The 144,179-nt window shown below is 38.2% G+C and overlaps 2 protein-coding genes across 4 annotated transcripts in view; both read right to left on the bottom strand.

Annotated features, from left to right (window-relative positions):
• oga (O-GlcNAcase) overlaps window positions 1-49,555 on the bottom strand; it is a 70,318-nt gene extending 20,763 nt beyond the window's left edge. Inside the window, exons 1-10 of the mRNA XM_028795729.2 lie at window positions 48,841-49,555; window positions 30,276-30,327; window positions 20,425-20,522; window positions 13,897-14,027; window positions 10,324-10,495; window positions 10,120-10,218; window positions 9,677-9,961; window positions 8,380-8,538; window positions 3,944-4,599; window positions 1,493-1,667 (exon numbers count right to left, since the gene is read on the bottom strand). Coding sequence (XP_028651562.1) covers window positions 1,493-1,667; window positions 3,944-4,599; window positions 8,380-8,538; window positions 9,677-9,961; window positions 10,120-10,218; window positions 10,324-10,495; window positions 13,897-14,027; window positions 20,425-20,522; window positions 30,276-30,327; window positions 48,841-48,994 — 1,981 coding nt within the window. The 5' untranslated portion in view covers window positions 48,995-49,555. The remainder of the gene's footprint in view (window positions 1-1,492; window positions 1,668-3,943; window positions 4,600-8,379; window positions 8,539-9,676; window positions 9,962-10,119; window positions 10,219-10,323; window positions 10,496-13,896; window positions 14,028-20,424; window positions 20,523-30,275; window positions 30,328-48,840) is intronic.
• A 14,837-nt stretch (window positions 49,556-64,392) lies between these two features.
• Window positions 64,393-141,888, bottom strand: pprc1 (PPARG related coactivator 1). Of its 3 annotated transcripts, none has more exons than XM_051922447.1 (14): window positions 141,853-141,888; window positions 103,661-103,810; window positions 102,836-102,988; window positions 102,358-102,438; window positions 96,915-99,054; window positions 94,663-94,716; window positions 91,135-91,195; window positions 82,054-82,121; window positions 79,012-79,705; window positions 75,115-75,351; window positions 74,142-74,226; window positions 73,839-73,960; window positions 68,369-68,520; window positions 64,393-64,872 (listed from the first exon to the last, which is right to left on the bottom strand). In XM_051922447.1, exons 1-14 carry the CDS (start codon window positions 141,871-141,873, stop codon window positions 64,772-64,774), a joined length of 4,119 nt encoding a protein of 1,372 aa, XP_051778407.1. In that variant the 5' UTR covers window positions 141,874-141,888; the 3' UTR covers window positions 64,393-64,771. The 3 variants fall into 3 exon arrangements, with proteins under 3 accessions (XP_051778407.1, XP_028651559.1, XP_028651560.1); XM_028795726.2 differs by lacking the exon at window positions 141,853-141,888 and adding an exon at window positions 123,357-123,515; XM_028795727.2 differs by lacking the exon at window positions 141,853-141,888 and adding an exon at window positions 123,357-123,515 and having other exon boundaries at window positions 82,054-82,118.
• Between the last annotated feature and the right edge of the window lie 2,291 nt (window positions 141,889-144,179).

Below are 144,179 nucleotides of genomic sequence, written 5' to 3'. Positions count from 1 at the left end.
TTTTGTTGATAAAAAATAAACAGTTAACTCATGTTGTCTATAGTTTAAATTATAAAAAAATCCAAAGGTAACACATTAATATAGAACAAAAGGCTTTTATGAGCCTGGTTATGCAGGAGCTTAATGTAAACTGCTTTTTAAAGGGATAAAGAAAAAAAATCCCTGAATCTGAATCGGCCAATCAAGTAACATGAAATCAGTGACTGTTATCTGCTTTTAAAAAAAGGTACCTGTCATGGTGTATGCCTGGGCATGTTAATGGAAAAAGTAGTACCTTTGTTTTTATTGTCTTGTTACCTTCCTTTTTGAAATACCATAGTTTTGTAATAATAAAAAAAGCATTCTAAGGAGACCCATTAATAAAATCAATTTTTACACCAAAGTATTTAAGGAATAATTTTTGAAAACAAATTTTACCCTGTGTTTGCTGTTCAGTGTCCTCATATCATACTTTATCTAGCTCTAAACATGCAACCACCAGTTCTTAGCTGCTGTCTGCTATGCAAGTACAGATGCCCACAGCTATCCTTAGAGCTGGACAAGAACCTGTAAATAAAATCTGGTTACTTGTGTAACCAAGGCCATGCTGGTGCTTCATACCATTTAACACATTTTAATCATAACATTTTATTTGTATGCCTAATAGTGAAGCTAGTACAAATTTATAGACTGCATTTGATTAAAAATGAACACACTGAAAGTATTAATTGATGCTGTCATAGACAATAGCAATCAATGCAACATGCAATGCAGCATTTACTCCTCTTCAAATCTCTTACAAAATGAGGATCAAGCATGCATTGACTTTAGTGATTTCTTTTACAAACCCAGGCCTATGATTTTTGATATTGTGCACCAGAATAGCCCTATGCAGCCGTTTCATTAATCTTTTCAAATTCGCATGCGCATGGGGCCACAAGCGACAGCCATCCAGCAATGATCAGGCCCTTCAACAAAAGATGGCACCACGTATTTCTGTATGAAAGCAGCATAGTTAAATAAGCATAGCAAACAGCAGAACCACTGGAGATGAAAGATTACATGTTACAAAAATATATTGTATGCATAGAATAAACGCAAGGACAACACTGCAGTCTACATTTAGTCAAGTGAAAATTTAACTACCGTACATTTATTACTAAGGTATAATAAAAATTATTCCTAACTATACACTTTTTGTACTGATGAACAGCATACTGATGAACAGCTCAAATACTAAACATGAGCGTTAACGATGGATGCCACTTGTGGGGGGGAAAAAAAAAAAAAAATTCAGTATTATATTTATTTTGTTCTGTCACAGTAAAGTTAACTATTTTTGATTTAAACCTAACTATACCTGTTAAAAGAAAGAATATAATCTGTTTCCACCTAATTAAGCAGTTATCCAATTTATTAAATAGTATTTGAGCCAATACTGTTATTTACTTGAATTAATCAGAGAAGGAAATATTTGATAATGGGAAAACGTGGAATTTATGAATATACCTACCTAACCACTGAACAAATGATTTGACCATTGAAATTATACTTTTAATATCCCAAATATATGGATATAAATCATACAGGATTGTTCTGTTGGCAGAGTTTGAGAGGCGAGTAAACATCTGAATTACTGAACAGCACATTTCCTCAAACTTCTCTGCTCGAGCACGCCATTCACTGACCTGTAAAACAAAATAAAATGAGATTAAAAAAAGATTCATGTAAGTCACAACAAGTAAATGTGATAATATCTTGCTAAAGAACTGAAGAGACAATTAAATTGATGGAAGAATAAACTGCTCTTGCTTCAATGTGTTTGTGGGAAGGTACATCAAAGGGCTCATTATGTTTGATGATTATGTCTGATGTTCTCATTTCTTGTACTTCCACAGAAAAGCATAAATAGAAATTATTTTACGTGTGTGACTAAGGTAAGACAAGCTAAACTTATGTTATTAATTGATTTAAATACCTTACAGCTGAAAAGAAGGAAATGCAAATGTAATTTTATTGTTCTGGTTATAGAATGTATGCTACTTAGAGTAATAAACTGGATATACTGAGAACAGTCTATTGCATGACTATGACTCTTCTAACTTCTTTTTATCAAAAACCAATGGAATTTCAGACATGGTTCATTACTCGAGCAAAGGTTACTACCTCTTTAGGTTTTGATAAATGATAATGAGATTTTTGTAAGAAAAGCATCCAGGACCACCAGGTATCAATATAAAGTCCATGTCTGGCCTCAACTGGTAACAGTATAAACAATGAGGTACAGTTCAACTGGTATTAATTACTGCTAATAACAACAAACTTATAGAAAGTTATTTAAGCTATTTTAGGTATTTAACAGACAGAAGCAAGCTTTCAATAAATAAAGAAAAGCTTCTGTGTTAAGACACAAAATCAATGAAATGTGCCTTAATTCTTTATTCTCAGTTCCTTAAGTCTTTCAGGAACACCACCATCGATACGGGTGAATAGCTGTCACAGAATGAGAAGGTCTTTAGTCTGCCTCGTTGAAGCCTCAACTCTAAAGAAAACAGGCAGTATTAAAAAAATTAAAAAAATAAACAACTTTTTAAACTGCTAACTCCTAGACCTACACAACCAAAATAAAAAAAAAACTCATGGCAAAAGGTAAAGACCTTTAAATGTTACCCATATAAATAAAGTAGTTTACCTATTTATTTTTCCACCAATCATGCAAAAATGGCTGAACTGATTTTTACAGAATTTTGTATGGGCATTGCTTCATTGTAAAATACAGATTATATGGCATATTGGGGGAATAAAGGTTGGGGCAAACCAAAATTCAGTGTCCAGTGCAGAGACTGCAACTCCCATTAGGCAGCAGAAGCATGATGGGATGGCTGACAGTAGTTCTTTATTGGCCAAGTCAGGACTTTACCCAAGACCACAGGAACAGCTCAAATAATCTGGATCACAAATTTAATTGTCTCGCTGGATTACAACTTTTGTCTAAGAGCATCTTTTTGTCTTAAATCTTTGTTTTATATTGTGTTTAGCCATGCTGAATTTCCAAATAAACAGTTTTTACCCAGTTTTTTTTTTCATCTAGAACATTTTCTGAAAAATATGGATATAAAAAGGTTGTGCAATGTTCCTTTGTTTCAACACTCCAAAAAACTTTTAAAACTAAAAAAAATCCCTTCTACTGCATGCAAAATAAAGTTTAGCATCAATTTCATGAAACAGCATGCAAAAAGAAACTTGTCCGTTTCACAGTACTACATAATATGTTGTGATGCTGAACTAAATATAACCAAAGGAGCGAGATATGGGCTCCTGGAAAAGGACAGTGCCAGCATAGTATGCGTTGTTCAAATGTGCAGATAGGAATTTCAAGCTCTGGCTACTATAATTATATGAAGTTGTGGAGCTATCCCTACAAACTCCAATCTAGCCTAAGCTGATGCTACCCTAATCTTACATGCTTTTTATAGTCCATGGATTCAATTATTCAATAAGCCAACTGATTTATAAATATGGAATTAAACAATAAACCATGAATTGCAAAGTAGCAGGATTCATGGTAGCACCCCAGAAAGGAGTTGCCACAATTATGGATCCCAATCTTACATAAAAAGTAAAAATTCTTGACTCATGAGAGCACAGAAAATGATAGTGTAGAAAGTTTGTGCAGATGACGGATGGGACAGCAATGACAGATGATTGAACATTTAAAAAATGCATTTTTTTTTTTTTAACATTAACCTAATATACAGATATAACCAGCAAACACTAGCATTTTTCTTAAAATTGTTAAAAGTTTTTTAAAGAACAGTAATAATAATAATTTGACACTACACATAACTTGGTGAATGAAACATAACATGAAGGTAGAACATTTAAGCTTCAATAATAAAAATGTATAATGAAACAGCTTGCCAAACAACTATTAAAAATGAAAGCAGAAATGTTTCATAATTACTTTTTCCGGGTCCTTCCTTTTGGAGTTTACACTAACCACACTGCTGTTTGCTCGTAGCCAATTGAATTCTTTAAGCATCTGAGCAGCTTTTGGGCCATGTTCATAAGGCAGATAAAAGAGTTCAGAGAGCAGCATGAGGTCCTCCAAGGTGAGTGGCTCTACTGCATAAAGGGGCTTCTCATTGGGCCCTGGTGTAAAAGATTCTTTGTTTAGCTGGTCATCTGTTTGCATTGGAGCAATATCACTGCCAGAATCTTCCTGAATAGACATCTCAGGAGACTTTGACTCTGCAATGCTTTCTTTGTCGGTGTCCATGGGTTTTAGTTCCTCTGTCATTTTAGCCTTAACAATTTCCTTTAATATCTGGCTGACATTCTTTGTATCAGGTTCATCTTGCTTTTCCACCACCATTTCCATAGGTTCTTCGTCAGACTGTAAAAGTAATTGTTCCTTCTTCTCTTCTTCTTCCTCCTCCTCATCCTCCACTTCTTCCTCTTTACTTATGGGATGTGTTTCTTCACCCAATGATGTTCCTTGACTCATGATTGGCTGCTGATACACAGTGGTGACAGTTGTGGAAGAACCAAGACTTGGAGAGGCTAAAGAAGAAACATCAATAGCTGTGCTCTTTGCTCCACTGTGAGGAACCTGTCGACCTGAGAAGTCAAATAAGAAATGTATGATTTTTGCAGCTAAACACTAAACAATGAAATCCAGATCGTAAGGTCACTTTTTAGATTGTGTAACTGCTATGTTTTCTGAAAAAATCTGAAATAGAATGTGGACAAACTGCACTGCATAAAAATGACCACTTATTAAAGTAACTTATTATAGTTTCAAATCAGAAGGAACTACTGCATAACCTTTTTAATTTAGGCCAAAAATCAATAAAAAAACTTACATTATCATTCAGCTTTCTAGCAGTGAAACACACATTAAACATCAAGTATCATCTATGTATGCAAACGATGTATATGACAGCGATGCAAAACAAAGTGAATAGAAATCTGGTAAAATGCTAATGTAAAATGTAACTTATATTGCCATTTAATGGCAGAACCTACAAGGGTCACTATACAAAAAAATGAGTTTGACAGCTACAGTGAAGATTTATATTCAGTGTTCAAAATTTTGATTTTAGCTTATTAGGTTTTTTCAAATGGCAAACTGCATTTTTTCAGTATTGAAATTTGTGATGTCACATTTCTAGTCTATAAAACATGACACTGGTCTGTACGAAAATTTTCCCACATACGAAAAAAGTATACTTTATAGATTTAGGTGTCCCAAATTCATTTCTGAAATTGGAATTTCTCTACTATAAACCTTTTCCACAAGATATTGTATTTAGTGGGATATGCTGCTTTGGAAAAAAAAATTATAAAAAAATAAGCTTGTTTTATTGATTTGACCTGATGAATGTCAGTCTTCCTCATACTTATATTTATATATTGGTACATTTCAAATTCCAGTACCAACCAGCACAAGAATCCACTGTGATTCTGAATATTCACCTCAAAAATACACAAACCTAATAAAAACACATATGAACTCAAAAATGTGGCCTATTTTAAATTACAACCACTTACTAAAACTAACATGAACGTTCACACTATTTACACAAAAGAACAGGGCAGTTACACACTGTTATTGTAATTCTAGGCACAGCCGCAACATTTTAAAAACATATATTGTTTTCTGGGCAACAAATGTGCCATTGTACAAGTGCCATTATTATGACCCCAACTAGAGCGCTCACTAGTGCTACTGTCTGTTGATCCACTGGCACTTTTAACAGCTGACGAGTGAGGCAGTTAAATGTTAGGATAGCCCTGCAAAATGTCCAAAAACATCTTAACAGAATAGTGGCTTACCTGATCTGCAGATTACAATTTTTACTTCCTTTCATATTAATTTTCAAAGCTGACTTACCCATATAACAAATGTCAAAATTCTTCATACAATAACAGCATTTAGCATTTGATTTGTCTTATTGAAGCAACATGTTCTAATCAGCATTTTTCAAACATTTCAAGTTAAATGCACACTTGCCATTTTGACTGCTCAATAAATCACAATGACACATCTAATATACACAGTATAACTTGTCTTGCTATTTTCCACTTAACAATAACTCGCCGCTAATAATTCGATATGTAGTCTAACGGCTACAACATATCTATATCAGTTTGTCCATGTGCTTACATAAAAAGCACAATAGAAGGTGGTATTAATGCATGAGGTCATTAAATGTGATATTAATGTGAAATGTGCATGTTTTGTTTGAAAAATCTCAAATGTTTTATCTAATTATGCAGTTACTGGAATCACTATTTTCTATGATTTTTAGGTACAATTTAATTATTTTTTATTAAGAATTTGAGTACTGGATTTTGACTTGTTAATTTTTAATGACTTTCTAGATTTTCCAGAATCTGTATAAACCCAGTCATTATAAAAACTTTAGGTTGTTTCCGCCTCAACTAAGGTTAGTAATTTGCAACACATTTTTTGTTCTCAACTAGCATTTTTTTCTCTTCTTAAATTCTTCAAAATAGCCAGGAGTTTACTGTATATTTAGAATGTTAGAAAGATGCCTTTTTATTGTGCTAAAGAGAGAAGCTTGTTGGTTTTTACAGAAATATGCCATTTTTCTTGGGAATGCTAAGGCTGGAAATCTACTAGAAACAAGTTGAGGCGCTTCTCTCTTCCCACCTAGCACTTGGTGCAACATCTCTTAAAAATTAATTTCCTACACTATCTTTTGCATCCCATCCGAGACCAAGGGAGGAGGTCCCACCAGGAGATCGCTCTAAAGGAGAGATGCAATGGTGGAAAGCAGACGTCTGTTAGTTTTATCACAATGAAGCATGTTCAAAGGAAAAAAGAAAAACTTTTCGTAAGTACAGTAATCCCTCGCTACTTCGCGGTTCACTTTTCACGGATTCACGACTTCGCGGGTTTTTAAATACAAGTGATTGCCCGCCTATCGCGGAATTATGTTCCAGACCCATCAGCAACAGAAGAAAATCCGCGATATAGAAAGACCATATAAATAAACATTTTTATAGTTTAAGCCTTAAAATACCCATCCCACATGCTTTAAACACATGTAAACTTATAAAACACACTTTGTTAACACATATGATATGTGGATGTCGGGCTAAGGATATGAGTAACATCTCACTATTATAAAACATTTTAACTTCACGCAAGACAAGACAGTGAGACAGGAAAATTGGTGATGTACAGGCTTTTAAATTATTGACAGGCAGAGCAACAAGCAGCACAAAGCCAGCACAAAGTCCACTTCTCCTTAGCGTTCATTCAGCTCCCCACCCCCTTGACAATGCGAACTGTGCCTCCAGGGAGGGGGGTTTGAGCGAACGTGTGTTCAGCCCTCACACACGCACACACACACACTCCTCCTTCCTCCAAACATGCAGAGCCACAAGCAGGCATTTTGGCAGAAGCAGCACAAAGTCCATTTCTGCTCAGCGTGAGTTCAGCTGCCCCCCTTCACAAAGCGAGTGCAGACACATTGACGTCTGATCGCTGCGTGCAGTGTTGGTCTGCGGTGTTTAAGAATGTAGAAAGTTAACAAGAGAGTGAGAAAGGTTTATAAGAGTGTGGGAAGGGTTTATAAAGCCTTAAAATATGTATAAATAATAAAATAAATATAGGTCGCTACTTCGCAGATTTTCACCTATCGCGGGGGGCTCTGGAACGTAACCCCCGCGATAGGTGAGGGATTACTGTAATAATTACATTGATAACAATTATATGTGTACTTAATTTTACCATGTGTAATTAAAGAGATATGTTACATTTATCCTCTAGTGTTTTTTTATTATAAACCTTCACATAAAAATGAAAATGACAGAGCAATTCTTTTGCCAGATTCTATAAAGAACCCCAAATATTTCTGAAAGGAATGAAAAAAATAACAAACCAGTCCTCATCCTACATAAGGGAGCTACAGAATTGATTATTCTCACCAGAAAAAGAAAAAAACACATTTCATCTAAAAAATGTTAAGATCGATTTTATTTGGTGCCTAGATCATTATAAAGATACTAGCAGAATAATTAAAAACATTAAAACAGATCCAAATGTCTTGTGCTTAACGAGGTATTTGAAAATTAATTTAATTTCACAAAATCCTTGTAGAAAGGTTCTACAGTATATAAATACATTTCACTCTGTGGACATTACAGAGTCCACTGTACTTGCATTGGTGAGTTTAGATTGCTCTTCCTTTTAATGATTCAGCAGGAGTTCTTGCTACTGAAAAATCTAAAAGATTCTAATAATTTAAAATTTTAATTCACAGCTTTAGATGCAAAAGGTGCTATATCAATATAGCCATTTAGTTAAACATACTTTTACTTCTTAAGAAAACAATTACATTTTCAATCAACAGGAAATCTACCTACTATTGTACTGATGAGGGACTCTGAAATCTGCCAGCCATTCTGTCAGAGCAAGTTTTAATGCTCGCTGTGGACTATACAACATATCAGTTTCAATCTCTTCATCACTGCCTTCATTCTCCAGCTTGATCTGAATTGAAACTGTGCTGTCTTCACTGTCAGCTGAGAAAAAAAGCATTCTTTCATTATCAAACAAATTTTTATTTATTTATTTATGTTTTAAACTTTATTCATGTTTTCAGTTATAGTTGTGAATGCCTAACTGTAATCCTGCTCAAACCATTTGAAAAGTGCCCTTTAAAGGAACACTCCACACAGAAATTGTTTCTCTTGTGTTACCTATCCCATGTAGTTTAAAGTAGTGGACAAGAAAAATTTTTAATCTTATGTTTTCGCGTTTATAAACCAACTCAGCACAAAGTACCTGAAAACTACTTCGTTATGGCATCAAAGTTAATGAAATGCTGGTACCATACAGTTTTAAAAATTGGGTTTTGCATTTATAACATGCGATTCTAGTATGCAATGCACTGATTTTAAATGATTTATGTTAAGTTACTAAACTTCAGCATTTGACTCTTCCACTACACACAATTTTTTCCCCATTTTCGCGTGTTGACTACATACAAACAGAAGTTTTATCATCAATTCTTCCAAAAATGGAAACAGTTATGGTTGTCCTTTATTACCAATATTATATACCACTGTATTCGATTTCCATGAACTTTCAGTGGTTTGGCTAATTCTAAGAGGAGTACTTGAACATATAGCATCTCTAAGCAGATAAATTGTTTCTTAATATTACTAATACACACTTATTACTACTAGGAGTATGAAATATACTTGAGGAGTTTGACAAGATTGCTGCACATCTGACACTCCAAATCCTAAGATTCAACTATCAACCATCTCCATATGCATAAAACATAGGAATAAACTATGTAGCCTTCCTGTCATACTAGCAGTCATTCTAAAGGCACAGTGCCACATAACCAAAATTAAGCTGAAAATTAAAACAACCTATTCAGAACTGCTTTAATTTGAAATTAAGTTTATAATTCTGTGTAAATGTTTTTATACAAAACATTAAACCAAATTTTTGGATTTAAGGAGGTGATGATTTTGCTCACATAAAATATTTGTGTAGTTTTCTCACCCTTGAATGTATGAAACTGCAATGTCTGATAATCAACACAACATACTGTACAATAAGGCTGCACTCATTCCAATGAAAATAAAATGTTATTATCCAGAATAGTCAAGACTTCATTTTATCTACAATTCATTTCAGAATACTTACTCATGACAACATCTTTTCTTACACCATTCATATTTGACCTGTACCATGTTGCTAATGTGTGGATAGCCACAAAGTTTGATTCAAATTCACAGTTAGGATTGGTCAGCACACCCTTCAGTCTGGGAATAAGTTCAGTGGAACGACCCTTGTATGGACCAAGAAATAACCTCTTCTGGTCATAGTCATTAGCATGTATATTGTCCCATATAACTGGAGCTCTCTTTAGGATTTTAGTAACTTCTTCAATGGAATCCACCGTAATATCTTTGGATACAACTTTAGGACCTAAAAACATAAAAAAGAAAGATTTTGAGCACCTCATAATTACTTTTCTGACACACATGTAAATGCTTTTATTACTTTTAAAAGTACAATATGAAACCAATGAAAAATAAACATACTACAAACTTAATACTGAAAAAAAATAGTATGTCTAAAATCACCTGTCCAAAGCACCTCAATTCCGGGCAGCAACTTTTCACCCACAGTCCGCAAATATGGAGATTGTGACACACTTGGATAGCAGAAAGTGCCACAATACTCTGTTGGCCAAACAGCAAAAAAAGAGTTAACTCACATAAACACAATAACCTATAAAAGTGTTTCTGCACTAATTAAGGAAGACAAAAAATAAATAAAAACCTTACCTGTAGGACAGAACAGGAAAATGTCTGGCTCACCCAAATACTGAAAGATTTCATTGGTAATTGACACTTGGGCATGTGCAAATGAACTAAATACTTCTTTATCTGCAGGACACATATTGTGGTCAATATCATCAAACAATAGGGCAAATGACTTGCATCCAAACTGTGAAACCTGACACAAAAAGCAAAACAGAAAGCTGTAACAATACTATTCATCAAGCATATGGATACATTTAGTATTAAGGATAACCACAAAACAAAACAAAGCTGGTTTGTCTCAACACAATAACAGTGAGAAAGTGGTCAGCCAGCACGAACATGCAGTATCCCCACTCCTTTCAGCAGATTATGAAGTGTACTTTAATTTTGAAATGGACGTCATTCAATTATTTTCAATTTACCCATTCCAGGTATTGATTTAAGAACACCTCACAAACTTAACAGCATGTTTTTAATAACTATTAATCTTTCTAATACATTAGGAAAAACTTAAGGCAGGCAGTACAGTATTAGTTTTTAATTCTAAATTACAGTAAATTAACTAGGGATGCTCTGATCTAAACTGGCCGATCAGACTTGATTGGTGAACGCTAAATTCAGCCAATCTTTTCAGCCACTGCTTTTCTATGCTTTATGGTAATTTAGTTGCAGTGTTCCTTTATTCAAGATAATAAAGTAGTTGAGCAAATGCACAGCAAATGTTATGTAGTGTAAACAAAGAACAGTAAGTCAAGGCTTGCTTTACCAGAGAGCGTGACACGATCAGAACATTAGTCTTTACGTCAAAAAAGTGGTGTAATAATCTGAGAATAAGGAATCTGAGAAGTTAACCTGTTTAATAAGACAAGCGGCAAAGAAATCTACTTCAAGGAATTCAGACTTTATTTTGTCCTTTAACTAAAACAGACACAGTTTGAGTTTGGACAATAGTAAATGATAGGACAGTGATAGTGACTGGACAGTGACTTTGTCTTAAGTGCAGTAGCTTACATTTTAATTGTAAAAAGAAAAGATATCAAAGAATTTAAAATTGCTGCTTAGTAAACAATACTCTTGTTAGCTTAACAGTAAAGTGTGTCTTTTAGTTATAAAACCAGTCTAGCAATTTAAAATTGAGTTGTCTTGATAAACAACTTATGAACATTTGATACATTTAGAGCTTTAATGGTTTGTACTATGTTTATTATTTGTTTGTTTGTGTCATGTAGCATATATTTTGGTAAGAAACAGTAATACGGTAATCCATATTTATAATTACACCTCAATAATTATGAATATCTAGATAATACACTGAAAGTTTAAAAAACACTGTAGGGATACAGTAAATGTATATTTTAACAGCAAAAAAAAGTTATAATGCAATTAATGATTAAAACTTTTAAGTACATGTATATTTACATTTAAGCAATGTTTAAATGCCAGTATCAGTCAGACAGACAGACAGACAGACAGACAGAACTTTATTAATCCCAAGGGGAAATTTACATACTCCAGCAGCAGCATACTGATATAAAAACAATATTAAATTAAAGAGTAATAAAAATACTGGTAAAAACAGATAATAACTTTGAATAATGTTAACGTTTACTCCCCCGGGTGGAATTGAAGTGTGGCATAGTGTGGAGGAGGAAAAATCTCCTCAGTCTGTCAGTGGAGCAGGACAGTGACAGCAGTCTGTCGCTGAAGCTGCTCCTCTGTCTGGAGACGATACTGTTCAGTGGATGCAATGGATTCTCCATAATTGACAGGAGCCTGCTCAGCGCCCGTCGCTCTGCCATGGATGTCAAACTGTCCAGCTCCATGCCTAGAATAGAGCCTGCCTTCCTCACCAGTTAGTCCAGGCGTGAGGCTTCCTTCTTTATACTGCCTCCCCAGCACACCACCGCGTAGAAGAGGGCACTCACCACAACCATCTGATAGAACATCTGCAGCATCTTATTGCAGATGTTGAAGGACACCAGTCTGCTAAGGAAGTATAGCCGGCTCTGTCCTCTTTTGTACAGAGCATCAGTATTGGCAGTCCAGTTTAATTTATCATCCAGCTGCACTCCCAGGTATTTATAGGTCTGTACCCTCTGCACACAGTCTCCTCTGATAATCATGGGGTCCAGGAGGGGCCTGGGTCTCCTAAAATCCACCACCAGTTCCTTAGTTTTGCTGGTGTTCAGGTGTAAGTGGTTTGAGTCGCACCATTTAATAAAGTCCTTGATTAGGTTCCTATACTCCTCCTCCTGCCCACTCCTGATGCAGCCCACAATAGCAGTGTCGTCAGCGAACTTTTGCACATGGCAGGACTCCGAGTTGTATTGGAAGTCCGATGTATATAGGCTGAACAGGACTGAAGAAAGTACAGTCCCCTGTGGCGCTCCTGTGTTGCTGACCACAATGTCAGACCTGCACTTTGCGAGACACATATACTGAGGTCTGTCTGTACAATAGTCCACAATCCATGCCACCATGTATGAATCTACTCCCATCTCTATCAGCTTGTCCCTAAGAAGCAGAGATTGGATAGTGTTGAAGGCGCTAGAGAAGTCCAGAAACATAATTCTTACAGCACCACTGCCTCTGTCCAAGTGGGAGAGGGATTGGTGTAGCATAAAGATGATGGCATCCTCCGCTCCCACCTTCTCCTGGTATGCGAACTGCAGAGGGTTGAGGGCGTGGCGGACATGTGGCCTCAGGTGGTGAAGCAGCAGCCGCTTCATGGTCTTCATCACATGTGACGTCAGAGCGACAGGCCGGAAGTTATTCAGCTCACTAGGACGTGATACCTTTGGGACTGTGGTGATACAAGATGTTTTCCAAAGCCTCGGGACTCTCCCCTGTTCCAGGCTCAGGTTGAAGATGCGCTGTAGAGGACTCCCCCGCTTCGAGCTGCAGCTAGTGATGATCTTCATCCCATCCCAGTCTTCCTTCATGCTGTTATTCTGCAACTTCTGCTCCAGCTTTCTCCTATACTGCTCCTTCACCGCAGTACAGCTCCTTATGAAGCTGGTTTACGTCATCTGACCCAAACATGTTTAGTTTTAAAGTAATTATTCAAGTTGTTCACTTAATTCAAATTCCTGTTCACTTCACTCTGCATTCACTTGTGTACATAATAAATACTATATAAGATAATGTACTTGTTCATATATTATTGCTTTATCATTAAAGTGAAATGTACATGGAAGTACTGTATGGACCATTCCATAACAATTTTTCAAGCTAGTATTAGAGACTACTAGGGGTTTTATAACATATGCCATATCTTTAGTTGAATTTCCATGTCATTGCAACAAACTAAGCAACTTAGCATCATACTCATAAATGTATGTCTTTAAACACTTTAGTTGCAAATTTATTACTGATAATCAAATTTAGGGTGGTTCATTACCATTGATAATAATGAACTGTTATGTAGTAATAAAATACAGGTGTGTATAGTACCAAAAGGTAATAATTATATCTGCATAAATAACTTTTTACTTATGTATAACTTTTAGGATAAGTGGGTCAAGTGGATTTCGAAAACAGGCAGGTAAGACAATAACCATATTTTTCTGTTCCAAAAGTAACATTTATACTAACCTGGTCCAATTTCCTTTTTAAGGTGGAAATTTCCTTCTGGTTTGAAAATGTTATATCAAGACCAGGAGAAATAGCATAGATGAATCTTATTCCATATTCTTTTGCCGCAGATATGAGAGTCATGAGTTGCTCTGAAAAAAGATAGAAGGGTCTTTAATCAGTTCAGAGAACAGAGTCATTTGAACAAAAAGACGTGAACCGAAGAAACATAACATTTATTTCAATATCACATTTTCATACAAAGGGTGTAGCTCAAAGTGCTTTATAGCATGTCAAAGTACAACAGGTAAAATTCTGTTACAACAAATATCTTTACAACAAAGTATTTTTATGGTCCCGACAGTTTCCCCATATGACATGAGTCTATAGAAATCTCATTACTACGAAGTACATTCAGCAGATCCATTCATTACAATGAAGTGACCTTGAAATGCCTGAATGAATCATTCCGCAGAGCAGTTACCTCTATGGTCGCAGTTCAGTTGTGGACAACGATCCCCAAACAGAAACATTGTTAAAAAATAAATTTAAAAAATTCTTTCTTCGAACTTTCCTCGTAATGTTTTTTTGCTGTTTTTGTTTTCTGTGGTTTTCAGTGATACCTTTTGCTTATTGCTCATCAACATTTGAAAAACATCCATTGGAATTTAACTCATTGTCACCCTCCTATAGAATCAGCAGACACGAAAAAAACGGTTAACAGTTCATATTAGGGGAAAAAAAAAAACTAAATTTTTGCAGCTCTCGATTGTGGCAAAAAGAAAAAAGACGTTACCAGTGAATTTGTAATTTCGCCATCGACACTGTCAACTTTCTTGAAAGACCAAGCAACAAAAGAAGAAAAATCTCGGGTTGCAAATGTATGCGAACTGCTGCATTTGAAGACGTCAAAAAAGCCATTTTATTGGGTTAAGTGATGCTCATTCAAGGAACATTCCTATTAATGCAGCACTCATTCATAAAAATGTGAGGTTTCTGAACTCTCTTGGGACCTCCCCGAAATGGACAACACGCCGAAGAGCGTCCTGAAGTGTTATCACCGCATCTGTGGAAGACTGTTTATCTGTTGCCAAGGCAACAGCAGGCTCACAGTTCTGCTGCGTCTCTCTGCCAAAGCAAACTCGGTGGGTGATGCAAGGAACATTGTAAATGCAGGGCACAGTATAACTTGGCCACTAACCTTGCCACTACCCTGCCTGATTGCTATGTCTGTTTATATGAGAGTGGCAGATCCCACTACAATAAATAACCATGCTGTACTTGCAGTGCTTCAGCCATTGGATTTGGGCATCATTCACACCCTGAAAGTGTATTATCACAAGAAAATGCAGAGAAAAATTCTCGTCAGCATAACTTGTAGACAGGAGGAGATTAAAATTAACGCAAAAGAAGCTATCGAAATGATTACAAACACCGGACGCAAGTGAAAGCACTATAGTGACAAATAGGACCCTGGCAGTTCGTTGTAACGGAATTTTACCTGTAGTTACATGGAAAGAAAAACATATAATATTTAGAAAAGAACAATAATGAATAAATAGTACACAAAAGATACATAATGCCACTTACACGGGAAAGATACATATAATTAAGTGAAGTAGAGTCAGATTTTTCTTTTTTTTTTTTTGTATCTAAACGACAGTCCGATGATACTGACCATGGTGGACAGACAGGAAAAAACCACCTCCAGCATTCGACAAGAATAAAAATTAAGAAACCGTATAATTAAAACCCATGTGGACATAAAGAATGTGCACATCCAACCCACTGACATGTTTGAAGACTTGAAACTTTACATTAGGATGCTGGGGTAATGGCTGCTGAAAATGTGGCTTTCCAGTATTATGTGTTTAACAAATTATAAAATCAGTCATTTCAGGCAGTAACAGACATTTGCAACATTAGCGAGAGAGAGACAAGGAATCTGTGATAGATGTCAGCACCAAAAGCCAAGTAGTCTGCTTGTTTACCTAATATGGACTGCACTAAAATGTTATTAAATTTTGATAAAGTATAAATAATGACTTTTATACAATTTATAATATATCTTATCTCATATATTTCAGAGTATTAGATGCTTGAAAATGCTCATAATGTCTTGATTCACCGCATCAATTTGTAAATCAGTATACTAAAGGATCCTAGCATGATGGCTCTCAAAGCATTGCAAAATAAAAACCATAGATGCTATATTCACGTTTCTCTTCAAACAAAGCTATATACAGTATATTAAGCATATATCAACAGAAAAATAAAATGAAATTAACTGATTAAAAAGATTCAAAATATTCAGGTTATGCTGCAAAACAAATATTAAGAAAGAAACATTTGAAACTTTAATGTTTATTTTAATAACAATGCTATATGTACCATTTGGACAGATAAAAGTTATTAGTTAGTGAAAGTTTAATATACGCTGAAGGCATATCAGTGTAGTTTTTTTTTTTTCTTCTTTCATTTGCCATTTTTGTCACTGATCCAACACTCTCAGATGCAAGAATGATGGAGCTACAAATTTCAACCTTACATTCCAAACAACTTATCTTAAAAATCACAATTTCTGAATTCTATACAAATACCAGTAAGATTTCACAATACTTAATATCTATTTGACACCACAGCAAAAACAAACCCCATTTATTTAATTAAAAGTACCTTTTGGGCTGTAGCAAATATTCATTGTTGTGCTGTTTTTTGGCATAAAGAAAACCTAAGACTCCGACTCCTCTATTTGCAACATAAGCCAATATTCAAAAGTTTAGGGTTACCCACAAATATTCATGTTTTTGATAGAAATGCATACTTTTTTTATCAAGATACCATTAAGCTGATTTAAAAAATATAGCCAACTCATTACTTGTGTATATAATGACTATTACTGCTCAATGTTTTATTTATTATTCACATATGACTGCCAATCTCTATTTTCAGCAGCCATTCCTTCAGTGGCCTAAGGTTAACCTCCCTTAGTTCATCCATAGTCATTTGTTAAAGTTGGCTGGTTCTTAGAGAAACATTTCTAAATTAATTAGCACCACTGGAACCTGCTATCCTGTTCACTTATGTTACAAGGCACTGACATTTCTAAACTAAACTAAAGTTCAGTTCTGGGTTAGTGCTGGGCGGTATACCGGTTCATACTGAAAACCGTTTATTTTTGCTATGATATGTATTTTTCTTATACCACAACACCGGTTTAAATTGCCTAAACGACGTTCGGAACGTGGCACAGCGGGAAACTGTTCAAGTGGGGACCTTTTTCACTGCTACACCGCTAATCACAGAGGTGTTGCACGGGGGCTCTTTTCACTGCTACACCGCTAAATAGGTAGTGGTAATGTAGGTATTGTGCAGTGAAAATGGACAGAGAACATTCTGAAACTGAAGCTGATGATAAAGTTGAACATGATGACACAGAAGAACTTTGTCGAAAAAAAGGAGTCACGGCCGTTACCTGGAGATACTTTGGTTTTAAAAGGTCGGATGTGGACCATTATGTTCAAATGTGTAAATACTGTTTCTACACTACTGGATAATACTGCAAGCCAAGTTGTACTTGTTTTATTTTTGTTCAATACAGTGTAATGTACCTGGGTACTGTGTAATAATGTGACGACATGTTGACTTTATTCTCGATATTTCCACTTTAATCTCGACGCTTATGACAAGAATAAAGTCGACAAGGTTGACTTTATTCTCGACATTTCTGCTTTATTCTTGCCGTTTATGTCAAGATTAAAGTCGACATGTTGACTTTATTCTCGTAATTTGTCATTAAAGTAGAACATCGTAAACAAAACTTAATCGTAAAATGAATATTTAATTTACTAGATTTTCTCAAACCCCGTCATAAGTTATGTAGCACACCAAATGCTTTGTGTTAAGTGTTCCCGAGCCATGTTAAATCAGTACGTGCTACTTAAACTGACTTTCTCTTGTACTGAGGTGGCACCCGCAGTGATCGCCGAAAAGAATACATTCTCTTCATGATATTCCTGCTCTCTGAACATTTAGAATGCTAAGATACTTGATATAATTTTCATGATGAAATGCATTTAAAGCATGTATTAATCATGTGGGGGCACGGCAGCGTGGAGGTTGCACTACTGCCTCACAGCAAGGGTGTCTCGGGTGTACCCTGCCTTGAATTTGCATGTTTTTCTAGTGGGTTTACTCGGTGTGCTTCAGTTTCCTTTCAAAGTCATGTAGGATGTGGGGTTTTGTTATGCTATATTGACCCTGCTAGTGTATGTTTTGCTCGTATTCACCCTGCGATGTGCTGGCGACTCGTTCAGGATTTGCTCCTGCGTCGCACACAATGCTTGCTGGGATGGGCGCAACCCTGAATGGATGGCATAATTAAATATGTGTAACGAAGATATTTCTAAAGTTCTGGGCTAAGTTTACAACTAGTTTCAATTTCACAAAGACGTTTATCGTGTGGTGATTGGTTATGTGGAGAAAGAAAAAGAATAGGATAGGAACTGGGGTTTTGGTATATCAGACAGACAGCACGCGTGCAATAAAGAAAGCCAGCTCAGAAGAACATCCATTGAATTCTGTGTTCGTGTCTCCGACCACCAGATCACAAACCCAACATTTACACAATATTTAAGTTAAACCTTTGCGATACCCATTCATACATCCAGTTTTTTGGAGCCTCGTAACACCTGCCATAAAGTTCTCTACACTGAACATACACCTGGGTACCCCTTACTGCGAGGGAGCAGCACTACCGCCACACTACCATGCATGTTTAATACCTGCTTTAATGCATTTCATCATGAAAATGATACCAAGTATTTATCTTAGCATTCTAAATTTTCAGAGAGCAGGAATATCATGAAATGAATGGATTCTGTGCGGTGATCGCTGCCAGTGCCTCCTCTTAGTCAGTTTAAGAAGTGTAGTGATTAACATCTGGGTCGGGGAACACTTAAAACAAAGAATTTAATGTGCTGCATTAACTTATGACGGGGTTTGAAAAAATCTAGTAAATTAAACATTGATTTTAGGATGAAGTTTTGTTTACGACATTCTACTTTAATTATAAAATAAACTATGAGAATAAAGTGGAAAAGTCGACTTTATTCTCGACATATAGTTAGTTTGTTTCTTCCGTGTGTCCGTATTTTGTTTTCTTCACCGTGTCCCTAATACAATTCCGTAGGGCTATACCACAAATAGCATTATAAATGCAAGTTGCACTTTTATTATTTATGTATATAGCTGAGCTTGAAGCAAGGTCCATATTAATGCAGTTTGCCTAAATGATGGTTCAGCTGGTAAAGACGTCATCACCAAGTTGCACTTGTTTTATTTTAATTTGGTGAATACTGTGTGATGTGCCTGGGCTTGAAGTCTTGAAGTAATAGTGCACCTATCAGTAATAATACTATTATTTATTTTATTGTTATTATTTATTAGTTTAAATATTATGCAGTTTAAAGATGGTAAAGCTGTTTAAAAAGTCACTTTAACGTGTCAGTGGACAGAGATGGTTAACATTATCAGAAAGTGTAGTTGGTTTACAAAAAAATATTTACTATTTATTCCTTTTCTAAGACATGTTCAGTGCAATACAACTTTTGACAAGCACCTCTGGATATTTTACTAAGTCTAAATGCCTCTTTGGATGGTTGAAAATATACTGTCAAAATTATAGTTTAAGTTTTTGGAAAATTTGTTCAATAAAAAGGTTCTATATTTTAACTGCATCTGTCATGCAATGTGATTCATTCTCTTCATTAGTGCCACCCCCTTGAAAACTATCACTTTATGGGGCCATGCAAAACTGTATTAATACTGGTGTGCACATTAAAATGTTTGTTATGTACAATGTACAATGCTCATGACAGTGGAATAGGTTATTCTTAGCCAGTCTACTGCAGAAATTGCAGTGGAAAATGTGGTTAATATCCACTCATGCATGGGAAAAAAATACAGTTAAATACCGTGAAACCGGGGTAATTTAGAAAAATACCGTCATATAGAATTTTGGTCATAGCGCCCACCCCAATTATGGGTTCAAAATGACAAAATAAAACAGCTTTCTCCAACAAACATGTCAGTCTATTTTTCACAGAATGAAGGTTATTCCATGTGACAGACTGCCACAAAACTTAAGATTTCATACAAATAGGACAAACTAGTTCTAACCAGGATAGAAAAAGGGGAAGTCTCAATTGGGGGACTGCATCAGAATGTGTAGTTTGAGAAACAAATGCCTTGCAGGTCCTTGGTTGTCTTCTTCACTAAATTACACTTATTATTGTCATCTGCAACAAAGAAAAGTCAACTCCTGGATGCTGTGCATAATACACTTTTCCAGTCTGTCTGTCAAATGCCTGTGTTCTTTTGCCCATTTTAACTTTCTTTTTATTTTCCAGCTTCACATATGGCCTTTTCTTTGAAACTCTACCTCAAAGGACAGTATCCCAGAACTGCACGGTAAACTTGCACTGTTTTGTTTAAATACAACTTTTTCTCAAAGTAAAATGAAAGCAAGAGTAAATACAGTTGTCTTACCTGCTTCTTCAACAGAATACATTTCTCTCCAAAACATTCTATGTTTATAGTCATCTTTTGGAGCATAAAGGTAAGTATTTAAACCCCACTTTTGTAACCTGTTTGTAAAAAAACATAAATAAAGACAAGTTAGATATACAGTACATGCTGTAACACAAATGCATTTGGAGACTTACAAATAATTTGAAAGTTGGAGAATTAAAGAAAAAAAATTTAGGTTCCCTATACACTTTCATGAAGATTTCTCAATAAAATTTGTCCACTGGGAATTTTGTTTCATGTATACATAACTGATAGTAGACAGACACACAACTACAGTTGATTCTTTCCGCATTGTATGCAAATACACCTAAAAAAAAACCTTTTAATATCCACAAAGTACTATTAAATATTAACTACAAAAGATTGATATTTCCCATTTTAAACAAATATGCGATTCAGAAACTTTGAAATAATTAACAATACATGTGACCTTGCTAATTTTGGCTAAAATAAAACCACAGATTTCAGTACTTCACGATGACACTAGAAACAATTAGTTTAAATTAAACCAGACAATACTTTAATTAGAGAAGCATTATATTAATTTAGTTCCTATCCATGTTTTAATAAGTTTTTGAGTGTCTGTTTATCTCTGTCAGGTTGCAAAGTCTGTTATTCCAACAGATGGTGCATAACAATAATTTGTAGTAATAAAATGCCTTGCTTTTGTCATTCCAATAGATACAGCATCACAAACATTTCTGTCATCTGTTGGAATGACAGAAGTAGTGCATTTATTACTACATGTATTAGAAAATATGTTTCAGTAATTGGTGCACTGCAAACGTTAACACTGAAGTCTATAGCATAACTAGTAGCAGATAAAAAGTTTACAGCATAACAGAACAAATCATATGAAGAATAAATGTTCAAATACACAATAATGACCTATGAATCGGACATTATATTAAGCAGGAACTTGGACTGCAGATATTTAATACTAATTGCAGTAAGGAGACTGTGGGTTCGTTTCCCGGTTCCTCCCTGTGTGGATAGCGCTTTGAGTACTGAGAAAAGCGCTATATAAATGTAATGAATTATTATTATTATTATTACAAATATGAACAATAATTTTACCTTACCTTGCACATAGAGTGTGGCCAAATTCACATTTATATAAAAATCTGCACTCAGGACCTGGAACATAGCCTATTAGAACTATTCGGCATTCATTTATACTCTCAAACACATCTTAAAACTTTTGTGTAGAAACATGTGAATCTAATAAATCTAATAAAAACCACTATGTATTGACTTAAACTGTATCTTCACTAATTTGAACCTTGTGTCTTTGTGGACCATTTCTTTCGAATCACAAAAAACAGATTCTTGAACTTAATAGCCAGGGGGTTCAGTGGGTAGTCAGAATCAGAAGGGGCATCAGCCTGGGGAAAGAAAACACTAATACAAGCAAACATGTCAGTGGTTCTAAGATTACTGACTACTCATCTAATTATTGTCAAGTCTAGTGAAGAAAGGTCTTTTTAAGTGGGATGCTGACAGACAAGGGACCAAATAAGAAAGAGGCACAGGAGATCGGAGACTGTCACTCAGACAGGACATCTGATTTTTTTAAGAAATTGACAAGACCTCTTTGGACTGTACAAAAGTCTTTTATTAATTTTTCTTTATAGTAATACTGATTTTATACTGTGTCGCTTGGTCGAGGTATATTGTTTAATAGCACCTAGCTTGGGAGATTGCCACATTTCCACAATACTGAGCTGAGGAGACGACACCTTTTTTTCAAAATAGTGTGGTGAGTGGACACTTGCTTCTGTGGAACAGGTGTAGCTCAGGTGTAAAGAGACAATTATTTGATCTTCTTGTGACAAGCTAATATATCTCTTTGCTTGAAGCAGCTGTCCATGTGCAGCAGATATACTTAATATTCATACAAAAACAGTTAATAGTAACTATAGTGTAGGTTTGCCTTTGTCTTTAGTCGTAGGCTCAGTGTGTAGGAGAGCTGAAAACCAATGAATGATTACCCAGAAGTACTATGCATATATTGCAGTGACGAGGAATAAGGAACACTGATATTTTGGTCCTAACAAACAGAAGAAAAGCTTGTCTACCCAATGACTTGTGTTTTACAGTGCATCCGGAAAGTATTCACAGCGCATCACTTTTTCCACATTTTGTTATGTTACAGCCTTATTCCAAAATGGATTAAATTCATTTTTTCCTCAGAATTCTACACACAATACCCCATAATGACAGCGTGAAAAAAGTTTATTTGAGATTTTTGCAAATTTATTAAAAATAAAAAAATTGAGAAAGCACATGTACATAAGTATTCACAGCCTTTGCCATGAAGCTCGAAATTGAGCTCAGGTGCATTCTGTTTTCCCTGATCATCCTTGAGATGTTTCTGCAGCTTAACTGGAGTCCACCTGTGGTAAATTCAATTGATTGGACATGATTTGGAAAGGCACACACCTGTCTATATAAGGTCTCACAGTTGACAGTTCATGTCAGAACACAAACCAAGCATGAAGTCAAAGGAATTGTCTGTAGACCTCTGCGACAGGATTGTCTCGAGGCACAAATCTGGGGAAGGTTACAGAAAAATTTCTGCTGCTTTGAAGGTCCCAATGAGCATAGTGGCCTCCATCATCCGTAAGTGGAAGAAGTTCCAAACCACCAGGACTCTTCCTAGAGCTGGCCAGCCATCTAAACTGAGTGATCGGGGGAGAAGGGCCTTTGTCAGGGAGGTGACCAAGAACCTGATGGTCACTCTGTCAGAGCTCCTCTGTGGAGAGAGGAGAACCTTCCAGAAGGACAACCATCTCTGCAGCAATCCACCAATCAGGCCTGTATGGTAGAGTGGCCAGACGGAAGCCACTCCTTAGTAAAAGGCACATGGCAGCCCACCTGGAGTTTGCCAAAAGGCACCTGAAGGACTCTCAGAAAATTCTCTGGTCTGACGAGACAAAGATTGAACTCTTTGGTGTGAATGCCAAGCGTCACGTTTGGAGGAAACCAGACACCGCTCATCACCTGGTCAATAACATTAATACAGTGAAGCATGGTGGTAGCATCATGCTGTGGGGATGTTTTTCAGTGGCAGGGACTGGGAGACTAGTTAGCATAAAGGGAAAGATGACTGCAGCAATGTACAGAGACATCCTGGATGAAAACCTGCTCCAGAGCGTTCCTGACCTCAGACTGGGGCGACGGTTCATCTTTCAGCAGGACAACGACCCTAAGCACACAGTCAAAATATCAAAGGAGTGGCTTCAGGACAACTCTATGAATATCCTTGAGTGGCCCAGCCAGAGCCCAGACTTGAATCCGATTGAACATCTCTGGAGATACAGTATCTTAAAATGGCTGTGCACCGACGCTTCCCATCCAACCTGATGGAGCTTGAGAGGTGCTGCAAAGAGGAATGGGCGAAACTGGCCAATGATAGGTGTGCCAAGCTTGTGGCATCATATTCAAAAAGACTTGAGGCTGTAATTGCTGCCAAAGGTGCATCTTATGTACATGTGATTTCTCAGTTTTTTTATTTTTAATAAATTTGCAAAAACCTCAAGTAAACTTTTTTCACATTGTCATTATGGGGTGTTGTGTGTAGAATTCGGAGGAAAAAAATGAATTTAACCCATTTTGGAATAATGCTGTAACATAAAAAAAATGTGGAAAAAGTGATGTGCTGTGAATACTTTCCGGATGCACTGTATATTTTATATATATATATATATATATATATATATATATATATATATATAGTAAGGTTTCCAAACTCGTTTGGGACTCCCCCAACGGGATGACCCACCGAAGAGTGGCCTTAAGTGCGATCGCCGCGTCTGTGGAAGGGGCAACCACGGGCTCCCAACACAGAAGCGCCTCGTAGCTAAAGCAGATCCGAGTCGGTCGTGGTATAAGCACTTGCGGTTGATGGATGATGCAATTAACATTATAAATGCAGGGAACAGGATTACTTGGCCACTAAACTGGCCACGACCCTGGCCTGATTGCTGTGTCTGTGTTTAGGAGAATGTTAGTTCCCACTACAGTAAATAACCGTGCTGTTCCTGTTTCATGCTGAATAAAGTTGGTTTTGCTAAAGTACTGAAACTCAACTTCATGTTTTGGGGTGCAAGCCAGGGACTCACAAGTCACATAGTACCAGAAGTTGGGTCCTTGCACCAATGGATCCCCAAGAAATACAGCAAAACCCAGAGCAAGATGAGGTTCTGGCAGCTGCAGCTGCCTTGGCGTGGCCACGAGATGCACTGCCGAAGATGGGCTTCCTCAGACAACCCTGAGTGTTTCCTATTCTGTTTTGAACGTATGGCAACATTGATGTGCTGGGACAGGGGAGCCTGGACAGCTATTTTAGCCCCATTTTTAACCAGAGAAGCCCTCCAAGCCGTACAGAATCTCCCTCCTGAAAGGCTTGATGATTATGACTACATGAAGCAACAGATCCTCCTCCACACGACTGTGAGTCCAGTGGTCAGGGGCGCCAGTTTCGGCTGTGGCATATTGATCCAGATCACCCTGTACGAGGACAAATCCAGGGCTTATTGGACCCAAATCAATGCTGGATCCGCGGAGACCCTTTTGAACGCATTGTGGAGCTCACTACTGATGCAATCCTGTCAGGGACAGATGAGAACCTTGGGAGGAAATGCAACAGAACAACATCCACTCGCTGCTGGATCTGACCCGCAGACTACAGTGGTGTGAAAAACTATTTGCCCCCTTCCTGATTTCTTATTCTTTTGCATGTTTGTCACACAAAATGTTTCTGATCATCAAACACAATTAACCATTAGTCAAATATAACACAAGTAAACACAAAATGCAGTTTGTAAATGGTGGTTTTTATTATTTAGGGAGAAAAAAAAATCCAAACCTACATGGCCCTGTGTGAAAAAGTAATTGCCCCCCTGAACCTAATAACTGGTTGGGCCACCCTTAGCAGCAATAACTGCAATCAAGCGTTTGCGATAACTTGCAATGAGTCTTTTACAGCGCTCTGGAGGAATTTTGGCCCACTCATCTTTGCAAAATTGTTGTAATTCAGCTTTATTTGAGGGTTTTCTAGCATGAACCGCCTTTTTAAGGTCATGCCATAGCATCTCAATTGGATTCAGGTCAGGACTTTGACTAGGCCACTCCAAAGTCTTCATTTTGTTTTTCTTCAGCCATTCAGAGGTGGATTTGCTGGTGTGTTTTGGGTCATTGTCCTGTTGCAGCACCCAAGATCGCTTCAGCTTGAGTTGACGAACAGATGGCCGGACATTCTCCTTCAGGATTTTTTGGTAGACAGTAGAATTCATGGTTCCATCTATCACAGCAAGCCTTCCAGGTCCTGAAGCAGCAAAACAACCCCAGACCATCACACTACCACCACCATATTTTACTGTTGGTATGATGTTCTTTTTCTGAAATGCTGTGTTCCTTTTACGCCAGATGTAACGGGACATTTGCCTTCCAAAAAGTTCAACTTTTGACTCATCAGTCCACAAGGTATTTTCCCAAAAGTCTTGGCAATCATTGAGATGTTTCTTAGCAAAATTGAGACGAGCCCTAATGTTCTTTTTGCTTAACAGTGGTTTGCGTCTTGGAAATCTGCCATGCAGGCCGTTTTTGCCCAGTCTCTTTCTTATGGTGGAGTCGTGAACACGGACCTTAATTGAGGCAAGTGAGGCCTGCAGTTCTTTAGACGTTGTCCTGGGGTCTTTTGTGACCTCTCGGATGAATCGTCTCTGCGCTCTTGGGGTAATTTTGGTCGGCCGGCCACTCCTGGGAAGGTTCACCACTGTTCCATGTTTTTGCCATTTGTGGATAATGGCTCTCACTGTGGTTCGCTGAAGTCCCAAAGCTTTAGAAATGGCTTTATAACCTTTACCAGACTGATAGATCTCAATTACTTCTGTTCTCATTTGTTCCTGAATTTCTTTGGATCTTGGCATGATGTCTAGCTTTTGAGGTGCTTTTGGTCTACTTCTCTGTGTCAGGCAGCTCCTATTTAAGTGATTTCTTGATTGAAACAGGTGTGGCAGTAATCAGGCCTGGGGGTGGCTACGGAAATTGAACTCAGGTGTGATACACCACAGTTAGGTTATTTTTTAACAAGGGGGCAATTACTTTTTCACACAGGGCCATGTAGGTTTGGATTTTTTTTCTCCCTAAATAATAAAAACCATCATTTAAAAACTGCATTTTGTGTTTACTTGTGTTATATTTGACTAATGGTTAAATGTGTTTGATGATCAGAAACATTTTGTGTGACAAACATGCAAAAGAATAAGAAATCAGGAAGGGGGCAAATAGTTTTTCACACCACTGTATAAGGTGCACAAGCCACCTGAAAACCACGGGGCTACCCAGGCTTGACCCCAATTTTGATCCAGCCAGCACAGACTGTCACGGTCGCCAGCGCCACGAGTAGAAGACGCCAGAGTGTGAACACTATAGTGTGGACTAAACGCACCTGCTTTCACTGTGATAAACTGGGACATCTGGCTCAGGAGTGTCACCTCCCACCTGCACAAACAATGGCTATTGGTCTGGTCCAGATATGCGGCTCACAAGTTTCCCCCGAGATGTTAAAGGAGGACAATAATAATATTGCACAACCTGCGCCACTTTATAAAGCGCGTATGAGGATGATATCATTTTTAAGATGAAATGCAGCAAATATGTTGCTTATAGTATACAGATAAAACTTTAACTTCATTTAAATAATCAGTATTGTTAATAATTAAACATGTGAGGACATGGTGCCGCAGCGCTAGCTAGTTCACGGATAGCTCCTTTCTTGCGTTGTATTATTGCTGGTGCTGACGCGACACTGGAAGGATAGACGGATAGAATAATTAAACATGTACTACAAAGATATTTCAATGTTCTTTAAACGTTTTGAAGAATCGGCGTTCTAAGCTTACAGATGGCTTAACGTCTATTACAGAGCCGATGGTATGGCAATTGGGTATTTGGAGAAAGAAAAGTAAGGACAGGAATTGGAGGTTAGTACGTTAGAAAGAGACAGTACTTCTGTAATAAATTATTTCATCGAAGGTCGTGCATGGCGCAGCAAACCTCTTGCGTGAGATATGAACAATCACTGCACCACCATGTTCCCATGTTTAATAACATGCTTTCATTCCTATCATCATGAAAAAGATATCACGTATACATCTCAGTATTTTAATTATTCAGAGAGCTGTAATATCACGAATGTTATGGATTCTGTGTCCTGTCGGAGAAAGAGAAAGAACGGAAGCACGTAGTGATTCACACACATAGAGCACATAGAAGATCAAACACAGATCTCTGTACCCTAATAAGCTTTCATATGACACTCAGACGGTCCGCTACGAGTCGCCTTGTCACGCTGACTTTGATATGTGACAACTTCTTTTTTATTTCGGACACTGTGCGACTTTGTGAACTTGACCTTTCGAGTTTCTCCGACACTCTGTCACTCGATCAACTTTCTTTTGTTGATTATACCACTGTTTAAACCAACAAATAGTACATTTTTCCTTTGCCTCCACTTGGTACTCGCTGAAATTCTTATATTTTCCCCCGTGCTTTTCCCATTGTCTTTTCACAGAAGGCTATTTATATCGATTTGCAAATTCAAAGAGGCATAATTCTGGGAGGAGTTGGGGCGGGACAGAAGGCGCGTGCACATGCATTACTTTTCACATTTATGTAGTGGAAGAACGTGAAAGTTTGCGTACGCACAGATTCTTGCATCTGGATTTTTCTGTGCATATGCACATTCCCGCTTTTGTGCTTACGCCATGTTATAGTGTGAGTTCTATGCACGGCGTTATACATAAGGCCCCTGGTCACAGCCATAGTGGCCCCCCAGACTGAGCTGGCTATTGTGAACGATTTAACTGACACCCAGAAAGAGGAATTGCTATTGCTGATCATGGGGAACTCGGACATCATCTCAGCAACACCTGGCCAGATGACGATTGCAGAGCACAGGGTTGTCACTCCACCCAGTGTTACTATACAGGTGCCCTTCCATATCTACCAGAGGCAACAAGGAAAGTGATACACGAGGAAGTCCAACAGATGCCCCAAATTAGGCGTTATTCGGCTAAGCAAAAGTGAATGGCAGAGCCCAATTGTGCTTGTCTCAAAGTCCAACGGTTCGGTTCTGTATTAATTTTAGGTGTTTAAACAAGATTTCCAAGTTTGATGCATACCCGATGCCGCATGTGGATGAGTTGTTGGAAAAACTTGGGCAGACTTCATATATTTCCACCTTTGACCTCACGAAGGGTTACTGGCAGGTCCCCTGGAGGAGTCTAGTTGTGAGAAGACCACAATTGCGACTCCGGAGAGGCTGTTTCCCTTTTGGTCTCCATGGTGCACCGTTAACTTTTCAGCAAATGATGGACCAGCTCCTTCATCCACATTCTGCGTATACGGGTGCCTATCTTGACGATGTCGTCATTTTCAGTAATGACTGGGAATCTCATCTTGTCTGCCTTCAGGGCAGTGCTTAACAGTTTACAGCTGGCAGGGTTGACGGCCAACCCTAAGAAGTATAAGAGTATCCGAGATATTCCACGAGGAAGGGTTTACTCAAGCCTCAAATGGAAAGGGTGGGGGAGGTGCTTGCATATCACCGTCCCGAAATGCAGATGCAGGTTCATGCCTTCCTCGGGCTTGCGGGGTATTACAGGCAGTTCATTACCTGTTTTCCGAATCAGGCCGCCCTCCTCACCGACTTAACAAAGGGCAGAGATATATATATATATATATATATATATATATATATATATATATATATATATATATATATACACATACGATAGATAGATAGATAGATAGATAGATATAGATAGATAGATAGATAGATAGATAGATAGATAGATAGATAGATAGATAGATAGATAGATAGATAGATAGATAGATAGATAGATAGATAGATAGATAGATAGATAGATAGATAGATAGGACAGACACACAGTAACTGAAACACTAAAAAAGCAAAAAAGACGCAATGAAAAATGATTATTTTGAAAACCAAATGTACAATGACCAAAAATATGGTTTTAATATTTAAATAAACATTTGAAAATATTAATTTGTGTATTTAATCCTCGTTATAATTTTTACTTAGCAAATGTTTTTATTTTTATTCATATTTTTCACAATTCTGTGAAATAAAGTTTTAGTGTTTACCAGGAATCTACTGAGTTAACAAACAACACAGAACAAAACATTAAAGCATGTCACAAGCAAAATATACAAAACACAGCTTGTGCAAAGTACTTGGAGTATGTGGACATGATTTGACAAGTTTGTAGTATGAGACACTGACTGAGTGCTGTCGGCAGGAGCCATCAGTCAAGGGACAACAGACAGGATTAAACTGAATGGGTTCTTTTTTTCTCCTATACAAATGCAGTAAAAATTTAATAAAGGTGACCTGAATATTTTTAATTACACTTCATTGTTTTAGGCATTATGTGCCTAGCCAACAGTAAAGCAAGTCAGGACACTAATTGTATGACACTGTATGTTGGCTGAGGCAGCTAAATGTGCATTGCTGACACTGAAAATACTAAACTGGTGATGTCAAAGGGTTATAATAAACTTCAAACAAATAAGGATGAGAATTGGACAAGGGACTCCATTACAAGTTTAAAGTAGTTGTCATATGTCAGAATGCCATGCACTCTGACAAATTACATTATCTTTGTCAAACATCTGAAAGCAGCTCTTAGAATTTAGGTGCGTTTAATAGTAGTATTTCTTTACAAGAATACAAAAACTTCATAGTGAAAATATATTGCTAAAATCCAAACTGATCTTACCTTCTAAAAAGCTCTTTACGTTGTTCCATAGTCCATGGTCGACCATAGAAACCTACAAAAATAACCAACCATTCAGTATATAGATCAAAAACAAAGAAAAAGAAACATTGGAAGATGTACATACTCAGATCTAGATAGCTGTACACTTGCATCTACAGATATTTAAATGGCTCAGTCAGGCTGTCCAGGGGTCCTTGCACTTTTTAATTTGAGGACCCAAACATGAAAATCAATACCATACTGTGACCTAAGAAGAGAATTCTTGCCATAATGACAGAAGAGCCATACATATAAAATATACCAATGAAGATATAATAAAAAAACAGAAAAAACTGTTTCCATTTAAGCGTATTTCTGACATGAATATTACATTAAAATTATCATAAAAAAGATGAAAGCAAACATATTATTAATAAAACAAAAATCATCATTCAAAACAGAGAATAGATTTCTGAGGCATATCATTGCCAGTGTAAATGCTTCGTGAGAGGTTTAGTTAGGCTGAGAGAAATATTTTTTTCTTTATAAGATGTGCAACACAAGGATATGACTATTTTTGAAAGGATAATCCAAATGGTCACTTGACACATGATGCAAGCTAAAGTAGTAAAAAAAAATTAATTGATGCAGTTTATTTACCTTGTTTTAAGAAATATTTAAACAAGGGTTTTTCAAATTAGATCCACCATTAACAATACATTCTTCTAAAAGAGTCTGCAAACTGTTTAGCATATCTCTGTGTTAATTTAGCAATTCAGCAAAGTACAAAATGTTAAGCAGTGTGGTAAATTACTTCTAAAAATGTATACACTATTTATGTACTACATGGGTAATGTAATTATTGAAGAATTCAGTGAATATTCAAGTTTGAAATGTTACAGACTAACATCATGCTGAATGTAAAGGGCAAACAAAGCTCTACAGCCTCTCTTACCCTTTTGATATTTTCTGCTGTTCTTACAGTTCTCAATGGTCCAACAAACATGTCCTTCACACTATAAATAAACTGAAACTTATTAAACCATTTTAAAATAGTGTTAAGAGCAGGAATCCATCCTGATCAAAGCATCATAAATCTCATACAAAATCTACTTTGCATCTGTTACAGATGTAATGTAGATCCAACATATGCCATAATGTGAGGCATTAATCTGTTGTACATGACCACTGAAACTGCATTTAGCATAAACACTGCCACAGCATTATATACACCTCCACCACATTGCCTCACCTGCCCCCATACCCTGATAAAGCATGACATTCTTTGCCTCACCACTTATTTTCATTATGACATTTCAAACTAGTGCTGTCATCCCTAATCCTCACAAGCTTGTCTGTCATTCCCTCCTCTCGCCTCCTTTCTTATGCTCACCTTTGCTGCCAGTCACCTCAGGTTGACTGTTTCACAGGTAGGAATCATGGGGATCACAGGTAGGAATCAAGGAATCACTTAGATTTTTGTACCACTGAAACAAAAACTTTCTTTGAGGCATTAACAGACTACGCCTCAAATCATACTAACGCAGTAAACAGTATATTAAATAGAGGGTAGTACATCAATCCCCAAAGAATTTGTGCTTTGACGAACTCAGATAATTTTACTACACAATCATACAGGGACCCATCACAAACATGTCTATGACCCAAAACTGGGCTATACAATTTGTTATAAATGTGTGAGAAAGGTACAAACTGCAGAAATCTATAGTGTTAACAAAAGTGACATATACTTGGAAATGTGTATCCATACAATTCTCTCATCTGAAGAAGTCATTATGGCATGTAAAAGTATCCACAAGCTGATTAAGCAGTCTAAATGATACGAGTGAAATGTAGTAGTTACTTCAAAAGCCTTGATTTGTTAGTCACCAATTTTAGCATGTTACCCTCATGCAGCTGAGCGTGCAAGAATATTGAATGGAATATGCTGAGTTTTTATGTAAAGGTCAAATGGTCATTAGTGCTGTCAGCTATGCCAAAAATAAGGTTTGAATATTTAAAATTAAAATAATTTTTCAAATAAATATTTGAATATACAGTAATCCCTCCTCCATCGCGGGGGTTGCGTTCCAGAGCCACCCGCGAAATAAGAAAATCCGCAAAGTAGAAACCATATGTTTATATGGCTATTTTTATATTGTCATGCTTGGGTCACAGATTTGCGCAGAAACACAGGAGGTTGTAGAGAGACAGGAACGTTATTCAAACACTGCAGACAAACATTTGTCTCTTTTTCAAAAGTTTAAACTGTGCTCCATGACAAGACAGAGATGACAGTTCTGTCTCACAATTAAAAGAATGCAAACAGGAAAGCAAACAAATCAATAGGGCTGTTTGGCTTTTAAGTATGTGAAGCACCGCCGGTACAAAGCTGTTGAAGGCGGCAGCTCACACCCCCTCCGTCAGGAGCAGAGAAAGAGAGAGAGGGAGAGAGAGAGAAAAACAAAGTCAAAAATCAATACGTGCCCTTTGAGCTTTTAAGTATGTGAAGCCCCGTGCAGCATGTCGCTTCACGAAGCAGCTGCACACAGAAGGTAGCAACATGAAGATAATCTTTCAGCATTTTTAGACGAGCGTCCATATCGTCTAGGTGTGCGAACAGCCCCCCTGCTCACACCCCCTACGTCAGGATCAGAGAAAGTCAGCGCGAGAGAGAGAGAGAGAGAGAGAGAAAGTAAGTTGGGTAGCCTCTCAGCCATCTGCCAATAGCGTCCCTTGTATGAAATCAACTGGGCAAACCAACTGAGGAAGCATGTACCAGAAATTAAAAGACCCATTGTCCTCAGAAATCCGCGAACCAGCAAAAAATCTGCGATATATATTTAAATATGCTTACATATAAAATCCGCGATAGAGTGAAGCCGCGAAAGGCGAAGCGCGATATAGCGAGGGATCACTGTATTCCAACTTGGGTTAATGAAGCTGGGTATTAGATGTAATAATAAAGTATAAAGATACACGTAAAAATGTACATCAACAGTGGCAAAAGCAAGAAAAACATTCCAACCCATCTAAGCAGAGGAGGGAAAAGAGTATCAAACTGGGAAAGGATTACAGAATTAATTGTTAGTGGCAGTTCTAATTAAAAGCAACACCTATCTTTACCACATACTGCCACACTACTCATTACGAAGATATTCAGCTAAATATTAGAATGTATTCCATATAAAATTCCTATGAAAATATGGAGGTGAACCATGTTTATAACTGACTGCAGATCACATACAGTAAAAGCTACAGTAAGACATACACAAAATAAGCAGCTTGCTGCACACAACTCCATTAAACTCTAAATGTGAGCTGCTACCACTTTAGGCATAGAATTGAGTGTAGTGTGCAAAATACAGAGCATCCTAAGATAACTTAAAACTGGACATTTGAAATCCTTCCAAACATTACACATTAACCAACACCCCAATAACAAAGCAAAGTGAAAAAACTCTCTCCTCAGGGTTTATTATTATGATTGAGAAATAGGAATGTGTTAATCTTTAACTTAAGATGATGCTGAATATGTTTTTGTCATCAAATATTTACTGAAAACAAAAACAAGAACAATTCCTGCTGACACTGCCTCCTCCAAAAACCCTTGTCACACTTAGGAAACAACATTAAAGAGTAATGTTAACACAACTTGGACAAAAAGCAGAACACAGAAAATCTAAAGAAGAAAGGAAATGGTCACAAATAGAAAAAGGAAGATCACACAATTTAATGGTCCTGATGCAGACCACCCTCCAGTCAGATCCCCACCTACACCAGAGTCTCCCTTCTGAATGTATCAGCCCAAGATTCCAGTGTTCTGTGCCATGGAAAGAAAAAAAAAATAAAGAAAGAGGATTTTAAAAAGCTAAAAAACAAAGAAACTGGGAATTTCCAGCAGAAGTTGAAAATAAACTCTGCTAGGCTCACTGCATAACATTTGCAAGGACTGCAATAAAAATATTATACAAAGTGCATATGCTGAAAGCTGGGGTTTATTGAAGCAACATAAATGGTTTTATCTTTGGAAGGGATGGGGGTACCAGGAGATAGAAAGCCCACTTTTCCAGTGAAAATATGCAGAGACGTGTGAGGAAGACTTCACATACCAATGCATTTAAAAGTAGGAGTTAATCAACTCTCATAAAGAGCATTCACTCAACCTCATACTCCTCCTCCTATACTAAATAATGTTACCACTTAATGAAAGTCGAATAAGACTGTTTATACAAATATGTCTGATCATGACACACAATTATAATGGTTGGCTGAAAACTGAGTCCTTCCTATAATGCAAACTTTTTATTAAGGTACTACTCATCAAATCCAAATGGGTGGCTGAAAAAAACAGAAGGCATTCTTTAACTTATAAATTTGGTACAACAACAAAATACATATCAAGAAGTGCAAAATCAACCAATACAAAACCCTAAACCACTGATTGTTAAAATAAAAACAGTGATGCAGTTTTCATGGGCCAAGTCAAAGTACTTTTGGTGGAACTGTGTGTTGAGAAATGAAGCCCTGGCTTTCATAATTTACATTAATGTTTCATGTGATCTTAAGATACACTAATCCTGGTGAAACTTAACTATAGATTTGAATTATCCTATTAGCGTAAAATCAATGACACATCACATGGCATCTAGCTGTCAGACAAAAGCAGTTGGTGATCTCATTAGCACACAAAGGTAATTTACATAACTATATATATTGCTGGGCATGTCAAATTACAAAAAAGCAGGATGACTTTCCAGCAGTTTCACATTTCTACAGTATTGTTAGCTTTCCCCATTTTCTGACAACCATTAACATGCTACCCGACTTCAGCCACAATCTATTCCCCTTATTTTTTTCTCCATTCTATCGTGGTAAGTAAAACACAAAGCATCAGACAAATAAGCCTCTCATTTGATTTTTGAAGTCCAAAACACCCACCTTCCTTATTCCTCATAGTTACATTTTATGTACTGTACTTCCTAATAAGCATTCATTGGGTGTATCTTGCACACAGAGCCCTATCATATGACTAAAAGCAAAATCAAACCTGTCTGATTTTTACTGGAGTGAGCCGTACATTATTGGATTCGTACTCAAACCTGCAGCACAACCATATGAACAGTGTTCTATTTGACCTCCAGTAACCACCTGCATCCTAGATCTGAATTTGGGCTACATGATTATTCCAAAACTGATAACTGACAATTATTTCCCTTAGTGTAATAACTGGTATTAGTATTAATGAAATACATATTTTTGTGTGTTGCCAACTGCATGTACAGTCATATGAAAAAGTTTGGGAACCCCTCTTAATTCTTTGGATTTTTGTTTATCATTGGCTGAGCTTTCAAAGTAGCAACTTCCTTTTACTATATGACATGCCTTATGGAGACAGTAGTATTTCAGCAGTGACATTAAGTTTATTGGATTAACAGAAAATATGCAATATGCATCATAACAAAATTAGACAGGTGCATATATTTGGGCACCCCAACAGAGATATTACATCAATACTTAGTTGAGCCTCCTTTTGCAAATATAACAGCCTCTAGACGCCTCCTATAGCCTTTGATGAGTGTCTGGATTCTGGATAGAGGTATTGTTGACAATTCTTCCATACAAAATCTCTCCAGTTCAGTTAAATTTGATGGCTGCCGAGCATGGACAGCCTGCTTCAAATCATCCCATAGATTTGTATGATATTCAAGTCAGGGGACTGTGACAGCCATTCCAGAACATAGTACTTCTCCCTCTGCATGAATGCCTTTGTGTTTTGGGTCATTGTCTTGTTGGAATATCCAACCCAACTTTGTGACTGATGCTTGTACATTATCCTGAAGAATTTGTTGATATTGGGTTGAATTCATCCGAGCCTCGACTTTAACAAGGGCCCCAAGTCACTGAACTAGCCACACAGCATGATGGCACCTCCACCAAATTTGACAGTAGGTAGCAGGTGTTTTTCTTGGAATGCAGTGTTCTTCTTCGCAAAGCACTTTTTGTTATGACCAAATAACTACATTTTTGTCTCATCAGTCCAAAGCACTTTGTTCCAAAATGAATCTGGCTTGTCTAAATGAGCATTTACATACAACAAGCGACTTGGTTTGTGGTGTGAGTGCAGAAAGGGCTTCTTTCTCATCACCCTGCCATACAGATGTTCTTTGTGCAAATTGTGCTGAATTGTAGAACGATGTACCGATACACCATCTGCAGCAAGATGTTCTTGCAGGTCTTTGGAGGTGATCTGTGGGTTGTCTGTAACCATTCTCACAATCCTGTGCATATGCCGCTCCTGTATTTTTCTTGGCCTGCCAGACCTGGGTTTAACAGCAACTATGACTGTGGCCTTCCATTTCCTGATTACATTCCTTACAGTTGAAACTGACAGTTTAAACCTCTGAGATAGCTTTTTGTAGCCTTCCCCTAAACCAGGGGTCTGCAACCTTCACTATCAAAAGAGCCATTTTGCTCCCTCTTCCTCCAAAGAAAAACAGTCTGGAGCCGCAAAACATAACACAGCTTATAAACTTTTAAAAGTTTTAATCTTTTTTGAGATTTTGCATGTTACAACCACGGAATACAACAAACAGAAGTGCAGTGTGCATGTGTAGGCCTACTTTGAAATAAATTTAACTGAACTCTGCAGGCCTATTTGAGTCCTTCCTATACCTGTATAAAATTAAAATAAAAACTAGCCCACTTTAATATAAATAAAACATTTAGCTGTAGCTTAGCAGCTTTAAAAAAGTAAACATAAAATTCCATTTCAGTGTGCTCTCATCCTCTTCAGGTTTCCCTCTCAGCCAGCAATCAACTGAAGCACCTGAACATACAAAAAAACCTACATCAGCTCCGGGTCTGAAATAAATGTGTTTTTTTTTTTTTTTTTTAAATATTAGCCTATTAAATGCTATTGTTCTCACCTGTTTAATGTGACTTCTGTTTCTGAAGTTCGCTGCAGATCATCTCTAGCACTTTGAGCTACTTTTTGTATGAAAATGTGCTATATAAATAAATGTTGTTGTTGTTCTATGTCGGGGCTATACGATGTGACTTTGAACTTCACACAGGACTGCAGGCTCATGTGTGAGGTGGGAGAGATATTTGGACTTTATGAAGTTCATGCTTGAGAAAACTTGCTCACATAAGTATGTTGAGCCAAAGATGGACAGGACTCCAAATGCATATTTTTTCATGTTCATATATGTTTCGGGAATGGCACTCCATGTATTGAAAACAAGTTTGTCGGGTTTGGGGAGGTTTTCAATATCAGTCCATTTGTGCTCTTTAGCGAGAGTAGCCTTCTGACGGGCGACTTCTTCAAGATCCGCTGTCAGGCATTTGAACTTGGACACCCATTAATCTTTATCTGCTATGTCGTCCAGTTCAATTTCTAGATCGGGCTTACTTACTCCTGTGAATGCGGATGTGTTCAGCAGGGATGGGTCGATGTCCAGGGAAGGAGAGAGTGTTTTTTTTCTTTCTGAACTCACTGAATCTTTCTCTAAATGCAGCTTGCATTGCAATAATTGTACGGTGGAAATAATCACAATTTATGTGAATGTTCACTGCTTTGAACTCTCTCAGGGAGGGGAAGTGAGAGAGTGTACCTTTCTGTACATCTCTGGCAAACACTGTCATCATGCGCTCAAACACCAAAACATTTAAAGTCAGAGAATAGATGCTCTGATATTTTTATGAACGATTCTTTCATGTATTCTCCGTCTGTGAACGGCTTACCCCTCCTTACGATCTCTTGAGCTGCCACAAAACTAGCAGCTGTAGTTGACTGTGGAGAAGTGATCCACTTTTTGAAAGTATGTTTGCTCTGTTCAGCTTTCCGTTGCAGTTCTGAAATTGCTCTCTTTCGCTCATCTTCACTTGGGTATTTTTCAGTGAATGCTGAGTGCTTGTTTCGAAAATGTCTTTCAACGTTACATTTTTTGTTGTTCGATAATTTATCGCCACATATTAAGCACACCGGTAAGCCAGCGTCGTTGGCGGTGAAGGCAAATGCTTCTGTCCACGCAGAATTAAACTCTCTGTTCTCTTCTGGGATTTTTCATTTTTGGGATTTATTCATGGTTAGTGCAGGGGTCGCACACTCCAGAAGCCACCTGCAGGTAAAGGCGAGGGCTATAGACGTAGATGTGACGCATATTTTAGTTGACAAATTATAAATAAAAATAAAAATTAGATGTTAAAGTGTATAACAGTAGTAGTAGTAAATAAACATTATATATATTACATATATTATATACAAATTAAATTAAGAAATTGCCGTTATTCATTTTCATGTTTTTTTTTTTTTTGTCAAGGCCAAAAGGAGCCATTACAAGGAGGCTGAAGAGCCGCATGCGGCTCCAGAGCCGCGGGTTGCCGACCCCTGCCCTAAACCATGATACTGAACAATCTTTGTTTTCAGATCTTTTGAGAGTTGCTTTGAGGATTCCATGCTGTTCCTCTACAGAGGAGAGTCAAAGGAAAGCACAACTTGCAATTGACCACCTTAAATACCTTTTCTCATGATTGGACACACCTGTCTATGAAGTTCAAGGCTTAACGAGCTAATCCAACCAATCTGGTGTTGCAAGTAATCAGTATTGAGCAGTTACATGCATTCAAATTAGCAAAATTACAAGGGTACCCAAATTTTTGCACAGCCAGTTTTTCACATTTGATTTAATTTCATACAACTAAATACTGCTTCACTAAAAACCTTTGTTCGAAAAACACCCCAGTTCCTAGGAATTGAAAGACATACCACTGTTATCTTTTTTGCTGAAAGTAGAGTCAATTATTATGCAGGTTGAGAGGGGTTCCCAAACTTTTTCATATGACTGTATTGTATTCTGTAGACATACAGCACAGTGGATCTCCATTTAGCATGAAACCACTTAAAACTGTTACAGACATTTTTAAATGCTGGACATATTGTTTAATATAGTTTTTTTGCCCCCCAACAATAAAGTGGTAGCACAGTTAAAAATTTTTATACTCACTGTTTTTGTAATACAGTAAAATATTGATACAGTGGAACCTCAGGTCACGAACATCTTGGACCACATACAAATCGGGTTACGACCAAAAAGTTTGCCAAACTTTTGCATCTGTTCATGACCACACACTCGAGTGACAAACAAGCCAGTTTCCCTTCCGGTTTGTACGCACCAATGATTTCTGCACATGTTCAGTCTCTCCCTGTGCATTCCCTGTGCAGTGAGCGAGCGAGAGAGCCCAAGCAGAAGTAAACATTACAGAAGAAGTAAGTAAACATTTAGTTTACTATTACACTGGGCATTCAATGGCATTATTAACTATTTTTGTGCTTAAAAATCCTTAAAAAATATATATATTTACATACATCTCGTACGGTCGGGAATGGATTAATTGTATATACATACAATCCTATGGGAAAATTTCTTCAGGTCACGACCAAATCTGGTCATGACCAGAGTTTTGGAACGAATTATGGTCGTGACCCGAGGTTCTACTGTATTCAAATAATTATGCAATAATATTTACTGGGTAGGTTTGGTACTTTTCAAGTTGAGGTTATGTGTTCATAAGCACAGTGTATGTATGTATGTATGTATTTTATATATATATATATATATATATATATATATATATATATATATATATATATATGACAATGAAGTTATAATGAATGTTATGGTGCATGGGGTTCAAACAGAAAATAAATACATTAAAAATTATCAAATATGTCCTCTTTAAGTGCTTAAAAATTTCCAATGAACGTCTGTCACAACAAAAGGATCTGGAAATAATCATTTTGTTACATATTCCTCAAATTTTTTTATAAGAATTTGTTGTCTATATGCTTGTGCGAGTTCTCACATAAATATGAAAGTATATCAACAAAAACAATGTGGCATAAACAGTTCACTGCGATTTAGTAGGAAACCATGCCCCAACGAGGGTGAAAAGTTATTGCGGAAGAGGAATAGCATTGAGATAACGCGCACAGCTCATCTTCTTTCAGAATAGCATTTATAAGCTATTTTATAATGTGTGTGTTAACCGCAAGATGCAGACCAATATACAACAATAATATACAACAACTTTCTTGGCTTGAAAAATTGATGCATTTGGTAAGTTTTTATGCTTTAATTTTCCATGGCAGTCACTAGTCCCACATAGTTTGTTGTAAAATAAAAGGACTGGCGAAAACACTTAACTTTAGAACAGAATGTTGCAATGCAAATATATACATACCATGTTTGTGAAGATTACTTTGACTTATTTAAGTAGATAAATAGATAGATAGATAAGTATAACGAAAACTTGTTTTTGTTTCTGAAAATAAATATTCCTTCTGCAAAACCAATTATCACCACCACTCAAAATCCAAAAAATGTAAAATGTAGGAAAATGTTAAATAAAATACAGCATTAAGAAAAAAGTTGCTGTTAAGACAAAAACAAAAAACTGCAACCTGCAAAAGCACATTTCTTCCCACGGACTCCAATAAAAAATTGTCCATATGGGCATTGTTGATTAATATTAGTAAATACAAAAATGTTTATTATTAATAATTGTTAACATAAAATATCTTATTAAAATTGTTACTGGTTATGCTGTTAGGTCATATTTTGTTACACAAAATTCTCAAAACTGGTTAACCAAATGCTGGATTAGCAGGGAGATGAAGCCAAACCAGGCTACCCTAGAAAATAGATTTTATTGCACTAAGTGAAACGTGGCTTAGCTCAGATGGCGCAGCTGTTTTAATCGAATCTGCGCCTCCGGATTACAGTTTTACTCGTGCTGATCGCCAAGGAAAGAGAGGTGGAGGGCTAGCGAACATTTACTCTAGCAGGTTAAAATGTAAAAATATCAGTTTTGGTAAATTCAAGTCTTTTGAGTATCTCGCCATTGTTATTCAGGGAGATTCTCACGTTCTAGTATTATCCGTGTATAGACCTCCTAAATTCAACGCGTCTTTCTTTGAGGAATTCTCTGACTTGATGTCAATCTTAATTACGAACTATGACGCACTCTTAATAGTCGGCGACTTTAATTTTCATGTAGATAATCAATGTGACCAAAAAGTAAAAGAATTTATGAACCTCCTGGACTCTTTTGATTTGAGACAGCTCGTTAATCAGCCTACACATAAAGCAGGTCATACGTTAGACTTAGTAATTACTAAAGGACTAAAAGTTGATATAAAGCAGGTCATTGATACGGGTCTTTCAGACCATTTTCTTCTACTTTTTAATATAGAAATAATGATAGAAAACACTCATGAGAAGCATATTGTTAAAAAACGCTTCTTTGACTCATCAGCAACTTTAAAACTTACAAACATTCTAACCAATCAGTCCGTTTATAGTGCCAACTATAATAGCGAGGAGAATGTAAATAGTAAAGTGGAAAGATTTAATACTAAAGTGAGGGCTGCTGTTGACATAGTTGCACCTGAAAAGACAGTTAAAAAATCTTCTAGCATTGTTATACCTTGGAAGACCCAAAGAGTGTCTGATTTAAAGAGAACATGCCGTAGAGCTGAGCGTAAATGGAGGAAGACTAAACTAACTATTGACTATGAGATATTAAAAGTTAAAATAACAGAATACAATAACACAGTCCGTCTTGAGAGGCGCTGCTATTTCTCTAAGATTATAAATAACAATGCTAGTAATCCCAGAGTGTTATTTTCGACAATTGATCATCTGTTAAACCCAGGTAACTCAAAGGAATGCCTTCTAAGTACTTCCAGTAAAACCTGTGAGGCTATCGCTGTATTTTTCAATCAAAAAATTAATGATATTAGAAATAACATAGTATATCTCCCCAACACTAAGGATCCCCCGAAACCCCAGTACTCCATAATAAATAAATTAGAGTCTTTCACTAGGATAGATTTACCTGATTTACATAAAATAATTTCTCAAATGAAACCATCCACCTGTGCCCTTGACCCAATACCAACAAATTTTTTCAAAGAAGTATCGGGTGTGCTTATTGATAATGTTCTTGACATAGTAAATTCGTCATTAGATACGGGGGTCTTCCCAGACTGTCTTAAGACTGCGGTAGTTAAACCCCTACTTAAGAAAAATAATCTCGACCCCTCTTCTCTTGAAAATTATAGACCCATCTCTAACCTGCCTTTCTTAAGTAAAATTCTAGAGAAGGCAGTCATTATACAGTTAAATGAGCACCTCAATAAACATGCTATTCTTGATAAATTTCAGTCAGGTTTTAGAACAAATCACAGCACAGAAACTGCACTCGTTAAAGTAGTAAATGACTTGCGGGTAAATGCAGACAGAGGCCATTTATCTGTTCTCATCCTCTTAGATTTGAGTGCCGCATTTGACACTATTGATCATAATATTCTTAAGAATCGCCTTAGTCAATGGGTGGGCCTCTCTGGCAGTGTCTTAAACTGGTTTGAATCCTACCTGGCAGGGAGAAAATTCTTTGTTAGTTGTGGTAATTATAACTCAAAGACACATGATATTCTATATGGTGTTCCACAAGGCTCTATCCTGGGTCCGCTGCTCTTCTCAATCTACATGCTTCCATTAGGTCAGATTATCTCGGGACATAACGTGAGCTACCACAGCTATGCTGATGACACACAGCTGTATTTATCAATAGCACCTGATGACCCCAAATCTCTTGATTCGCTAACACAATGTCTAACCTGTATCTCAGAATGGATGAATAGTAACTTTCTCAAATTAAATAAAGAAAAAACCGAAATCTTAGTGATTGGCAATAATGGATACAATGAGGCTATTAGAAATAAACTGGATGCATTAGGATTAAAAGTCAAATCGGAGGTAAAAAGCTTAGGGGTAACCGTTGATTGTAATCTGAATTTTAAATCGCATATTAATAAAATCACTAGGACAGCATTTTTTCACCTAAGGAACATAGCAAAAGTTAGACCTCTTATATCATCGAAAGATGCAGAGAAATTAGTTCATGCGTTTGTCTTTAGTCGGCTAGATTACTGTAATGCACTCCTCTCAGGACTACCCAAAAAAGACATCAATCGTTTGCAGTTAGTGCAGAATGCAGCTGCTAGAATCCTTACCAGGAAAAGAAAATCCGAACACATTTCTCCAGTTTTGATGTCACTACACTGGTTACCTGTGTCATTCAGAATTGACTTTAAAATTCTGCTTATGGTTTATAAAGCTTTAAATAATCTCGCCCCGTCTTATATATCGGAATGTCTGACACCTTATATTCCAAATCGCAACCTCAGATCCTCAACTGAGTGTCTCCTTAGAATTCCAAGAGCAAAACTTAAAAGAAGTGGTGAGGCGGCCTTCTGCTGTTATGCACCTAAAATCTGGAATAGCCTGCCAGTAGGAATTCGCCAGGCTAATACAGTGGAGCACTTTAAAAAACTACTGAAAACACATTACTTTAACATGGCCTTCTCATAACTTCACTGTAATTTAATCCTGACACTCTGTATATCCAATTCATTATAATAACTATTCATTCAAAATTTGTACTAACCCCTACTCTCTCTTCTGTTTTCTTTTCCGGTGTCCTATTGGTGGTGGCTTGTGCCACCACCATCTACCCAAAGCACCATGATGTTCCAACAATGATGGATGGATTAAAAGCCAGAAGTCTGTATAACCATCAGCATCAAGTGACTCCGTGAGAACCCTAACTACAAAGAGGACTATTTCATTTATGTTAGGTAGAATGCCCAAAGGGGACTGGGCGGTCTCGTGGCCTGGAACCCCTACAGATTTTATTTTTTTTCTCCAGCCTTCTGGAGTTTTTTTTTTTTTTGTTTTTTCTGTCCACCCTGGCCATCGGACCTTACTCCTTTCTATGTTAACTAATGTTGTCTTATTTTAATTTCTTATTTGTCTTTTTTTCTTCTTTTCTTCATTATGTAAAGCACTTTGAGCTACTTTTTGTATGAAAATGTGCTATATAAATAAATGTTGTTGTTGTTGTTGTACCCTAGGCACAAGGCAGAAGATTTTCACATCACAGAGAGGATGCCTATCAACCCTAGAGCCCACAAATGTAAACTGGTAACATGGGCCTAAATTTGGAATCACCAATTAATCTGAACAACATTTTTTGAGAATGTGGGAAGAAAAACCAAGGACATGAAGAAAAACACTAGACTCAGAAAGAACATGCCAACTCCACAATGAAAACAACAAGGAAAAGGGTTTGATCTCAAGCTGCATTAGTGATTGGTGCCCATACTCAGTGAAGAATGCTATACAAAAATAAACATAACTGAATTTGATCCACAGTTCCACCATGCCATATCACCATAAAATGAAATATGACATTACATATAGCAAAAGGAAATGCAGATATATTAGCTAGTAATATAAAGGAGCCAAACTTCATTTAGAATTGAGATATCAAATTATTTAGTACGGTGGGCAGGTAGCTAATGCACATAAGAAAACAATGCAAAAATGGAGCTTTCAGAGAGATGTTCAGGAAAACTTTACAATATAGCCTGCATGCAGTTTCTACACTTTCAATTCCACTTGCAACAAGATGGAAGAACGGAGAAGACTAAGATGGAGGCAAAAATGTTAATCTAGATATTGACAGCAAAGCAGAAAATAAACTAAAAAAAAAGAACAAATTTTAATAAAAAACCCTGCATTAACATCAAATTCCTTCTGCACCTAATTCTGCATGAAACAGAAACAGCAAAAATGTAGCAGAACTTTAGATCACTAAATAAAACAATGCCAATAGTCAGCGGCAATAAATGAATAAATACATCTACAACAATAGCTGTAAAATATAAACATCAACTATAGATACACAGCCTATACCAGAGAACAACCAAGCAATATAAGTAACTCCTATCAAAATTAATGGATGAATGTTATTTGTTCAAGTGCACAAGAATTCCAATGCACTTTTTACAAATGACAAATAAATTTGATGATGGACCCTAAAATGTAATACATAAAATATTCAAAGAAATAGGACAACTTGATTTTGGAGATCTACATCAAACACTCCCATAACAAAATATAATACAATAGGCAGGCAGTGTGGTATAATGGTTAATGCTTTAGACTACAAACCCTGAGGGTTCAAATCCCGCTATTGACTGTGTAATCACTTCAACTGCCTGTGCTTCAATTGGAAGAACAAAAGAAATGTAACCAATTGTTTCTCAAAAGCTGCAACTTGCCTTGGATAAAGGTTTCTGCCAAATAAGAAATAATACAATGTAAAAACAGAAGGTCTTAACCTTTAAAAGACTTGCATACAGGTCATATACTGAATAGCTACATTAGAAAAAAATGTGAATTGATCTGCTATTCTAACACTGAGGGAATTAGCATTAATAAATAATGCAAAAAAGTTATACAAACAAAATATAAAAGTGATATAAATAATGCAAAAAAGTTATACAATCAAAATATAAAAGTGATGCGCAATGTGCACACACACAAATTAACTAAAAAGGAACAGTGAAGGAGATGGAGAACATGAAATCAAAAATATATAGGCATATAGGGTCATTACTGTCACGTGTACTGTGGAAACTGTACATGAACGCAACAACTGCAGTAATCCCACTGCTGCTCTAATTAGATGTTGTCAAACTCAGATCCCGGGGAGGCAGCAAAGTTAATGTTAATTTAACAATGTATAATGCTTAATTATGGCTGACTTGCTTAATTATTAATCCTTAACAGCCATCCAAACAATAAAGAGGTACAAATCAAGCCAATGGATGACCAACTAACTCAGGTGTCACAGACAGACTTTGGGGGCCGCTATTTTTCACTCTAACCAATTGCCTACTTAGCTATAAATTAAACACATTATTTAATTCTGTGACTTGTTTTTTCTCCTTCGGCCACACCTGTCATTTCCAGAACTGATTTTCTTGTTTCTAGGATAACCATCCAAATATTTTCCGAACTTGTGCGGATTAGTAATTCTCTGATGATGATCTTCCTTTTTACATATTTTATTGAGACAGATGCTGCATGAAAGACAGGTGCAAATAATATCCTGATCATCTTGCGGTTTCTCGTTAAAAAAAGAAATTAAACGATTAAATGGAAATCAATTAAAATTAAGAAAACACAGTACGCTCCATTATAATTATCCAAAATTCTTGAAAAAACAGTGGCTATTCAACTTCATTCTCATTTATCTCAAAATAATCTGTATGAACAGTTTCAGTCTGGTTTTCGTCCCCTCCACAGTACAGAAACGGCACTTTTACTAATTAAAAATTACTAATGATCTCCTTATGGCAGCTGATTCTGGTTTAATTACTATGCTCATCCTCCTTGATTTAATTACTATGCTCATCCTCTTTGATCTGAGTGCAGCCTTTGACACTATTTGTCACACTACTCTTCTCAATAGATTATCTTCAATTGGCATTACCCACACTCCACTAGATTGGTTCAGATCCTACCTCTCAGGCCGCACTCAGTTTGTTCAGCTTAAAACTTTCACATTCCAACCAACCGCTGTTACTTCAGGTGTGCCCCAGGGCTCTGTCCTGGGGCCCCTTCTTTTCATTATTTACCTCCTTCCCCTTTGTAATATCTTTCGTAAATATATCATTAGCTTCCACTGTTATGCTGATGACTCCCAGCTCTATCTCACTAGCAAACCTACTGCTTCCTTTCCACCCTCCTCACTTATTGATTGCATAGCAGAAATCAAATCCTGGTTTTCTTCAAATTTTCTTATATTAAACAGTGACAAAACTGTGGTTGTCCTCATTGGTACAAAATCAACATTATCCAAAACTGATCATTTTTCATTTGTTCTTTTTTGTTTTTTTTTTGTTCTTTTATTTCGCCTTATACAATTTCTTGTATTAGAAATTTGGTAGGTTTCGCATACCCCTTGGGGTCAGAGCGCAGGGTCAGCCATTGTACAGCGCCCCTGGAGCAATTACAGGTTAAGGGCCTTGCTCAAGGGCCCAGCAGAGCAGTGGCCTTTTTTGGCAGTGACGGGGATTCTAACTGGCAACCTTCGGGATACCAGCGCAGATCCTTAGCCTCAGAGCCACCACTCCGCCCTTGTTACTGATAATTCCTCTGTCTCCCCTTCCCCACAGGTTAAGAGTCTGGGTGTCATCCTTGACAGTACTATATCCTTTCAGTCCCACATCAATAACATCATCTCCCGGTCTGCATATTTCCACTTGGGTAACATTAATCGTATTCGCCCCTCCCTCACTCCCCACACCACTGCTATCCTTCTTCATAGCTTTGTCAGTTCTCATCTGGATTATTGCAATTCCCTTTTCGTTGGTCTTTCTCGAAAATTTCTTTATAAGCTTCAACTGCTCCCCGTATCATTACTAGAACCCCCTCTATTCACCAGATCACTCCCGTTTTGAGGCAGCTTATTGGCTTCCACTTCAGTTCCGAATTCAATTCAATTCAAAATTCTCCTAACTTTTAAGGCTATCTACAACCTTGCCCCTCCATAACTGTCTGACCTCCTCCAATTCCTCTTCCAATCCCATTCCCTCCCGTACCCTTAGACTCTCTTCCTCCATGCACTTGACTGTCCCCTTCGTCCGTCTTACTACTATGGGGAGCAGAGCATTCAGTTGCTCTGCTCCCCAGCTCTGGAACTCACTACCATCTGAGCTAAGAAATATTGAATCATTTTCACTTTTCAACTCTAAACTTAAAACTCATTTGTTTAACACTGTTTTTTTTTCTCTTTGATTACGTTTGCTCTGTCTGATTTTGATTTTTGTATTTTAGTTTTGTTTATAATCTGTGTTTTATCTATTGTTCGGTGTCCTTGAGTGTTTAGAAAGGCGCCTACAAATACATAAAATGTATTATTATTATTAGTAGTAGTAGTAACTTGACTGATAAAAGACAAAGTTCCTGGAATGAGACAGAGTTTATATTCATGTTCAAACACATTGCCGACACAGAATTACGTTGAAGTTCATATTACATACACCGCGCGTGCTCGGTGGCAAAGTCACGCTTTTGTGTTTTGAAAATAACTTTGAACAAAAGATGCAGAAAAATAAATGTACAAATCTAATGAGCTTAAAAAGTGAAAAAAGCCTGTGTGGTCCAGGTAAGGTTGCTATAAAAATATAAAAAGATGTAAATTAGCCGCTTAGGATGTATACTGGAGACTGGAACTGTGAGAATTAATACGACTTTTTCTTGTACCAGCAAGCTCCAAGAAACCATCCCAACGTCATAACTACCTTCCATTAAAGCAACTAGTGCTGTGATTTTAAAATCTGACGCAACCTTCAAAAAATAATTCTATGGTTTCATCGGAACTTTAACACTTGGAAAATACAGCATACATTACCAAATGCTCCTTGTACACTGTTAATTAAGTACCTACTTCACTCCTCTTTCCAATCTGTACATAGCGACTTGTTAAATTTTGCTTCCTTAGTAACGAACAGGAAGAAGCACATCTGTTTAAAAATGGCTGAAAATACACCAACGACAAAGACACTGAAGACCACACTCACGAACTTTTTTTTTTTTTTTTTTTTGCAAAGACGCAGATCTTTGAAACTTTTCTTTGTTAAAATACTAAACACATCGTTGCTTACCTTCCACCACACCGGTGATGAACTTTGCCCGACATACACTCTCGTTTTCTACTCCCGCCGCGACTTCTGTATTTTCTGCTGTATCTTCAACTGATGTTGGATTCTTGTCCTCTTCTGGTGCTTTTGTTTCACCTTGTTTCTCCTTCTGAACCATTTCTTTAATTATACTGGTTGTCTAAATGTGACGAATCGTATGTCTCAAACACGTTATCTATTGAAACAGCAAACACGAATCGGACTTTTAAACCGCCATTATGGTGAAATAATTTAGCAAAGCTGATCTAACAAAATGACGAGTATTCTAAAAGATCGGCGGTCACTTGCTTAGCTGTAAATAAAACCTCAGTGTAGCCCGCCAAGCAGAAAATATACCGTTAAATAAATTACTCGACGACCTACAGCGGATAGTTTTAGCAAAAATAATACTCCTAACATCTAAATGTATCAAAGTCGCATAATTCAAAATCTTCTTCTAATATTATTATTCTTCACGACCGTTCGCTCTTGTTATTATTTAAGTGTAGAATATTTTTCGTCTCTCTGTCGTCCGTGTGCCTTCCAGCCACACAGTCTCTTCCTGTTTACACCCACTGCGCAGCTGCGGAAAACTGGAGCTGACCGGTTCTGTCCGGAGCTAGCCAGGAAAACACAGTAAGAGAAACGGATATAAACAACGCAAACTCTTATTAATTTACATTTTACTATACACCGGTATGATTTATTGGCATTTTCTCATTAAATAAAATTACGAAGAATTATTTTCCAATATTCTGTCACGATTTTAATTTCGTCAGCCTTTGTGCCTTTCCTTGTTTACAAGGCAATTACGCATGCGTAAAATTAAATGTAACTAGAAGGAGTGTACTTAAAGTACGGCTGGTGATGTAGGCCAAAATTGACTTGCACACGAAAACGTTCAGTGAAATTAGGTTATTGGGACATTGTGGATGTAATGTGAAGCCTTTGATGCATGCAGTTATGAAGGCATGGCTTATTACCAATTAAAACGCAACTCTTCTCTTAGTGTTGTATTTGAGGGGCGGGAATTCGATTAATTTTTATATTCTTTACTCAATTTCTTTCAATAGGGTTTGTCAAATTTTGGTCAGTTGGTTAAAATGTTAGCCGTCCTCCCAAAACGAAGCAACACCTCGATTAGACACCCAGACGACTTCAGAGCTCTGAATATGAAAAAGTGAATATAAGAATGCACCCTAGTGTTTATTAGGACAAGACAACAATTCTTCAGCTACATACAGGCGACTACAGCAGTGAAAACATTGCCTTTGAAAACCTATACTTTATAATGCACGCAACTGGGCACCCTACCGTTATGTGTAGAGCTAATTCGTGCCACGAGCTCGTTACTGCGCCAGCTCGCCTTGATTTTGTTCTTTACAGAAGAGGTTAAGAAAATAAATTGGTAGATAAAGTGAAACATGCCGTAGTATACTTTTTGGGGGTAGTCTGATGGATGGCTTCCTCATACTCAAAATACCAACCCCATCATATTATCGTTTTACAACTTGTTCTACAGTTTTACACCTAAAATATGTATTTGATATCCGAAATCTCACTATTCAATATATTCTTGTATAGTGAACTTTAGTTAAGAAGCAAAGAGCGCTGCATCCATCTACATAATTTAGTATACTCAAAAACACGAAATACCGAACTACAATTAGCATGTAATATATTGATACAAATATGTAGATGTGTACAGATTATTAAAATAAATTACGTTCTGGTGGCATAATTGGCACTCCAGCCACCATAAAAAAACCTCCCACTGTTCTATTCCATCGGAATAGTGTGGTCCTGAGGTGTCACCCATCGCATGGCTGCACATGGGTCCTAATCTGGGATCTTGAGGTGGTTTGTCATGTGGTGGATGCGGCAACGCGCTATATCAGCGCATGCTCCTAACCTGTTCATGTAACTGGATAATACTATTCATTAATTATCAAATCTACGTAAGCCAGTTAAGGGTGACAGAGGCTGGAGTCTATTCAGAGATCATACAAACAGAATCGGTCTACAGTCGAAAATTACTGTCATCTTTGGGACTGACACATGCAGAGAAGTTGTAGACTTGAAGACTGTGGCTGAACTGCAATGAAAACTCAAAAACAGAGAACAGAGAGACAGCCATGTTATGTGTGCTTATTTTTTACAAGCTTATAACCTTCACAAAAACAATCAGTATTGTTACCCGACATCAGCAGCCAAAGAGAGCCATGTTTTGATTCAGTTAGCTGGTGGTGGTTGCCCGTTTCTTTTTCTTTACTTTTTCATTTATTTGATTGATTTTGCTCCTCCGCATCGAGAGGAGTCAGATGAGGTGGCTCGGGCATCTGATCAGGATGCCTCCTGGACGCCTCCCTGGTGAGGTGTTCCGGGCACGTCTAACCGGGAGGAGGCCCAGGGGAAAACCCAGGACACGCTGGAGGGACTATGTCTCTCGGCTGGCCTGGGAACGCCTCGGGATTCCCCCGGAAGAGCTAGAAGTAGTGACCGGGGAGAGGGAAGTCTGGGCATCTCTGCTCAAGCTGCTGCCCCCGCAACCCGACCTCGGATAAGCGGAAGAGAATGGATGGATGGATGGATGGATGATTGATTTTGTAAATTACAGTGAGTAAGACCAAATGGCAGTGGTAGCGCTGCTGCCTCGCAGTTAGGAGACCCGGGTTCACTTCCCGGGTCATCCCTGCGTGGAGTTTGCATGTTCTCCCCACGTCTGCCTGGGTTTCCTCCGGGTGCTCCGATTTCCTCCCACAGTCCAAAGACATGCAGGTTAGGTGGATTTGTGATTCTAAATTGGCCCTAGTGTGTGCTTGGTGTGTGGGTGTGTTTGTGTGTGTCCTGCGGTGGGTTGGCATTCTGCCCAGGATTGGTTCCTGCCTTGTGCCCTGTGTTGGCTGGGATTGGCTCCAGCAGACCCCCGTGACCCTGTGTTCGGATTCAGCGGGTTGGAAAATGGATGGATGGATGGAAGACCAAAGCGTTTAGCACCCTCCCCCCGCCCTCCATAGGTATCTAGGTTTAAACAAAGGTGGGGGATATCCCCCTTTGGGACTGCAAATGTACTAACATACATATAGAGTATTTTTTGTGAGGGGGTCCCCTTTGGGTTTTAAGTTCGTTGGATAAAGAAATATGCATAAAACACTAATGAAAAGATCAGGGGCTTGGTACAATTTATCAGAAGCTAAAATCTCTATGGCTTCCTGTCCTCACTGAGTAAGACACCAATCAGTCAATAGTACAATCAGTGAAACACCATGTAGATTTATGTTTCACATTATTTTTTTAATGGTAATGTCTTAAAACATGTTTTAATTCATTATAATTATGTTAATTAATATAGTGCTTTTCTAACCTACTTAAAGCACTTTACATAGACAGTCCAGAACCATTTCAACTACTACTATAATGTAGCATCTGGATGATATGACGGCAGCCATTTTTGCTTACCACACACAAGCTATTAGGGGATGAAGGGGTGAGATAGTTAGCCAGTATTGGACAGAGAATGATTAAGGGGTCAGAATGACCAAGATGAGGTGGTCAATTTGTTAAAAGATGTTCAGGGAACGTTTATGATCACAGAGTCTCAGGACCTCAATTGTACGTCTCTGCCGAAGGATGGCACCAACTTTTACAGCAGTGTCCTTGTCACTGCACTGGGGCATTTGGATCCATACACCGACCACAAGTTAAGCATTCCCTGCTGGTCTCACCCACACCTCTTCTAGCAGCAAGCCAAGCTTTCCTAGATGACCGGGCCCAGATGGATTTCTTCTGATCTGGACATTTAAGACACTGTTAGGTGTAAGTTATTTAACCCTATCACAGCCTGCCAACTACCACTACTGTCTCCTATGTATCGGTTTATTTTCACTATTGAAAACTACTTTGCTGAGATTCTTGGAGTCATCCACTTATTCCACTCTTTGGAGAAATGCTAGATGGAATCATCTTCTTTAGCCAAATACAGTCAAAGTAAAAAGTATGTGAACCCCTAGGAATTATCTATATTTATGTCTAATTCTCATATAAAACATGGTTGTATCTTCATGTCAGTCACAATAATGAACAAACACAGTCTCCTATAACTAAAGTTACACAGATTTTCAGAGAATGTTTGACCATATTGAATAAATCATTAACTGTGAAACTGAAGGTTGGAAAAAGCAAGTGAACCCTAAGCTAATGACTTTTTAAAAAGATCATTGCCGTCAGAATTTAGCACACCTGAAGTCCATTTAATGAAATGAGTTCAGAGGTGTGGCCTAGAATTACTTTGATTGCTAAAAACACTATAAAGTTTGAGTTTTTGACAAGAAGCATATCCAGATGGGAATCATGCCTTGCACAAAAGAGCTGTCTGAAGAGCTACGATCGAGAATTGTTAAACTACATAAGGCTGGAAAGGGTTACAAAGTAATCTCAAAGATTTTAGATATTCATCAGTCTACTGTTAGGCAACTTGTCTATAAATGGAGACAATTTGGTATTGTGGGCACTCTGCCTAGAAGTGGGCACCCTGCCAAGATGACCCCAAGAGCACAACACAAAGTCAGCAATGAGGTAAAGAAGAACCCTAGAGTGACAGCAAAGGACTTCAAGAAGTGATTATAACTGGCTAACATCTCTGTTCATGAGTCAACTATATGCAAAACATTGAACAAGAAAGGAGTCCATGGCAGGACACCAAGAAGGAAGCCACTGCTATCCATATTACTAACCGAGAATAAACCGGATATGGACGCAGGTACACGGCGATGGGACCATGAGACATACTGCGCCTGCGCGCGTCCCATAAACTGCAAGCGAAGTCTTATCCACCGCGAACGAAGGAGTCACAGCCCAAAAACGAAAGAGCTCAACTAACGTGAATGAGAAATGAAGCAACAACGCGCCCATAGCTAACGACTAATGACACAGCCACACAAAAAAGAGGATTCTGTGCTGCACCCCAGAGTCAAACGGAAGAGGCTACGGAGGCCCCACAGGTCCACAAAGATAGTACGGAAGGCGCGGGAAAGTACGAAAGGCGCAGGCGTCCAAAACGCGCTTCTGAATAGGACATGAAGCAACAACGCGCCACGAACTCTCCGTATTAAACGTACGGCATCCTCACACGTCCAAACCATATAGCATATGTGAATCACATTACAGTGATGCATTATTAACGGTACAACCACAGAAAATGCTCCGTATTAACAGTAAGTGCAATTATCCATATTACTAACGGTAGACAACGGATAACTAATGGAGTTACGGTCACGGCTCCAAAACGATCCAGCTCAACTAACCGAGCTACAAAAGCGAGCCCGCATGGATAAAAACAATAGACATAGGCGCCTACAACGCGCGTCTGAAACCGCGGAAGCAAAACTGTCTCGGCTCCAAAACCAAACAGCTCCGCATGAACAAATACAATGTACATAGACACCTACAACGCGCGTCAGAAACTGCGGAAGCAAAGCAGGCACGGGTTTAAAACGAAAGACCACAACTGACGCAGACGCCTACAGCGCGCGTCTGAAATGCCGCAAGCAATGCAGGCACATATCGCATACATTCATCAATGTATTTCAGGTTACACCGACAATAATCTCTTTCAAATCTATTTCAGGTTACCCAAGACCAGGGGTTGGCGAGCGAAGCGAGCAGGGGGCGGAGCCCCCTAGTCAAAAAAGAACATTGCTGAATGCCTGAAGTTTGCTAAAGAGCACTTGGACACTCTACAATGGTACTGGGAAAATGTTTTGAGGAGTGATGAAACCAAAATTTAACTATTTGGGAGGAACAAGCAGAACTTCATTTGGCATTAAAAGGGCACTGCATATCAACATCAAAACATCATCCCTACAGTAAAGTATGGTGGAGGGAACATCATGATTTGGGCCTGGACAGCATGCCATCATTGAGGGGAAAATGAATTCACAAGTTTATCAACAAATTCTCTAGGATAATGTGAGGGTGTCTGTCCGTCAACATAAGCTCAGAAGAGGCTGGGTGAGGCAACAGGACAATGACCCCAAACATCGCAGCAAATCCACAGCACAATGGCTTCAGAAGAACAAACTCCGCCTTTTGAGTGGCCCGGGCAGAGCCCAGATCTCAATCCTATTGAGATGCTGTAGAATGACTTGAAGGGAGCCATACACAGAAGACAACCAAAGAATATGGAAGAGTTAAGGCAGTTCTGCAGGAAAGAATGGGCTAAAATTCCCCCCGCACAATGTGCAGGTCTGATCTGCAGTTACAGGAAGTGCCTGGTTGAGGTCATTGCTGCCAAAGCAATCTCGATAGTTTGTTCCAGATGCATGAAGAACTGCTTCCTGGTTTCAGTCCTAAATGCACATGACCCTCATTCATGTGATTTGCCATTTAGTCAAAAAAATTCTGCTAGATTTACTTTATGAATACCTTTCAGATGTTGTAAGATCTGAGGCTTCATATATAAAACTTGCAAAAAGCTATTTCTTACACAAAAGCTGGGATATATAAAACAATAAATTGGCATGGAAATTGGACTAAAGTTACAGCATCACGAGTCCTATGAAAACCTTTATGGCGTTGGCATTGTAGCGACTCCAGGCACCATAGAAAAATTCATTTGCCATATCCCAATGTTCTTGAACTAATCACATCACAACTAACTTGTACAGGTGCTGGTCATAAAATTAGAATATCATGACAAAGTTGATTTATTTCAGTAATTCCATTCAAAAAGTGAAACTTGTATATTAGATTCATTTGTTACATACAGACCGATGTATTTCAAATGTTTATTTCTTTTAATGTTGATGATTATAACTGACAACTAATGAAAGTCCCAAATTCAGTATCTCGGAAAATTAGAATATCAATTAAGACCAATGCAAAAAAAAGGATTTTTAGAAATGTTGGCCAACTGAAAGGTATGAACATGAAAAGTATGAGCATGTACAGCACTCAATATTTAGTTGGGGCTCCTTTGGCCTGGATTACTGCAGCAATGCGGCGTGGCATGGAGTCGATCAGTCTGTGGCACTGCTCAGGTGTTATGAAAGCCCATGTTGCTCTGATAGTGGCCTTCAGCTCTTCTGAATTGTTGGGTCTGGCGTATTGCATCTTCATCTTCACAATACCCCATAGATTTTCTGTGGGGTTAAGGTCAGGCGAGTTTGCTGGCCAATCAAGAACAGGGATACCATGGTCCTTAAACCAGGTACTGGTAGCTTTGGCACTGTGTGCAGGTGCCAGGTCCTGTTGGAAAATGAAATCTGCATCTCCATAAAGTTCGTCAGCAGCAGGAAGCATGAAATGCTCTAAAAGTTCCTGGTAGACGGCTGCGTTGACCTTGGACCTCAGAAAACACAATGGACCAACACCAGCAGATGACATGGCACCCCAAACCATCACTGACTGTGGAAACTTTACACTGGACCTCACGCAACGTGGATCTGTGCCTCTCCTCTCTTCCTCCAGACTCTGGGACCTTGATTTCCAAAGGAAATGCAAAATTTACTTTCATCAGAGAACATAACTTTGGACCACTCAGCAGCAGTCCAGTCCTTTTTGTCTTTAGCCCAGGCGAGACGCTTCTGACGCTGTCTCTTGTTCAAGAGTGGCTTGACACAAGGAATGCGACAGCTGAAACCCATGTCTTGCATACATCTGTGCGTGGTGGTTCTTGAAGCACCGACTCCAGCTGCAGTCCACTCTTTGTGAATCTCCCCCACATTTTTGAATGGGTTTTGTTTCACAATCCTCTCCAGGGTGCGGTTATCCCTATTGCTTGTACAGTTTTTTCTACCACATCTTGTCCTTCCCTTCGCCTCTCTATTAATGTGCTTGGACACAGAGCTCTGTGAACAGCCAGCCACTTTAGCAATGACCTTTTGTGTCTTGCCCTCCTTGTGCAAGGTGTCAATGGTCATCTTTTGGACAACTGTCAAGTCAGCAGTCTTCCCCATGATTGTGTAGCCTACAGAACTAGACTGAGAGACCATTTAAAGGCTTTTGCAGGTGTTTTGAGTTAATTAGCTGATTAGAGTGTGGCACCGGGTGTCTTCAATATTGAACCTTTTCACAATATTCTAATTTTCCGAGATACTGAATTTGGGACTTTCATTAGTTGTCAGTTATAATCATTAAAATTAAAAGAAATAAACATTTGATTAAACATCAGTCTGTGTGTAATGAATGAATCTAATATACAAGTTTCACTTTTTGAATGGAATTACTGAAATAAATCAACTTTGTCATGATATTCTAATTTTATGACCAGCACCTGTATGTTCTATCAATAAGGCTGTCTTCAATGTTCAAAACACCACCTAATGCATACACTTAATGGTAATTGTTTTAGTGTGTAGCCTATTTATTTTATCAATACAACAGTGTGGGAAGCAGAAATGAGCTTCATGCTGTGCGAGATGGCTGGCTATTTACTAAGTAAGCCTAATAGGTTGGAATTTCAATTAGGTTTAGTATATTACAATGTGCATAATCTTTATATTAAGTGACAGTGGGTAAACCCACAAGAAAGAAGCTATAATAAAAGACACTCCTGCACACAATCGTTGACAGAATGGACCATTGGTTCATTAAAAGGTAGATGGCAGCACACTACTGTACAGCCCCACAAACGTTTGCCACATTATGAAGGCTTGTGCAGTCCTGCACAACATGACACAGAAACACGGACTGCCTCAGGGGTACATGATGCCTCTAATCAATAGGGGGTGGATATTCTACCTATGAGATCAGAACACTTTCAAATATGTATGAGTTTAAAAGGCACAGGACTGGAGTACATTCACATTCAGGTTATGTGAGACAAGCTATTCTCACAAATCGATAGAAAAGCTTCGAATTCTCCCTTGGATATCGGAGTACATTGAAGTTGTAAATAAAATCGAGTAGACTGAGGTCCCTTTGAAGACTGGAGCACATTAATATTCATATTTTACTTGCAAAGAGCTGTAGTGATAGCCTATAGAAGAGCAGAGTGTGGCTTAGATGAGTCTTGGTGCCCTTAAGCCAGTGCTTGAGCCTAGAGCCGGCCCTGCTCAGGACATCAAAACAATACCAATTTAAAGACTTTCTATGTTGTGTGTTAAATATAAAGAGATTTGTTCATATGGTAACATTGACATTTGGCAAAATTATTATTTTTTTCCAGTTTAATGTGAATGTTCTTAATATATAGCAGTTCTGCATGTACAGCCCACATCAATTTATGTGGTGTACTGGCAGCAGTCTTGTCACTGCCAAAATCACACACTGCTATTGCTCTTTCCATTTAGCTGCTCCAACTCGTTTTATTTTTCTTTTGTCACTGCGGCAAAGCAACTAGGAAACACAACATGTATTACAATTCTCCACTTCATTCAGTAATATCTCAAGTTCACAGTCACTGATTTCCTATGCTTTTCCCTCTTGTCTTCCGATTTGTAGTAAAGAGGTCTTTCAGGAACATGGGCAAATCTTTATGGTAATTAGAACCTGAATATTCAAATGAGGTCTTGCACTGGTTAATATTGTGCATTTAGTTTTAAGTTGATTTGAGATTTGTAAAGGAACTTGGTATGGCACGTAAGGCATACACAGTTTTATAAATACAATGTTTGTGTGTGCATACATGGGGTTTTTGCCTTTCGAACACAACCAAAATTTTAGTATGGAATCTAAGCAAGATTCTATACACGAGACCCTGGATTACGTCTCTGCACAACCATCTTAATTCTCTGAGCCTCTCAGTACATCTTGCTGAAGGGCATCCTGGTGGTGCAGCACTTAGCACTGTTGCTTCAGTGTCAGTCGGTCATCCACATGTTTTTGACACTGATAAAGACAGGTGCTGAACAGATGATAGCTAGATGGTGGTGATATGGCTTAGATGGTTGGATTAAATGCTAAATGGACATATGAGACCAAAACAGAGTAAATGTGTTTAATTTTTGTCCCAAATAGATAGTGTCACTGTTTAAAAAAAAAACAAAAACCTAATACTGAATCATGTTTCTCTCTTTTTTAATTGAGCATTCTTTGAACAAGTTGATATATTTTGGGAAGAACATAAAGTGATCAAGTATAGCAAGTAAGCCTGTAAATCTAAGGCATAAAATTCTACTGGTCATATTCCAAAATACTTTTAAGTTAATCCAACTTTTTAACTGAGCATAGATGAGTTAACAAGTTAAACTATTTTGGAGATGTACAGTTAGGTCCATAAATATTTGGACAGAGACAACATTTTTCTAATTTTGGTTCTGTACATCACCACAATGAATTTTAAATGAAACAACTCAGATGCAGTTGAAGTGCAGACTTTCAGCTTTAATTCAGTGGGGTGAACAAAATGATTGCATAAAAATGTGAGTCAACTAAAGAATTTCTTTAACACAATCCCTTCATTTCAGGGGCTCAAAAGTAATTGGACAAATTAAATAACTGGAAATAAAATGTTCATTTCTAATACTTGGTTGAAAACCCTTTGCTGGCAATGACAGCCTGAAGTCTTAAACTCATGGACATCACCAGATGCTGGGTTTCCTCCTTTTTAATGCTCTGCCAGGCCTTTACTGCAGCGGCTTTCAGTTGCTGTTTGTTTGTGGGCCTTTCTGTCTGAAGTTTAGTCTTCAACAAGTGAAATGCATACTCAATTGGGTTAAGATCAGGTGACTGACTTGGCCACTCAAGAATTTTCCACTTCCTTGCTTTAATAGACTCCTGGGTTGCTTTGGCTGTATGTTTTGGGTCATTGTCCATCTGTATCATGAAATGCCGCCCAATCAATTTGACTGCATTTAGCTGGATTTGAGCAGACAGTATGTCTCTGAACACCTCTGAGACATGTCACATCATCAATAAACACTAGTGTCCCAATGCCACTGGCAGCCATGCACGCCCAAGCCATCACACTGCCTCCACCTTGTTTTTCAGATGATGTGGTATGCTTTGGATAATGAGCTGTTCCACGCCTTCTCCATACTTTTTTTCTTGCCATCATTCTGGTAGAGGTTGATCTTAGTTTCATTTGTCCAAAGAATGTTACTCCAGAACTGTGCTGGCTTTTTTAGATGTTCTTTAGCAAAGTCCAATCTAGCCTTTCTATTCTTGAGGCTTATGAGTGGCTTGCACCTTGCAGTGCATCCTCTTTATTTACTTTCATGCAGTTTTCTCTTTATGGTAGACTTGGATATCGATACGCCTACCCCCTGGAGAGTGTTGTTCACTTGGTTGGCTGTTGTGAAGGGGTTTCTCTTCACCATGGAAATGATTCTGCGATCATCCACCACTGTTGTCTTCCGTGGACGTCCAGGTCTTTTTCCATTGCCGAGTTCACCAGTGCTTGCTTTCTTTCTCAGGATGTACCAAACTGTAGATTTTGCCACTCATAATATTGTAGCAATTTCTCGGATGGGTTTTTTCTGTTTTCGCAGCTTAAGGATGGCTTCTTTCACCTGCATGGAGAGCTCCTTTGACCGCATGTTGTCTGTTCACAGCAAAATCTTCCACATGCAAGCACCACACCTCAAATCAACTCCAGGCCTTTTATCTGCTTAATTGATAATGACATAACGACGGACTTGCCCACACCTGCCCATAAAATAGCCTTTGAGTCAATTGTCCAATTACTTTTGAGCCTCTGAAATGATGGGATTGTGTTAAAAAAATGCTTTAACTGCCTCACATTATTAGGCAATCATTTTGTTCACCCAACTGAAATAAAGCTGAAAGTCTGCACGTCAACTGCATCTGAGTTGTTTCATTTAAAATTCATTGTGGTAATGTAGAGAAAAGCCAAGCAAAATGACACCTTTTATTGGCTAACTAAAAAGATTACAATATGCAAGCTTTCGAGGCAACTCAGGCCCCTTCTTCAGGCAAGATGTAATACAGAGACTGAAGTTCCCTATGTTTATATACACACTCTAGGACAAGAATCAACATTGGTAAATCTTTAAATGAGAAATTTTAAATGTAAAAAAATAATAGATTCATTCAGGCTAGGGTTAATTTAACGAGAGAAAAGAACAATGTATTGTCAAGATCTCTGGATAAGATAACTGTTCAACAAAGTCTTTTGAAGTTTGTAATGAGTTTTTTCAAAACAATGTGGGTCTGTAGTCAGGTTGTCTATCATTCTGAGAGATGTAAACAATCCTCATATCTGGCCATAAAACTCTTGTCTCTATTCAATCCATGTTGTAATGTATTAAATTTTAGCATGAGTTTAACTTCCCATTCTTTTCTCTCTTGCTGTGTTTTGAAGTTGCCCATAAGCACTGTGACTTTAAAGTCCCTCTCACAGTGTCCATGGCTGTTGAAGTGGGCAGCTACAGGAACATCTGTGTTGCCATGTTTAATGTGGAACCTGTGTAAATTCATTCTCTGGCGGAGTGTTTGTCCAGCTTCTCGCACATAGAGTGCAGTGTCAGGACATTTCATGCAGAAAATTAGGTAGACTACATTAGATGATCCGCAGGAAAATGATCCCTTGATGTGATGTTCAAGTCGGCAGTGTGGTATAACTATACGGTCTGTATCATAGATGTGGGCACATGTTTTGCATCTTTTCTGTAGGCATGGAGATGTGCCATTTTCTGTTGGTTCACTTAGTGAGCTTCGACAATTAGTTGTTGAAGGTTTGGTGGTTGTCTGTATGCCAGGAGGGGAGGTTCAGGAAATACATTTTTCAGTGTTTGGTCATTGTTTAGTATTGGCTGAAGTTCTTTTATAATTTTTCGAAGTGTTTCAAGATGTGGGTTGTAGGTGACAACAAAGGGAATGCGGTTCTTGTTGTCTATTTTTATATTCCAGAAGGTTTTCTCTGGGTATGGCAGTAGCTCTTCTTATTTGAGTGTCTGTTGTTTTGGGGGTGTAACCTTGTCTGAGCTCCTGCAGTTGTTGATCCCGGTCTGTCGGGTCTGAGCAAATACAATTGTACCATATTCCATCCATCCATCGTCTCCCGCTTATCCGAGGTCGGGTCGCGGGGGCAGCAGCTTGAGCAGAGATGCCCAGACATCCCTCTCCCCAGCCACTTCTTCTAGCTCTTCCGGGAGAATCCCAAGGCGTTCCCAGGCCAGTCGTGAGACATAGTCCCTCCAACGTGTCCTGGGTCTTCCCCGGGGCCTCCTCCCGGTTAGACGTGCCCGGAACACCTCACCAGGGAGGCGTCCAGGAGGCATCCTGATCAGATGCCCGAGCCACCTCATCTGACTCCTCTCGATGTGGAGGAGCAGCGGCTCTACTCTGAGCCCCCCCCCGGATGACTGAGCTTCTCACCCTATCTTTAAGGGAGAGCCCACACACCCTGCGGAGGAAACTCATTTCAGCCGCTTGTATTCGCGATCTCGTTCTTTCGGTCACTACCCATAGCTCATGACCATAGGCGAGGGTAGGAACATAGATCGACTCCGCCTGTCGATCTCACGCTCCATTCTTCCCTCACTCGTGAACAAGACCCCGAGATACTTGAACTCCTCCACTTGGGGCAGGATCTCGCTACCAACCCTGAGAGGGCACTCCACCCTTTTCCGGCTGAGGACCATGGTCTCGGATTTGGAGGTGCCGATTCTCATCCCAACCGCTTCACACTCGGCTGCGAACCGATCCAGAGAGAGCTGAAGATCACGGCCTGATGAAGCAAACAGGACAACATCATCTGCAAAAAGCAGCGACCCAATCCTGAGCCCACCAAACCGGACCCCCTCAATGCCCTGGCTGCACCTAGAAATTCTGTCCATAAAAGTTATGAACAGAATCGGTGACAAAGGGCAGCCCTGGCGGAGTCCAACTCTCACTGGAAACGGGTTCGACTTACTGCCGGCAATGCGGACCAGGCTCTGGCAACGATCATACAGGGACCGAACAGCCCTTATCAGGGGGTCCGGTACCCCATACTCCCAGAGTACCCCTCACAGGATTCCCCGAGGGACACGGTCGAATGCCTTTTCCAAGTCCACAAAACACATGTAGACTGGTTGGGCAAACTCCCATGCACCCTCCAGGACCCTGCTAAGGGTATAGAGCTGGTCCACTGTTCCATGACCAGGACGAAAACCACACTGTTCCTCCTGAATCCGAGGCTTGACTATCCGACGGACCCTCCTCTCCAGGACCCCTGAATAGACTGAATAGATAGATTGTACCATATTGCTTGGCTGAAAATAATGGAGCGCCTTATATGCTTGGGGTGGAAGCTATCACTTTTCAGGTAGGTCCGTCTGTCTGTTTGTGAAAAACAGAAGTTACAAGGGTGTTGTCTTTTAGTTGAACGGTGGTGTCAAGGAAGCCGACTTCTGTTTTTGAGTAATTCAGCTTCAGCTTTATGTTGGGGTGAAAACAATTATATTCATTATGAAAATAGAGAAATCCTTCTCACTGGCAGTCCAGATTATGAAGATGTCATCTATGTAACGGAGATACAACATTGGTTTTACGATGCACATTGACATGAAATCTTCCTCCAATTTTGCCTTAAATAGGTTTACATAGTGAGGTGCAAACCGACAGCCCATTGCAGTCCCCATTTGTTGCAAGTAGCCATCTTGTCCAAAAGAGAATAAATTATGTGTCAGAGTGAATTTTATCATTTCTATTACTGACTTTGTGGGTAAATCATGTTGTTTGAGGTACTTTTCACATGCCAATATGCCATCATCATGGGGGATGTTTGTGTAAAGTGCCTCAACATCCATTGTGGCCAGTAAGGTTCCCTCAGGTAAGGGGCCTAAAGCAGACAGTTTTTTTAAGAAGTCAGTGGTGTCCTGGATGTAGCTGGTTGTATTACGGGTGAGGGGTTTAAGGATGTGCTCCACCCAACCTGAAATATTTTCTGTAAGGGAGCCAATTCCTGAGATTATGGGCCTTCCTGGGTTCCCTTCTTTGTGGGTTTTAGGAAGCATGTAGAAGTAACCCATTTTGGGGTTCTCATTGGTTCTCATTCTCAATCTCAAAGATGTCATTTTGCTTGGCTTTTCTCTACATTCATAATGGCTAACACGGTACAACACCCTAGTACTTGTGGTAATGTACAGAACCAAAATTAGAAAAAAGTTCTCTGTCCAAATATTTATGGACCTAACTGTAGATACAGAGAAAAAGGACACAACCTCTTCTCATCTAACCCCACCTAAAATACTGAGATTATCTCATCGCAGGGGACTCGATAAGTTCTTTGATTTTTGCTATTCAATCCAACCAACATAACCAGTGAAAAATGACTGGACAGGGCATAAACACAAGGGATTTCAAATCTATAAAAGATGACAGAAGATATATCACACACCCAAATATGGCTGAATTTCATATGATACTCTACAGTGATCACATCAGTCAAATGCCGAGATGAAACAGATAAGCATACCACTGCAGAGGTCAAAGAATTTTTGGACGATATCAGAACAATAACAAAAGACACCCAGAACATTTTTTTTTCATTTTGAGGCTTTTATTACTTTTTCAAAAAAAAAACAAAACTCAAACTCCAAAAAAAAAAAAAAAAAAAAAAAAATAGCAAAGGACACTTAAATTACAGATATGTCCTTTCAATTCAGTTTACAGTTTATTTTAAATAGTTGACAAGTCATCCTTACATACCATTTGGGAATGCACATCAAAAAACAAATTTCATTTTTTTCTTTTATATTTATTCAATTTTTGTTTGTTTTTAATATTATGTTTTCTTACAAACTATCACTTCAATAGAAGGTATAATCTTGTATAACAGTGGTCTTTTCTCCAAGTGGACAATTGTTAGTATGTAAAGATTTATTTGTGGGCCACATTAAATATAAATATATGATTTCATAATGTGATACTCACAACAATCTTGTGTCATAGAATAGGAAAAAAGAGGCAGCAGTAGGATGGCATTAACTTTGAGGTAATATTTTATTCTGGATTAATTTGATTGTTAATGTTACCTTCGCAAGCTTTTTTGGGCTTGTCTAAGTAAAGTGTCAAAGTCTAGTGCATCAAATTTGCTTCTTACTGGAACAGACTCATATTCACTTTTGGAATCTGAAAGGAAAAGAGTTAAGCAATTCAGTAATAGAAAACAGATAAAACACAATCAAAGCAAATTAGACACTAACACTGCTTCATGCTTTCAGCCAGTGTTTATTCTTTCCCATGTACAGAAGTAAACTTAAAAAAAATTCACTGACCTTTTTGGTATCTTTTTGCAGTTTATTACCATGTTAAACAACACATGATTTTACACTAACTGCTTCATAAAGTGTTGTTTTGGGATTGTGTTAAATATATAAAAATACATAGCTGAATAAAAAATAAAAGTCTGATGCCTTCTGTGTATACAGGAAAGTGAATTGCAAAGGCAGAAAAGTAGTCCTTGTAACAAGTGACTGAAAGGAAGCTAAATACATTTATATACAATTTATTTTCTACAAAACACAAAAAAGTGCTGATAATCTTTAATAGTACAATTTAAAATTACGATTCCCCAAAATGTGAACTGATTAAAATACAGTGGGGCAAAAAAGTATTTAGTCAGCCACCAATTGTGCAAGTTCTCCCACTTAAAAAGATGAGAGGCCTGTAATTTTCATCATAGGTATACCTCAACTATGAGAGACAAAATGAGAAAAAAAATCCAGATAATCAAATTGTCTGATTTTTAAAGAATTTATTTGCAAATAATGATGGAAAATAAGTATTTGGTCACCTACAAACAAGCAAGATTTCTGGCTCTCACAGACCTGTAACTTCTTCTGTAAGAGGCTCCTCTGTCCTCCACTCGTTACCTGTATTAATGGCACCTGTTTGAACTCGTTATCAATATAAAAGACACCTGTCCACAACCTCAAACAGTCACACTCCAAACTCCACTATGGCCAAGACCAAAGAGCTGTCAAAGGACACCAGAAACAAAATTGTAGACCTGCACCAGGCTGGGAAGACTGAATCTGCAATAGGTAAGCAGCTTGGTGTGAAGAAATCAACTGTGGGAGCAATTATTAGAAAATGGAAGACATACAAGACCACTGATAATCTCCCTCGATCTGGGGCTCCACGCAAGATCTCACCCCGTGGGGTCAAAATGATCACAAGAACGGTGAGCAAAAATCCCAGAACCACATGGGGGGACCTAGTGAATGACCTGCAGAGAGCTGGGACCAAAGTAACAAAGGTTACCATCAGTAACACACTACGCCGCCAGGGACTCAAATCCTGCAGTGCCAGACGTGTCCCCCTGCTTAAGCCAGAACATGTGCAGGCCCGTCTGAAGTTTTCTAGAGAGCATTTGGATGATCCAGAAGAGGATTGGGAGAATGTCATATGGTCAGATGAAAAAAACTCTACTTGTCGTGTTTGAAGGAGAAAGAATGCTGAGTTGCATCCAAAGAACACCATACCTACTGTAAAGCATGGGGGTGGAAACATCATACTTTGGGGCGGTTTTTCTGCAAAAGGACCAGGATGACTGATCCGTGTAAAGGAAAGAATGAATGGGGCCATGTATCGTCAGATTTTGAGTGAAAACCTCCTTCCATCAGCATGGGCATTGAAGATGAAACGTGTCTGGGTCTTTCAGCATGACAATGATCCCAAACACACCACCCGGGAAACGAAGGAGTAGCTTCGTAAGAAGCATTTCAAGGTCCTGGAGTGGCCTAGCCAGTCTCCAGATCTCAACCCCATAGAAAATCTTTGGAGGGAGTTGAAAGTCCGTGTTGCCTAGCGACAGCCCCAAAACATCACTGCTCTAGAGGAGATCTGCATGGAGGAATGGGCCAAAATACCAGCAACAGTGTGTGAAAACCTTGTGAAGACTTACAGAAAATGTTTGACCTCTGTCATTGCCAACAAAGGGTATATAACAAAGTATTGAGATGAACTTTTGTTATTGACCAAATACTTTTTTTCCACCATAATTTGCAAATAAATTCTTCAAAAATCAGACAATGTGATTTTCTGGATTTTTTTTTCTCATTTTGTGTCTCTCATAGTTGTGGTATACCTATGATGAAAATTACAGGCCTCTCTCATCTTTTTAAGTGGGAGAACTTGCACAATTGGTGGCTGACTAAATACTTTTTTGCCCCACTGTACATTAAGGGCTTTTTGTAGGACTATGGCTAGTGGCAGCGCTTCTGAATGGCCCAAAAAAACACAGCCTGATTAGGCACTGCAGTATTTTTCATAAATATAATACACAAGTTCTCAAAATTTTTGTCATATTATGTATTTTGATTGAAATTTTTGGAAGCACAACTTCCAGTGTTCCAAGTAAAGTGCCCAAGTCTAGTCCCTCAAACTTACTTCATACTGAAACAGACACATTCTCTTTTGGAATTCTTATAAAAAAAAAAAAAGAAAAAGTATAATCTAGAAGGGACAATCTTAACATGCTGTGATCTAGAAGATTGATTATTTCCTGTCTTGAAGACCAACCGTAAAGAGGATGCATCCAAGGAGTATGAAAGTTAAATAGCTAAAGTAGAATCCCACTACAGATGACAAACTAAAGATTTTTTAAATTATGTTTCAGGCCATGTAAAGTAGTAAAAACAAGTTCCATATGTATAAACACAACCCAAATCCTGCTAAACATTATTAATCCATCCATCCATTTTCCAACCCGCTATATCCTAACACAGGGTCACAGGGGTCTGCTTATTATTATTCTTCATGGTGGCTCCATAATCCGTACTAACCCCTACTTTCTCTTCTGTTCTTTTTCCGGTTTTCTGTGGCCACCACCACCTAATTCAAAGTGCCGTGATGTCCTTACATTGATGGATTAAAGGCCAGAAGTCCACAGGACCATCATCATCAAGTTCTTCCATGTGAACCCTGAATACCACGAGGACTGATTGAGGTTGTTTATGATAGGTAGAATGCCTAGAAAGGGCTGGGTGGTCTCATGGCCTTGAAACCCCTGCAGATTTTATTTTTTTCTCCAGCTGAGTTTTTTTTTTCTTTTCTGTCCTCCCTGGCCATCAGACCTTACTTTTTATTCTATGTTAATTAGTGTTCCCTAATTTTAATTATTTATTTTGTCTTTTTTCTCTTTCTTCATCATGTAAAGCACTTTGAGCTACATTGTTTGTATGAAAATGTGCTGTATAAATAAATGTTGTTGCTGGAGCCAATCCCAGCCAGCACAGGGCGCAAGGCAGGAACAAATCCCTAGGCAGGGCGCAAACCCACCGCAGGCATTATCAATCCCATTTGAGAAAGATACATTGTCTCTTTCAAGTAAATGTTAGCCAAGATTAAAGAACACAGAACTTTCACTTGGTAGCGGTCTTGGGAAAAGGCATCTCTTAAATAAAGGATACAAGTATAATATACAACTGGGAAGTCAATTATCACATGCAGTAAACTTGAAGATCACTGTGAGGCAGAAACTCCAACAACTTGCAGGCAATGTAATGTAGATCATCTGTCCTCCTGACAGACCAAGCTACTTAAATATTTATCTGAATGCTCCCCATTTTTATCAACACTACTTTAGATTTTATTATGGTATCAGAGTATAAAGTAAACTCACCAAGATCTGCATAGTTGGACCTGCAGAACTGTCGACGGCCTCCAAAACAGAGATCAAAAGGGAGCTCATTAGGTTGACGAAGTTTATGTCCATTTTCTATAGCAGCAAATGCATGGCCTGTATGCTTGTAAGTAATGAAACCATAATTATCCCTGCAAAATAAGGATATAATTTTAGTTAAACTAATACTTTAATATATATTATATATATTTACTAGACAGTAGTGCTGGGTGGTATACCAGTTCATACCGAAAACCGTTTATTTTTGTTATGATATGGATTTTTCTTATATCGCAACACCGGTTTAAATTGCCTAAACGACGTTCGGAATGTGGCATAGCGGGAAACTGTTCAAGCAGGGACCTTTTTCACTGCTACACCGCTAATCACAGAGGTGTTGCGAGGGGGCTATTTTTCACTGCTACACCGCTAAATAGGTAGTGGTAGTGTAGGTATTGCGCGGTGAAAATGGACAGAGAACATTCTGAAACTGAAGCTGACAATAAAGTTGAACATGATGACACAGAAGAACTTTTGCCAAAAAAAAAGGAGTCACGGCCGTTGCCTGGAGATACTTTGGTTTTAAAAGGTCTAAATGGATGTGGACCATTATGTTCAAATGTGTAAATACTGTTTCTATACTATTGGATAATACTGCAAGCCAAGTTGTACTTGTTTTATTTTTTTTCAATACTGTGTAATGTACTTGGGTACTGTGTAATAGTGTGACGATATGTTGACTTTATTCTCGTAATTTGTCATTAAAGTAGAACATCAAACTAAACTTCATCGTAAAATGAATATTTAAATTAACTAGATTTTCTCAAACCCCGTCATAAGTTATATAGCACATTAAATGCTTTGTGTTAAGTGTTCCCCGAGCCATGTTAAATCGGTACGTGCTACTTAAACTGACTTCCTCTTGTACTGAGGAGGCGCCCACAGCGATCGCCACACAGAATACATTCAATTCATGATATTCCTGCTCTCTGAACATTTAGAATGCTAAGATAAATACTTGATATAATTTTCATGATGAAATGCATTAAAGCATGTATTAATCATGTGGGGGCACGGCGGCATGGAGGTTGCACTGCTGCCTCGCAGCAAGGGTGTCTCGGGTGTACCCTGCCTTGAATTTGCATGTTTTTCTGGTGGGTTTACTCTGCGTGCTTCAGTTTCCTTTCAAAGTCATGTAGGATGTGGGGTTTTGTTATGCTATATTGACCCTGCTAGTGTGTGTGTTGCTCGTATTGACCCTGCGATGTGCTGGCGACTCGTTCAGGATTTGCTCCTGCCTCGCACACAATGCTTGCTGGGATGGGCGCAACCCTGAATGGATGGCATAATTAAACATGTATAACGAAGACATTTTTAAAGTTCTGAACACTCCGTGGGCTAAGTTTATAACTAGTTTTAATTTCACAAAGACGTTTATCGTGTGGCGATTGGTTATGTGGAGAAAGAAAAAGGAAGGATAGGAACTGGGGTTTTGGTACGTCAGACAGAGACAGCATGCGTGCAATAAAGAAAGCCAGCTCAGAAGAACAACCACTGAATTCTGTGTTCGTGTCTCCGACCACCAGATCACAAACCCAACATTTACACAATATTTTAAGTTAAACCTTTGCGATACCCATTCATACACCCAGTTTTTTGGAACCTTGTCACACCTGCCATAGAGTTCTCTACACTGAACATACACCTGGGGACCTCTTACTGCGAGGGAGCAGCACTACCGCTTCACTACCGTGCATGTTTAATACCTGCTTTAATGCATTTCATCATGAAAAATTATTTTGGCATTCTACATTAATATCATGATGTGAATGTATTCTGTGCGGTGATCGCTGCCTCTTAGTGCAACAGGAAGTCAGTTTAAGATGTGTAGTGATTAACAACTGGGTCGGGGAACACTTAAAGCATTTAATGTGCTGCATTAACTTATGACGGGGTTTGAGAAAATCTAGTGAATTAAACATTGATTTTAGGATGGTTAGTTTACGACATTCTACTTTAATTATAAAATAAACTGAGAATAAAGTGGAAATGTCGACTTTAATCTCGACAGAAGCGTCATAATTAAAGTGGAAATGTCGAGAAAAAAGTAAACATGTCGACTTTATTCTTGACATATAGTTTGCTTTTTTTCTTCCGTGTCCGTATTTTTTCTTCTTCACCATGGCCCTAATACGATTCCATTGGGCTATACCACAAATAGCATTATAAATGCAAGTTGCACTTTTATTATTTATGTATATAGCTTAGCTTGAAGCAAGGTCCATATTAATGCAGTTTGCCTAAATGATGGTTCAGTTGGTAAAGATGTCATCACCAAGTTGCACTTATTTTATTTTATTTTAATTTGGTGAATACTGTGTAATGCACCTGGGCTTGAAGTCTTGAAGTAATAGTGCAACTATCAGTAATAATACTATTATTTATTTTATTATTATTTATTAGTTTAAATATTATGCAGTTTAATGATGGTAAAGCTGTTTAAAAAGTCACTTTAATGTGTCAGTGGACAGAGATGGTTAACATTAACAGAAAGTGTAGTTGGTTTACAAAAAGTATTTACTATTTATTCCTTTTCTAAGACATGTTCAGTGCAATACAATTTTTTTGACAAGCACCTCTTGATATTTTACTACGTCTAAATGTCTCTTTGGATGGTTGAAAATATGTTGTCAAAATTATAGTTTTAAGTTGTTTGCAAAATGTATTCAATAAAAAGGTTCTATATTTTGAATGCAACTGTCATGCAATGTAATTCCTTCTCTTCTTCATTAGTGCCATCCCCTTGAAAACTATCACTTTATGGGGCCATGCAAACCTGTATTAATACTTGTGTGTACATTAAAATGTTTTTTTTGTACAATGTAAAATTCTCATGACAGTAGAATAGGTTATTCTTAGCCAGTCTACTGCAGTAATTGCAGTGGAAAATGTGGTTAACACCCACTCATGCATGGGAAAAAAATACCGCAGAATACCGTGAAAATTTAGAAAAATACCATGATATAGAATTTTGGTCATACCGCCCACCCCTACTAGACATTAAAACTATATAGCTTTCTCTCCAGCTATGGCGCAGCCCTATAAACTGACAGCACAACCCAAAAAGATTCCGACATTTAAATACAAGGATAAAATGTTTTACACATTTATATTAAAAGAACAAAAAGTATACAGTAATCCCTCGCTATATCGCGCTTTGCCTTTCGCGGCTTCACTCCATCGCGGATTTTATATGTAAGCATATTTAAATATATATCGCGGATTTTTTGCTGGTTCGCGGATTTCTGCGGACAATAGGTCTTTTAATTTCTGGTACATGCTTCCTCAGTTGGTTTGCCCAGTTGATTTCATACAAGGGACGCTATTGGCAGATGGCTGAGAAGCTACCCAGCTTACTTTTCTCTCTCTCTTGCGCTGACTTTCTCTGATCCTGACGTATGGGGATTGAGCAGGGGGGCTGTTTGCACACCTAGACGATACGGACGCTCGTCTAAAAATGCTGAAAGATTATCTTCACGTTGCTATCTTTTGTGCAGCTGCTTCCTGAAACGACATGCTGCACGGTGCTTCGCATACTTAAAAGCTCGAAGGGCACGTATTGATTTTTGATTGAAAAACAAACTCTGTCTCTCTCTCTCTCTCTTTGTCTGCTCCTGACGGAGGGGGTGTGAGCTGCCGCCTTCAACAGCTTTGTGCCGCGGTGCTTCGCATACTTAAAAGCCAAACAGCCCTATTGATTTGTTTGCTTTTCTCTATCTCTGTGACTTTATCTGCTCCTGACGCACACTCCTTTGAAGAGGAAGATATGTTTGCATTCTTTTAATTGTGAGACGGAACTGTCATCTCTGTCTTGCCATGGAGCACAGTTTAAACTTTTGAAAAAGAGACAAATGTTTGTTTGCAGTGTTTGAATAACGTTCCTGTCTCTCTACAACCTCCTGTGTTTCTGCGCAAATCTGTGACCCAAGCATGACAATATAAAAATAACCATATAAACATATGGTTTCTACTTTGCGGATTTTCTTATTTCGCGGGTGGCTCTGGAACGCAACCCCCGCGATGGAGGAGGGATTACTGTACTCTAAAAACAGCATAAAGGAACATTATTTCTACTATCATAACTCACATCTAAATAGGTAAATACAGAATAACTGGACTGAAGCACGTCTAGTGGATTCAGATAGAATGAGTATCTTGTGAAAAGACTAAATGTTTAGTTTTGCTGAACACTAAAAGACAATCTGAACAACACTCTCTGCTCTTTATTTGATTGCTGAAGGAGTAGAGCAAGCAGGGCCATATGCCACACCTGTAAAATTCAAACATGCAGAGTTAACTTGTAAAGACTGACATTTTAATTTAGAAAAATATCCACTGACTGGCCGGCATGTTCCCAAGACCTGAATCTTAACTGAGAACCTCCGGGACATTATATGTTGGTGCATCCGAAGCTGCCCAATAGAAAAACAGACTGTCCAGGGGCTCACTGATGCCCTGATCCAGGTCTGGAAGGAGATCCCTCAGGACTATCTCATCAGGCACATGCCCAGACATTGTTGAGAGTGCATACAGGCAAGTGGGGGACATACACACTACTGAGTCATATTATGAGTTGCCATGATGAAATTCACGCAAGTTGGATCAGCCTGTGATTTTCATTGTGATGTTGAATCCTTGTTCTCCATGAATTACACATTATTACTCAGTAAAGACTTTCCACTTGAATATTTCATTCGAGATTCTGTGTGTGATTTATGTGTTCCCCTAATTTTTTTGGGCCATGTATACAACCCCTAAAAAGTGTGTGTGAACTTCACTCTTCTTACACATATCCTGTGCAAAATGTCTAAAGAGCACACACATTCAAAACAGAAGCAAAAACTTTATTTGTATGATGCTGTAAACTCCGTTTATATTATTTTATTCACATTTACTGTACATTTTTTACTGCTTATGTACACATGGAACAGGCATGCTGTAGTGTAAGGTTATGGACGTCTACAAAAATGATGTTTTTCCACAATAGCAAGAGCAAGTATGGAGAGAAGTTTGGCAAGGTGGATTATGAGGAAAGCAGTGGTTTACCTTCAGTACCGAACATCCTGAAATGCTGGTGCAATAAAATTTTAAAATATGGGTTTTCTGTACTTTTGTTAACACCACACAACCCTATGAGGTAACACACAACCCTATGATGTATACCACACAACCCTATGATGTAACATACTTCTTTTGCAGTAGCCTTGGTAAACATTCTTATATACTGTATATAAACTAACATGCAAACATTTATCATAGTAATGTTTTATACACAGTGTAATATGAAGTGATCTGGCAATTTCTAGCCCGTCATTTGTTTTTCTTACTAGGTGATCAAACGTATAACTGATGAAGGTAGATAAAGAAAAGCTTAAAAAGCCACAGACAGCTGCTTTAAGTAAATTCTCACCCTTCCTCTCTGAAGTGAAGAGTGCAATCTTCTACTTCTCCAAACAAAGAAAAGCGTTCTTTCAACTCTCTTCTGGTCATGTCACTTCTGATTTTTCCCACGTAAACAATGCGTCTTTCCTCCTAAAATTAACAACACATTGCTGAGACAACACATGTAACAATGCTCCTAAAAATAATTAGCTAAATATCTTTTTAGTAAGCTGAAGGCCCTTTAAAATCCTGATGAAGAGGAGGATGGTATTCCAGAATGTATAAAAAAAAAGTAACTATAAACAAATAAGTAGTGATGTAAGAAACTTACAACTGCTTTTTCCTTGCGCTGGTCTCGAAGAAACTGCTGCTGACCACAGTCCCTTGATCCATTGTAGTAGTAGTTATAGTCTGGGCTATCAGGCAGAAAAAGATCAGAAGCATTTTGGTTGGATAGCACACATTAAAAAGTAAAATTGCTTAATACAAGTTTTAAACAAAGAAATTCATGATGATTAAGAAAGTAAGGTTTTCATTTTATTGTTAAAAAACTATAAAATGAAATTAATAAACTTTAATGAGAAATTTATATGTACATAGCATCATGCAATGCTGATAATTTTTTTAACATATTGTGCTAAGAGAATAGTATTTTTGCAATGTGCTTTATTTATTATAGAAGAATATCTTAGACAGACTTGACATGTAATAAATGGACTAAAGTAAAATGCACAGAAAACCAAAAAAAATAAATAAATACAAACACCCTCAAATTGCAAAAATGCATCATAACTTCACTCAGAGATGTAAAGCACTAGCATATTTAATTTTTTCACTAAAATTTCCAAAACCTTCTGCAGGAAATGCCCAGCTGGACATTGAGCATTTCTTTGTAGTAAAGGAAAATACAGTACTCAGCTACAACTGCATGGGCAGCAACCAAAAAGTATTTTTTTAGGTTAGCTCAAGCTTTTATATTACGAAGGACTTCAAATCTAAAGGATACGTACATCCACATGTGAAATGCCTTTTGGGGTCCCAGACACATTTATAGGTTACTATAAAATAATTTTGGTAATGCAGCCATTAAATCAAATCTCATTAAAAAAAGTGTTCTTATAAGGTACAACTTCAGAAGTGCTAAAGTAGTAATCAAAAGTAACTCAACAACTGGAAGCTTCCACAAATGTTTCAGTATTGTTACATTTTGAAAATTAACATGGGAAACATTTAGCTTCAAACATTATTAAACTTGCAAGTTTGTAGAATCCAGAAAGATATTGTTTGTCACGAATAAATTTTACCTGTTGCACTGACTTTGCCTCTGATTGACATGCCTATGGCCTGAAGACCTGGATCGAGATGAAGACCTAGATCGACTTCTAGAGTTTGAGCATGAACTAGAGTAGGAGTAGCGTCGTCTCCTTACATGGGAAAGAGACCGGGACTGGGACCTGGATCGGGACCTAGAACTAGAACTGGAGCTGGAGCTGGAGCTGGAGCATGAACTAGAGCTACTTTGCAAGCGATGTGATCTGTATCTGAAAGGAGGAAAAAAACAGTATTCATGAAAATAATAGACAAAACACACAACATGGAAGCTTATTATAGAATGCAGTACTGTGAATGAATTATCATTTAGTTTTAAAACCAGCATACTGCAAAATAATATCTAGGGATGATCCAATCAATCAGCTGCCAACCTAAATTGGAGATTTTTTTTTTTTTTTTTAGTGAAAGGGTCTCAAACAGTGATTGGTAAAAAGGCTGGTCACAAAAACTGACATTTTCAGCCCCAGCTTTACTAAGCATTACAGTAATTTAGTTGCAGTGCTCCTTTATACAAGGTATATTATGGATGTTGAGCCAGCGCACATCCTTTTTTTTCCTGCAGAAAACAAAGAGGAATTTCACTCGCTTCTTTTTTAATTAAAGAATGAGAGGCAATTGATATGTTAGCCTTTATGTTAAAGAAAGCCGAGTAATAAACTGTATACATATATTTAAAAAAAAAAAAAAAAGGCAATCGGAGGAGCTGTCCTGTGCAACTAGACATACAGCAAGAAAAGCCATTTTAATGAAAATCAGACCTTTTCATTTTGTCCTTTAAATTAAAATGAATACCCTTTGAGTTTTAAAATGAATACCCTTTGAGTTTGGACAGCAAGCTTGTTTAAAATGCAACAGCTTAAATATTTAATTGGAAAAAGAAAACATGAAGACAAAATTTAAATGCTTAGCAAACAATAGGCTTTTTGTTAGATTTCTACTGTTTATTATTTGTTATACTGCACAAGTTCTGGTAAGAAACAAGTATGACGTAATTAAAATGGTAATCCATATTTTATAATTACACCTCAAGAATTGTCTAGCTGATACACATTTACCAAATATAGTAAATGTATATTTTAACAGCAAAAAGCTGTAATGCAATTAATGATTAAAACACAAGTGCATGTGTATTTACATTTAAGCAGCATTTAATTGACAATTTCAATTAATTGATTGTGGTAAAATATATTTTTGTTGGTAGAAAAAGTTATTATTTTATTTATTTTTTTAATTATGCCCTATTTCAGATAGGAACAGAAAAACGTAACTAACATGACAGCTTGTAATTATGAAAAGCATTTGTTTCTTTCATGCCATATGTATTATTAATAACTATTTTGGTACATAATTTTATTAAAGTATTTTAAGGAAATTTTATTTATTTTAGAATTTTATAGTCACTGAACAAGAAACCTACAGAATTTCATTTTAATAAAAAAAAATGAACAGTTAACACCTGTGGTCTATAATTTATTTATAAAAATACACTTAAATGTGGGAAACAAGACTTCTATTTGGGTATGCAAGAGGTTAGTGTAAAAATTTTATTAAGGGGGGGGGGGGAGAGGGAGGACTGGCCAATCAAGTAACGTATTGGACTTAAAAAAACAGATCGGAGCATCCCTCATAATATTATGGGATGCCATAAAAACAACACCTAGACAGTGTGGTCAATAATCATGTGGAATCCATCATCAATCAGTTATTCCAGGCCAATTTAAGGTACCCACTCAACCTAGCCTGTATATTTTTGGGATGTGGGAATAAAATCTATGTAAACTCAACATACAGTGACCAGACCAGAATTTGAAAATAAGCTTCTGGAGTTAAGGTCCACGAAGGGCTTAACAACAAGGACATGGATTTTGTGATAATTCCATCCATCCATTATCCAACCCGCTATATCCTAACTACTGGGTCACAGGGGTCTGCTGGAGCCAATCCCAGCCAACACAGGGCGCAAGGCAGGAAACAAACACTGGGCAGGGCGCCAGCCCACCACAGGGTGCATATACATACACATATACACACACCCACCCACACACTAGGGCCAATTTAGAATCACCAATGCACCTAACCTGCATGTCTTTGGACTGTGGGAGGAAACCGGAGTACCCAGAGGAAACCCACGCAAACAGGAGGAGAACATGCAAACTCCACACAGGGAGGACCCAGGAAGTGAACCCGGGTCTCCTAACTGCGAAGCAGTAGCGCTACCCACTGCGCCACCCGTTGTGAATTTTATAATGATTTAAAAAAAAAAAAAAAAAACATAGGCATATACTGTATTATGTAACAGTCTGCAGCGAGAGACATTTTCAACAGACCTACCGTGTTTCCGCGAAACTAAGACCTACTCCAAAGATAAGCCCTAGCATGATTTTCAGGCTGTTCTGTAATATAAGCCCTACCCCAAAAATAAGCACTAGTCAAGATCGTCAGCTGAAAAGTAATGGCGCCTAAGGCCAAGTTTATACTTCACGAGCTGCAACACGTGTGCCCAAAACATCCATTAAATTCTGAGGACACCTCGCCACAATATCTCTGAAAAGGAGGTTTACTGATTACATCCATCAATTCAGGGATGTGCACATTCCAGCAGCATCGGCTCAAGACAGAAACAAAACCTCTGGATGCGGCATCAGCTCATCGCAAGGTGAACACAAGCACACTGGGGCATCAGCTCATCGCAAGGTGAACACAAGCACACACATACACTGGCGTCATTGTAACTTCACCAAATTCCCAAACTATGGAAACCCACCAGGAAAACATGCAAACTCCAGGCAGGGATCACAAGGGACGTGACTCCCTGCGAGACAGCAGCACCACCGCTTTGCCACCATGCCACCCCATATGTGTAACATACATATTTTTAATGCATTTCATCATGAAAGTGATATCAAGTATTAAATCTAAGAATTCTAAATGTGCAGAGAGTTGGAATATTATAAATTTAATGTGTTCTGTGTGGCGATGTTCCTTGCTGCTGCTGTCAGGTGAAGAGGAAGCCCCAGAATCGCACAGTGATTTAACAACTGGGTCAGTTTTAAGATGACTTTTACGACGGTCTGCTTTAATGATAAAGTAAACTACGAGGTTTAATCACAAATCAGACATTTTTATTATGTCCTTATTTTTTTTCTCTCTGTGGCTCAAATACGGTGATGTACATTCTGATAGTATTATTAAAAAAAAAAGAAAGAAAGAAAGAAAGAGAAAGAAAAAGAAAGAAAGAAAGAAAGATGGCACATACATGGTATGTGAGACTTTAAAAATGTGTTGTGTCGTTACTTTGAGGAATATGCAACACTTGAATATCAAAGCACCAGGAATGCATTTGTAGGTCGGCATTTTGCTTCACCACTTCAAACCATTCATTAAACATCGAAAAGCGCACATCGATCCTGGAGGATCCTAAAAGTGGCTGGAGTAGCAAGAAATTCAGGGTTTGAGTGTGGAGAGTTATGACGATATTCCAGATGACACGACTGTATTTGGATAAATGTATATTGTTGTACAGGAATAAATATAAGATATCCCCTGAAAATAAGCCCTAGTGCATCTTTTGGAACAAAAATAAATATAAGACCCTGTCTTATTTTCGGGGAAACACGGTAGTAAATTCTCATTGCTTAAATTGACAACACATTTCTGAAATAACTTCACCCTAAATTTAAATTTACACTGCAGCTGCAATATTATTTAATGAATAAAAATAATGTACTTTTGTATCTCACGTATCCCTAAAATCCAAAATTCAACTAAACTGCAGCAACACATATGATCACAAAGCAGTTGTATTCCCAATAATAAAAAAAAATAAATAAAAAAAAAATAAAAAAGTGTGTGTGTATGAATCTTTTTACCTTGTTCTTCTCTTCCTTGGTGGTGATCTGGATTGAGAGGATGATGAAGAGTCAGATGATACAGAAACTGAACGTTTTCGGTAGTTTCTTCGTTTGCCCTCTCTTTTTCTTCTCTCTGGACTTGAAGAGTATTTAAGAGAATGCGTGTGCTGCTCTCTGGATGGATCTTCTGATTTCTCTCTTGATGGGGAGGCTTCTGGGGACAAAAGAACTGAACCAGATAGGTAGACTTTCTCTTGCATGGGAGTCCTATGATCCAAAGGCTGCAAGTCATCATTTTCAGGGCACTTTGTCACCAAATTCTTTGGGCGCTCTCGCACAACTACTGAAGGGGTTTGATTTAGTGGCACTGAACAATGCTTTATTGGTTTGATTGTGATGCCTGACTGTCGTTTAACATTCCAGCGATTAACTCCCTCAGACCGTTGGTTTGTTACATGTGGAAGGCAGTAGTCATGGTCCACAAAGTTAACATATGGAGATATTTGTGAATTTGGTGGGACAGATATTTGTGGAGAAATTACCTGTGTGATTACAGAGGTACAGACATTATTCATAAGCTTTTTTGATTGATTCATCTGAATGTTTTTAGTAGGAGAGACTTTGATAATCTCTGATTTTTGCTTCCCAAGAAGAGAAACTGGAGCTAGAGGTTTCCACATCTGATGAGGGGGTGTAGCAGGAGGAGTCAGACCTGCACAGGAAAACAAGTCTTAAAATTAGCTTTTTGTGCTCAGATGCAACTAACCAACTACTACAAAAATAGTTGCATAGTTTTGCTTATGTACAAAAGTAACAGTCATTCTAATCAATTACTAGTAGCTACTGCACTAAGTGGTAACAAAAGTTAATTTTCTAAGTATTCTTTATCATGATAGGACAAAAGCAAACTAAAACCTGTTCCAATAGCATTTGACATGCACAGTTGCATATTAATATAAAGAAATACACTCAACTAATACCTGACCAATTTTCGTTCCCAATTTGTTAGGCACAGCTTTGGGATACAAGACTAAACATTTTCACTTAATGAATCAATTTACTTAATGACTGCTACACCTACAAGCGGCAAAAGATTCCGGTTTAAGAAAACATGCCTTTTGTGTTTTTGAAACATGTTTTTGACAACAAATGCAAACCTGAAGGAATTAAATTAATTTCAGATTCTTCCTATTATCTTCTTAACGTACGAATACGTTTCTTGTTTGTCTGCTTGCAGTAACAGTCACGGGTGAAGGTTTGACATTTACCGTAATTGGCACATTCATTGTGCATACATATTTTCCTCCTTTATTCTGTTCAGTTCCATTTCAACAATGGTCATGTTCTGCAATGGCTTTTAACAAATGATGCTCTGCTCAAAAATGCTGCAAGTGTTTGATATTGCATCAGAGCATTCAGTAATCCATGAAATTATTTAATCTGACCACGCATCCAGTGTATTTTAAGGTGACTGTAAACTGTGTGACTGTAAACTATTTAAAACATGCACTAGCCACAGACATCACATGCATACTGAAATTACACATTTTTTTCCTTATACCATGTGTACTCAAATCATACATTTTTTTTTTATACTGAATGCTGAAGTATATGATGTACATGGCAAATGCACATTCAAATCATTGGATTATTTTTCCTAAACAGCACTTTATATATAATCAAATTCGACAGTCGGCCTTCGTGCATCCTCAGATTCATATGCTCATCAAGGAAAGAAAACCAACTATTTATCACCACATTTTCCGTACATTATCAGGTCTGCTGTGGCTGTAAGCATGCCATCTTGTGCCACTTCTTTCCTCTAATTGGATACTGGACCAAGTTGAGTGAGAAACACTAATGCCATTCTCAGGGAACCTATACAAGGCTTTATGCAACTGAAATCATGAACCACAGAATCATGGAGTGATTGTGGCATGGGCTGGTTATCACCCGTTACATTCTGAATTATATTTTACACATTCTACAGAGTAATATTCATGCCAAGCGGAGGCATGGTGCCTGCCTGCCTGCCTGTCAAGCTTGCACATAGGAGTCCCATTGCATTTGTATATATGATAGACAATTAACTGATAAAATGTAATTTATTATAACCAGTTCAATGTCACTTGCTGGTTGATGGTTCCTTCACAATGCCAATCAACACTCCTCATGATGCACTTTCAGTGGCAAGTTGCATGTATACATGACAACAATATACTGTGGAAATGAAAAAGGCAGATTACATCATAGATCTAAACCACGGTGAAACACACTGATGTTTCACAAATCAATTAACAAATTTTATAGTGCATGCTTAGTCACTTTTGCTGAGGGTGTGATCACAAGATTACAACAGAGGACAATGACTTTACATGAGTAAAAGTAATTAACTTTTACAAGTGTCTTCCTTTGGGCAGACATTTACTCAATTCCATATTTCTGCAGCCCATGACTGAAATTAGAGCATGGGCAGATTTTTCAAATGTGTCTATGATCTTTTTCTGGTGATTATCACCTAGCTGTTTACAGTACAGACAAAGCAATTCAGCACCTGGTAGCAAATATTCAACAATGTCGTTATAACTATGTTGAGGTGAAATAGAAGTACTTAAGAAAACAACACTCATGGGACTGAAAGGTGGCTGTGGAGGGAGAAGGGCAGTGAGGTGAAGCACACACCAATTCTCCTTTTAAAAGGGCTAAATTTCACAATGTTTTGCTTTTTTCCATTTTTAATCCAAAATGACACATATACACTGTTTTAAAGTATATGTGAGACCTCAAGACACAGATCAATACCCAATAACACTCCTGGAAAGAAAATGGATGTATTTGGTAAGTTTTAATGCTTTAGTTTTTATGCCTAGACTCATGCACCATGTAAGACCAGGCTATGTATTTTTTTAAATTTATAAATTAGCAAACTGCTAAATTTGGCTAAGTGTCATCTATACTGATTAAGAATTTGATGTTAACCAAGGCTACAGCCTAGTAGCTCCCTGCATCAAAATCTTCCAATCCTGTACTGAAAATTATTACTCAAGTTTCTATACATACCAGCAGTATTAGTAAGATCTGGAACACGTACACGTTCTAGCAGCTTCTTCTCTGGATGTTCTGATCTCCTTAAAAAAGAAATGTATAAGTAAATTAGCAATTATAGTTTCATGAACATCATCTCAAAACCTTCCAAACAGTTTAACCTAATTAAAAATCTACTCAGTCAAGACAACAATACAACATAAGTAACACCGTCCAAGTATTATTTTTTGTAAGACAGTCTAACAGGTCTTGTCAGAAATGTTGCTTTTGTCACATCCATGGCTCAGGAACAAAAGTAAAATGAAGCGTGTGGTTTTCATGCAAAGTAACTTTTATACTTATATATATCTTTCAAGGTCTGTAAAAGATGCTACAAGCATACTACTTTAGTTCTTAGAAATCCTTGAAAAATGTGTTTAAGCAAACAGCTACTGTAAGCTTATGATTTTTATACGACAAACTTGTATTGTCCACTTTGCTTTGGCACACAAGTAATTTGCTTAAGAAGTCAGATTCTTATGGACACTTAACTGCAGGTAAAGGCTATGTTCTACTCACAGAGCCATCTTTGGAATACACCTTGTGAGTCTCATCCAATATACAGTGCATCCGGAAAGTATTCACAGCACATCACTTTTTCCACATTTTGTTATGTTACAGCCTTATTCCAAAATGGATTAAATTCATTTTTTTCCTCAGAATTCTACACACAACACCCCACAATGACAATGTGAAAAACTTTGAGATTTTTGCAAATTTATTAAAAATAAAAAAAATTGAGAAAGCACATGTACATAAGTATTCACAAGCCTTTGCCATGAAGCTGAAAATTGAGCTCAGGTGCATCCTGTTTCCCTTGATCATCCTTGAGATGTTTCTGCAGCTTAATTGGAGTCCACCTGTGGTAAATTCAGTTGATTGGACATGATTTGGAAAGGCACACACCTGTCTATACAAGGTCCCACAGTTGACAGTTCATGTCAGAGCACAAACCAAGCATGAAGTCAAAGGAATTGTCTGTAGACCTCCGAGACAGGATTGTCCCAAGGCACAAATATGGGGAAGGTTACAGAAAAATTTCTGCTGCTTTGAACGTCCCAATGAGCACAGTGGCCTCCATCATCCGTAAGTGGAAGAAGTTCGAAACCACCAGGGGCCTCATGTATAAACGGTGCGTACGCACAGAAATGTTGCGTACGAACCTTTCCACGCTCAAATCGCGATGTATAAAACCTAAACTTGCCGTAAAGCCACGCACATTTCCACGGTAACTCATTCCTTGGCGTACGCAATTTATCCGCCCGGTTTTGCAGACTGGCGGCACCCAGTGTCAAAGCAGTGCTACTGTTCCTGTGTGATCACCCTTTCATTCTTAAATCCACATTCCTGGCGCGGCTTTATAAATACACTGAAATTAACTGCATATTGTTTATTAGTGTAATGCATCTGATTGTAATTAACCTGTAGCAATATAATGGTCCAGGGAATAGCCATAGTATTCCAAATACCATAACTGCTTTAGCGTTGTAACTCTCACTGCATGTTCTTTCAGCTGATCCCGTTAAGGGTTGCCACAGCAGATCATCTTTTTCCACATTACTCTCACTGCACCACTCGGAGTATTTATATCACTGTATCTGAGTGGGAAATCACAGCAGCAGCTGATTGGAAAGAGAATTATCGGTACAGAGCATGAATCAGATGCTGCCTGAGCCACAGCAAACGCTTTAGTCCCTGTACGGACTTCGCGGTTTAGAAACAGTTTCATCCCAAGAACTCTAAACACACTAAATCAGTCCATCAAGTGCTCCTTGTAGAAATATTTGGACTTATAAGTACAATTACCCCACTGTAAACTTGCACTACAGTTATAATATTGCACAACCTGCGCCACTTTATAAAGCGCGTATTTACATGTGATGACGGTATTCATTTCTAAGACGAAATGCAGCAAAACATGTTGATTATATTATACAGATAAAACTTTAACTTCATTTAAATAATCTGTATTGTTTATAATTAAACATGTGAGGACACGGTACCGCAGCGCTAGCTAGTTTAGTAATTGTTTCTGCCTTGCTCTGTATTCTTGCTGGTGCTGACGCGACACTGGAAAGATAGACGGATATAATAATTAAACACGTACTACTAAGATATTTCAATGTTCCTTAAAAGTTTTGAAGAATCGAAGTTCTAAGCTTACAGATGGCTTCACGTCTATTACATAGCTTATTGTGTGGCGATTGAGTTTTTGGAGAAAGAAAAGTAAGGACAGGAATTGGAGGTTAGTACGTTTGAAAGAGACAGTACTGCTGTGATAAATTATTTAATTGAAGGTTGCGCATGGCGCAGCAAGCCTCTTGCGTGAGACATGAACAAGCACTGCGCCACCGTGTTCCCATGTTTAATAACATGCTTTCATTCCTATCATCATGAAAAAGATATCACGTATACATCTCAGTATTTTAATTATTCAGAGAGCTGTAATATCACGAATGTAATGGATTATGTGTCCTGTCGGAGAAAGAGAAAGCCCGTTTAAAAAGCAGGTAGTGATTCATACACATAGAGCACATAGAAGATCAAATACAGAACAAAGCATTTAACATGCCACTTTAGTTACAATGGGATTTGAGAAACTAGTAAATTAAACGATTTTAAGATGAAGTTTATGATGTTCTACTTTAATGGCAAAATAAACTACGTGATTAAAGTGGAAATTTCGAGATTAAAGTTGACATTTCGTGCTTTTTTTCCCCACTGTATGCCTTTTTTTTGTCTGTACCCTAATAAGCTTTCATATGACACTCAGACGGTGGGCTACGACTCGCTTTTTCACGGCGACTTTGATATGTGATTTCTTTTTTATTTCGGGCACTGTGCGACTTTGTGAAGTTGAGCCTTCGAGTTTCTCCGACACTCTGTCACTCGATCAGCTTCCTTTTGTTGATTATACCACTGTTTAAACCAACAAATAGTACGTTTTTCCTTTGCCTCCACTTGGTATTCGCTGAAATTCTTATATTTTCTCCCGTGCTTTTCCCATTGTCTTTTCACAGAAGGCTATTTATATTGATTTGCATATTCAAAGAGGCGTAATTCTGGGAGGAGTTGGGGCGGGACAGAAGGCGCGTGCACGTGCGTTACTTTTCACGCAAATCGGGATTTATGTAGTGGAAGAACGGGAAAGTATGCGTGCGCACAGATTCCTGCATCTGGATTTTTCTGTGCGTACGCACAATCCCACTTTTGTGCTTACGCCATGTTATAGTGTGAGTTCTACGCACGGCGTTATACATGAGGCCCCAGGACTCTTTCTAGAGCTGGCCGGCCATCTAAACTGAGCGATCAGGGGAGAAGGGCCTTAGTCAGGGAGGTGACCGAGAACCCGATGGTCACTCTGTCAGAGCTCCAGAGGTCCTCTGTGGCGAGAGGAGAACCTTCCAGAAGGACAACCATCTCTGCACCAATCAGGCCTGTATGGTAGAGTGGCCAGACGGAAGCCACTCCTTAGTAAAAGGCACATGGCAGCCCGCCTGGAGTTTGCCAAAAGGCACCTGAAGGACTCTCAGACCATGAGAAAGAAAATTCTTTGGTCTGATGAGACAAGATTGAACTCTTTGGTGTGAATGCCAGGCGTCACATTTGGAGGAAACCAGGCACCGCTCATCACCAGGCCAATACCATCCCTACAGTGAAGCATGGAGGTGGCAGCATCACGCTGTGGGGATGTTTTTCAGCGGCAGGAACTGGGAGACTAGTCAGGATAAAGGGAAAGATGACTGCAGCAATGTACAGCGACATCCTGGATGAAAGCCTGCTCCAGAGTGCTCTTGACCTTAGACTGGGGCGACGGTTCATCTTTCAGCAGGACAACGACCCTAAGCACACAGCCAAGATATGAAAGGAGTGGCTTCAGGATAACTCTGTGAAGGTCCCTGAGTGGCCCAGACTTGAATCCGATTGAACATCTCTGGAGAGATCTTAAAATGGCTGTGCACCGACGCTTCCCATCCAACCTGATGGAGCTTGAGAGGTGCTGCAAAGAGGAATGGGCGAAACTGGCCAAGGATAGGTGTGCCAAGGTTGTGGCATCATATTCAAAAAGACTTAAGGCTGTAATTGCTGCCAAAGGTGCATCGACAAAGTATTGAGAAAAGGCTGTGAATACTTATGTATATGTGATTTCTCACACACACACAAAAAAAAAGAATTTAATCCATTTTGGAATAAGGCTGTAACATAACAAAATGTAGAAAAAGTGATGCACTGTGAACACTTTACGGATGCACTGTAAGACTGATCAAGAGATACCTCTGTGATGCAACATTTAAACACTTGGTCAGTGAACAAAGAGAACTGAAACACTGGCAAACTTGATGTATAAAACTTTCCACCTATTGTAACCAAAAAGTTGAGCTTATGTGCACCCAAGAAACCAATGCCTAGGGTATAACCACAAAAAATGTTGGGGTAACCCCTTTTACTCCAAAGGTTAACCTAGGGTTGTAATGTAAAAGTTGACGACCATCCTTAATGGAGTTCGACATGCCGTATATATACTCGTGGATAAGTTCTCCTGTGGATAAGTCTGGACTTGATTTTATAGTATAATTTCTGGTATGTTACAATGTCGGTCATATAAATCGAATGCGGAAAACTCAACTCTATTGGTACAAGGGATTATGATATGCTAACTTCCACTTGAGAGAGTAACCACGGAGCACACTGCCTTTTTTTCTATGTGGGTGTGGCAATGCGCTGTATCAGCCCAGGCTCCTAACCTCTCTCTCCCTATCTCTTTCCAGTTTGGCCGAATACCTGAACTATTTAGAAGTTAATGTTTACACTGATTTGTGTTTTTTGTATCTCACACCCTCATACACCTTTATCATAAGAGCATCCCTCATCTACGATGGAGCGTTTGATCAGAAGAAAATATGAAGCTGGTTTTAAATTAAACATCGTTGAAGTAGTGAAAGAAATTAGTAACTGTGCTGCTGCAACAAAATTTGATGCGTCTGAGAAACCGATGTGAGATCTGAGGTCCGACTTATACGTGAGCATATATGGTAGGTGTAAATTTTACTAAAGGAAAGCAAGGTGCACAAGAAGACACTGCACATAAAGCAATGCAATAGTTTTGTTGAAGAAAGAAGTCAACTGATCACCAAATTTAATGCTAGATATAAGAGGGTCAGTGTGTGTCAAACAGGGCTGTCAGATCGAATTTCACGATTTGAATAGAATTAAAATTTGGAAAAGGTCTTGGAAGGGAAAGGCTGCCATTCGGTTGTAATAGAATGGTTATTTGGTTTACCTCGCACTCATTTTTGCACTGTGTTACTAAAGACACACTTTTCAAAGTTATGGTATTTTCCAGATCTAGTTTTACACATAAACCTTTTCATAATGTTGAGTTGTAAGCCTGTTACATTCTGGTAACAAATAATGTGAGGCAGCTTGGATGTGTTACAATATAGTTTTGGACATTTTTGTCTATGCCACTACTATGATTTTTAACAGCATTTGTTTTTTTCTCCTTAACACATCTCTGGTACAAGTATTATTTGGCTTCTGATCCTGTCCCAGTATACTCCTAAACCTATGATCCCAAACTGTTGTTTAATGCTAAGATATTCTCATTATGTAAATGAAAAATAAAAGGTCATAATTCTGTTTTTCCATTCATAATTATAATTTAAAGTATCCCTGTAAAGAGGCTTTTCAGTGTCACCAAGGCACATTTAGCTACCTCTACAAACATGAAGTGCGTCCATCTTTTATGTGACTGCTGGTTTGACAAAAATGCTTAAAACAAAGAAGCATAATGAAAAATATTAAGAACACATTATAGTTTTGCTGTGAATCTGATTTGTTACTCATTAACCACCGACTCCTGCTTGCAGCACTGAACTGGCATTCACCACTACAAACTAATCAAGTCAAAGTAAACACACTCTACTTAGCTAAAAATAATAAACAAAACTGCCACTGTTGCAAACTATATCTTACATGTCTTGTGATTTTTTTTTTCTCAGTGACCAAAAAGCATTTAAAGTTTATTTAAGCAATCATGGGTGATTTTGTCTGGGCGTTAGCCTTACAGGCAGTACTCAAAGTTAGTGGTTCTACTTTCTTTCTGATCATGTCACTTTGTACGCAGACAATCCCCGCTTTGGGGAAAAACTATGTTTTCAAACATCCTTTCATCTGAAGGCTGCAACACAATGCAACGGAGTCATAAGCATTTCATGGTTGTAGAAGCACTGGTAAAAAATAAAAATGTTAATGTAGCTAAAAGCTGTGCCAGTGCACATGACTTATAAGGATTTAAAATTTTTTGTGGTTGATTACGTTTATGCTCTCTATCCAGAAAAGCAGTAAAGTACTTTCATTATGTTAGAAAAGCTCTATACTGTATAAACAGGATTAATTATTATTTTCTCACCCAGTCCATTCTAGACAGAAGACAACTGTGTGCATTTCTTCCCTTTTACAGAGTGCATCTGCGAGGGTGGCTTTGATGGCTCTTTATTTTAACGACAGATGGCAAGTATCGCTAGGATTTTCTCCTTTTGCTTTTGCAGTGGATGCTGCAAATGTCATTGTTACCATTATCCATATTACTAACCGAGAATGGTAAACCGGATGGCATGGACGCAGGTACACGGCGATGGGACCATGAGACGTACTGCGCAGGTGCGTACAGCGCGCGTCTCATAAACCGCACGCAAAGTCGTATCCACCGCGCACGAAGGAGTCACGGCCCAAAAACGAAAGAGCTCAACTGACGTGAATGAGAAATTAAGCAACAACGCGCCCATGGCTAACGACTACCGACACAGCCACACAAAAAAAGAGGACTCTGCGCTGCAGCCCAGATTCAAACGGAAGAGGCTACAGAGGCCCCACGGGTCCATAAAGTACGGAAGGTGCAGGCATCACTGCCATATTTTGAGTGGCACTACTGCGGAGTGAAGGCACAGGCGTCACCGCCATATTGTGAGTGGCACTACTGCGGAGTGAAGTTAGGAATAATGTGCTGCTTGGGATTGTACAGACCGCTGAACGCTTTACACCGAATTCAAACACAATACCATACACCATACCATTTTTATTTGTTAAGCACTTAAAAACACAGCATTACAACTGACCGAAGCGCTGTACAGTTAAATAAAATAAGCAAGACTAAAAGCAAAATATTAAAAACAAACATTAAGAGAGAATTAAAACAGAGACACTAAAAACCGGTCAGGAGACCCAATAAAACAGAGAAATAGCAAAAAGCAAGTGGAAATAAGACAGGTTAAGAATTAAAAGCCAATGTTAAGAAGTGCGTTTTTAGGTGTGATTTGAATGTGGCGACTGAAGCGGCTTGTCTAACCACTAAAGGTAAGGAGTTCCACAGCCTAGGTGCACAGACGCAATACAGCTCAATGATACAAACACGAGCCCACCTAGATGACATCAATGAACGCAGGCGCCTACAACGCGCGTGTGAAACTGCGGAAGCAAAGCAGGCACGGGTTCAAAACGAACGAGCTCGACTGACGGATATACAAACACGAGCCTGGCTGGATAAAATCAATGAACGCAGGAGCCTACAATGCGCGTCTGAAATGCTGCAAGCAAAGCGGGAATGGCTTCAAGACAAACGAGCTCGACTAATGTATTTCAGGATACCGAACGTCGGGGGTAGGCGAGCGAAGCGAGCAGGGGGCGGAGCCCCCCTTGTATTAATGTATAAAGAAAGGGCATGCAAATATACACATAGTATTGTGGGTTGGAATATATTTGAATATTTACTTATTTTTAATTAATATATTTGAACCTTATTTGTTGGCTAATTTGGCTGCCCTAGTGTGAAACTCAAAGGCAATCTGCAGTACCGTCAACAACCATAAGGTGTGACCACAAGCAAAGAAGGACAACAGCACTGGAATAAACTAAGAAAAAAAAGATACTGAATACCATTCCATGCCTGCATGAGAAAGCCGGCCCTGGAGAAAATGGGACAAAACATCTCCTACATGGAGTCAACAAAAACCAAAATGCATGTACTTCTACTTTGAGTCTAAGAAATATCAGCTATAACTTGGTAGTTGGGCTAAAGCCAGCTGATACATTCTGGTCAGTTATAACTGAAAGCCATTAACCTGTGTGAAGGATAAGTTATAAAAGTTACTCTTCTTTAATTTAAGAGGAAAATTTAGAGCAACACTTTACCAACCCCCACAAAGGAGTAGTGTGCAAACAATCTGAATAAATCAACACTGCAGTGAAATTGAAGGCCCTAGAGACTTTAAAGCTAGCTAATAATTTGTCCATCCAACTGGTTGATGGACCAGAACTGCAAGAACATTATAAAGCTGGTCCGCAATGAATGGCATTTCCTGGTTAATTCTTTTGGTAACAATTAAGCATTCACAAGGTATGCGTCTTTTTCTATAGGACAGAAAAACATCAAATTAAACTAGCATAGATTTATGTTGTACTTTTTATTACTACCCATTATCTGTATGTTATGAATTGCAATTATTTAGTTTATTGCAGCAAGTATGTCTGTGTTATTTGTCCAAAAAAGCTTATCACCACACATCAGAACCACAAATAAATCATCTTTCACTTTTGCTATATAAATGTTTGCCAATTTATTAACTTTATTCATAAATTACACAGGTCTGTACATAGTTTTGCCCTCCTGGCTGGAATGTGAAGCTGACACATCTAATATGGTAAAGCTGTGGAATATATGCATAAATCTTTGTAATCATACACTTCTGCATGTGGACTCCAAAAACTGCTATATAAAAGTAAACTGAATAAATTGCATATATGTGATTAAAATGTGCACATGTTAGAAATCCATACAGTATTGTGAAATGGGTGGTGTGGTGGGGGTTGAGAGAGTCAAATGTGCTACTGCTTGTAAAGGAATACTTAAGATTCCCACTGTATAGAATTCTCTCTCAAATGGTGTTAAGTGAAAAGGCAAACTAAATTGCAACAAAACTGTGTGTAATTTTTTTGTGGCCAACATTATAAGACAAGACAACACATCTGCTGGACATTACTTATACAACAATTACTTACCTACAACATCCTATAGCTGTTTCTTTTCTAAGATCACTTAAGTTAGTTTTATCTTCTTTGGCTGAAAAGAGAGAAGAAATACTTTTCACTAACGGCAACAGTGGAAAAAGATGACACCTGAAAGTAAAGTAACATTTTAACATGCCACACATAGTGCACTAATAATAAAATTAGGAGTATACATCTTTGTGCACATATACCTAATATATACGTATTTTAGAATGACCTTCAAAGTGTTGAGTATTACAAGCATGTGCATCTTTCATAGAATGAGTTAAACTTGCAGGAATTCTGCTTAATCTGCAACTTAAGAATAACTGCATTTTTAAGTACCCTTAAAAACAATTACACAAATTCCATTAAATATTACGTTTAGCATATACATATTATATATAAGATTAGGCATTCATTTAATAGGAAATTACATATACCGATAAACCTTTAACAACTAGATTCCTTGTCATATTCTGTTAGAATCAAGTACAGACTGTCACAATTTCAGGAAGTTAATTTATTTTACAATGTGTACAATTGTGTATATTCCAATTTTCAAACCAAATAGTTTCTTCCTCTAGATTTTTGCACATTTGCTTTCTTCCTTTAGTTAGCCATGCCAGGGATACTTAAATCCATTTTTTTAAAAACCAAAATATTGAAATAGTTGGAAAAACAAAACCTAGGATACAGCCTACTCATAAATAACTTAGTTCCTTGAATATATGTAGTTTATTTGATGTGCCATCTTAAAACTTTTTAAGACACCCGGGGTCTCATGTATAACGACGTGCGTAGAACTCACACTTAAACATGGTGTACAGACAAAACTGAAAATGTGTGCAGGCACTTAAAAATTCAGATGTATAAAACCGTGTGTAAGCAAAGTTCTACACACTTCTCCTTTATAATTCCAAATCAACATGAATTTTAAAAACGCACATGCAGGTGCCTACAGCCCCACCCCGACTACTCCCAGAATTGTACCTATTTGAATATGCAAATCAATATAACTTAGCCTCTTCAACTCAATGTTTTGTTACAAGACAATGGCAAAAGCATGTGTAAAAAAGAATTTCCATGAACCAGAAATGGAGGTTCTGCTCAGTGAAGTGGAGACAAGGAAAAATGAACTTAAGCAGTGATATAAACAGCAAAAGGAAACTGATGACGTGGCAACGAGTGGCAAAGGCACTTAAAAGTTCAAGTTCAAGTTCAGAAAGTCACATGGTGCACGAAATAAAAAAATTGGTCAAACAATGAAAGTCGCAGTGAAAAAGTGAGTCGCAGCCCAAAGAGGGGAAAAAAAAAGTCTATGTCGAGATTAAAGTTGAAATGTTGATTTTGATCTTGAAATTTCCACGTTAATGACAAGATAAATTACGAGATTAAAGTAGATCATAAACCTTATTTTAAAACTGATGTTTAATTTACTGGAGTTTCTCAAGCCCCTTTGTAACTAACGTAGTACTGTATGTTAAATGCTTTGAATTCTAAGTGTTCCCCTACACGGTCATTGACATGCTTCTTAAACAAGCTTTCTCTTACGCAGATAGGAGTGCACAGGCAGTGATCACCACACAGAATACATTAACATTCATGATATTACAGCTCTCTAAACATTTAAGAAGGTACTAAGATATGTACTTGCTATCATTTTCATGATAAAATGTGTTAAACATATGGGGTTACAGTGGCACAGCGGTAGCAATGAGCAAGTATGTATATTACATTTTACAATTGAATTTTAACTTCATTATAATAATGAATACTGTTAATAATTAAACATGTGGGGTCACGGTGGCGCAGTAGTAATGATGAGATGGTGCCCCATCCAGGGATTGTTCTTGCCTCAATGCTTGCAAGGACGAACAAGACACTGGATGGAATCATTTAATGCAGGAGTACTGTGGTTGTCAAATGTACCAACTCCCTTCCGTTTTCTGTCTCCATTGAACGAATGGCCACACAATAAGCGTCTAATAAATGTAAAACCATCTGTAAACTTAGAACAAAGATTCTTCAAAAACTTTAAGGAACATTGATAAACCTTTGTTAATCATGTTTAATTATTCCATCAATCCATCCAGGGTCATGCCAGTCCCAGCAAGCATTGAGGCAAGAATAATCCCTGGACGGAGCACCATCTCATCACTACTGCTGCGCCACCGTGACCCCACATGTTTAATTACTGTGACCCCACATGTTTAATTATTAACAGTATTCATTTTTTAAATGAAGTTAAAAATTAACCTGTAAAATGTAATATACATACTTTAATGCATTTCATCATGGTGGCTCTGAGGCTAAGGATCTGTGCTGGTATCCCAAAGGTTGCCGGTTTGAATCCCTGTCTCTGCCAAAAGAGATGCTACTCTGCTGGGCCCTTGAGCAAGGCCCTTAACCTTCAATTGCTCCAGGGGCGCTGTACAATGGCTGACCCTGCGCTCTGACCCCAAGGGGTATGCAAAAAAAACCAAGTAATTTCCTTCGGGAAATTTCTAACAGCACACAGCTACATGAAGATGGCTCATGGAAATCTAAATCGACTAAAGCCAGTCATCAATTGTCATCTGAAAATATATGTTCTCCTCTAATTCTTTCATTTGCAATGTCTTCTAACAATGCTACAGCAGCTATGGTAGTTGGAATAGATTGGCCATTCTGTGCAACATTATATTGTTACAGAATGATTACAATCAAGTGCCTCAAGTTTATGAGCGATACTCCATTTTCTGTGGATTTGACAAAACCCACATCATGGACACGAATCTAAAAAAAGAAAGGGAAACCACAGAAACTGTGGCAGTGCTTTGTTGCTGGGTGCCATCCAGTTGCAAAACCAAGCAGAAACAGTGTGAGGTTTTATACCAAGTTTATTTTTTTATACATCTTAAAGTGAGTGTGGAAATTGGGGTACGCAACATTTTTGTGCATACATATCATTTATACACGAGGCCCCAGCTCTATGAGCAATGAACTGTTTTACTTATGATAGTGGATATGTACATGAGGTGTTGATATGCACTAGAAAGCAGTAATGTTTTCATTGCCTCTGTTATTGGATTGTATGGGGAAGATAAACTTGCAACAATTTTGGCATTTGGTGTGTTATAGCTACAGTGCACTAATCACAGCAGCAATGCATGAAAAAAAACCTGCTTTAAAATGTTACAGTCTGAGAGAGCCCATGGGGTAGAGTAGTGTGGGTTTAGGTTATTTTAAAAGAAACACACAATAGTTGTCCAATGTTTACAGAGTAAAGGATAATCTTATCTAATTAAGTTAACCAATATTAATCCCTGCATGGGATTAAGCTGCTCTCATCATGGAATGATAAAAATAGTTTAATTCTAGAAGATTTACTGTTACTGTGTTTAGGAACAACTTTGTTTGCTAATGTATATAGTGTATGCAAACAAAGAAGGATGCCATCAGAACGAACATGTTAAAACAACTGTATTCATACAAATTTCAATCAAAAATGTTTCAATGTGGTGCTTTATTATTTTATTATTCACAAAACCTGCTCACCCTGATTTTGTTCAAATTGTTCCAATAAGCTTGTAAGGTCTGTAGCTTCAATTCCTTACATGGTTTAAAAGGGAGAAAAAATAAAAATTAGAGACATTGCAAGAGGGGAAAAAACAAACAAAAAAAACACATACACAAATATCTCAACCCAACCTCTCCTACCAATATTATCATAAACGAATATGTGGATGATAAACAACCAAAATTAAATATATAAATGTACACATACCATGTGCACTTATCTTGCCAAAAAACTACTTCATATTTAAGAATGATTAGGAGGACCTAAAAGCAGAAAAGAACCTAAATGCACAGAAACCTGCATTGTCAACTAGACAAATGCAAGCATCCTGAACTTGTGTCAACAGCTTGAAGTATATAGCAATAAAATTCTGAGGTGATGGATACAGTCACCAGCTCAGGACAAAGAAGTGAGACTTAATTGCAAAGAATACTATCAGTTATGAAAATAGAATTTACAAATGTTGGAGAAACCTTATTATTGTCAAGACTGACTACATTATACTGTACATCTACTTTGAATAATTTGTTAGTGCAAGGATAATGATCAATTCTTTTATTTACTCCTTAAATTCTGGAGAAATCCACAATAAAGTACTATATCACAAATAAACAAAAAAGGTCGATTTTTTTTTTTCTGCTTAACAGAACCCCCAACTGACCGCACACTTTAAAAACCTCCAGAACATGACAGCACAGATTAGGAGCATGTGAAATACACTGCTCAAAAAAATTAAAGGAACACAATCATCACAGTCTAACTCTCAATTAATCTTCAGGCATATCAATCAGTCCAGTTAGGAAGCATAAGTGAGTGCGAATCAACTTCACCTGCTTTGGTGCAAATGAGAGTGACAACATGTGCACTGGAGAGGTATCAGCAAAGAAACCCCAAAAAGGGGAATGGTTTTTCAGGTGACAGTTATAGACAATACTCTCCTCATTATTCCTTACTAATTCTTCTGTATTTTTACATTTTGCTATTGTCCTTGTCACTATTGGTAGCATGAGGAAGTAACTGCAGCGGATTCAGGTTGCACAGGTACTCCAGCTTATCCAGGATGTAACATTCATACACAAGAAGGTATGCTGTGCCACCCAACAGATTCTCAAGAGCATGGAGGAGATACCAGGAGACAGGGTGTTACACTAGGAGAGCTTGACAGAGCCGTAAAAGGGCATCAACCGAGCAGAAGGACCAGTATCTGATTCTTTGTGCGAGGAGGAACAGGAAGTACACTGCCAGAGCCCTACAAAATTACCTCAAGCTGGCAACATTTGTGCATTTTTCTGACCAAACTGTCAGAAACAGAATCCACAAGGGTGGCATGAGGGACCCACATCCTCTAGTGGGACCTGTGCTCGCAGCCTATCACCATCCAGCTCGATTGGCAGTTGCCAGAGAATACCACTACTGGCAGCTATGCCATTGGCACCCTGTTCTAACAGATGAGAGCAGGTTCAAACTGAGCATCTGACAGATTTGAAATAGTCTGGAGACGCTGTGGTTAACATTATGCAGCATGCAAACTGATCCGGTTTGGCAGGGAGTCAGTGATGGTCTGGGGAGGTATATCCATGGAGGGTTGTACAGACCTCCACTTGCTCAGCAACAGTACCCTGACAGCGGTTAGGTATAAGGATGAACTGCTCAGAGCCATTGGCATGTTTTTATGCTGGTGCAGTGGGCTGTGGTTTCCTCCTGGTGCAGGACAATACCTGGCCTCATGTGCCAAGAGTGTGTAGGCAGTTTAATTGAGAACCTCTGGGATGTTATGTATCAGTGCCAAGTAGCTCCACAGATTGTCCAGGAGCTCACTGATGCCTTAACCCCGGTCAAAGAGGAGAAGATCCCTCAGGACACCATCTGCCATCTCATCGGGATCATGCCTAGCATATAGGAAAATTTCTGGAGAGGGCCAAAAGGAATCACATGCATTACAGTTTCATATGATATTTTTCCATACATTGTGAAGAAACAAAATAAGTGACAAGGTACCTTCTAGGACTACATCACTATAAAATGGTTACAGGTTAGACAGTATTTACAATCTGTTCCAGACTAAGTTGTTGATCAAAAAGCCCTCCACCCCTCAGTTTGCTTAACTCACACAATAAAATATTTTGTGCCTTCCATCCATTAAAACTTCCCATTATTTTAGTATGCCATTGCAATTAGAAAGAAAACTTGTTCAAAAGCAAGTTAAACAATGAATACTACATATTATTACCTATTTCACTGGTGAAAGCTCGAATTAGTTCTTCAGTAGAATTTGTCAAAGACTGAGACAGAGTGACCGCAGGCTTCTTAATGTGGGCATTGTTATTTACAGGATAACTTTGAGGAACTTGCCAAGAAACTGTTATTTGTGATGACATTGAAGAGAAAGGGCTGTTCTCTGTAGTATCATGTGATCTTGCTCCATGATTCTGGACTGCTGGGGGTTTATGAATATCCTCACTGGGCTCCTTGGACAAACTGGAATGGGATGGATTTTGAAGTCTCTCAAAGTGTGCAGAGTTGCAAGCTTCTGTTTGTAAGTTTTCCTTTGGCTGGATTACAATTGAAACCTCATGTGGTTGCCTAGATACTCCCTTCGTTTCATGTTGGAGATGTTCCCCATTTTGTTTAGGCAGATGATCAAATTCATGACTACACTTTTCTGTTAAAGCTGAACGTCCTTTTGTATTAATCAATTGTTCACCACCTGGAATTTTTTTAGGGTTACATGTTAGCAAACTCTCATTAGTAGAATTAAGACATTTAATACTATCGGGATCAACTACATTTGATACAGGACTTTCCTTTGGAGCAGGTGGTTGTTTTGATAGAATTTTATTGGGAGGCAAAGGAACAGATTTATCTGAGTTTAAGGCTGCTTTAGGCACAGGATTCAGTTTCTGAGTAGTCTTAGGAATTACTTTAGCAGCTGGAGGAGACAGTAAGGCTTCAGGCGTTGGAGGTGCTCCAGGCCCTAGCGGTGGCCACACAGATACAGTAGCATTCTCCTGTTTCCTCTGAGGCACAGAAGCAGGTTCTGGCAAGCAAGGAATGGGAGGCAACTCTCTTGGTAACTCTGGCAAAGTAGGCCACTTTGTGCTATTGTCCTCTGGCTTCTCAACAGGAGGAGGTTTGCGTTTCTGGCGAAGAAGTCTATACTCCTGCAGACTGAGCATTTTAGGTTTGGACTCTTTCTGTTGTTTAGGTGGGTGTTTTTCAGCAGTAGATGAGGAGATGAAAGATGAATTTACTACTTGACTAAGTACACAAGCTACATTTTTCTCAGTGTCCTGAACAATACCTACAGTTTGTTGCTGTGCTGCTGAAGTAGGTATCAATTCAGTTTCTTGCACTTTCTCAAGGCAAATCTGAACAGGTTCACCTATTGGGTTTGCCTGTTGCTCTTCGGGATTTGTTTGTTGATTAAGCTCTAGGTCTATTGGAACTTTTGAAGAAGTTAACAAAGCATATCTTTTTTCACCAGGTTTCTCTTCTATTAATGCAGTTGTTTCAGTTTCCTTGGAGGAAAGAAAGGAAACCTTTTCTTTAAGAAGGGGCCCTGTCTTAATTTTTGTCCTGTAAACTGAATTGACCGATTCATCTAAAACAAGAGGAGTAATATTGTTAATGACATTTTCTGTTAATGGTTTGTTCAAACAGCAGATATTTCCTGTTCTGCCAGCCTCAGAATCTTCCTTATAATTATTGCACTGAATGCTGGGTTTTCGTTCAGAGAACTTCTCCTTTGGCCTTTCATCTAGAGTCTTCTCCGATGTGAGCTTCTGGGATTCTAAAGAGGACCTAGCTAAACTTTCATAGCTTAAGGATTGTTCATTAGTAGATATGGCTAGTTCTGTTAATTCTTTTGCAGCACTCATCATTTCCACTGCTTTAACCTCCGTATTCATTATCTGAGAAATCGGAGCTTGCTGATCGGGTACCACAATTTCAAGTGACAACTCTCCTTCTGCTAAAATGACTTCAGTCTCTTCATCTACAGGTTCCACACATACAGAAATGCAATAAGGGTGCATGTACTTAACAAGGTCATTCAGTGTAAAAGTGTGAGGATTCACAATGCACTCTACGGAAGAGTCAAAATCTGTTCTGCTAGGAGAGGAAGAATATTCTTCACTCTCTGCTTGATTTACTTGGTATGGACTGTTTGATTCTGTATCCTCCTCTTCCTCTTCCCCATCACTTCTCTGCAAAGCCTGAGAAGTGGGTTTCTTTGCTTCCACAGTTAAGCGTGTCCGCATAGCAAGGGCTCTAGGTGAATTTCTTGCTTTTCCATGAGAATTTTCCTCCCAAGATTTTACAAATCCATCTGCAAAAGACTCCCGCCATCTATCTGTACAACCTCCGTCTGCCTAAGAAAGTAACAAAAGAAAACATTTGAATGAGAAAAATGAGTCGCATCTTTAAAATGAGGCCCAAGAACACAGTCAACACCATGGGAGGCCTGCAATGCTAGCACAGTTATATTCTGTACAAACTGATGTTGAAAGATGGGCAAGTAATTAACTAACTTCCACTATAATGGGGAATTTTAATTTGAAATATGCAATGGAGGAACCACCTCCAACAGCATGACTTTAGTAGACTTATTAGCTGCATGCAGTGGTATGTTATGCATATGACCACTGGCAACATATAATATATCTTGGCTTGTTTACTATTTTGCATTTGATATTGTCAGGTTCAGAGCTCTGTGCAAATCAGAGCAAATATGCATTTTATGTATTTCATATGGCTCAATTCTTCACCAAACCTGGTATTGTATTCTTCTAAAGAATTAGACAAAGTGGGTACCAGAAATGTATGGATTCCCTTCTTACATGCAAATGATGCGTGTAAGATTTACTTTCATATTAATGTAGCCAATGCAAGGATATATTACAGCAAAACATATATGACATATATTATTAATAAAATTACATCACAAACTTATTTTGTTAGAAGTACTCTCTCCTTTAAAAATCCCTTATTTCCTCTTTAAGAAAGAACTTAAATTCTGTTTTATATAAATAAGTATTTTGTTTTGTTTTTGGACAATCCTAAGTGTAGAAAGTCAATAACGACCTTGCTTCTCTCCCATCTGTGCTACGTATAAACTGGTTTTATATATATATATATATATATATATATATATATATATATATATATATATATATATATATATATATAAAAATATAAAAAACTCTGCACAGATTGCTACATAGATAATCATTTGAAAAAGTATGCAAATAATTGATAATATAATTATCCTTGAACACTACTGATAATGTTGAATAATTGTTTCATTCCTATACAATTTACTGAATTGCGCCAAAAAAACCTGCATATAAATGGACAAAGCAATACACAAAGTGCAATTCAATCCAGGGTTTTCTTAAAATTGGTTTCAGCTCTGGCCAAGAATTTTCTGTACACATAAGCCTGTGTTCTTACAGGTGCCAACTTGCTCATGTTTGATAGAAACAATTCACTGAGTAACAGTAACAGCCTGTGAAGTTGTTAGCTCTAGTCTATTTACACAGGTTTTGCTATAATCAACAATACAATCTTAAAATCTGGAGGCAACAAAGGTACTTAAACCTATTAATTTATGTATATTAAATAAGCAAATGTTTCTTTCTTTACTGAAACAGTTACCAATTCAAAGAGAACTCTTTCCAGATTCATTCTTCCCATGAATGGGTGCCCTGCAGTGTACAGTCACCCCAAGCCTAGAGCTAGGCTGACCCAGCACAGCTGTACATTCTCTACAAACAGCAGCAGCCAGCACTTGACCTGGAAGGATGCTGATGCAGCTTTGATCCTCTGGAAGTGAATCTTGTTAATCAGTGAATAGCTTCTCTATTTATATAAAAGCAAAAACCCTAGATCACTAGATCCCCTAAACCCTAAGAATTACATTTTTTTTTTAATTTGGCATGGAGGTTTGTTTAAGGCTCTTAGTGAGAGAACGGATTTTGTGAAACTACCCTTTCAATATTAAAATATTTTATATCTCAAAAATGGTTCATTTTTCTCAGAAATGCTGAAATAAGCCAGTTTTAATTTTCATTTGTACAATCTTTTGCAATTAAAAAAAAAATCTATACAGGGTGGTTGCAAAAAATGGGACACATGCCAATTTTTTTTTAATTTTCTTGTAAAATTTTAGCAAAATATTTCTGAATTTCAATTCTCACATAAACAGACATACTGGTTTGAAATCAATAATGATCTTTTAATAAAACTAAACACACACAAGATGACATATGATTCAATTGACTCAGCTGTAGAGGTTGAAGAGACTATACACTATCCAGGGGAGTTCTTGCATACGCTCAACCCTCCAAGCATTCCCCAACACAAACTTATTTTGAAGATAGGAGCACCAGTTATGCTTTTGAGAAACGTAAATCCTTCTAAACTGTGTAATGACACAAGACTGCAAATAAAAGCTTTACACAAAAATGTAATTGAAGAATGTGGTCAGGGAGAAACCATCTTACTTTCCTTTTCAATTCAAATGCCTGCAATTTCCAATTAAAACATGTTTTGCAATGACTATCAATAAAGAACAGAGCTCTCTAAAATAAGTGGGAGTAGATTTGAGGGATGATTGTTTTTCTCGTGGCCACCTTTATGTAGCGTGCTCCAGAGTGAGTTCACCTTGCTCCCTATTCATTCTGAAACCTGAGGGTGCTCCATCTAATGTTGTATATAGAGAATTATTGTAGTTCCTTGCTGAACATATTCACTCATTCTGAGTGATTTTCGTATACAGCGCAGACATGGTGCATAATCAAAAACTTTAGTTTCCATATTTTTATGTCAGCCAATTTATTAAAAGAGAACTTTGCAAGAGAACCCACAGGTATTAGCTAGTAACTAATTATATATATATATGTTATATATATATGGTTGAAATAGTTTACTGTCAAATAAATGCAAAGAGTACACGACACGTGTTTCGCCCTCATTCTGGGCTCATCAGGTGTACACACTCCACTGCACTCCCTCTCGGGGATCGAACCTCGGACGTCAGCGCCAGAGGCGATGCCCCTAACGTTGCGCCACGGCGGCGGATGTTAGCAGATTGCTGGCCAACCACAAGCGTTACCTGGTAGGTAACCACCCATACAATCAGATTGTGACACAGACTTCGAATGCCGTGAATATTATATATATATATATATATATATATATATATATATATATATATATATATATATATATATATACACACACACACATATACTTACACTGCTTTCTGAATCACTTCTACTTTGGCCCTCTGAAACAAAAATGTATCCTGCTCTAGATTTTAATTTGCCAGTAAATAATCAGAAAACTGTCTTTTTGATGTTATAGTGCAATAGGAATCAAATATTTAGTCTTTAAAAAACATTTCAGAAGTTTTATAAAATTAGGGCTGATGTAGTCACAGCAAGGGGTTACTTGACCATTCTCTTTCAAATTCTCTTATACAAAAACTGTAGATAATAAAGATTAATATTGGGAAAAAAATGAAGTCGATATAAGGTTGATACAGAAGAGAAAAAAAAGCATTTTGTACTATTTAAAAATCATCAATTGTAAATGTTATGTTTCAACACAAGCAAAAACTCTTTACACAATCTTTCCATACTGAAATTCTCAATTGTAGTAATGCAAAATACCTGTTTTGGGGCACGTAGATCCCAGTGGTTTGGTGGTTCATGTTCAGGTGGGGATCTTGCCAAAGTCAGAAACCGTCTCAGCTAGAACACAAAGTAACAACGCTTACAACGTAACAGTAAAATAATAAAATCTTTGTTTCCTATGGATTAATGTACAGTACATAGCAAAGAATTTACAATAAGACTTTTTGTTTATTCATGCCAAGATACACATTTCCAAAATTTTTAAAATAGCAAATTTAACAAAGACCTACATTTAGTTACATATCCTTTTTCTTTGTATTCCTACTTTGTATTCTCATAATTCCTACTGGCTAGTGTAGTCAACCACAAAGGTATTACACAAAAATTGTATAATATTTGATTTGTAATATGGTTTTGGAGTAGTCTGACAAACATGTTATAAAGACCTGCTAAACAAATATGTCTTTCCATCTTCAAATTGATAGCAGGATCCAGAACATAAAGAGTTACTTACTGTTGAGTTATCCCTCTCTCTGTGAGAGGCTAAGAGGTCTAAATCAGGAAGGGTGTCAAAAGGAGACAGGTTCTCATCATCAACATTGTCAAGTATCTCGGTTAGTGCAGTTAACAAAGTGGTTACATTTTCATCATCTACTCTGTTCTTAGGCTGAGAATAAAATGTGAAAGTGCTCTCAAATTCCAATTCATTTATGAGTTAAAACACATGTACAGGAAAACATATATAAATAAACGCATCTTGTTCGTTTTACTTATTAAAACTTAAAACAGATATGCAACAATCATTCTAAAAGTAGTGCTACATTATATTTAACCGAAAAGCATTTTATACTTTAACTTAAGAGTTATTTTTTAGGATTATGCTTGTCAGTTTGATACTTTGTGAACAACAAAAAACAAACAAACAGAATGTACATTCATTCATAGAGCATTTTTTCCAGGTGCAGGTCCTGGTAACACCCATCTTTTGTAATTTCTGTTCCTGCTGATATAGTACACATAATTAGATAAACATTGTCTGTCTAAATAGGTGTGGTCTAGTTAGTGCAATTCTGCAGAGTTTACTTTACAGGAATAAACTATAGGTACTATTAAAGATGATAAGCAACTTTTTAGAAAAAGATGGGGAGAAAATGGCCCTTTCCACATAAAACAGATGAATGAAAGGGCAAAGGTGCACTTAAAAATAAGTCCTATTTACAACTAGAAACATGCTTACAACTCAATCACCAAAATAAGTAAAAAACATTAACCATTACAGCAAAGTAATGTAAAGTAAGGGCAGTTATCAAATTAAACCAATCCCACCCCAAACACTTACGTCTTCTAAAGTTGAGTCTTCCAAGATAGAGAGGATGGATGGCTCCAAGCAGCCATGAAATGAGTCAAGGATTTCACTTGTCAGGTCAGCCTCACCCAGTGTGTTTAAGCCAAGGCCATTACTACACAAAGAATCATCCAACATTATGTCCTACAGAGAAACACAACGTATAACATTGTAATGAATAAAGATATAACCCTCTTAAGAAAACTAACACAGAAGCTTAAAAAATGAGAAGCACCACTCAAAAGCTTCAATAAAAATATACTTTGCTATTTCTGACAACAGCATGATAGTTCCAATACTGCTCAAGCAAGTTTTGAAAACTACCAATATAAAAGTGGGCAATAAAGCACCTGACTTCATATAATGAATTTAATTCTATTTGCAATATGAATTTAGGTGGGGAAAAAATCCCACACCCTCTACTTTTACACATAAAACAAGTTCTATCACATAACAGCAAATCTGTGCATGTAAAATAAATAGGAAATGTGACTCTGTCTATTCCTCTCTTAAAAGTAATGTCTTTATTAACTTGTACATGAACGGTGTTTGATAAGCATGTCTACTCCTGTAAGAATATCAGGCAGAGCAATATGTGGCTAAACCCAATTGGAAACTTGACATTGGCGCTGGCCCCTCTAAACTCTGCATTGAATTAAATGGGTATGACAACAAATAGAGAATGTTTAAAGCTGTTGATCTAAAACAGGGAAGGGAGAACCAGAAAAGCGGCATCTTGCTTTTTGTTTGCTCTGAGGCCGCATGAGTGAGAAGGAAGCTTCATTTTCATCAGCTCAAGCCAGAGAGGTGAATATCTGCTCTGAAATTCATTTGAGTAGCTAAGTGTTAAAGCTTTCTGACAAACATGTGCACAATCAATAGCTAATGCATTGGTTATTAGTTTAAATGCAAGATTATATAAAAGCATATATGAATACATTATGCTGGCATCTACCAAAACGGGCAGCATTTTAAAATATCTCATGACATGAATTTTTGCTTATACTGGCTAACACAGTATGCAAGTTATGGTAGTTTACTTGCCAGAAAAACACCTCCTTGAACAGCCTCTTGTTGCCACAGTAAAGTTTTACATGGTGTATAAACAATTCAAAAAGAAGTTTTACAACTCGGGTTCTTTATATAATTACATAAAACTTGCGTTTCCCTTAATAGTACATCATAGTGTTTCACTGCTTTCATTACTTTTTAGTTTGTGTGCTAATGGACACCATTGCCTTCAAAAACCCTGCACAAATGTTTAGTATCTTAACATTTAATTTCAATTAAATTTTCAGTAAGCCCACTGATCTGAAACGTATTTGCCACAATCGCGTTGGATATAGTTTCACTATACTGGTTTGTAGCTTCATGAACTGAACTACATTGAGGCCTACCTGGTAGATAGAGTATTAAGAGATAAATTTGGTGTTTTTGAAGTTGGAAGTTATTTTTTTACAGGTTTTTTTATATTTTATAAATACCTGGTCTATTCTTGCAGCTTACAATGCCACAAATGGATAGGTGAATGAAAAAAAGCTTTAAAATTTACTGAATACATTAATTCTTCAAGATAAAAATGTTACTAGAGTATTTATTCCTATGTTATTGCAAAACAGCATATCAGTGTCGTTTTTGAGAAGGAACAAAAAGGACAAAGCAAAACACTGTTGTGACATTCATCGATTTTCAAAGGAGAACGTAGAACTGTTCTGGGACATGGCAAGGATTTGCCTTTCAATTCATCACCAACCTCTGATCTTGACACTGAATGTTGATGTCCTGAAGGGCTTAGCTGTCTGTGCTGTAGACAACTAAACAATTATATTTTTTACCATGCTGAAGCTTATTTCATTATAGCTGGTTCCACCATATGGTGACAAGCACTCCGCCTCACTCTGCTTACCCAGGGCCAGAGGAAACACGTATGTCACTCTTCACCCTGGCTCCTCATCTTCATTTTCCTACCAAACATGCAAACTGTTACAGTAATCTGTCATACAAGGTACAGTAATCCCTCGCTATATCGCGCTTCGCCTTTCGCGGCTTCACTCCATCGCAGATTTTATATGTAAGCATATTTAAATATATATCGCGGATTTTTTGCTGGTTCGCGGATTTCTGCAGACAATGGGTCTTTTAATTTCTGGTACATGCTTCCTCAGTTGGTTTGCCCAGTTGATTTCATACAAGGGACGCTATTGGCAGATGGCTGAGAGGCTACCCAGCTTACTATTCTCTCTCTCTTGCGCTGACTTTCTCTGATCCTGACGTAGGGGGATTGAGCAGGGGGGCTGTTTGCACACCTAGACGATATGGACGCTCGTCTAAAAATGCTGAAAGATTATCTTCACGTTGCTATCTTTTGTGCAGCTGCTTCCTGAAATGACATGCTGCACGGTGCTTCGCATACTTAAAAGCTCGAAGGGCACGTATTGATTTTTGATTGAAAAACAAACTCTGTCTCTCTCTCTCTCCCTGCTCCTGACGGAGGGGGTGTGAGCTGCCGCCTTCAACAGCTTTGTGCCGCGGTGCTTCGCATACTTAAAAGCCAAACAGCCCTATTGATTTGTTTGCTTTCCTCTGTCTTTCTGACAGACTGCTCCTGACGGGCACTCCTTTGAAGAGGATGATATGTTTGCATTCTTTTAATTGTGAGACGGAACTGTCATCTCTGTCTTGCCATGGAGCACAGTTTAAACTTTTGAAAAAGAGACAAATGTTTGTTTGCAGTGTTTGAATAACGTTCCTGTCTCTCTACAACCTCCTGTGTTTCTGCGCAAATCTGTGACCCAAGCATGACAATATAAAAATAACCATATAAACATATGGTTTCTACTTCGCGGATTTTCTTATTTCGCGGGTGGCTCTGGAACGCAACCCCCGCGATGGAGGAGGGATTACTGTACACCTATTAGAGCCACTAAACAATAGTGACAGTTTACAGGCTCAAAAAGTACGATGTCTGCAGTCTACACCCTTGCCTCCCAGCCCGCAGTACTGTTTTGTGAAGCTCTTTTTATGATGGCTTCTGCAAATAGGGTAGAGCTGTCATTTCTGCTTGGACCACCATGGTTTTGCATTTTCTCCCCATAAATTTATGGTGTGTTATTTGTACAAAGCACAATGAAACTCTTCCAGTGTGAATCTTGCTCTTTTGGTTATGTAAAACAAAATAGAATGTAAAGTGCAAAAAGCAAGTGCCGTTTAGGAAAAAATATGACACAAGCGTTCAGTCTGTTTTATTCTGCCAAGGCTTGCAATAACTGTTGAAAAATTAGAATTGCAGAGGCAAAGGTGGGACTGTAGGGGCTTACTGAGGGAAAAGCTGAGCAAACATGTGAAAAGCAAATGTATTCTTACCTCAAGAAAGAAGTTCCAAGAATCCATGACAAAATAATTATTTCTAGTTTTCTTTCACTATTACAAGGAGGCCTCATAAATACAAAAGGTACATTTTCTTACATTTAAATCTTTGCTGTTTCAAAGAGAATGCATTTTGAAGGTTTTAAGGCTTTTTTCATTCACCTATGGACCTGTGTAATCTGTTAGTTGCATGAACAGACAAAGTATTTTTAAAACTTTAAAAAATGTATTACTTCAGAAGACAAAGACAAATTTGATGTAGCAAACATATACCATGATTGTGAAGAAATAAGTGCAACTTCAAAGCTACCAAACTTATACTTTAAAACAGTAGCATAAAAATTGTATTTTGAAATGAACAAAGAATATGGAAAAACTAATTTTAAATAACTAAAAACTAGCCATGGGGTAGTGGTGGTAGAGGTACAGACAGAGATTCCCCCAGACATTTGTGTTAATAGGCCAACACAGATAAAAAATTACTGGACAAGTTAAATTCTCATAAAGTTTTACAGAGAACCTCTGACAGAAAACAAGGCCTATAAATATACAAAATAACTAGATAAGAATACATCAAAACACTCAGAATTCTCTTGAATGTACTTCACTTTAATTTTCCTTAAGTAGTTATCAATAGCAAAAAAGTGTATGCTCAAAACTTAAAAAGCATACAGCTGGATAAAAGACATGAGGATTATATGACAAATAACCAGAGACTTTTTCATGGATTTTTCAATATTTTTTTTCCCCATTTGTTCAGCTTTGCTAGTAATCTTCTCAAACTAAATACAGATAAAACATAAATCTTAGTTACTGGCAAAAATGGACATACTGAGGGTATTATAAATAAACAATCCATTGGGCTTAAAAGTCAAGATGGAGGTAAAGAATTTCGGGGTAATTATTGACTTTGGTCTAAATTTTAAATCACATATTAATTAGATTACTAGGATGGATATTTTTTTTCACTTAAGGAATATCCCTTATAACTTTGCTAGATGTGGAAAAATTTGTTTTTAGTCTACTTGATTAGTGTAACACACTCCTACCCAAGAAAGACATCAATCAGTTATAACTATTGCACAATGCAGCTGCCAGAATGTTAACTAGGAAAAGAAAATCTGAGCACATCTATCCAGTGTTGATGACATTACACTGGTTACCCGTGGTATTCAGAACTGACTTTAAAATATTACTAATGGTTTACAAAGATTTAAATAATCTCTCTCCATCTCATATTTTGGAATGCCTGTTACCTTATACTCCAAATCGTAACCATATATCTTCAAATGAGTGTTTGCTAATATATTTCAAACAGCTAAACTTAAAAGTGGTGAGGCAGACTTCTGCTGTTATGCACTTAAAATCTGAAATTCGCCAGGCTAATATAATGGAGCACTAAAAAAAAAAAAAAAAAAAAAAAAAAAAGCTCTCTCATACCTACATTTTAGTCTATCCCTGTTAAACTAAATGTGCAGTGAATTATCATTATCATTCTTTCCTATTCTTTAATTGAATTTTCTGTGGTGGTGATGATATGCGCCACCACCATCTGATCAAGGCACCATGCAGTTCCCACATTGATAGATTTGAAGGTAGTACTTGAGATGTCCATATGATCATCGTCTTCAAATTATTTCACGCAAAACCTAAAAACCGTGACTGATTTAGATCAATTTTGTTAGGCACAATGCCCAGTGGGGGCTGGGCAGTCTCTTGGAACCCCTGCAGATATTTTTTCCTCCAGCCCATCTGGAGTTTTTTTTTTTGTCTGTCCTCTTGACCATTTGACCTTACTTTATTCTTTGTTACTTAGTAAACTTTTCTTTCTTCATCTTGTAAAGCACTTTGAGCTACACCATTTGTATGAAAATGTGCTATATAAATAAATGTTGTTGCTCCCAATAATCTAAATCAAAGCCCATTATAAAAACAAACTTCTCCATTCTTCATGAAAACATGAATTTAAAAAACGTTCCACACAATCACTATAAACAATACAAAGTAAATAAAAAAATATTTTTTGGGTGGAGTATACCTTACATTTTACATTAAAACATTTCAAGTGAAACATAATACATTAAATCTTTCTCTGAATTTATATTTGAACATCTTGAACGGCTTGAACATCTTGTTGGGCTCAAAGGGGCTGCTCTTAACTGGTTCAAGTCATATTTAACTGGTAAGACACTTTTCAGTGACTTAACTCCTCTTCTTCATCTACTGTTCCTCTTAAATATGGTGTTCCTCAGGGATCCATTTTGGGTCCTATTTTATTCTCTATATACCTTCACCCTATTGGATCTATTTTTAGGAAATTTAACATTGCTTTTCACTGCTATGCTGATGATACACAGGTTTATATTACTGTCTGCAACAAATCAACTCCACAACTGTCTGTCTGAACTAAGATCCTGGATGGCTAATAATTTTCTTGACCTAAATCAAAATAAAACAAAGGTGCTTATAGTGGATCCATCAGCTAAAGCCCAAATTGGTCTTGGACTTCTCGGCTCTGTCTTTTCCAAACCTCAAGTCCGCAATCTTGGTGTTAAAAGAGAGGTTACTGTCAAAGTTAAGAAACAAGTAAATTCTGTAGTCAAGAGTTGCTTTTTCCAACTTCGTCTATTAGGTAAGATAAAGCCATTTTTATCTTCTAGGGATCTTGAGATAGCTATTCATGCGTTTATTTTTTCTCGCCTCGATTACTACAACTCGCTGTATTCTGGGATTAACAAATCTTATACGCAGGTTACAGCTGGTTCAAAATGCTGCCGCTCGCTTTCTGTTTGGGGCATGAAAGTATGAATCTATTTCTCCTATTTTAGCTTCTTTACACTGGCTGCCTGTCAGTTTTCTAATTGATTTTAAAATCTTGCTGCTAGCTTTTAAATCTTTACATGGGCTTGCTCCTGCCTATTTATCTGAACTGTGTGTTTTACACCAGCCATCCAGAGTGCTTAGCTCTTCTGGTCAGCCGTCTCTGGTTGTCCCTCGTACCAAGTGTATAACCAAGGGGGACAGGGCTTTTGCAGCTGCTGCTCCTCGCCTGTGGAACTCTTTACCTCATCACATAAAGGATTTGTTTTGAACAGTTCAAATGTAGACAAGATTAAAGACTCATTTCTATCCACTTACATTCCATGACCTTCAGTAATACTGATGGTTTCCTCTCTGTGATTATATAACATTACTTCTATTTATTATGTATTTTATTTTATGTTCATATATTTTATTTCTATTTATGTTTTGTGTTAATTATTTTGTTTTTCTTTTATTCTATTATTGTAAAGCACTTTGGCCACAGCATTACTATGTTGTTTTAAATGTGCTATATAAATAAATTGACATTTGTTTCTAGAAAAAGTAACATTTGAACACACCTGAAATACTGTCACCTTTGCTGCACATGTATCAATATTATAGGGCTAAAGATATCCATATTGGACAGGCACTACTCTTAAGGGGGCATTACTAAAGCACTGGATCTCAAACATTCCACAAAGAGTACCACCTCAAAAATATTTGGCTCTTAAAGTACCACCATTATGCCCAGCATTTACATACTGTAATGTATGCCTATTTAACTACATACATAGATTACACAGGAGGCAATTTTATTCCTAATAGGAGTATTATTTATTATTGACTGTCATCCACAACTGTACTTGAATGAAACACCCATCAAGCGACAATGGTAACAACTACACTGCACTGAAACACTCAGTAAGATTAACAACAACTTTACTGCATTAAACATTCACAGCAAAGGGGGATATCAACTGTACTGCAATGAGAATTTGGTGGTTATTGACAACTAAGCCTATCTACATGCCTAATGAGAAGGGTGCACATGGCTCTGTTAAAAAAGTCCTGTGATGTCTGGCTCAGTTGAGGTCAGCTTCAGCCTTAGCCTTAGATTTGGTTCAGCATCCATGGTGCTTCTGTATTTAGTTTTTACAAATCGAGTGAAGAGCCTTTCTCACACAGATACAGTGGGGCAAAAAAGTATTTAGTCAGCCACCAATTGTGCAAGTTCTCCCACTTAAAAAGATGAGAGAGGCCTGTAATTTTCATCATAGGTATACCTCAACTATGAGAGACAAAATGAGAAAAAAAATCCAGAAAATCACATTGTCTGATTTTTGAAGAATTTATTTGCAAATTATGGTGGAAAAAAAGTATTTGGTCAATAACAAAAGTTCATCTCAATACTTTGTTATATACCCTTTGTTGGCAATGACAGAGGTCAAACGTTTTCTGTAAGTCTTCACAAGGTTTTCACACACTGTTGCTGGTATTTTGGCCCATTCCTCCATGCAGATCTCCTCTAGAGCAGTGATGTTTTGGGGGCTGTCGCTGGGCAACACGGACTTTCAACTCCCTCCAAAGATTTTCTATGGGGTTGAGATCTGGAGACTGGCTAGGCCACTCCAGGACCTTGAAATGCTTCTTACGAAGCCACTCCTTCGTTACCCGGGTGGTGTGTTTGGGATCATTGTCATGCTGAAAGACCCAGCCACGTTTTATCTTCAATGCCCTTGTTGATGGAAGGAGGTTTTCACTCAAAATCTGACGATACATGGCTCCATTCATTCTTTCCTTTACACGGATCAGTCATCCTGGTCCCTTTGCAGAAAAACAGCCCCAAAGCATGATGTTTCCACCCCCATGCTTTACAGTAGGTATGGTGTTCTTTGGATGCAACTCAGCATTCTTTTTCCTCCAAACACGAAGAGTAGAGTTTTTACCAAAAAGTTCTATTTTGGTTTCATCTGACCATATGACATTCTCCCAATCTTTTGGATCATCCAAATGCTCTCTAGCAAACTTCAGACGGGCCTGCACATGTACTGGCTTAAGCAGGGGGACACGTCTGGCACTGCAGGATTTGAGTCCCAGGCGGCGTAGTGTGTTACTGATGGTAGCCTTTGTTACTTTGGTCCCAGCTCTCTGCCGGTCATTCACTAGGTCCCCCCATGTGGTTCTGGGATTTTTGCTCACCGTTCTTGTGATCATTTTGACCCCCCGGTGGTGAGATCTTGCGTGGAGCCCTGGATCGAGGGAGATTATCAGTGGTCTTGTATGTCTTCCATTTTCTAATAATTGCTCCCACAGTTGATTTCTTCATACCAAGCTGCTTACGTATTGCAGATTCAGTCTTCCCAGCCTGGTGCAGGTCTACAATTTTGTTTCTGGTGTCCTTTGACAGCTCTTTGGTCTTGGCCATAGTGGAGTTTGGAGTGTGACTGAGGTTGTGGACAGGTGTCTTTTATATTGATAACGAGTTCAAACAGGTGCCATTAATACAGGTAACAAGTGGAGGACAGAGGAGCCTCTTACAGAAGAAGTTACAGGTCTGTGAGAGCCAGAAATCTTGCTTGTTTGTAGGTGACCAAATACTTACTTTCCATCATTATTTGCAAATAAATTCTTTAAAAATCAGACAATGTGATTTTCTAGATTTTTTTTTTCATTTTGTCTCTCATAGTTGAGGTATACCTATGATGAAAATTACAGGCCTCTCTCATCTTTTTAAGTGGGAGAACTTGCACAATTGGTGGCTGACTGTATGTGGTCGCAAATAGAAGCAGAAAGCAAATGGCCTTGTCTGAAAGTGCAGGGTATTTGGTGAATCACTGTATCCAAAAATCCAATGCCTGACTTCTGAAAGCAGACTTCAAACTCTCCTGTTTACTTACTGTGAAGTCCTCGGGCATAGCAGATGCTTCAAAGCTAAATGGGTTTTTCATCCAGTTATTCGTTTCTGTGATCACTGGGAAATATTCACTGAACTGTTGTCTGAGAGAGAAAGTGTGCAATGATGATATGCCTGACTCCATCAGCGAGGGTCAGAAAGCTGAAACATCCCGTTATGATCTTGGTTTCAAATAACTGCATATATTTTTCAGCATTGCATTTATTTTGTCCTGCATACCAAAAACACTGATGGAGAGTCAGTGTAGTCCCAAACTGAGCTCGCTTAAAAGAGCAAAAATGTCTGACAAATATGCCAGCTGATTGAGCAACACACATCATCATCATCAAAAACTTCTGATAAGGAGAAGCCTTTATCCTGTGAGAACATTTGGACCTCTCTGTGCAATTTGAAAAGCCTCTAAAGTAGCTTAACTTCCGTATGGAGCAGAAGATGAACATATTAACTGCCCATCTCATTACAGAGCACACGAAATAGGTGGGAATGCATCAGTCTGGCCATTATGAAATTCACAATTCCCACAGCCGAGTCTAGTACAGACCTAAGTTCTTTGGGCATTTTCTTCACTGCGAGGGCCTTGCGATGGATGCTGCAGTGAGTCCATTGTATCTCCGGTGCCAACTTGCAAATTCAGCCTACTATTCCTCTGTGGCAACCTGTCATAGACCTATAGACCATGAAGACATTTTTTCCTCAAACGAGTCTATTCTCTTGAACAAATGTGTTCAGGAACTTGATTTGTTCATGTGTAGTTCTGCTCTGAAGTGACTGACAGAACAGCAAGTCCTCGAGCTGTGCTTTGAAATTCACATCAAATGTAAACAAGTAAATTGGCCATATCTACAACAGCTGTAGTCTCATGAAGCTGTATGGAAAAATAGTGACCACTTTTAATGCGCTCAATCAGCGTGTTTTTAACATCATCTGCCATAGCTCCGCGACACTGTAATTGGAAAGTGGCACCAAGTTCACATGTTTGGCAGCCTTCTCCCCATACAGGATGCATGTCACCTCTTTGACTAAGGCCGACAGCATTGTTTGCCAATTGTGGCTTACCGGCTTGCACTGATGATGATACTGGCACGATATGAAGCTTCTTGTGCTTGGGCTATGGGTGAAGCACTAAACCAAACTGTTGACTTGCACTGCTTTAGATCCTCATGTTTTCTCAGGAAAAAAAAAAAAAGAAAAAAAAAATCAACTGGGTTGTCTTTCAGCATTGTGTGCTTTGTTGCAAGATGCTGTTTGAGATGTTCTTAGTAATAAATGTATGAAACCATCATATCACTGCACACTGCTCCTGGCTCATCTTCTGTCCCACTCCAAAAGAATTCAAACTTGATGCAACTTGAGTCATATTTCCTTATTGTTTTGCGTTGTTTGCTAGCTGGTGCAGTGGAAGCTTCTCTGGCACTGCTAATGTCGCCACTAACACTTGTCCTAGGTTCACTGTCATCAACTTCAATTTCTGCTGTACTGCTTAATGTATTCACTGTACTTCTAATACTTCACATTTGGAGATTCCTCTGAATGCCAACCATTTAAGCCAATTCTCTAAACAGATAGCCTTGACAAATATAATAATAAAAAAAAAAGATTTTAAAACATCTATATAACACTAGAGGGAGCCTGCGTACATACCACAGTTTGACCTAAAGAACAGTACTTTTTATTTCCCATTTTTATTTAGGGTAGGATGTTTATTTCTATAGCCTTAGATGTCCAATAATTTATAGTTGGCATTGAGTGCTACAGTAACTAGTTTGATAGTTTTTATGTTAAGCTTTTGCCTTGTGCCATCTGTTTGCAAGGACTGGCTAGAGCTTCCCCAAAACCCTGTCCTGGATAAGCAGGTTGAGAAGATGGATGGATGGATGAATGAATAGACTGTATGTATAAAAGGGGCCATCAATGCGAAACGTTTGCCTATATATTAGTGCATAGTCAGTGGGAGGTTCTATTATAACCCCCACAAGCTAAATTATAAATGGAACATTCTAATCAACTCTTGACCCTCTGACTAAAGACTACTGTAGTTCCAGTTTATGACCAGTCTTGCAGTGGGTAAAACATTAAGGGCAGAACAGTTTAAACCATACATAAAAAAATATTCACTAAACTCTTTAAAAAGAACTTTTCGGACTGAGCAGGTTCTTTGGTATGCGTTTGACTCATGCTGCATCCTGCCTTACCAGCTCAGTAGCTGGTCGACTTCAGGAATCTAGAAAAGATGCAGCTACATCTTAGGTAGTAATCTTCAAAGTCTTGTTTCCTGCTGATAGCAGCTGCAGCGGTTTTCCATGTAAGTATGCCAGCAACTAAAAGCATGCCTTTTTTCTCTCCTGTATTAGGCAAAACAAGATTTTTTTTAAAGGAAGGAGGAGCTACTCTCACTGTGCATTCCCTTGCTTAAATTTTTAACAGAACTCATGTAATACAGAACTCATGTAATGCAATCGATACTTGGTTATAAAAAATATTTTTCCCCCATTCTGTATAATGATTTGTTAGATTTATCACTCATTTTGAATTAAGTCTCAAATCAAACAATATGGCATATTGTTACACTCCTAGTTTCTTGCCAATCAATCATGTGGCGCTTCACATTTACTAAAAACCAAAACAAACAAACCACACACACTATGCACATTGGCTCTTCTCTTCTTTTGTTCCCAGATATTCTTAGCAGATCGCACGGAGTTGTATTTTTGCTATGTTGGAATTAATTTTTATAGATTCCACCCTAATATAGAACAATAGTCACTTCTGATAAACACAAAGATTAAATTCAAAGGCTCTCACAAACAAGTTTGCCATACTGAATATTCCTGAAAGCCATAATTTTGTGGCTGTCCCATATGGTATCTCAGAACCCAAATAATTAAATTTCAGATAGTTAAGAGCTCATTTGAGTAGTCATTCCATAACCCAGGAGGAATAATGTTTAACAAGGTCACACCACAGTAGATAGTGTCCTGGTAATACAAAACAGTTCAAAATAACTTTATATTAAAAGAATTACATGTACATGCAGATGCCTGCTGGGTGCCAGATTCATCCTTGGTCAGTGATCTTTACTTAAGTCCGTGTCATTGTAAGATTACAAATTATCAGTGTTTATGCAAACACAAACACATGCAGAATAATTTTTGTATCTAATTAAACATAATGAAGTTATTCAAACTGCATAGGCATATTTAGACTGGCAAAGAGGAAACAATATGAAAAAGGACCTACAGTAGTTGCCAAACATTTTGGCAGCAACACAAGTGTGCTTTGCAAACTTTGCTACTTCGGTATTTTCATACATTTTAAATTTACATGTTTCTATGTTATACTGAAGAACAATTATAAAAATTTCATAAGTTTCAGGGTTGACCTCCCCTTCTTCATAACTTCTGTAATTCGCTATGGAATCCTGACTGATGATGATCCATTCTTGCCTTTTTAGTGCTTGGAGTTGATCACAACTCACGGGGCTTTTCTGCTTGTCCATGCACATTTTGAGAATTGACCACAGGTTCTCAGTGGTATTAAGATCTGGGAAGTTTCCTGGCTACAGGTCCAAACTACCAATGCTATGATCTCTGAGGAATTTTGTTATCACTTTTTGCTTTGTGACATGGTGCTCCATCATGCTGGAAAATACAGAGATCATCACCATATTGCGCCTGCATTGATGGGAGAAGTTGCTCTTGGAGGACATTTTGATACGATTATTTATGGCAGTGTTTCTGGGGAGAATTATGAGTGGGCCCACTCCTTTAGACATGAAGCAACTCCACACATGAATTGTCTCAGGATGCTTCACTGTTGGTGCAACACAGGACTCATGGTAACACTTGCCTTTTCCTTCTCCAGACAATCGATTTTCCAGATGTACCAAACAGTCGGAATGAGGATTCATCCAAAATTAACTTTGCACCAGTCTTCCACTGTCCAATTGTTGTACTTCATGCAGAATTTCAGTCTGTCCTTGATGTTTTTCTAGGAAAGAAGTGGCTTCTTTGTTGCCCTTCTTGACACAAGGCTGTTTTCCAAAAGTCTTCGTCTCACTGTGCGTGCAGATGCACTCACACCCACCTGCTGCCAATTTCAGCAAGTTCTGTACAATTCTGTAGCTGACTCCTCAAGAGCAGATGGTCCTGGTGCTTGCTGGACACTTTTAGCTGATTGTTTTGTGTCAGGGCCAAAATAAGTGAAAATTGTTTTTTGTGATAAAGTAAACTTTTTATGCTAATAAAGCTCTTTGCACTTGATTAATACGCATCTGATCACTCTGCACAATAATGTAAAAATAATGCCACTAATACGCATCTGATCACTCTGCACAATAATATAAAAACAATGCCACCACAAAACCTGAAGCTGCAAATTTTGCAAAACAATGTTTGTGTCACTGCCAAAACCTTTGGCCACTACTGTACTAACCCTTTCTTTATACAGAAAGTATTTAATGAACCCTTCTAATTCCCGTTTGACCGATTGCTACTAACTGAGGTATATAATGTAGCAGAGAAGGTCTTCATTGGTTGCAGGGTTCCAGGCCCCAGATGATCAAAACTACTCAACTCTCAACTGAAGTTCTCTCTTCTCTGGAAGAATTACAAGAAAAAACAAATAAATAAATATATATATTTTACATTAAGCATATGTTTAGGTATATTTAATTCCTTCCATAAATTGCCAGGTTGACTGTACACATAAAGAAAGCTGGGTCAAGAATTCCTAGGAAAGCAGACTCATTTATTCATTAATGTAAATTAATTTTAACTGTGTGCTCATGGACAAAAAAAGTTTGTCAGATAAACCACACAGTGCCATAGAATCCACATTTATAATTAAATTTATAGTCATGCACTAGTAAAGCGAAACAGGGAATGTTGTAAGTCTTGTTTATGAAACTTATTTTTAAACCATATCTTAAACAATCTAGAAATAAGATTAATTTCAAAATTGAGATGGTTACCTCCATCTGACACAAAGAAGGTAGTGTAATGCATTCCAGCCATCACATGGACTCATTCACCTCTTCAGACAAAATGTTCTACCAGCTGGTAAGCAGTGGTAAAGCTGGTAGGGGAGATTGAGGACTGTATAGTGTGCACCTAATAAAAACCGAGATTAGCATAGCATTTGAAAGCCTAAAAATTCAGCTGACACATCTTTGCTTCTGCTCTTATTTGACTACCTTTTTTTCAATTTCCAACCAGTAGTATTTGTCTTAATTGTGTCTGTGACCCACTTAGGATCTTGTGGTGAAACTTTCAAGAATTAATGCTCACCTGAAGAAGTTGCTGCATCACCTTGGTCTGTGTATATAAACTAATCCCATTAAAATCCTGGGATTATTAATTTGGGAATTTACAGATTAGACAGGATGTTGGGCGGTACAGTAACGCACTGATCTCAGACCTATCTCACAACAAGAACAGGGATTGCGTCGCAGTTGATCCCTACATGGAGACTGCACATTTTTGGCTGTGTCCAAATGGCTTTCCTCCGGGTGCTCTGGTTTTCTCCCATAGTCCAGAGACATTCAGGTTAGGTGAACTGACATTTTAAAAATTAGCACTTCAATGTGTGTGTGTATTCACCCTGCCACGGACTAGCATCCCAACCAGGAATTGCCCCTTCCTTGTGCCATCTGTTTACAGGGATTGGCTGCAGCTTCCCCACAATCCTGTCCATGGATAAGCAAGTTGAAAAGATGAATGGATGAATGAATGGATTGTATGTGTCCTCAATGCAAAAGAGAAGGAGCTGACCTTATGTTTTCATCCAAATAAAATATTTTCATAATACCTGATAAACAACAAACTCTGACCCTACTTACAACTAAAAAATCAGTTATACATATGGTGGTAAACATCCATCCATCCATCCATTTTCCAACCCGCTGAATCCGAACACAGGGTCACGGGGGTCTGCTGGAGCCAATCCCAACCAACACAGGGCACAAGGCAGGAACCTATCCCGGGCAGGGTGCCAACCCACCGCAGGACACACACAAACACACCCACACACCAAGCACACACTAGGTAAACATATAGTAGTGAATATGATTAATTAAAAATGTCTGAAAGAATAAAGCAGTATTTAAACTCAGGTTGTTTTATCTGTCATATAATCTTTGGCAGCAAGGCCTACAGGCAGTTCCAATTTTTGGTCTGAAAAAGTATAGGAGATGAAACCCTGACAGAGCCAACATTTCTTCGGTTTAGTACATTAGACGGCAAAGGTCTTTTCAGACCAACCTTTTGTACTTTACCAGATCCACAAACTATCCTACTGCAGAAAATTGAACATTCTAAAACCAGAACTTGTTCTAGCAGGACCAAGTACAAGCTTGATGGGACCAGAACTTGTTCTGGCAGGATCAAGTATAAGCCAGAAATCAAACTAGGATGGGGCATCAGTCCACTACAGGGCCTACTCATTCTAAAAATAGTAGGTGTTCGAAAATGGATAATGCATTAGAAATTAACAGATTAATAGACTTTAGTTACATTTAAAAAGTTATTTTTAACCAATCTCTTGCTTAACTTATAACTATACATGTCCATTCATTGCCCAGGGAATGCATATTGACCATCAAAAAAGCATACTTTTTACAGAACGCCTGAAAAGGCATTACAAAAAAAGAAAATTGAAACTATACATTTTCAGCATTATCATTCAGCTACATATACAGTATGTCATCTATTGTCTTGTTTTTTGAGCTTGACTTTCATTCAATTAACTGAAAAGGTAAAGAAATCCAACACACATAAACCTAGTCCACCATTTCCAACAGGGCAAGCTATATTAGTGGAAATATTAATCAACTTACCATTTGCACGTCTGCAAATCAACTAGGTACACAAAACAAAAAAGGGAGGGTGAAGGTAAACTTAAAGTTTAGGTACTTCCTAATTCCATCCCCTTAATAATAGCTTAATACATATAGCTAACAGCTGGTGTTTCTTGGTACTTGGTATTTTTGAATAAAATCGTGTCACTTAAAAATCTTTTTTTTTTTTTTTCTTTAAATATTTTTTAGCCACCCTACTGCCACACAGTCCTTGGCACATTACAAAAACCCTGACTTGGGAGGGAGGGTGATTTGACAGAAATTACAGTAGCAAAAGTGTGGAATCAAACCTACAATCTTAAAGTGAAATGTAACATTCATGTTCATTTCTCATTCGAGAAAATCCTAACCATGGTGAAACCTTGCACATGTTAAGTACTGGAAATATGCATTTGTCTATTGGAGAATCGAACCTTCCATCTTTCTTAAAAAAGCCCAAAACTATATCCACCGAGCCAATATCGACAAATTACTGAAGAGCATTTCACCAAATGTGTGTATAAATTAATTGCTAAACTTGAGGGGGGGAAAAAAAAAAAAAAGTTTGCGTACAATGAACGTCCAACACGCTAACCAGTTGACCTGTGCTGCTTAACAGTCATATTAAGTCCTGTGACAAAACTTCAATATTAACCAAAATGATTTATTTATTTTTTTTTAATTATTTGTCTTTATTGGTCTTGAACCTTCAACTGTTTGAGCAAAAGTCCAACACATTAACCACCTGAGCAACACTGCTAATAACACTATAGGTATATAGGCTATAATGATGTAATTAACTTACAGATCCTGGGTCAAAACTGATGAAATATTGCATTGTCATCTGATATCAGCATGCATACAAAGTTTGACGGAAGGTGGTTCAGTTAAGGAGAGTTAAAAATTAATTGCAAAATCTGACCCTTACAAACAAGGAGAGGGCAAGTTTAACAATTGTATTAATAATAATAATAATAATAGTAAAAAAAAAAAAAAAAAAAGTATCCTGAAAACTCTGCCTCTGATGGACAGGGAATAATAGGTGCTTCAAATGTCCCTTATAAATGTGAAATGTTAATTTCTATTAGCTATCCATGTGCAAGCACACCTCTCCATTACTGAAGATAAACTTTCCTCAATGTCAAATTTTGGGTAGTAGAAATGAAAGTATTGCTTTTTAAACCAGGAATGGATCAAAGCAACTTCACATTTAAAAATAATTAGGATCTGACGAGTAGAAAGTTGTGAATGAAAACCGGTTAGCCAGTTTAACATCATGAAAAACTATGGAATGTGTTCTACTTGTTAAGTAACTTGATACCAACCATTCACACACCTGTTCTAATCAGGGACCACTTTACCATGGTCTACTTTAAAAGAATACTGTAATTAGCATGACAGTAGATAGATCCAAAGGCTATCTTGGACCCTGCAATCTCCAACCTCAATCTAGACCAGGTGTGTCCAAGCTCCTGGAGTCAATCCTCCAATTCCTTCCTGAACTTTCTCAAGTAGTGACCAGTTTCTGCTGTTAAGTTATTTTGGGTGAAGGTAAAATGTCAGTTAAGGCTCAGTCCTTTCAATTGTGTTTTTTTTCCTTAAATGGCCAAAAAAAAATTGATGTAAAGTGGGCCAGCAGATGACCAGCAAAGTTCTTAAATATAAGATACATGTTAATTTACGTATTTATTTTTTAAAATTTTATTGATTTTATTGTCATCATTCCATACAAATAGCCAATTTTTACAAAAAAAAAATTAGAGGACTGAAAAAAAAAGCAGCCCCACCCCTGAGAAAGGCAGCATGGCCAACAGAGTAAACCTTAAAGCTAGTAAAAATAAATAAATTGATGAGTTTAATAGGCAGATAAAGATAAATGGAGAAGAAAAAGAAATTGGATGAGAATCTACTTCCTCAGTGCTTTAAGAGCTTATTCTAAAATATTATTGATTAGATCCTGCCAGGTTTTGAAAACGTTTTGCACAGATCCTCTAACTGAGAATTTGATTTTTTCCAATTTCAAATTGTATACATCAGTTACCCATTGACTTAAAAGAGGAGAGTTAGGATTCTTCCAGTGTAGAAAAAATACGTGCAGTATTTAACCAACACCATTATTCAGAGATGTCTTACAAAATTTGAGTTACAATTGGTTAAGACTGAGGAAGAGACAGGTGAAGTGACTTGCTCATTGTCACATAGGGTAGTAACAGGATTTGAAGCCACACCCTTGGAGTATGAAATGAAGTCCAAATCTTTAACCACTATGCCACACTGCTTGCATGTTAAAAGCAGTTTTGTCGACCTGTGGCACAACAACATTACTGAGACCATCACCTTTCTTTATTTTCCAACACTGTATGACAGACTCGTGTTAGCTGGTCATGTGTTGGCTTGTTTTGTCTCTTTATTGCTTGGCTATTAATTAAGAAAGAGGAAACAAGAGGCATGAGTCTTAAATAACAGTTAAATTAAAATTAAAGCAAATGTAGTTATTTAGCAGCAAAAGCTGGTCACTAATTAAAGAGTTTAGAGGAAAGGCCTGTAGTCCCCGTGGCCCTATAGGACTGAAGTTAAGACACCCTACACCTAAAATGAGAAATTTGAACATTTACAAAAGCATCTCTTGACTAGCCCCAGACAAGCAAAGTGAATAGGTGGGAAATTAGCTCGGCCCATCAAAGTTGGGGAGGACAAAAAAAAATAATCTTATTGGCATGCGAGTGCTGCTGAACAACTCGGGACTAAGAAATTACTTCAGGAAATCCGCTTCAAAACAATAAACACGCCCAAAATGGGATTAGTCGAGGCATGGAGCTATGAAAGTTTGTCCTTATCGTCCCAAAGCACATCGTGCAAACAAATAAATGAGGTTTAGAAAATGCGAGTAACCGGCTAACGGAAACCGCACTTTCAGTCAATACTTCCCTCCCCCACTAGGGCGTGCACAGAACTGTAGGTACAAACTGAGTTGCAACCGGACATGCTTTCAAATCGACCCACGTGTTGTGATGGGAAAGTGAAATAGTGTTTCAAAACGTGTTTGCACATATAGTACACGCGAAACATCCTTGACCGTCAAATATACACCCATCTACGAAAGATGTACTTTCATGCTCATCCAATACTTACAATCCTAATAGCGCTCCGCGCTTTGCCTAAGGTTTGGTTTACATAGTCTCTCCACATTTGCTGTCGCCGACCACGTGAGGCTGACTCACAACACTCTCGCCGGGTTCATACACGGCCATCAGAGAACCATTAGGCTGCGTGTACAGATCATTGACAGCTACACGAGTTGCGCTTTAATGTTACATAGCATCGGGTCACTTGCGATTACAACCGAGTCCTTTCCGCCACTATCTATTACACAACTTTACCAAAATGTACAACTTTTAAACAATTACAGTACTGTTATCACACATCAGTTACCAAGTAAAACATGCATGCCAAGTCAGCACTCGCTTTCAGATTAATGGGAGAAAAAAAAACGCTCCTTTAGCCGGCATTTTTGCCAGGTAGCTTTACTGTGGCGGCTCCTGGTATCCCACTTCATAAAACAATTGAATGACAAACATCAAGTTAACCTAAGTTGAATGCGACACTTTAGCTAATTCTTCAATGATCACTCCATTCTACTGCAAGCACATCCACGTGTCACTTCACTGCGCCGCAGACTGTATCAGCGCCGCCATCCACCTCGCCAGTACACGTGTCCAAGCCGGCATGGCGCGGAGACGCTCCCACTACAATTCTACGATAGATCTCGTTACCTCGTACGGTTCGAAGGTGTTGTAGATTCCAGTGCTGCCGGTGGTTAAAATCTCCTCACCCGCACCCCACCGTGCCGCCATCTTACTCACTCCCTGGTCTGACGCTACATGTGCAGCTTCGCTCCTCAGAACCGGTGGCGACGCGTGTTCCCGGCAAGAAAGACGTACAACAGGGTCAAAGTTTAACTCCGCCCTCAACATGTGGGAGAGAACCGGATGGTGCCATGTGTTTCTAGTACCGATGCTTTCTTGTTAGAAACATCTATACTTACTTTTACATGTATTTGTCATCGTGTGCTTTATGATTAATAGATACTTGCGGTAATACTTTATGTATTAATAGTCTAAAAAAAGTTGGTTAAGCTCACAGGAATTCTTAGAATTAAACAGCCACTGCATGCACACCATCAAGATGCTTGATCTAGATACTTTACTAATAGCATTCTCATGCACAAAGCTATTCAGATTTGTACCGTAGGTACCACAGGTCAAGCCATTTCACGCTAAGTGTTATGTGCTGTCCACACCAGCGAGTTTCACTGGCTCTTAAATCTCTTCTACAGAAGCAATAACATCGTACAAATGCAACAGATGCGCTTCAAGAACATTTTAGCCTAAATTCAAGTGTCAAACAGTACACCCTCTATTCTACCCCTGCTATTGCCTATCTTGCAAAGCCCAACCGATTGCCAAACAAGGATGCAAATGAAGAGTCAAGCACTGTAGAAAAAATATCATTTAATTGAAGGTCTTGCTCCATTTTAAAATCACCAATATTGTGAGACTCTGAAAACATACATAAAATCAAATGAGCTTGAAGTAATACTACAAATGAAGCATAATCACTACAGATGAATTAAAATGCATCAAATAAAGAAGAATCAATCACAAACCTGCTTCTTTAACCAGTTGCACCATGTAAAACCACCTAACATTGATATTGATTTGACTGTGCTACTTTTAACACAACACAGATTCAAAATAATATATGTATACATTACGACAAAATTCAAACGTTGATGTTAATAATATGTCAAATTACTTACAAGCAATGCTTTCTGAAGGTCCAGTATAGACAAAAATGCATCAAATAAAGAAGAATCAATCACATATCTGCTTCTTTAACCAGTTGCACCATGTAAAACCACCTAAAGCTTTCTGAAGGTCCAGTATAAACAAAAATGCATCAAATAAAGAAGAATCAATCGCATATCTGCTTCTTTAACCAGTTGCACAATGTAAAACCACCTAAAGCTTTCTGAAGGTCCAGTATAAACAAAAATGCATCAAATAAAGAAGAATCAATCGCATATCTGCTTCTTTAACCAGTTGCACAATGTAAAACCACCTAACATTGATTTGGCTGTGCTACTTTTAACACAAAACACCGATTCAAAATAATATATGTATACATTATAACAAAATTCAAACGTTGATGCTAATAATATGTCAAATTACTTACAAGCAATGCTTTCTGAAGGTTCAGTATAGACGGTTGGAATTTAACTACATCACATTAGTAAAAACATGCTTTCAAAGGCTCAGCACGAGAGTATGGAATGAAATTGCATCATTGAGGATGGAATGCGATTGTTCTGGTAAGGACAGAATGTGAGTGCAGCAATATGCATGACTCAAGATTGCATTGTTACAGAAGAGGCTGCAAAGTCATGACACCCACTTTCTTTAACTTTTATATGCTTTTTCCCTTCTACTTGTACAAATAGATATGAATATGACATACACAAACTGATATGATACTATGCACATTTTATCCATGCATCCAGCCTTAATTAAAATCACATATTCCTGTCTGGGGACACAGGAGCCAACAGAGAAAACTTATTATTCTGTGCCTGTGTAGAGACTGTGGTTAACTTGACATACAGATCCTTGGAATTTTCAGAATATACAGGTTCAAGCCTTGAATTAAACATTGCAGAATGGGTGATGAGCTTGTTAGCTTAAGGCAGGGATCTTCTTCACTCGTGGTCCTGGAGAGCTGCAGTTCTTCATTCCAACCAGTTTCTTAATTAGAAGATGGTCATTGTTGATAATGAAGCTTGGTATTTAACCCTGTTGCTTATTACTTTCATTCACCCAAGAAAAAAAATCACACTATTTATTTATAAAAACTTCATTTGCATTCTGCTTTAAATATAAGTACCTGGGTCATGGTCAGTATCTTTCAAGACATTTAATTTTTACTTTTCTTCCAAAAAAAAAAAAAAAAAAAAAAAAGACAAAAAAACAAGTTTCTAAAGAGCAGACATTGATGGAATTAACAGTTGGATAACTGACACAGAAACAATAACTATGTTGTTTGAGCTTCTCTCAGGTTCTCATTATTTCTTTACTGCTATTTTTTTACTCAACTCTTTAACAATTTTAAAAATAAAGAATACTAAGGTCAAAAAAGATACAGCATATATTAAGTTATCAATTGTATTCATGAGTTTTACCACAATCACTGTATCATTCATATATACTGTAGCTGTAAATCCTCAATAGGCATTTTGCAATTCTACTATTACTTATGAGTGTATGTCACTGTATTTTTTCAGACTGTTGAGTAATAAATAAAGGTTTATTTTTTTATCAAGGTGGTGTCTTGCAAAAGCCAGGTCAGTGGCTGGGTAAGAAAACAGGAGACAATGAGGAAAATTTATAAGTAATGTGGCTACACTTGTAATTATACTAATGCAACAACAAACCCAAATTATAACATTTATTCACCCTCCTTTTTCTGTGGGCATTAGCATTGATTCTTTTCATATGAACTACCAACATGTCCATCCATGTCTCCTTCATTTTTCCTCCTTCCCATCAAAAGGAAGGCAGCAACATTCATGTCTCTGGTGACTCTTGCTATGAAATCAGTAGACAGATTGGGTCATGAGGTTGCTGTTAAAGTGGTGTGTGGCATCCCTGATATTTGCAAAATGACAAAGACAAAGGTCCAAGTCTTTAGAGTCTTGGTGTTTCCTTTTTTGCTATATGGTTATGAGACATGGATGCTATGCTATCCACTGACCTGAGATGATGGTTGGACTCCTTCAGCACTGTGTCTCTTTGGAGAATCCTTGGGTACCATTGGTTATGAGTCCTGAATGAGGCACGTTAACAGTATTGTGACAGAATGTCAGTTACGGCACTATGGCCATGTGGTGTAATTCCCCAAGGGTGATCCAATTTGCAGGATCCCCATTGTTGACAGTCCCGAGAGGCTGAATCAGGCCAAGGGGATGCCCACATAACACCTGGCTGTGGCAGATAGATGGTCATTTCTGGGGGCGGGGACTGGACTGTGTGCCTGCCTGGGAGGTTGCCAACCAGGATCCCAAGCTATTTTGTCATGTGGTGGGTGCGGCAACGCCCTGTATCCGTGTATGCTCCCCAATCTGACCTGAACTTCAAATGTATCCAAATCATTCTCAGTTTTTTAATTGGCATGTTCAAATCACCTTTGCCAATTCAAGACCTTTTCAGCCCCTTAAAAGTCTTTTCTGTTATAACACATTTAACCAATCATTCTCATCTCAACAATTAACTTTAAAATATGCTTTTCCTTCCTCAGTCACCTCTCACTTCCATATATTTTGCAACTCCTTACCAGCAACTTCCATAATTTTCCTCATCTATTCCAGTGAGGCTCATGCAAATGAAACACAAATTTTGAGACACTGTCCATACACATCTTACCATTACTATTACCACAGAGTCTCACTTCCATATGCATTTCATAGTTTCATAATAGTAAGACTCTCTTTGCAAAATATTTGGACATAAGCAGCTTACATCACTCAAAAATATATCATGGTGTTAGGCTGCATTAAAGCCACATTCTTTAATAGTGTTTTCTCTTTAAACTGGGTACTCATTAGGCCTGTTTACTTAAAAGTAATCGAACACTTCCAAACTTTTAGAAACCATTTCTATTAAAGATGTGCAGGGTTCCTCAAAGTTAAAGTATTCGAGAATAAGTTTGTTTAAATATTAACTTGAATCATTCTATTTCTGATAATTCTATCACACAAAATCTAGACATTAGTCAAGTAGATTTTCTTATGAGTACGTGTACAACATAATCCTTAATAATGCCATTTTATCAGTCAACAACCTTTCCACATGTTCAACACCACATAAATACCATTCACGTGTATGTATTAGTATGATGTACTAATACAATCTTGATAACTGTATCAACAAAAAACTTTTTTCAGCAAAACTAACAAGTGGTAGTTGCTTTAGGTAAGCAAAATTATTCCCACAGTTCTTATCTGCGCATAAGGTGCAGCCCAAAATTCAAAATACCTAATTAAATATTCAGATACATTCCAGACTTAAAAAAAGACACCAAAAACACCGGATGCCTCCAATCAGGGCCCAGTTTCTAAGATCTTTCTCCTATAATTGAATGCTCCACTTCTAAGTTTGATCTTGAGTCCATGCTAAAAAATCCCTCTACCATTAAAATGACCTTAATTTGGATAATGTTGTTGTACATATAGTCTCAATCAAACACCCTCTTTTAGCATTAAATACCAATATATTTTACTATTGTGTGTCACCATTGGTCTCTTCAGTATGCTTGATACTTCTTAAAAGTTTGAAAAACAAACACAGGTGGTAAAAACAGTGAGAATGCCTGCAGTGAAGCACTTAGCACATTGTTGTTTGCACCTGTCCCAGATCTGTATTCCCTGCAGGAGATTTAAATTAATGTGCTACTGTAGTTGTTATGATGTAAAAAAATTTTTTTAACAAGCACATAAAAATCCAACACAATTAATCTGAAAAGAAAACCATAACATTAAATTTAAAATAAATCTTCAAATGAAAAAATGTACACAACATTGAGAACTCTACTTAAAAAAGATGGTTTATAAAATCAAGGATTATTTTTTTGCTGATAACACTGGATGGAATGAATTTCGAAGTCCACATGGATCACTTAAGAAGTTTCCTCAGTAAGAGTTTACTCTTGACTGCAGAGTTCAAGACTTTTCAATAATCTGATTAAATATGCAGTATATCTATTTATATGTCTAATTCAGAAATCTCCACAGTATGTTTCCTATTCAAAAATAATAGAAAGATGAGAAGTGTTATTTTTTAGCATGCTGTTTGTCATTTTATTTCTCTCTAAGGTTTGGTGGATGATTTTCAATTTTGTTAAGTTAAAAATTAAAAATAAATACATAAATAAAAATGGCTGGCACGGTTTTAAAGTACTTAGCACTTTTGCACTCAACCTCAAAAAGTCAGAGTTGGGGTCTCAGCCATTTTTACACACATGCATGTTCTGTATGGATCTTCTTAGTAAATCCTGGTTTTGCTCTGTGTTGTGCACATTAGGTTAACTAGCAAGCCTAAACTGGCCTAGCATTAGTCAGCATGCCCTGAATTAAACTGCCATCCTATCCTAAAATGGATTTTATCTTACACCTAATGCTGACATGAAAGCATCTGTCTGCCACCAGATGAACGTATCTGCTAAAAATGTAAGGTACAATGGAACAGCTAATTCAGTGTCATTCCACTTAAAAGTAAATGCTTAACACATTCAGAAATTGTTAAAATCTAAATAATTAACCTTTCAAAGGTTACTTTTACCTGAGTATAAAAAACATTATTTAATTCTGTTTAAAGTACATACAGTACATGTAAACAAACATACATTCTGAGATCTGCTTAATTCAATTTTGGTTCAGATAGGGACATACTGTATATTACCCCAATTTAGGGCTGTCAGGTAATATAACACATAAATTTGTGAGAAACCACAGACAACTTACACACAAATGGACTGAATTAGTTAACTACACAGAAACAGAAATGAAACTGGAAACCAGAACCACTCACAAACATGACACACTTTAAATAAAATGCTTATAAATGTTAATTAATATTATCATTATTATTTTTGTACATTTCTCATACTTTGTTGGGCACTGGGTACCTGCAGTCCTGAACTGGATTAAACTGGTGTAGAAACAAAGATATGGATTATTGTACAACTGATAGACACATTTAGTTTAAAGTGACTTATAAGATAAGGATACATTAAAATTATTTACATACAGTATGTGTACCTTTTACAATAGAGTAAGTGGCACAATCAAGGGCACACAGTGAGTCAGAGGTGGGACTAAAAAGGCAGATACAGTAAATTCTTTAATGTGGAGGTCCCCTCCAGTTACACCACAATATTAAAATGTTTACTTTAAATTATGCTTTTTTGCAAGATAGACAATGAATACCATTCCATGACTTTCACACATGTGTTCAATTTCCAATTGTACTGTTTTAAGTAAAATGACCACTACCTAAACTTTCTTCAAACTGGGCAAGTAATTATGAATGTCACTTGAAAATCACAACATCATAGTTTAAATCCCCATTATTGACAGATTAAATGTCTCTCTAATACAGGTTACAGCCCAAACAGACTTCACCTTTATACATTTTAAAGATTGAATATGCCTGTGAAAATTAGAATGGTGGAATGGTTTAGAATGGTGTTATGTCTACTTAAAGTTACCAATCAAACAAACCAGCAAGCTCTTGTCATGTGACAGAAAATCAACAAACACAGAGAAAGTACAGGGAGAATTTGCAAACTCCACAAACACAATGATCAACTGGTAACTGGGTCCAGACATTTCAGGTTCTAACTTGTAGTTAGCAACAATAGCACTAACCATTGCAGCATACTGACACCTCCCCACAAACACAATACCTTTTCAAAGGGCAAGGATGGCTGAATTTAGAATTGGTCAATTAAAAAGTTATTCTCATTGTGTATTCCATTCATTAACTATGAAGCTCACTTAATCTAGTTTAGCATTATAGGGAATCAAGCTTATTTTGGCAACATTAGGTACAGTACAAGGAAGCATCCAACAAAGACCTGTGTATCAGTCCATCCCAGAGCACACTCACGCAAAGATTCATAGAAGTTTTCGCAAAGGGTCAATTTAGAGTCTCCAGTGGTCAAGCCTGCAAATCTTTGGAACATCTGAGGAAAAACTAGAACACCCAGTGAAAAATCCACATACACACAGGGAACATGTAAACCCCACACTGACAGTGACTGAGCTGGCATTCAAACCTAGGAGTAATGAAGCAGCAACACTCACCACTGCAACAGTGGGAGAGCCTCATACAGTACCATAATACAGAAGCATAACCTTGTTTTTTGAAGTACTATTATATTCTCTGAACACCTGAGAATGTGATAAAACAACTGCCTTCATAAAAGTTAAAAGTGCAATATTGTTTAAAAAAATACATATGGGGCAATTATTATTTTTTAAATTTATTTTTACATTAAATAACATTTATAATAATTTACTTTACACATTAACTTAACTACAACAAGCAAGAGCAAAAAAATAAACTTGTGAACCCAAGTGTTATAAATACATTGCCTTTCAAATATGCGTTCTAATCATGAGTTTTGTTCTTTTGGGAGTGCCTCCCAGACACTTTATAATGATTAATGTTTAACAGAGACAGTGTCTCCCTAAGGCATTACTATTTTAGTTTATTTTAGTATATATAGATGTTTGTCATAAGATCAAAATATTATAAATGGCAACAAAGTTTGTGTTAGTATTTTTGCACAAAACAACCTGCAGGACTAGCAGGTTACTTGACTTGTTCAGCACATCTCTGTTTTTGGTCTCCGATGCTTTTTTTGTAAATAAACTGAGAAAAATGAAGTACTGGTGCTTCAACTCTTAACTGAGCCATTAAATAAAGAAATGTATACAGTAAAAACCTTCTGTTGAGAGAGTCCAAATGCTATTTTTGCCTTTACAGCTAGACTAATGGATTCAGTTTATTCTTCAGTGTTGCCCAAGTTCTTCTTCTTTAAATACTATAGCTACAATATTATTGATGATTGTACTTTCTATGAAAAATAACATAAAAAAGCAACCAATGCACCTATCTTTGACATGTTCCATTTTTAGCTGAGGTGTAAAAGTGAAAATTAAAGCAACCCTTCTTAGCAGTTGTTAGCACATGCCTGTTCATCCTCTGACTTCTCTTAATTACTCTTGAATTCTTTTCATATACAAAAGGTGCTATGCTAATTACAATGCATTGCTCTACATAACATGCCACAGAGCTATATCTAACAATCTGCATGTTGTTTTGTTTCTCAGAAGTCTGTGGAAAGCCTTATGTATTGGAAATCATTACAATAATAACAAAGAAGGTTATCATGCTGAAATCAATCATTTGTTCATTTTCTAAATTCATTTATTGCAATACAAGTCTGCAGTGGGTGTAGGCAAAAAATCAGAGAAGGTTTTCCAGACCACTGTAGAGCACACTAAAACATACTTGTACTTACCTAATTTAGAGCAATGTATCCATCTAAACAGGTCATATTTGGGGTGTGTAAAGAGACCAGAGAAAACCTCCAAGTACATGGGAAGAACCTTAATAATCTGTATAAATATTGTTCTAAAGTGGGATTTGAGTGCAACGCTCTGGAACTGTGAAGGACAAGGTCTTTAAAGAACACCCCATCCCAACTATGAAAACATCCAGGTTTTGAATAGCAAATACCTCCAACCAGTAAAAACTACAATATGTCACACTGGGAAAACAAGGACCAGCATGGAAGAAAAGATTCTCTAGGTACTCCCACAAGAACGAAAAAGATTATGGTATTTAGAGAACCATGAATGAATGTGAGACAAAGAAACATAGGGATTGGAGGTGAGAGGGAGAGCGCTTTGGTCAAGTGGTTAAGAGGAGACCAATCGGATAAGTCGTCTCACCTGGCAGAACAAAAATCTGCTAAAAAAAAGTGATGGGAAACTAAATGTTATCTTTTTATTTGTAGTTTATGTACTGCCTTGCATTCAAAATGCTTGAAATCCTTACCATTATATTGGGTGTATATGAACACTATGAGGGCATATTTCTATTACAAATGGGTTTCAAATGACTATCATTCATTCTGATTTCCAATATATGTTGCAGGTACACGGACCTGATTCTTGCCTGGAAACCGAATGAGTGCCTATTCTCCTGTGTTTCACATAGAATTCTCTCTATACCCGCATCCCAAAGACATACATATTAAGTTAACCCACAAATTCAAATTTGCCCAACATGAATGTACACATATAATGGTTATGAACCGAGATGGACTAATGTCTTGTGTCCAGTGTTTCTTGTATAGTTTCATGTTCTTCATATCCCTGTAATGAAAAAGGGGTTTAGAAAATGAATGGATGTTTTTGATTTCTTTTGATTTTTCAATGTGTTAAAAAAGTTTAAAATGTGATAGAATTCCATACTTCAGTATAAAGACATTTACCTATCAATAAATAAAAGGTGGTCTTGGAAAAGGTGCACTTTATACTTGTAAAGTGAACAGAGATATGATTTAGCTATTAAACCCAAAATGTGCACTTTACACTTGTAAAGTGAATAGAGATATGCTTTTGCTTATTAACCACAATGCTATACTGACCTATATTAAGTAATACTGAAACAGTGAAATGTAGTATTGGATAAGGATATCAATCTGTCTTTTGAGTGAACTAATAATGCAGGTTTAGTAAATTTTAATGTCACTCAAGCAACTTATATTTAATATTTTGCTCCGTGCAGGAGAAATCTAGTATCAAACAAGTGATGTTAGGTACTTATATATTTTACAATTTTTGCACTGTTAATCACAAATTCTGGCAAACTGTAAATATTTTAAACATAACAGAAATTATCTTTTTTGTCCTATGTTTTTTCTGACCACCTCATTCTATCAAATGTTATAACTGTTCCATTCATATTGAATAATAATTGCAAAACTTTACTTTATACAGCACCTAGAGCAAGCATCCTCCACAATCACATTTTTTTTCTTGTTTGCTTTTTGCTCTATTCTTCCTTATGGGAGCTTTACCCTTCTAATCTCCTGACTCCAACTTACCTGGGGCGAGACAGGGCTCCTTTTAACTAGGACCTGGAAGCACTTTTGGGTGTGTAGGAACCTCCATTTGATTAGGAAATTCATCTCCCAAATCACCATCTTGCAGCCCCCAAGGACTCCACATTGAGATGCTCTCCAGAGCTAAATCTGCCATGCAGTCCTGCAGGTGTCCACACAGAAGCTATGCCAGAGTGATACTGCCACCCAGTGTACTGAGGGAACAGGTGGCCCTGCAAGGAAGTCTCCCTCTGTTGTCTACCTGAAAAAAGGCACACCATGTACAATTTGCCTATTCTACCCATATCAGTATGGACTTTGCTATATTCTAGGATCCACCTACATCATCAGGAAAAAGATGTAATGCCAACTTTGGCAGCCCTCATAATGGATGAAGAAAGTAGGCATCTATGAAGATTTCAGGTGTCTCATAGTTCTTGAATGTGAGAATTTAAAGCTTTATAAGTTGTAAGGTTTCTAAACTCTTTTGGGGCTCCCCCCAGTGGGACAACATGCCGAAGAGCATCCCAAAGTGTGATTGCCGCGTCTATGCAAGACAGCCTATCGGTTGCCCCAGCGCTGGAGTAGTTTGCAGCGAAAACAAATCCAAAAAGATTGCGATCATGCTATGGGCACCTGCTGTCGATGGGTCATGCAAGGAACATTGTAAATGTAGGGAACAGTATTACTTGGCCACTAACATGACCATGACCCTGCCTGATTGCTGTGTCTGTGTATAGGAGAGTGGTAGATTTTGTTACAATAAATAACCGTGCTGTTCCTGTTTCAAGCTGAATAAAGTTGGTTTTGCTAAAGTATTGAGACTCAGCCTCATATTTTGGGGTGCTAGACAGGGACTCACACGTCACAGAGTTATTAGTAGAAATCTAAAGAGGGCATACCTTCTGGGGACTCCCTCGTTCTGCTGGGAGACTTCAATGCTCACGTGGGCAATGACAGTGAGACCTGGAAGGGCGTGATTGGGAGGAATGGCCCCCCTGATCTGAACCCAAGCGGTGTTTTGTTATTGGACTTCTGTGCTCGTCACGGATTGTCCATAACGAACACCATGTTCAAGCATAGGGGTGTTCATATGTGCACTTGGCACCAGGACACCCTAGACCTCAGTTCGATGATCGACTTTGTGGTCGTGTCGTTGGACTTGCGGCCACATGTCTTGGACACTCGGGTGAAGAGAGGGGCGGAGCTGTCAACTGATCACCACCTGGTGGTGAGTTGGCTTCGATGGTGGGGGAGGATGCCGGTCAGGCGTGGTAGGCCCAAACGTGTTGTGAGGGTCTGCTGGGAACGTCTGGCAGAGCCCCCTGTCAGAAGTAGCTTCAACTCCCACCTCCGGCAGAACTTCGACCACATCCCGAGGGAGGTGGGGGGACATTGAGTCCGAATGGGCCATGTTCCGTGCCTCTATTGTTGAGGCAGCTGACCGGAGCTGTGGCCATAAGGTGGTCGGTGCCTGTCGTGGCGGCAATCCCCGAACCCGCTGGTGGACACCGGCGGTGAAGGATGCCGTCAAGCTGAAGAAGGAGTCCTACAGGACCCTTTTGTCCTGTGGGACCCCGGAGGCAGCTGATAGGTACCGGCAGGCCAAGCGGAATGCGGCTTTGGTGGTTGCTGAGGCAAAAACTCGGGCGTGGGAGGAGTTTGGGGAGGCCATGGAGAATGACTTTCGGACGGCTTCGAGGAGATTCTGGTCCACCATCCGGCGTCTCAGGAAGGGGAAGCAGTGCAGTGTCAACACTGTATATGGTGGGGATGGTGCGCTGCTGACCTCGACTCGGGACGTTGTGGGTCGGAGGGGGGAATACTTCGAAGACCTCCTCAATCCCATTAACATGCCTTCCAATGAGGAAGCAGAGCCTGGGGACTCAGAGGTGGGCTCCCCCATCTCTGGGACTGAGGTCACCGAGGTGGTCAAAAAACTCCTTGGTGGCAGGGCCCCGGGGGTGGATGAGATACGCCCAGAGTTCCTCAAGGCTCTGGATGTTGTAGGACTGTCTTGGCTGACACGCCTCTGCAACATCGCATGGACATCAGGGACAGTGCCTCTGGATTGGCAGACCGGGGTGGTGGTCCCCCTCTTTAAGAAGGGGGATCGGAGGGTGTGTTCCAACTACAGAGGGATCACACTCCTCAGCCTCCCTGGAAAAGTCTATTCAGGGGTCCTGGAGAGGAGGGTCCGTCGGATAGTCGAGCCTCGGATTCAGGAGGAACAGTGTGGTTTTCGTCCTGGTCGCGGAACAGTGGACCAGCTCTATACCCTTAGCAGGGTCCTGGAGGGTGCATGGGAGTTTGCCCAACCAGTCTACATGTGTTTTGTGGACTTAGAAAAGGCATTCGACTGTGTCCCTCGGGGAATCCTGTGGGGGGTACTCCGAGAGTATGGGGTACCGGCCCCCCTGATAAGGGCTGTTCAGTCCCTGTACGATCAGTGCCAGAGCTTGGTCCGCATTGCCGGCAGTAAGTCGAACCCGTTTCCAGTGAGAGTTGGACTCTGCCAGGGCTGCCCTTTGTCACCGATTCTGTTCATAACTTTTATGGACAGAATTTCTAGGCGCAGCCAGGGTGTTGAGGGGGTCCGGTTTGGTGGGCTCAGGATTGGGTCACTGCTTTTTGCAGATGATGTTGTCCTGTTTGCTTCATCAGGCCGTGATCTTCAGCTCTCTCTGGATCGGTTCGCAGCCGAGTGTGAAGCGGCTGGGATGAGAATCAGCACCTCCAAATCCGAGACCATGGTCCTCAACCGGAAAAGGGTGGAGTGCCCTCTCAGGGTTGGTAGCGAGATCCTGCCCCAAGTGGAGGAGTTCAAGTATCTCGGGGTCTTGTTCACGAGTGAGGGAAGAATGGAGTGTGAGATCGACAGGCGGATCGGTGCGGCATCCGCAGTAATGCGGGCGTTGCATCGGTCTGTCGTGGTGAAAAAGGAGCTGAGCCGCAAGGCGAAGCTCTCAATTTACCAGTCGATCTATGTTCCTACCCTCACCTATGGTCATGAGCTATGGGTAGTGACCAAAAGAACGAGATCGCGAATACAAGCGGCTGAAATGAGTTTCCTCCGCAGGGTGTCTGGGCTTTCCCTTAAAGATAGGGTGAGAAGCTCAGTCATCCGGGAGGGGCTCAGAGTAGAGCCGCTGCTCCTCCGCATCGAGAGGAGTCAGATGAGGTGGCTCGGGCATCTGATCAGGATGCCTCCTGGACGCCTCCCTGGTGAGGTGTTCCAGGCACGTCCAACCGGGAGGAGGCCCCGGGGAAGACCCAGGACACGCTGGAGGGACTATGTCTCTCGACTGGCCTGGGAACGCCTTGGGATTCTCCCGGAAGAGCTAGAAGAAGTGGCCGGGGAGAGGGAAGTCTGGGCATCTCTGCTCAAGCTGCTGCCCCCGCGACCCGACCTCGGATAAGCGGGAGACAATGGATGGATGGATGGATGGATGGATGGTTCATTGTCTACCAGGAGCAACTGTAGTGAAGTCATTTGAAGAATGATATATTTATTGTGTTCACTCTGAGCCCAGGGATCTGGTGATTACATTTAAACCTTGTTGTAATCTGTTGAGACATTTTAGAAGAAAATGGAGTAACTGAAAATGCAAAGGAAAAAATGAAAAAGAATCATAATCCACTTTCAAGATAACTGAGGTCTTTTGCAAAATGAAAGTAAACAGAAATGAGCTCTTTTCATTTTTTTACCCCTTTATTATTTTGTTAAGGAAGTGTGTTCTTTTCTACTTTTGTTGTGAAAGTGGTTGCTGGCAGACAGTTTACGAGTTATTCCTGTTATCCTTACGTGTTACATTTATAATCATGCTTTATTTGTGCAAACTTCATCAAATCCGATCCCACACAAGTATATCTCTTAAGGCAAAAAAGTTAAAACAGTATAAAAGGGATAAGAACTGTCTTTAAAGAGACATCTATTGTTACACACTCAACCACAATTACAGTATGTTCTAATCCATCCTTTGTTCTAAATAGTTCCACTCTCCTGCATTAATTTATTTCATCAGCTGTTGCCTGTTAACACTTTTACTATGAAAACGTGTTACATAAAGTGTATGTGTCCGTTGTTTGTTTGTTCAAACAGACAAAAGAACACAAAGTACATTAAAACATAAAATAATATGAGTCTTTGTAATGGTCTTGCTAGAATAAAGAATGAAATTAAATTAATCAAAAACTTCTCCCAGGACACACTTGCAAGACATTGTTATAGTTAGTAGCCTTAGTAATATATATTGCGCCTAACCCTGATCAATACACCACTCTGTTACAGAAATATGACTGATCAATCACAAACAGATCTAATAGTGACCACAGACAGTCCCTCAGAGGCCTGTCCCGAGATCATTACTTTTTTCTGATTTATATTAATGACATTGATTTTGGGATAGTTAGTAAATTTATGATATTCGCAGATGACAGTATAACTGGAGGAATGATAGACACTGAGGAGGCAGCAAAAACTATTCAAGAGTACTCTGACAAATTTAGAAGTGGGCAAACACTTAGAACATGCAGTTTAATATAGAAAAGTGCAAAGTGATACACATGGGCAAAAGGAACATTAATTATATATACAAGGTGGGAGATACTGTCCTACAGAAAGCAAACTGAAAAGGTTGTAGGTTTAGGTTGACACACATTTCCATTAGCTTACAATTGTGCAGAATCTATTTTAAAGGCTAATAAAATGTTTTTATAATATATACTAACTGATGATTGTAAATCAGAGGATGTTATGTTCAGACTATGTAATGCAGTAAGGAGACTGCATCTGCAGTACTGTGAACAGTGTTGGTCACCATGCTACAAGAAAGACATAAAAGCACTTCAAGCTATGCAGAAGAAAGCACCCATGAGCATCCCTGAACTTAAGGATATGTCCTACTGTGACAGACTCAGGGAATTAGACCTGTTTAGTCTTGAGCAGAGGAGACTGCATAGGGATCATTTCTCAAAGGCACTGATGACATATGTGTAGCAGAATGCTTTCAGCTTAATGGTGAACCACATACTTGAGGACACCAGTGAAAATTAAGGCAAAATGCATTTAGCACTGAAGCAAGGAAGCACTTCTTTACTCAAATAGTTGTGGGAATCTGGAACAAACTGCCAAAACATATAATTGAAACCTTGACAACCTTTAAGACTATCTGGGTAAGATATTGGGGCAGCTTAGCTGTTAGCTAAACAAAGAAACTTGATGATCTCCTCTTGTTAGTCAAAGTTCTCTTCTACCTTATTATAGTAAATGCAGGAAGCAGACTAAAAGGGACTTTAAGATGTGGTATAGTGGTTAATGCTGTTAACTTTAATAAAGCTTGCTGTGTTAATTCCAATTCACTTAACATATTTGTGCCCCAACTGTTACAAAGGTATGTAAATAGTATTGTATCCAGACCTTGTAGAGCTCCTTCAATAAAAGTGTTAACTCAAATATACAAAAAAATAATAATAAAAATGGCTGGATTAGAAATAAGAACACAGACCATTCTGAACTGTCTCATGCATACTCTTCTTGACAACACCAGATTGATTACTTTTTTCTGTATGAAATTTAGAGCATGTGGCAGATTCTGCTTCAGTCTCCACACCTGGGGCCTCATGCATAACGCCGTGCGTAGAACTCACACTATAACATGGCGTAAGCACAAAAGCGGGAATGTGCGTACGCACAGAAAAATCCAGATGCAGGAATCTGTACATACACAAACTTCCACGTTCTTCCACTACATAAATCCCAATCAGCGTGAAAAGTAACGCACGTGCACGCGCCTGCTGTCCCGCCCCAACTCCTCCCAGAATTACGCCTCTTTGAATATGCAAATCAACATAAATAGCCCTTAAGCTCAGCCTTCTGTGAAAAGACAATGGAAAAAGCATGGGGGAAAATATAAGAATTTCAGCGAATACCAAATGGAGGCAAAGGAAAAACATATTATTTGTGGTTTAAACAGTGGTATAATCAACAAAATGAAGTTGATCAAGTGACAGAGTGTCGGAGAAACTCGAAAGCTCAAGTTCACAAAGTCGCACAGTGCCCGAAATAAAAAAGAAATCACGTATCAAAGTCGCCGTGAAAAGGCGAGTCGTAGCCCACCGTCTGAGTGTCATATGAAAGCTTATTAGGGTACAGACAAAAAAAAAAATAGGCACACAGTGGAAAAAAAGCACGAAATGTTAACTTTAATCTCAAAATTTCCACTTTAATCACGTAGTTTATTTTGCCATTAAAGTAGAACATTATAAACTTCATCTTAAAATCGTTTAATTTACTAGTTTCTCAAATCCCATTGTAACTAAAGTAGCACATTAAATGCTTTGTTCTGTATTTGATCTTCTATGTGTGTGAATCACTACCTGCTTCTTAAACGGGCTTTCTCTTTCTCCGACAGGACACAGAATCCATTGCATACGTGATATTACAGCTCTCTGAATAATTAAAATACTGAGATGTAGGCCCTATACGTGATATCTTTTTCATGATGATAGGAGTTAAAGCATGTTATTAAACATGGGAACACGGTAGCGCAGTGCTTGTTCATGTCTCACACAAGAGTCTTGCTGCGCCATGCGTGACCTTCGATGAAATAATTTATTGCAGTAGTACTGTCTCTTTCAAACGTACTAACCTCCAAATCCTGTCCTTACTTTTCTTTCTCCAAATCGCCACACAATCAGCTCTGTAATAGACGTGAAGCCATCTGTAAGCTTAGAACGCCGATTCTTCAGAACTTTAAAGCATCATTGAAATATCTTCGTAGTACATGTTTAATTATTCTATCCGTCTCTATCCTTCCAGTGTCACGTCAGCACGAGCAAGAATACAACGCAATGCAGGAACAATCCATGAACTAGCTACCGCTACGGCACCGTGTCCTCACATGTTTAATTATTAACAATACAGATTATTTAAATGAAGTTAAAGTTTTATCTGTATAATATCAACATATTTTGCTGCATTTCATCTTAAAAATGATATCGTCATCATATGTAGATACGCGCTTTATAAAGTGGCGCAGGTTGTGCAATATTATAACTGTAGTGCAAGTTTACAGTGAGGTGATTGTACTTATAAGTACAAACAGGTCTACAAGGAGCACTTGATGGACTTATTGAGTGCGTTTATAGTTCTTGGGATAAAACTTTTTCTAAACCGCGAAATCTGTACAGGAAAGTCTCAAGCGTTTTGCCATGGCTCACGCAGCGTCTGCTTCATGCTGTATACCGATAATTCTCTTTCCAATCAGCTGCTGCTGTGATTCCCCACTCAGATACAATGATATAAATACTCCGAGTGGTGCAGTGAGAGTAATATGGAAAAAGGTGATGTGCTGTGGCAACCCTTAACGGGAGCAGCTGAAAGAAGAAGAAGATGCATTGTGAGTAACAACGCTAAAGCAGTTATGGTATTTGGAATACTATGGCTATTCCCTGGACCACTATATTGCTGCAGGTTAATTACAATCAGATGCATTACACTAATAAACAATATACAGTTAGTTTCAGTGTATTTATAAAGCCGCGTCAGGAATGTGGAGCTAAGAAAGAAAGCGTGACCACGCAGGAACAGTAGCACTGCTTTGACGCTGGGTGCCGCCAGTCTGCAAAACCGAGCTGAGATATTGCGTACGCCAGGGTATGAGGTACCGTGGAAAAGTGCGTGGCTTTACGCCAAGTTTAGGTTTTATACATCGTGATTTGAGCCTGGAAACGTTCGTAGGCAACATTTCTGTGCGTACGCACCGTTTATACATGAGGCCCCTGGTCATCTATTCTAAGTAGAAAGTATGTTCACCCTGGAAGTCATCTTCGTTTAAGGCGCCAAGGCAAAATTACATTAAAAATAAATTTAAACTAAAAGAAAAAAGACTTGTCACTGGAAGTCACATTTCACCAACTAACAAAAGAACGTTTTAGGATAATTAATACGATAATAAAGAGGCACCGAGATGTATGTGCCGCCAAAGCACAGTAAACGCTAGCGCGTATTGTTTCTGAAAACGGTGTCCTCTATGGCCAGATGAAGTTTGCACTTTCTCCTTTGGTTTGCTTCAGCTGACCTCCGACATCCTTTACTGATGCGAGTGTACAGGTAAATCAATCCAGTCCAGGAATGATTCCTATTTTAAAGCAAGCTCCGGATTTCGCGACGCTGAATTGGATTAATTGCTTTTAAGGGTGTTACTCCTCAATAGCCTTTTGATTGCTACATGCTTTGTGTCCTGATAGTGGTATTCACTGCTGCCACAACTGTATGAAAACTGGGACTAAACCTTGAACTTTCAATTAATGAATGAGCAAAATCCAATACACACCGATAAATTAAATCATGCGTGGTTTATGCACCCAAATGACAAAACTCGAACATTCTTTCCAGTTTTAAAACATGTCAAAACATTCTGCAAGTGATAAACTACATGTATAATGTACAAAATTATAAGCATTTTTTATTTTTTTGCTAACGCATATCCTAAACTACAGCATTCTAGACTCTTCTTAACGAATAAACCTTTTACATACAGTATGACTGACAGCCGCCATATTGACAAATACCGCTTAGCCGTCGTACTTCCGCCATTACAGCGCTCAGCTTTCCCACGCTTAACTGTGTTATGTATTAGGAAAAAAGAGGAGGGTTATAGAAAAGCGACGTGACGTAAAGTTATTTTGCATATAGAACACCGCCCCCACCCGACTGCTTAGTACCGCCTCCATCAAGGACAGAAACATTTTGGACGTGTGGTGGCGGTATGTCGTCGTTTGATGGCTGCCCTTTTCCATTTTTTTGTCACGGTTGCTTGTAGCTTTTCCATTCAAGGTGTCTCTTGTAAAGTTTTTGGTGTAATTTGTGTCCCAAATAAGCATTCAAGGTAAAATCTATTAATGAACTAGAAAGCAAGTTGTTCTGTTATTTTAAACAGCACAAAAAATGTATTTCAGTAAAGTTATTATTTCATTTACATTTATAGTATTTTAAAAGCGAGCATAAATGTGTTCACAGTTATAAAAAGTTAAAAATGTAATTTATATATATGGTCTCCTGTATAAAAAGTCAAGATGATTCAGCATTTACTTATCAGTTTATTTTAAGCAACAGTTTAATCATGCCGCGTGAAAACTGTAGTTTTTATAAACTTAAGAATGTCATTTTAGTTCTGCAATGCACGTACAGAAATGCACATCATACACAGGAATAACCTGTTAATTTGGTAGTAATTATGTAATCATATATTTTTGATGAATTTGCTGTTTTGCAGTATAGAGATTTTAAAAACTGAAGTCTATCTGAGCATCATCGACTCAAAGAGAAGAAACAACATTAATATAAACCCTTAGTCAGTGCTTGATAATCCACAATGACACTCATACAATGATGATGTAGTATTGTTTAACCACCTGACTTCAGGAACATGGGAAATACTAGTAAACGCCACATAAAAATGCATCCCTGTAGGGAACTGACCCAAGACAGAAATGCTATGGCATATCAATGCTAGAATCATTACCAGAAACCGATAAAAATCACTCCTGAAGTTCCATTCTCCTCAGAGCCATATGTCTTTTTAATAAGGAATATCAGAGATAATTTAAAGAAAATTCCTTAAGTATTGAGTTTTTCTTTGCATCATGTGTCCATTTTAGTTAAAGTATACAGTATATCACAAAAGTGAGTACTGTACACCCCTCAGATTTTTGTAAATATTTTATTATATCTTTTCATGGGACAACACTGAAGATATGACACTTTGATACAATGTAAAGTAGTCAGTGTACAGCTTGTATAACAGTGTAAATTTGCTGTCCCCTCAAAATAACTCAACACACAGCCATTAATGTCTAAATTGCTGGCAACAAAGTGAGTACACCCGTAAGTGAAAAATGTCAAAATTGTGCCCAAACTGTCAATATTTTGTGTGGCCACCATTATTTTCCAGCACTGCCTTAACTCTCTTGGGCATGGAGTTCAATAGAGGTTCACAGGTTGCCACTGGAATCCTCTTCCACTCCTCCATGACGACATCACGAAGCTGGTGGATGTTAGAGACCTTGCACTCCTCCACCTTTCGTTTGAGGATACCCCACAGATGCTCAATAGGGTTTAGGTCTGGAGACATGCTTAGCCAGTCCAGCACCTTTACCCTCAGTTTCTTTAGCAAGGCAGTGGTCGTCTTGGAGGTGTGTTTGGGGTTGTTATCATGTTGGAATACTGCCCTGTAGCCCAGTTTCCGAAGGGAGGGGATCATGCTCTGCTTCAGTATGTCACAGTACATGTTGGCACTCATTCCCCAGTGCCGGCAGCACTCATGCAGCCCCAAACCATGACACTCCCACCACCATGCTTGACAGTAGGCAAGACACACTTGTCTGTACTCTTCACCTGGTTGCCCCACACACGCTCGACACCATCTGAACCAAATAAGTTTATGTTGGTCTCAACAGACCACAGGACATGGTTCCAGTAATCCATGTCCTTAGTCTGCTTGTCTTCAGCAAACTGTTTGCGGGCTTTCTTGTGCATCATCTTTAGAAGAGGCTTCCTTCTGGGAAGACAGCCATGCAGACCAGTTTGATGCAGTGTGCAGCGTGTGGTCTGAGCACTGACAGGCTGACCCTCCACCCCTTCAACCTCTACAGCAATGCTGGCAGCACTCATAAGTCTATTTTCAAAAGACAACCTCTGGATATGACGCTGAGCACGTGCACTCAGCTTCTTTGGTCGACCATGGTGAGGCCTGTTCTGAGTGGAACCTGTCCTGTTAAACCACTGTATGGTCTTGACCACCGTGCTGCAGCTCAGTTTCATGGTGTTGGCAATCTTCTTATAGCATAGGCCATCTTTATGTAGA

The sequence above is a fragment of the Erpetoichthys calabaricus genome, chromosome 2 (genome assembly GCF_900747795.2).
Source record: "Erpetoichthys calabaricus chromosome 2, fErpCal1.3, whole genome shotgun sequence".
Lineage (NCBI taxonomy): Eukaryota > Metazoa > Chordata > Cladistia > Polypteriformes > Polypteridae > Erpetoichthys > Erpetoichthys calabaricus.
Note: the sequence above shows the minus strand (reverse complement) of the source record. Positions and strands in the feature narration are given on the sequence as shown.

Bases quoted from the DNA above. Each gene is read 5' to 3' on its own strand.
- pprc1 (XM_028795726.2), bottom strand. From the start codon at position 123,437: ATGGCGGCACGGTGGGGTGCGGGTGAGGAGATTTTAACCACCGGCAGC. The intron at 102,989-103,660 runs GTAAGTGTTTGG...TTTTATTCTCAG, and splicing joins AAGACTCAACTTTAGAAGAC to CCTAAGAACAGAGTAGATGA. The intron at 94,717-96,914 runs GTAATAATATGT...AAACCATGTAAG, and splicing joins AGCTTTCACCAGTGAAATAG to GAATTGAAGCTACAGACCTT.